Consider the following 119878-nt stretch of genomic DNA (forward strand, 5'->3'; position numbering starts at 1 on the left):
CTAGGCCAGGCCAGCAGGGCCAGCAGAGGAGAGGCAGGGAGCCCAGGTCAAGGTGAGGGCGAGTACAGGTCACCCTGGGGTGTCTGAATGTTTGACCCCCTCAGGAGCAAAGCTCCTTGACCAGTCAGTTAGCATCCATTGTGTGCGGGACCACCCATGGGGGGCCTCTTACAATACAGATAGGGAGATCTGGTGAGGACCAATGAATGCCACAGATCATTTCTAGGAGAGGGAGGCCTGAGGGGAAGGGATGCTCATTCCAATCAACACCCCAGTCCTGGCTGATAACCCTACAGGTGGATAATAGTATCCCTGATCCCTGGTTGGGGACTGTGTTTCCACCGTGTCCCCCCGAACATGACCATCATACAATTTCATTCTCTTATGTTCTTTTTTTGGGGGGCAGCGCCTCGCGCAGCTTGTGGGATCTTAGTTCCCCAACCAGGGATCGAACCCGGGCCCTCGGCAGTGAGAGCGCAGAGTTCTCACCACTGGACCACCAGGGAATTCCCATTCTCTCATGTTTTTCACGGTGGTGGTTCTCATGGGCGCCGCCCCCAGCTGACTCTGGCATTCTCCAGGACAGATGTGAAGCTGGGTCTCTTTGCCTGTTGCTGAAATCTGTTTGGCACACGGTGGGCACTCCACTGCTGTCGTTGAATTTCACACTGTAGGAGAAACTCTGTACGTCTCAGGATGGCCCCCAGCAAACAGGCCTGCCAAGGCAGTTGCAGGTGTGAGTCCCGCCTGGAGCAGAATTAAAGCTGGGCAAAACTGGGTTTGGGAGGATTGGAAACTTGGATAAGGACTTGCTTTGGCTTTCAAGCGCTGCCTTGCCAGGTGTGTAAAAGCCACGTAGTCCCCAGGTGGAAATAATGTTTGGGGACAAGAGCCCAAGGCTGGGGGCCCTGGAGAGTCCAGTCCCACAAAGGAACGGCCCAGCCTCACATCAGTGGGTCCCGAGATTTTCTCAGTCAGGCTAGGCTGGATCATGGTGCAGTAAGAAACAGCCCCAACTCTCAGTGGCTTAAACAGCAAAAGTTTATTTCTTGCTCATACCACTTAGCCACCGCAGGTCAGTGCGGTAGGCGTGTCCTGTTCTTTGTAGTCTCCTAGAAACCTGGGCTGGTGAAAGGGGCTCCATCTTGAGGTAAGGCCATCTGCACCCAAGTGCTTAAAAGCTGGAAGCAGTCCTCAACACTTCAGCTCGCATTCCACTGGCCAAAGCCAACCAAACCTAACTTCCCGGCCGGCTGGGATCACGAGGAAGTGACAAGGTGCTCAGCGGAGGAAAAACAATACTCGCAAACCCCTAAGACGACCGCAGAGGGGAAACTGGCCAGTGGAGGAGGAGGGCTTGTTCTGGCTGCAGACCCCCTCTCCACCCAGACTGAGCCGGACGTGGGGACAGAGCCCACCTGTGGAGCTCTGGGCACCCCAGCAAGCTTTACCTTCCCAAAGCTTTCTCGTCAGGCTGTGAAATCAAGCTTAGGACACTCCACAGCCCTGGTCATTCTAACCTCATGACGGCGGTCATCAGGACCGGGGTTTAAAAAACCTTCAGGAGGGGCTTCCCTGGTGGTGCAGTGGTAAAGAATCTGCCTGCGAAGGCAGGGGACACGGGTTCGTGCCCTGGTCTGGGAAGATCCCGCGTGCCGCAACTAAGCCCGCGCGCCACAACTGCTGAGCCTGCGCTCTGAAGCCCGGGAGCCACCACTGCTGAAGCCAACGTGCTGCAACTACTGAAGCCCACACGCCTAGAGCCCATGCTCTGCAACAAGAGAAGCCACCGCGTGAGAAGCCTGCACACCTCAACGAAGAGTAGCCCCTGCTCGCTGCAACTAGAGAAAGCCCACATGCAGCAACAAAGACCCAAGGCAGCCAAAAATAAATAAATAAATGGATTTATTTTTTTTAAAAAAAAAACAACCTTCAGCAGCCAAAGGGCTTTTGGTGTTATTGTTGGATTTTCAGGAACTAAGGAATAAAAAGGTGAAGTGAGGACAGAAACACAGTTTAAAACAAAAGCAAAGATGCCTCTGCCTCTGCCTCTGCCAGGAGTGTTGGACAAATACAAACAGGGCTGGGCTGCAGGGAGATGCCCTCTGCAGAGCACGACTCGGGATGCCATGTGCATCAGGATTCAGAGGCCACCAGGAGGAAGGATTGTCCCTCCAGCCTCCGCAGCAAAGGCAAAGCTTCTGAGCCGGAGAAGGGCAACAGGAAGACATTTGCTGAGACGACTTGGTGGCAGTGGAGGACATGGAAACCAAAAGACATGTGTGGGGCTTTTGCCCCTGCTTCTCTTGGACTGAAACAGCCCAAGTCGCATCCCTCGCCCCAGCCATACAGCCTTGTTCCTTAGGTCTTGGGTTACCTGTCGCTTCTCTGGGAAGTGTCCCCTGGCCTCCCAAGCTGGGCTGGCTGGCCCTCCTTTGTGCTCCCTCAGCATCCTGTGTTCTTTCTACCCCAGCAACGCTGTGGCCTTAGCATCTATTACCACCCCAGCAACAAACAGGACGTGCTGTGACTGAGAAGGAAAGAATGATGAGACTGGTGAGGGGCCTGGATCTGGAGGTAGCTGACTACGCCTGGGAGCTGCAAGGTCAATGCGGGGTCCTCACTGGTTGCTCAAGGCTTCCTGAAGCACTGCTGCAGGGCCATTCCCAGATCTGACAACTCAAACCCCTGGGTTCCAGCCCAGACTCCAGGGACCTCCAGGCCAGCCCAAGGCTCTTCAGAGCAAAAACCTGAGCTGCCAAACTGCCTTGTCCATGTCCATCCGCTAGATGCCTTGGTTTGCTCCACCCTTGATGGCCACCCTTTCAACCAGCCACACATAACTTACAGTGGCAGGTTCTGGGGCCTCATCCCTCATTCATCGGGCCAGGGATACTCTAGTATTATGCTCTTCCAGGGAGGAGGAGTTTACCTCCCCTCCCAGAAACATCTAGAATGTCCCCATACTTTCTCCTGAATCTGTCTCTCCAGAATCTCTGGGGAGCAGACCACCCCTGGGCACTGGGACACAGGAGTACCTTGGTCACACCTACCCCCTGCCTCTCAGTGCCTCAGTTTATCCATATGTAAAACTCGGGCTGCATCAGCCCCTTCTCACATTACAGAGATTTGGAAAATGTTAATATGAAAGCACTGGCTGCTCTTTGGAGAAAGGGGCTCTATTTTCATGATTTTGTCCTCTAGCTCCCTGCCCGCCACCTCCCTGGAAACTTCTGGAATGTGCTGCATAGGCCATACTAGAGAGGGGAACCCAGGGAAGTGTGGGGGTCAGGAAGCGAACCGTCTGAGGCCTGGGAACATTCAAACACAGGCAATGGTTTCGTCCAAGTGCCTTTAGTTCAAAGGGCCACTGATTAAGGTAGGGTCCTTGAGCTAGAAAATCCAAGAATGCCCAGCTTTGGCCCTGGGGAGGTCAGCTGGAGGAAGGGACCCTTCAGAAATTCGGGGAGGCCTGTAGAAAGGGCCTCCAGGTGTGGGCCACCCTGGGCACCAGGCCAAGCTGCTCGACCTGCAGCCGCGTAGGCCTGTAGCCGTTGAGGTTGCTGTAGAGAGCAAACAGGCCATCATGGGGCCTCGGGGAGAAGTGGGCCTGTGAGGTCAGGGCCCTCCAAGGGCCATGATAGGGCTGGAACCTAGGGGCCAGAGGTGGGTTTGGGGCCAGGGGGCTGCCGGGCCCCGAGGACGTGGACAGACTCCGGTTCTGGGGGTTGCTGCCTGTCGACAGGCTGCTGAAGGGGTTGGAGGACGTGCCGTCGCTGGTGGAGCAGCTACTGCCACTGAGGCGGCCGGGTCGGGGGCCGGGGGCTGCTCTGGGCTGGAGGGGTGCGGCCGGCCTGGGCGACTTGAGGCCCATCACGGGCTTGGAGGAGGCGTAGAGGTGGCAGAACTCCTCGTCAAACAGCTCCACCGCCTGGCCCGTGAACTTGGAGAGGATGTTTCTGTGCACATGCCCACAGAGCCAGGTGAAGCTGGAGGCGAGAGGAGAGAGAGTGAGGGCTGGGGATGGGGAGGGCTTGGGCACCCTGCGCCCGAAGGGCCACTAACGCGTGCCCACCGCTTCTCCGCGCCGGCTGCTTCCACCCAGGCCCAAACCCTCCCCTCCCACAGATGGGAGAACTGAAGCTCAGAGACCAGCAAGTGTTTGCAGGGGAGTAGCTAAGATGCAGAGTGAATCCGGGCCTCCGGTCAGTGTTCCTTCCTGGTGCGCAGATTATGGCCCCTTAGAAGATCCCTGTGGAGGCCCAAAGGGACCGAGTGCCAGTGTCCCCAATTCTGTGCTGATGTGAGTCACCAGCTGCTGGGGCCTTAGTGGCTCCACCTGTGACAGGTGTGACACCTGCCTCTTCTAACAAAATAGGTTAGCAGTCTGGGGCTGCTCCTTGGAAGGAAGGGCTGTATTTCCATGAAAAGCTGAAGGGTGTAGCCCGGTTTTCAGGCAAATGGGCCGGAAGGGGTGCGAGTGGGGGGAAGACTCCTGTGCTCTTTGGGGGATGGAAAGGAGAGCACAGGGGTGAGCCCACAGGATGGGAAAGATGCCGCATCAGTGGGCTTGCCCAGACACCCACGGGAGGCCGCCCTTAAGCAGAGGCCTTGGCCTTCTCTCCATTTACACATTTTAAATGGAAACAAAATGTTCAAGGCATTTGTGTGTTACCTTTTATGATTCCCTAATTTAAACAGATTCCTTTCTATCTCTGATGGGAAACTCCCCTCATCACCCCACTCCCCGCAAAAAAGCCTGGTGGCAGCACAGGAGACCCACCAAGAACATCATTTGAGAGATTCCTGGGTCCCTAATACTGTGGACCTAGGCGTGGGGAGCAATGAGGACAGCATGGTCAGAGGGGGACAGGGTCACTGTGGGGGACAGAAAGGACCCAACCAAGAGTCTCAGCCTCCAGCCCCCAGCCCCCAGCCCCCAGCCCCCAGCCCGCGTGTCTTGCCACCAAAAGGCGGACCCAGCTTCTGGAGTCCCCTGCTCTGTGAGGCAGGGCAGGGCCCACGCAAGGCCGGAGCAATCCTGGGAAGAGCAGCGAGGCTTTGTTTAAACCTCACCTCCTGCTCGGGAGCCACCCATGCACCCCAGAGAGGTGAGCAGCTGATACCGTGCCTCTGGCCAACCAGGTGATGGGGAAGGCAGCAAACTCTGGGACAGCCGGACTCTTGGCTACACGAAGAAATCAATCGCCCTGTGTTCTTTGGAATCAGGCTAGATTAGAACAAGCAACTGCATGCTTTCTTAACAAAGCAGGTCTAGGGGACTTCCCTGGCGGTCCAGTGGTTGAGACACCCTGCACTTCCACTCCAGGGGTCATGGGTTCGATCCTTGGTCAGAGAACTAGGATCCCTCCTGCCACATGGCCCCCCACCCAAAAAAAAGGCAGGTCCAAAGGTGCCCTGGCAGTGTTTCAGGGCCCCATACACCCTCTGTGCCCCTGTGCCCCTTGTGTATCCCTGCACCACCTGAGTGCCATCCCCTGACCCTGCTCGCTGCTCATGGGTTTCCCTCCTCTACACCCCACATGTCCATTCATCCTGTGCTCTAGCTTTTACACTTTCTTTTATCACCACCCATGGTAAGAATTACATTTTATTTTTATTGTTTTTTTGGCCCTTAAGTACAGATAGTTGATTTAATCATAATTTTTGGCTCAAGACTCACTCTCATCATTGATCTATTAATGGCCCATTTACATTTCTGCAGCTTTATTTTATTTTTTGACCACGCCAAGCGGCTTGTGGGATCTTAGTTCCCTGGCCAGGGATTGAACCCGGGCTCTTGGCAGTGAAAGTGCAGAGTCCTAACCACTGGACCACCAGGGAAATCCCTTTACTTAGTTATTTTAAATAATCTAATAAGCACCTATGAACCCATCACCTAAAATAAAAAGCTAGCATTGACAATAACCAGCATCTAATCACATGGTCCCTCCTAGGAACCCATCCAGTTTCCCCCAAATAGAGGAAGTCATCACCCAGAAGCCTGTGTCATGGTTGCCAAACTTTCCTTTTTCTATAGTAAGAAAAAGTTTTCTATACTCTTGAAAGTACCGTCAGCCCTCCATATACTCGAGTTCTGCATCCGACGATTCAACCAACCACAGATGGAAAATATTCAGAAAAAAATTTTCCAGAAAGTTTCAAAAGGCAAGACTTGAATTTGCCCCATTGGCAGCTCTTTACATAGTATTTACGTTGTATTAGGTATTATACGTGATCTAGAGATGATTTAAAGTATTCAGGAGGATATGGGTAAGTTATATGCAAATACTACACCATTTTATATAAGGCACTCGAGCATCCTCAGATTTTGGTATCTAAATCCCCCACAGATGTGGAGGAACAACTGTAAATATATCTATTTTCATTGTTTTTAACATATATCTTTGGGGATTTTTTTTCACTTCAACATTGCAGTTTATCCATGTTATCTCTTGTTGCTGTACTTCACTTGTCTTTGACTGTTGTATGATATTCCACTGGGGGCTATATCCTGGTTTATTCATACATTCTCTCATTGAGAGGCATCTGGGTTGTTTCCATGGTTCTCCTGTTGTGACCAGTGCTTCTGTGAACACTCTTATACCCGTCTTCTACTGTCCTGCAGACCCGTTTCTCTTGGAAATACACCTAGGAGTGGAATTGCTGGACAAAGCTAGGTGAATGTTCAGCTTTAGAGAAAATGCCACACTCTTTCCAGAGTCACTGTGCCGATTTGCAATCCCATCAGCAGGGTAGAGATTTGTAAACGCACTCTTTGTACTGTCAGGCTTCTTACTGGCTGGCCAGAAGTTTGCTCAGCTTTTTCTGTAAGATGCTATGGAAAAACCTAAATGAACTTTTTGGCCAACCCAATTTTTTTTTTTTTTTTTTTTTTTTTTTTGCTGAATAGGTATAAAATGGTTAACTCATTCTAGCCTTGATTTGCATTTTGCTGGTCACTGAGGATGCTGAACATCTTTTCCTGTGTTTCCTCCCCGTGAACCGCCTGCTCTCACCTCCCCCACCCCCACCCCACACTTTCATTGTTCTGTTTCTTTTGTGGTGTGTGGGAGTTCATTGTGATTCTTGACACTAATCTTGTCAGGGCATCATGAAAACCTGCTCCCAGTTTGTAATCTGACTTTTCACATTCTTTGAGCTGTCTTTGAGGGAACCAGAGTTCTTAATTGTAATACAGTCAGATTTAGCAATCTTTTATAGTTAATGCTTTTTTGTGTTCTGTTTAACACAGAGCGGGGGCTATGTTAAGTCACCTAATCCTTATCCTAAGGTCTAAAAGACATTCGTCTATATTTTCTACTAAGAGTCTTAAAATTTGTTTTTGACATTTAAGTTCTTTTAATCTATTAGGAGGTGATTTTGTGTGTGTGCACCGCATGTGTGAGTGTGTATGTGTGAAGTAGAATCCACCTTCTCACATGGAGCATTTTTTTTTCCGGTTTCACCTTTCCCCACTGCTCTGACATGCCCTGTCATGTGGGAATCTGTGTCTGGGCTTTCTGTTCTGTTCCATTTGTCACTTTGTGTGTGTCCTTCACCCAATGCCACATTGTCTTGGTTACCACAGCTCCATCTGCAAGGGCAAGTCCGCCCTGCCTGTTCTTCTTCAGACTCATCTCGGCTGTTCTTGGAGAAATACATCTTATTGATACACTGTAACCTCCTCACATACACAGATACGTACATAACCTCACAACAATCTCCAGAACATCCTTTACCTCAGTGCTCTGATTACTTTTGTTCTGTCCTATTTCATTTTTGAAGAATTCTGGGGATCAGCCACTAAATCAATTTCATAGACAGGGATGCACAGTTTCAAAAGTTGTATTCCTCTAGCCATACTGGATGGCCAGGACCTAACATGAACATCCATTCATTCAACAAATATTTATGGTCATGTATAAACATACCGGCACTGTATTAACTGTACTTCCTGCCAGGAAGCAACAGAAAAGAAAACAGACCCAGCTCAGGCCCCGACGTCATCTTTCTTAAATCTTGGCTAAACAAGTTCACAGAAAAGGTCTCTAGGGAATGATCTGGAAGCTGCCTCCGGCAAGATGAGTTAGCAGGGTAAGGACAACAGGATTGAGCTGTCCAGCAAAGGGAATAAACGGCAAGTGTAAAGACCCTGAGGCATGAAAGACCTGGGGAGAGGCCAGTGTGGCTGCAGCACAGAGGAGGGGAAGAAGAATTCTGCTAAGACAGAGGCCGCAGTAAGAAGGTGGATTTTTTTCCCCCCTAGGAGCAATGACATGCATCGAAGGATTTTAAGGATGGAAGTGATTTGATCTTGTTTGTGTTTAAAAATCTTTCTGTTCCTGGTAAAGCCCAGGGTGGCAGCAGGGGTCAGGGCAGGAGTGGACTCAGGAGCCGGTTGGAAGGCCATGCTGATATCATGCTGTCGCTCATGCTGTTGCAGCTGCCTGATTTTGCACCTCACCCCCGCCCCAAGCTTCTTCATCCTCCAAGCCTCAGTCCAGCCTCCTGGACCTGCCGGCAGAAGTGGGAGCTCCCTCCTGGCCGAGCCCAGAGCACTTTCTTAGCCCGTGCTGATCTAGAGCGCACACCATACCGCACCCTGTGGTCATTCATCCACGTTTCCTAAGGAGAGGGAGGAGTTCTGTGTCCCCAGCATGTGGCACAGCCCTATGCTGGTGAGACCCTCAACAAGAGCTGAAATGTTGAAATGCACACCCTCCCCACTGCCACCCCCACGACTCAGCCAGAGAAATGGACAGAGCCCTTCAGTTTGGGAAAACTGTGTGCAACCAGAGGGAGGGGCCCAGAGACAGGTGGACTGAAAGGATGGGGTGAAGGCTTTTCTGATTGATTTTTTGTTTTTATTGGAAACAGCTCTAAGGGTCCCAGGGAAAAGGATCCTCTGAAAGGCTGGCAAACAGATCACCTTTGAATGTTGAGAGCAAAAACATTATAGTTGTCCTGCCCTCCCTCCAGAAGCTGGATTCTCCACAGTTCCCAGGAATGGCCCGGCATGTCTTCATGCCCACTGCCACCCTCCTCCTGGTACCTCCCATATCAAGCCCGACCTGGCCTCGGCAGGCACTAACGAGCTGGAGATCCTAGTCAAGGAAGCTGGTGACCCTGACCCAAGCACCTAGCCTCTCTGTGCCTCAGTTCCCATCTGTCATTTAGAAGAATAATGCCTCCCTCAAAATGTCACGAGGATTAAGGGACTTCCCTGGCTGTCCAGTGGTTAGGACTCTGCACTTCCACTGCAGGGGGCATGGGTTTGCTCCCTGGTTGGGGAGCTAAGATTCCGCATGCCATGTGGCAAGCCAAAAAAAAAAGAAGTCACGAAGATTAAATCCTTACTAAAGGTCTGATCGCACCTGGCCCAGGGCCTGGCACAAAGCTCAGCAAGGTGGTTATGCTTCCTTCTGCCCCTTCCAAGGGCAAGGCCACCCCTGCATTATGAGCTCAAAGGGCAAATACAAATGAAACCTGAGAGAGTTAATTCTCCTTATTGAAAATAAGAGGAGAGGCTTCCCCCCTCTTCATCTCCTTTCAGAATTTCTTTCTCTGTCCTTTTCAAATGTATGGAAATCTTTGTAATGGCTAAGTAAGCCACTTGCCAGTCGCACAACTGGTTGCTCAAAGATGGGGAAGGGGAAGTGACCGCTTAGTGGTGGAGGGGCTGTGGATGTGTCATCCCCACGTCTGTGTATGCCACTCTGACAAAAGACGTTATTTTGAGCTGAAGGAATTTGAGAAGCAGGTGCAGGAAGGACTCTCTGGCCTCCCCCTTCTCCCTGAAGCCAGTCACAAGGCCCTCATGTGAGAGATGCCCTCCCTGTACCCAGAGGAAAGGAGCATCCTTATCTCCAAGGGCAGGGGGACTCAGAGGGATCCGAATGGACCAGCCTTGCTCTGTTTCCCCCAGTAACTACCCTTAGCTCTTCCCTTTCGTCCTATCACGTTTTACCGTGGCTGTCCGTTCTTCATCCAACCTCATATAAAAACACTAAGGTTTAACCATTTCTTTGGGTCTTCATTTCCTTTTGAAGCCTCCTGTGTCACGTAAAACTTGTATTAAATAGCCTTGTCTGCTTTTCTCCTGTTCATCTCTCTCTCACCAGTCCATTTTACAGGGCCCCAGCCAGAGAACCGAGAAGGATATTAGAAAAAAGTGTTTCCTGGGACTTCCCTGGTGGTCCAGTGGTGGCACGGGACCACTGCGCTTCCACTGCAGGGAGCACGGGTTCGATCCCTGGTCAGGGAACTAAGGTCCCACAAGCTGCGTAGCCGAAAAAGAAAAGAGTTCTTCCTCCCCGTACAATGGGTGCGTGGTTTCTTTGGGGGCAATGGAAGTGTTTGGAGCTAGATAGTGGTGATGGTTGCACACACTGTGACTGTACTACGTGCCTCTGAATTGTACATTTTAAATGGTTAATTTATGTTATCGTGAATTTCACCTAATAAAAAAGAGAGCGAGGATTCCTCTGCTTTGACTGACCCCTCCCTCCAGGCTTGGCTCCTGGGGTCTGGGGCAACTGCCCAGGCCCGGCCCTCACCCTTGCCCTCCAGGTGGTGAACTCGGTCTAGTGGTGCTTGGTCAAGGTCAGAGGTCAAGGTCAGAGGCCTGATGTAGGGTTTTAGGCTGAGCTCCTGCCCTGAGCTTTATGTGCTTGCTGCCCAGAGGCCTTTGTCCCTCTCTAGGGAAAGAACAAAAGGCTGATAAGGTGGCTTTGGCCACTTGGGGAGGGGAGTTCAGCCCCACCTCAGCCTCTTACAAACAACCAAGGGCTGGAGACAGGGCCTGAGAATCAGAAGCAGGGGGGCTCCTTTTCCACAGGTGCCCCCGGATGGAGCAGAGGATGAGGGGAGAGGCTGTGGGTGGAAACAGACGTGGGCTCAGTGGCCCCAGGACACTGGAGGTGTCCCCTCCGGGCTGCCTCGTCCCTGAGCCCCCTCCCTGCACACTAGTTGTAAAACCTCAGCTCTTCCCCTCGCAGAGGGACAGTGCCTCCCAGCTTCCTTTACTGCAGCCTGTGAGGTGGAGGCCACAGGCCCTTCGCACAGCTGAGGAGAACAGGCTCAGGAAGAGGTGGAAATGGGGAGCCAGAGAGGGGCACCCTGGCGCCAACCCAGGCCCCCTTCCCTCCCCTGGGTTTGTTATCGGTTACCCGCCTAGTTTGAGCAGAGCTGCAGGAGGGAGCCCCATCCTGTTCCATGCCTGCAGCAGGCCTGGTCTGTATCTACTAGGTCTCTACATAGCTGGTGAGCGAATGAAGGAACAGAGAGGTGCAGTGACTTGCCCAAGGTCATCCAGCCAGGAAGCTGCAGAGCTGGGAACTGAACTTAGCTTATCTATCTTCTAGGCTGGGCTGCTGCCACTTCCCGTCCCTAGTGCCAGCCTGAGGTCCCATGAAATTTGGAGACACTTCTGACAGGGAAGTGGAGGAGGGGCCAGGAAGCTGGTGGTCAGGGGCCACAGAGGGTGACGCTTGTAATCTTATCTAGGACATGGTGACAGCTCAGAAAGCCCTGGCAATTCTGAAGTGAGAGGAGGGCTGTCTCGGTGCTCTCCAGCCTTCTCGGGGCCCACACACCCTCTCCCCCAGCCAACGGGGCGTCGCCCAGGCCTGCTCTGCTGGGCAGCCCTTCACGACCAGCGTCTTCTCAGCCCACACCCTTTCAAGTCTTGCCTATTACGTGTCCCTTCCCTTGGGGCTTTGGCTGGCTGATAGCAACCGCTTACTGAGCACCTACTGTGTGCTGGGAGCTACACTAGGCTTTGCAAATTTTATCTCCTTGAGTCTTAACAATAGTCTGCAAGGGGAAGTATTGTTATCCCCATTTTACGGATGAGAAAAGTGATGCTAAAAAGAATTGCACACTTTAAATGGGTGAAGTATCTGACATGTGAATTACATCTCAATACATTCACTATATTAAAATAACCAAACATTTTAAAAATAAAATGGGGCCCCCATACACAACCAAACAAATCACATGGCTTTAGAATCACACCTGAGAGATCTGAGGAGGGAAACAGGATTTTATGTCCTATTGCCACGCAAAGGGAAACCAAGGCACTTGGAAGTGTCTCCCTACCCCGAAGTCCTCCCAGGAGGGGCCCAGATTTTCCCCTTTCACGCAGGCTGGTCCTGCCTCCAGCCTCGTGTATATGATGAGCCCCCAGCTCCCCCAGGGCGTTGCCGGTGGGCCTGTGGGCCTTGGCCTCCGCGAAGCCCCGACAGAAGGTGAAGCGCAGCGCTCACCTGTACGATCCGCACAGCACGTATCTCCAGTCCGAGATGATGAACTTGTCCTGGATTTGGCCGGCGAACTTCCTGCCTGACTTGGCGCAGTACACCTCTCCTTCCACGCTCCAGATGGAAACGTTCTGTTGCAAGGGAAGTCAAGGTATCCTCGCTAATTGTGTACCCAGAGACACACACTTGCCTAAGAAAACATCTGGAAGGATGCTTGCCAAGAGTAGAAGGGTTATTGCTAGCTGGTGAGATTGTGGGCCATTGTTATGTTTTCCTTGGCTGAATTTTCTAAATTTTCTTCAATGTCCTGACATTATTTGAGTAATGGGGGAAAAGAAAAAAGAAAAAGAAAAGAAAAGAAAGGGGAGATGGTAGAATTCAAACAAAGCAGAAAGTAGAAGGAAGATGCGGGCCTGGTGTCCACAGAGCCCTCAGTCCAGGCTCCCATGGCCCACAGAGGCCTGGCAGGCCCAGCCTCACCCTGTAAGTGGCTTTAGTGACATGAGTCCCTGACTCCAGGCTGGTCAGAGGGAAGGCCCAGTGCAATCAGAGGGGGCGGCTTTGTGGAGACCTCAATGGACCCTAGATTGCTGTAAGAAAAGGTGTGGCCACAACCCAAATTGTGGCCCTGTTTGTCCCTTTCCTCCCCAGTGGCACCCGCTGCTCCAGCCCTCAAGCCAGCACCCCTGGAAGCTGAAGAAATGAAAGGCAGGTGAGGCAGGGGGCTGTCAGAGGCCAGCGGGACGCTTCTGGTGCCGAGAATGCCTGCTGGTAGCTGGACAGGCTCTGGGAAGGGGTTGCCCAGCGCCTCCAACCACTCCTTCCAGCCTCTCCACAAGCTCTGGGGGTGGCGGGAACAGGGCCACGTCCCACTGTCCCTTGGTGCAGCGGGTGTGGGCCACGAGGACAAGGCCCGCACTGACTCTCTGGACCTGTTTCGATGGCCTCATGCTGAGGCCGTGTGATCCACGTTACGTCAAGCAGACCCAGCAGTCGGGGGCCCTGAGGCCTGTGGCGACCGGAAGTGCCTGGACTCAGCTGCATCCCGGTCAGTGTGGAGGGGAAGGGAAGGAGGAAGGCGGGGAGGTTGGGGTCTCCCGGGGCTGACCTGCCTGAGCTGGGGGGCAGTCACCAAGGAAACCACCTGTCAGCTGTTCAGCTGGGTCTGCTTGTGAAAGCTGTGGGCGGTTTCACGTTAGAGCTTGAATTAGCTGCCCCAAATTTGCCGTGACTAAGTGAACCCTCATCTCTGGGTTTCCCTTCTCCTTGCTGGAAGAAGGAAGTGAGGAGTTTGGTTAAGTCCAAGAGGATCAGCATCCTGTTGGGGCCGTGGAGCCCTAAAGATGCATCCCACAGGTCCTGGATGTCTCACTGCCCCAGAAGTGCACCCACTGGGTCTCCTCAGCTGAGGAGAAAAGGCAGAGGTTGGGCCCCTTTATCCTTCCCAGCCCCCAGTGGAGCTGTGTGAGGTCAAAGGGCTATGAGCGGGAATGATGGAAATCTCTTCCAGGCCAGGTCCTAAAAACATCCCTCAGAATCCTCCCTCCCTCTCTCTCCCTGTCACTATGTCTCGGGGGCCGTGTATTCCTTGTGGTGCAGCTACAAGGTGAGGGAGGACCGTCTGAACTGGACTTCGAACAAGAAAGGAATGTGTGTTAAGCCATTGAGATGGAGGCATGCGTTACCACAGCGTAGCCTATTCTATCCTAACACAAAATACCTTTTACACTGTCACGGGACCCTACCTTGAGGTGACTGTCAGAGATCTGGGCTTTGTCACACATCTCCCGGAAGAGCTTCACGCCTCCCTGGTCCAGGAGCACACAGACGAACACCCCGCGCTTGTTGGCCGCCTCTAGGATGTCACAGAAGATCTCCACGTCTGTGAACACATCCATCAGGATGGCCAGGACCTGGGCCAGGGCAGAGGGGTCGGACACCAGAGAGTCAGGGCCAGATGCTGACTTCTTTCAGACAAACCCACTCAGTCCCAGCCGGCCTGGGAGAGCTGTTCCCTTTGCTGCTGCGCTGGAGCGGGGAGGGTCTGACAGGGCAGGACTCAAGGAGGGGCGCAGAGCTGCAGTGTGGGCCCTGCCTCTGTCCTGACGTCATCTTTCCAGCCCCACCACAGATCCTCTGGCCTCTCCACCCACTGCTGGCATGGAGAGTGCAGAGGAGAAAGGGGAGATGAGCAAAAAGATGAGGCGGGGGTGGGGTGGGGGGGAGATGAGGCCAAGGGGAGGTGGCCTGGCAGGGTCACAGGAGAGGGACAGATTTAAAGTCACAGGTTCTCAAACATTTGGAGCTTTAAGACGCTCTAGGGCCACTGGCTTTCAAATGTTTTTAAGCCGTGGAATCCTCACCTCAAACGAAATCCCTGTGGAGACCCCAGGGGATATAAACTAGACTAGGCTGAGCTGCCCCAGTGGGATGGAGAAGGGAGTCCAGCTCAGCCAGCAGGTACTGCATCCTCCATCATAGCAGAAACTTGGGGGGTGGGGGGCCCTAGATAGCCAACAACGGGGAGAGACGTGTGTGTTCCTGCCTGCCAGGCACCCCTCCTTCCTGCCAACAGCACCCCGAGCTCACTTTATTTTATTTTTGGCCTACACCGTGCGACTTGTGGGATCTTAGTTCCCCAGCCAGGGATAGACCCCGGGCCCCCTGCAGCGGAAGCGCCCATTCCTAACCACTGGACCGCCAGGGAACTCCCCCAAGCTCACTTGAAGGAATTACCTCTGCTCCACCATGCATGTGCTTTGGGTGGGGTTACTGCCGTGCCCTGGATTGAGTGTGGGGGAGGCACACTGAAGCCAGACCACTGGCCACAGGGATTGGCCTAAAGGTGGTCACATGACATGTTATCCTTATGGGAGTCAGCCCAGGACTACTGCTGGGACTCCTGGGGAAAGGAGGCATTCCTTCTACTGGGATTGGTTAGCTAGTAGATTATAAACTACAGCTGCTGGCAGCCATCTTGCCCCATGTGGGGACAGCTTGCCTGAAAGCAAAGCCGGATCTGGAGAAACCAGGGCTAAGAGGTGGAGACAGATGCCCAGCAGCATCCTTTCGACATCTGATTTCAGTTACCCCTGAAGCCAATCCTACGCTTGACTTGTCCGCTGAGGACGTCAATGCATGGTCCCCTTCTTAAGCTTTTTGGGGTTACTTTCTGTGATGTTGTGACTTATAATAAGAAATGTATATTTGGTCTTCATATCAGTTTCTGGCACAGAGCTCCTAATACCCTGGGAATTTCCAGCCTGATGAGAGCTGAGAGCAATAAAGGGGTCTTTTGTTATGTTCATGAGGAGACTTTCAGACCTAAGGGCATTGGCACTTAAGGATGTGGAGCTCTTTGCCAGGAGGACCAACCTTGTGATCAGAGGGTTGGAACTTTGAGTCTAACCCCACAGCCTCTGGTGGAGAAGGGAGGAGCTGGAGGTTAATCAGTCACCAATGGCCAATGATTTGATCAATCATGCCTACGTAATGAAGCTCCATAAACACCCAGAAGGAGAGGGTTCAGAAAGCATCTCGTTGTTGGACACGTGAGGGTTTAGGGAGATTGGTGCACTCAGAGCGATGCACTATGCATCTCTTCCCTCTGGCTGTTCCTGAGTTATATCCTTTTATGATAAACCGGTACTCTATTAAGGAAAAAGTTTCTCTGCTCTCAGCCACTCTAGCAAATTGATCAAACCCAAGGAGGGTGTTGTTGGAATCTCTAATCTGTCGCTAGTTGGTCAGAAGCACAGGTGACAGTCTCGGCTTGCGATTGGCATGAGTTGAGTTGTAGGACACCCAGCTGATGTCCAAGAATTGCTTGGTGCTGTGGGAAAGGCTCCCACACAGTGGAATGGAACAGAACCAGAACTCTTTGTCACTCAATCAAAAGTCTTTCCTAGTACCTAAACTGTGGTGTGTTGAGAAGTGGATTATTAGGCAGCCAGTAAAAATGATCATTATAATGGTTACATAGAAACTATAGGACTTCCCTGGTGGTGCAGTGGTTAAGAATCTGCCTGCCAATGCAGGGGACACAGGTTCGAGCCCTGGTCCAGGAAGATGCCGCGGAGCAACTAAGCCCGGGCACCATAACTACTGAGCCTGTGTGGCACAACTACTGAAGCCCGTGCGCCACAACTACTGAAGCCTGCACACCTAGAGCCCATGCTCCGCAACAAGAAAAGCCACCACAATGAGAAGCCCTCGAACCACAATGAAGAGTAACCCCTACTCGCTGCATCTAGAGAAAGCCCACGCACAGTAATGAAGACCCAACGCAGCCAAAAATAAATAAATAAATTTAAAAAAAAAAGAAACTATAAATCACGGTGAAATGTTAAAGTAAAACTTGCTGTTTAATATATGCTCAACAAATGTGCATTAACAATTAATGAATTAAGTGAAAAAAAAAAACCAAAGCACAAAATGATAGCATGTCCATTATTATTGCCAGCAAGGGAAGGTGGTGTATGGATAGATGAGTGCAAAGTAAAACCTAACAGTCATATTTGGATGGGGGACTATGGCGATCTTTTCTTCAACATTACCTGTAATAATAACGTTCAACCACTTTTCTACTAATTACAATAAATTTTTTTGACCATCCACATCTGGGAAGTAGCAAGGACAAGAAGAGTGTCATGGAGGCAGGTGAAGGAGATGGCTGGTACTCACTCGGGGCTGACTTTCTGCTCAGCTGATGTGGGTGTCTGGACCGGGGACGGAACTGCGAAGAAATTGCTCACCCTCGGCTAGAGGTCACTAGAGCTAGAGCTGCTCTAGTAGTGAGGCCCCTGATCCTTTAGAGCCATGGCCCTGTTAACACACAATTAGGTATATGTGCACATTGAAGCTTATGGCACCAATAAGGTCCTCTCTCCTGAAAGATAAATGCCTCCTCATCCAAGGTATTGGCAAAAGAGACAATGCTCTCTCCCCAGCAGGTCAGTAAATCCTCCCAGTTGTGTTCCAGTGAGTCTTCGTTGGCAGAGACAGGGCTGGTAAGCAGGTGACCGATTGACAGAGAAGGGGAGAGGTTTGCAAAAAACCCAGCGTCCTGACTTAAGCGATGCTTGGAAGGACAGGCTCATGATAGCTAGGTTTATCTTGTTTGCCTCCTTTTGGGATTGCCTCCCAGCTGGATCGATTCAAGGCCAATAACTTCTTGCATCCCCTACGTGGGCGTTCTACCTCGCAGGGTGTAGTGTGTTGATCAATCAGGTCCCAAAAGATATGTCCGCATCCTAACCACCAGAACCGTGGATGTGACCTCATTTGGAAAAAAGGTCTTTGCAGATGTAATTAAGATTCTCAAGATGAGATCATCCTGGGCTTTCTGGTGAACGCTAAGTCTAATGACAAGTGTTCTTATAAAAGGCCCTCAGAGGAGAGACAGGGAGAAGAGGATAAGGCCATGTGAGGACGGAAGCAGAGACTGGACTTCTGTAGCCACAAGCCAAGAATCACCTGAGCCACTAGCAGCTGGGAGAGGAGGGAAGGATCCTCCCCTAGAGTTTTTCGAGGGAGTATGGCCCAGCTGACACCTTGATTTTGGACTTCTGGCCTCCAGAACTGTGAAAGAATACTTATCTGTGTTTTGTTTTGTTTTAAGGGTTTTTTTTTGATAAATTTATTTTATTTTATTTTTGGCTGCGTTGGGTCTTCGTTGCTGTGTGCGGGCTTTCTCTAGTTGTGGCGAGCGGGGGCTACTCTTCATTGCGGTGCACATGCTTCTCATTGCGGTGGCTTCTCTTGTTGCGGAGCACGGGCTCTAGGCGTGTGGCCTTCAGTAGTTGCAGCACGTTGCCTTCAGCAGTCGTGGCTCCCGGGCTTCAGAGCGCAGGCTCAGCAGTTGTGGCACGCGGACTTAGTTGCTCCGCGGCATGTGGGATCTTCCCAGACCAGGGCTCGAACCCATGTCCCCTGCATTGGCAGGCGGATTCTTAACCAATGTGCCATGAGGGAAGCCCTTATCTGTTGTTTCGAGCCACGAAATGTGTGATAATTTGTTACGGCAGCCCTAGGAAACTAATACAGAGCAGTAGCACATAATCCAGGGGAAAAACGATCTGGAAGATAGGGAACTTTAGCTCCAGCTGTGGCGCTAGTGGAGGCTAGCTGAGTGCCTTCGGACAACTCACTTACCATCTCTGGGCCTCAGTTTCTTTACCTATAAAACATTGCATGATAGAAGAGCATTAGCTGTCATGTAAGTTGGGTCTAACCGTAAGCCCAGGTAATATAAACGGAAACATATGCAGAAGTAAAGTGTGTCGTTAAAATATGATTGTGATTTTTATATGCATTATTCTTGAGCAAGTGTGGATAATGTTAGAATACCAGCATGAGAGAATGTTGCTTTAATTCAGGTTATGAGAGACGGTTAAAATTAGTGCCCACACCACTATGGGCATAAAAAAGGAACAGAGTAGGGTTCTTATTAGGGCCAATCAGACGGCCCAGCCCAGAGGTGTGGGGTTGGCTGAGAACAGGAAGGAGGTACTTCCCGTGCTAAGGAAGGAAGTTGGTCTGGGAGCGCTGCCTGGCCGGCAGGCTCTGAGAATCTGGAGTTTCAGTGAGATGGCGGGGCCCAGCCAGGGGGCTGCTGGTCAACTAGGGTGATACCCACAGACAGGGGTCATCCTGTGGAGACCTCAAATTCTGGCTGAGAATCCCTCACTACCTGAGCGGCAGACGTGAGTTCCTCATGGGCTGGAAATCCTGCTGCTTTGGGAAGGGCAGGGGGCAGGAGGGGAAAGAGGATTTGGGTCCTGGTGGGACCACCACGCATGTTGGGGCCAGTTGTTGGGGGGCACTTAGCACCCCAAGGCCCAGTCTGTGCTTCGATTGCTACTCTTCCCTCTTTCTCTCCTACGTGCTGATGCTTCGTTTTTGAGCTTGCTTTTGGTGGATGAGTAATAACAGCAGCAACTCTTTCTTTCTTTCTTTCTTTCTTTCTTTCTTTTTTTTTTTCTTTTGCGGTACGCGGGCCTCTCACTGTTGCGGCCTCTCCCGTTGCGGAGCACAGGCTCCGGACGCGTAGGCTCAGCGGCCATGGCTCATGGGCCCAGCCGCTCCGCGGCATGTAGGATCTTCCCGGACCGGGGCACGAACCCGTGTCCCCTACATCAGCAGGCGGCCTCTCAACCACTGCGCCACCAGGGAAGCCCCCAGCAACTCTTTCTTGAGCACCTACTCTCAGCCGTATGTTCGTCCCCTGTAACCTTCACGGCACAGTTACCCTGGCTTCCCGGGTGAAGAGCCAGGAGTGCAGAGATGTTAAGTAACTTTCCAAAAGCTGGAATGTGAGGAGATGCCCCAGACCCCAACCCAGAGCCATGCTCCCAACTGCAGTCTACTGCAGGCCTAAGAGAAGGACTCTGATCTCTGCTTACATCAGATACAGCCTGTCCCTCCTCTGCTTGTGGGTTAGGATGGGCCAAGTAGGGAGAGTCAAGCCCTGGGAGGGTTGGGGGACCCCAGAGCAGAACTCAAAGAGAATGTGGACAGAAGAAGGGAAGGGGGCCCAGGTGGACCCTCCCCCGTCACCTATCTGCTGACCACAGTGCGAGGGGGCCAGCAGCCCTTAAAAAGGCAGCAGTGAGAGGACCATCTCCCTGCAACCACATGTTCCCACCTGTTTGTGTCGCCTCTGGGTGTGCCTGGCGCTCCCCTCCCTCACCGCCAATCTGGAGCAGTGACAATATGCCAGCGCTGAGCCCCGCCTCCCAGAGGGGGAGAGGGACTTCCTCTAGGGAACTCCCGTGGGAAGGGAGACAGGCCAATCACAGATCCCAGGAGGATGCCGGGGGCGCAGGGAGCATCTCTGCTGGCCCTTGGGGGCCGTCCCACCCCACTCTGGCAGGACCTAGATGGGACCTGGGCCCAGAGACCCCACAGGCCTGGCAGGCTAGACCCCTCTCTCCCAGGTCTGCCCGTCCCTCAGCGGCCCTTGTCGGGGGAACAGCCGGAGACCTCGCCCTGGGGACCCTGGTGGTATTCGAGGCCCTGGAATCCCAGTTGTCAGGCATGAGGCAGACCTGCTCGTCAGCTCCCTGGGGGCGCAGTAGGGGTGGGGGCAGGATTGTGCAGTTCCTGCTCAGACTTCTTGCTGTGTCCCATCCCTCCACCCTTGTCCCTTGTTCAGCTGCTCCCAGGGCAGGGGCTTGGCCTGAAAAGGTGGTCCTTGACACCTAGGGGTGGGGGGAGCTTCTTTGGGACCTTCTCACAGCTGCCCCCTTGGTCCTCTGCATGCTCACCCCACTCTCCCCCTACCTCCCCAGAGAACTGAATAGATTTTTCTCTGTGCAGTGAAAGGGAGAGGGAGAGGGGATCGAGCAGGGACAGGGGGCTTGCCTGCTCAAGTTCTCCACCTTTTTGGTCTTGGGACCCCTTGACACTCTTAGAAGTTACTGAGGCTCCAAAGGGCTCTGGTTTCTGTGGGTCATAACTACTGAGACTTGTCAGATTAGAAACAAACAGAAAATTCTTAGTGTTTATTAGTTATTTTAAAATAACTAATATTCCTCACTTAAAACAATATTAAGCCCATTACATGTTAACATAAATAACAATTTTAAAGCAAAAATAACTATACTTTCCAAAGCAGCAGCAAAATGAGTGAGCAGAATGGCATCCTTTTACAGTTTTGCAACTCTCTGTGGTGTCTGGCTTACCAGGAGACAGCTGGTTCTCACATCGGCTCCTGGAGCAATCTGTTGTGATGTGTTGTTGGGAAGGAGATATATAAAGATAATCCGGCCTCACACAGATAAGTGGTTAGAAAGGGCAGGACCTCACAGACCCATTGGAAGGGTTTTGGAACTCTCAGGGATCCTGGACCACACTTGGAGGATGGATAATTCGTGTTTTTTGTTTTCTGTGTTTTATGACACTTTGACATCCCAGCGCCAACTGATTACTAGAGATCACAAGCACTTCGACTAGGCGCAGCCTCTGATATGCTAACCGAGCAATCCAGAGCCATGTCCCAAGCCTCCTTTATCTGACTCTCCAGCATCCAGACAGTATTTCCCTGCCCATCCTAAACCACCCCAGTGCCAGCTATGGGACAACCAGGGACCATAGGTGGCCCAGAGCCTGCTAGAATTATTCAAAGTAGCCAATCCTAAACTGTTCACCTGGCCCTGCCTCGCCACCCTGGTGCTCCCCGTGTGGCCCTGCACAGTGTGTGGTGCCTCCTGCTTCTAGGACACTGTGAGCAAAAACCTCCTCCTCCCTGACAGTCCTTTCCATGCCTCCCTACCTCCAGGTCATCCAGACTTCTCACTCCTCTAGACGTCTGTATCTGACACACCCTAGACCTGGAATTCCTTTACCTCCCTTCTCTGCCCAGCAAACTCTTACTCAGCCGTTGAGACTCAACTCAGAGGCCACCGCTTCTGTGAAGCCTGCCTTAGTCACCCTCCCGTCTGCTCCCCGGCACAAAGCGTTGCTCAAGCCCAGCACTGCCATCCACCAGTGTCCCCTCTCTTCCCACCTCTCCCCCAAGGGCAGGTGGCTGGAGGGAGGGAGGCCCCTTGTTCTGCTCTGCCATCCTGGGTTCAGGGCCTGACCAATGACTTTGGCTTTGTGGAATAAAAGGATGAGAGCATGAAGGGAAAGAGGGAGAATGCCTGCTCCTCAGGGAGCAGAAGCCGCTCCGGGAGACGCCCAGCAGGCTGGCTCCATTTGTGCCCCTGTCTTCTCTTCTTGAGGGGGCTGAAGCCACAGGAGAGGGAGAAAACAAACCCCCTGTCCTCCCTCTGTGTGGACACAGCCTACTTCCATCTACAGCCTGTGGCTGGGGATCCAGCCCCCTCTGGCATCTCTGTGGGAACAGGTCACTGGTCACTCCTGAGCCCTCTGTGTGTGTGTGTGTTGTTGTGTGTGTGTGTGTTGTGTATGGGAATGGTATTGCAAACTGCCTGCAAGAGTCTGACAGGTAACAAGATGGGTGAAGTTCATCATGGCCTGGGACAAGAGGGAGTGGTGGGGACTGCCGCAAAGGTGACCCACCCAAAGAGGTGACCTCAACTCAGCGCCAACAGAGCCAGGTCTTCCGACTTGCTAAGAGGAACTGGAAATTCTTACTTTCAGGTGAAATCTTCTGATTTTTAAGTGTTGTCCTAAATTTGTAACATACTGTGTTGATAAAGCAAAGGACAGCAGCAGGCCTCAAGGCCGCAGAGGTGAAGAGAGAGAAGCCTCTCTAGGTGGGGTAGGGGGAAGGGGAAGCGTTCAGCCTGGGGATTGTGACAAGCCCCAACCTGGCTTCTTTCCAGGGAGTCTCACTCACCCTTTGAGCCGCAGCAGCTGCGGCTGAGAATTTCGCCAACACCATTGGTTCCCCGCCCTCAGGCGAGCACTGAACTCCAGCAGAGACCAGAGGTAGCACACTTAAGAACAAGCCCTGGGAGCTGGAAGGGACCCCATAGTCCAGTGTGGGATCTGGGGCCAGGGGAGGTCAAGGGACTTGCCCTGCGTTGTGCAGCCCACCCCAGGCAGTGTGGGCACTCCTGGTTGCCTGCCTGAGCCCACCTGTCAGTTCCTGATGCTGCCTTGCCAGGGAAGCATGAAATGCTGCTCTGAAGTAGCCCAGCAGCGTGAAAAGCCAATACTCCACCCCTTGTCACCTTCTATTTTATTCTCCAGAGCTCCACTCCCTCCGTCCCGTTTGAGCACAGCTTCCCCCCTCCTGGTGGCTTCTTCTGGAGCCATGAGATTACACACACTATTAGACACGGGAGGGGATTCTGTCATGAGAGTGGGATCTCAGCAGAAAATGAGCTTAAATATCAATTTGCCCATTTTTGAATTCTTTTAAGTGGAACAAACTAGTGATGAGAGAGACCCTTTGCAGATGACACTGAGTCCTTTCCTTGGGGTCCACTCTCACCCCTGCCCCTGCAGCTTCAGGAGGTGGAGGGGCACCTGTACCCCTGTGCTGAATGGTCATTTTGTGCACCTGGGTAGAATGATCTGGGGTGCCCCCCGCCAATTCCCCGGGGGAGCAGGCAGCCCCTGTGGGCCTGCAGTTCCAGGAGCATTGGGAGAACTCCCGGCCAAATGCCAGTCCTGGTGCCTGAAATTCTGCCAGCTAAGCTCTGGCCTTGAAGGATTTTTCTTCTTCTAAAGTCACTTATTAAAATATAAACACTCTGGGGAGGGAGAAACCTCTGCTGCCTCCTCTGTCTCTGCCTGACCACAGGTTGGATTCAAGCGCTGCACTGAATTTGTGGGCAGACAGGCCTAAGCCGAGCCTGAGAGGAAACAGGGCGAGTTTGTGTCCCAGTGGAGTGGCCGCTTCATTCAGAAATACAGAAGTAAGGCACCTCGCCTAGGCTGGGGAACTCAGGAAAGGCTTCCTGAGAACAGGACTTCAGTGCTGGGTCCTGAGGAGTAGGTGTTAAGGGAAAAGCAGGGAAGGTGAGGGGGCTCCAGGCAGAGGGAACGGCATGTGCAGAGGCCTCAGGACAGAACCTGATGTGTTTGAGAATCTGCAGGTCACTCAGGACTGAGTGGCAGGGGGTGGAAGGGGAGCTGGAGAGGCCGTGAGCCATGCTACGGAGTCTGCTGGTCCCACTGGGGGCAACTGGGAGCCACTGAAGGCTCTAAGCAACGAAGGGACCAAGTTAAATTTGAAGTATAGAAAAAGTGTCTACAGCAGCTTGGAGACTAGGTGGTCGGGCTCAAGATGGAACAGGAGGGTCAGATGGGAAGCTATTGCCGGAGTTCCAGTGATGGGTGTTGGTGGCCGGGACCCAGACTGTGACAAATGGGATCAGGAAATCAATGATCTAGGGCAGGGCAGAGCGTAACATCCCTGGCTCCATCCTAAGCTCCAGTCACCTGGACTCCATCCCTTAGAGCAGGACACATCCCTCTCTCCTCTTCTCCACCAGTCCCCCCACCCCATGGCCAAGGAGACGCAGACTCCGCCATCGCTACCTGGCTGGTCCGGGTGATGCAGCGGCGGATGAGGTCCCTGATGTTGTTGCGCTTGTCCGTCTGGAAGTACACGGTGACGCTGGACTTTTCCTTCAGGTAGGGCTTCTCACCTGAGGCCCAGGTGTGCAGCAAGGTCGGCTCGCTGCCCTCTGAGGCCACAGGGAAGTAGGTACTTGAGGCCACGGAGCAGGAATCGAGTCCCTTGGAACCTGCCGCGGCCTCTCCTGGGGGCTCCGGGGCAGAGGGGGGCTCCTTGGCCTGGGCCTGGATGTACTGGGCCTCCACCGAGGACAAGAAATCCACCTCGCCTTCCTGGCTGAGCACCCGCCAGTAGGCCTCGGGACCCCCATCCAAGAGGGCATCTGTGGCCAGCCGGGCACTCTCATTGTCACTGAAGTCAGCCCTGGCTGGCCGGACCCACTGGCTCTTGACCTCTTCCAGGCGTTTCTGGATCTTGCCCACGTGTCTTGCCCCACTCATGCTGCCCTGTCCCTGAGTCGTGTGGGGGGCAGCCGGCACCCGAGCTCTTCCTGATGTCAGGGGCAAGCGGGCCACACCACCCAGGAGGAGCGGGGCTCACAGCACTTCTGGAAAGCACCCACTCCTAGCACTGGTGTGCGGCCCGCATCCAGGATTACCTGCTCCAAGGTAATCCTGCCCTCCTGAGCAATGCTTCACAGGAATCATCACCCACTGCCAGGGGTTGGTTTATCTCTGAGCGACACCCGCCCTGCCCGCGGGCCAGGAGGGCTGGCTCTATCACGCCTGGGCACACTCAGCCCTGGGAGACTTCTTCTCCTCCCAGCAGCCAAGGTGAGCCAGCTTTCCAGCTTGTTGTGCAATTCTCCCAAGACCCTCAGGCCCCATTTACAAAGCAAGCAGCCTCTCCCAGCACAGTCACCGCTGTGCCTCAGGTCCCCTCCTGTGCTCCTCATTTCAGACGCCAGTTGGTTCAGAGACAGTTTCCCTGATGGGCCCCTGAGATCTGCCATCCATCCTGTGCCCATGTGAGGAGGGAAGCTGGATGCCCCCAGGCAGCACTGTTCACCAGGCACTGCTCCTTTCTCTTGGTAACACCTCCAAGTTCCCAGCCCTCCCCATTCTCTGGAAAAGCCTTCTTTCCCATCTCTCTTCCCTTATTGTGTTTGCAGCGGTCATGCTTGAACAGAACCCCCAGCGAGGTTCCATTTCTGGGGCCGGCGCTGATCTGTTGGAAGCGACGGCTGCTTGGAATACTATCTGGAGAAGAATCTTCGGCTGTGTCCGGGCCCACGGACCGATGGGATCAGTCTGTCTTGGTGCTGGTGGGGCAGGTGGCCGCGGGCGTGTTTGAAGTAGATGAACTGCTAAGGGAGGAGCCACTTTTTCTTTCCAGGTCAGGCCATGGTCAATTCCACGTCAACGGAATGCAAAACCTAGAGCCCTGATGTTACTGAATCAGGTCTGACTGCTTGACGCGCAAAAATCAATATTCCAGAGAGAGACAAAAGTTGGTGAAAAGGAAAGCTGCCTTTAATCAGAATGCTGGCAATCTGGGGAAATGGACCCAGTGTCCCCAAAACCCACCTCCCAAAATTCTGCTCAGCCGTGGAGTTTGTAAAGGGAAAAGGGGAAGTAATCTCAGTCATTGACGTAGGGAGTCAGAGTCGTCGCCATCCCTCCCCGTGTGCAGGCTTGTCGGCTCCTTGTGATTCTCCCTTAGGTGCTCTCTTGTTCACACAGTTTGTTCGTGAGATTGCTGAAAGAAAAGCTAGGGAAGAGATCTGGTCATCGGCTGATTACTTTATCTTCATTTCTAATTTGATCTATGGAAAGAACCAACAGATTAGACAAGGTGTGGTGTGATCAAAAGATTTGAAAGGTGTGCTAGGGCCGGAGGTGAGTAGGGCATAGGGCGCCTGGTTTGAGGTTAGTGACAGGACAAAGGGGCCTCCTGCAGAGAGCTCTTTCCTGCCCAAAGCTGCTTACACGGACTGCCTTTGATTGGGTTCTTCCAGAAACAGACTAGGATTCGAGTACAAGTAGCTAACTGGGAGGTGATCTCAAGATGCTCTGGTAGGGGAGCAGAGGAGTGAGACAGGAAGGTGAGGGGAAGCTGCTCGGGGCAGGGTACGTTAAGGAGCATGTCACCATTGTGGACATCTGGGATTTATGAACATCTGTGGGAACGTCTGGGCTCTGGTCCTGCCGGGGACCTCCAGGAGACGGTATAGAATACATCTCAGACTTTTCCTACCCAAAGGCTGAGAAAACTGCAGAATCTATCTACCAACCCCCACTGATCGTTGGTCCAGGGCTGCTTCTGGGGCTGCATTAGTTCCCCAGCCCTACTGGCCGGTTCTGTGGGCTCACCAAGCACAGCCCTGGAGCCCGAGAAAGCCTGCAGGCAGAGGTCACAAGTGCAAAGGACAAGCTAACGAGGTAAGAGCGGGGCCCTGACAATATCCGCTATGAGAATTATGGCAGGAAACTAGGATTGAGTGGTCTTCAAACAGCTGGCACGTGGTAAGAGCCAGATGCCTCTCTGCGGCACATCTATCTACTCTTTGGAGGACAGTGCTATATATAAGCATCTGTAACCCCACAAAAGCTGTGGAGGGAGGCTGTCTGGAAGTAGAGCAGTGTTTTTAAACGCACAGTCCAAGAAAGAGAAAGGGGATTTAAAAGGGATTTCTTCTCTTTTGAAGGATATAGAAGGAATCTAATTCAAGACCTCGGGCACCCTTCCCCTTATTCCACTTTATCTCCTTCCACAGGGCCTGGACCCTTGATGGGGACAAAGCTAATACCCTCTCTGTCTTCGGTGCCCCTGGCTCCGCACGCCCTCCCTTCTGCCAGCTCCCTGCTTGTGCAGATTGACTTCACCTCTTGCCCACATTCTCCTTGGACCTTCCCTCCTCTCCATCTCCTCTGGGTCCTCAGCCCACTCTCCAATCTGTCATCAAATCCAGTCCCCAGTCTGGTGAGGGGATAATAATCCGTGGGATTTGCGCTGGTTCCCTCCGAGGCTCAGAAGCTGTGGATGGCTCGCAGTTGCCTGGCACGTTGAGCACCAAGTCTCGAGCCTAGCCTTTGGGGCCCTGCATGTCTGTGACCTGTGTGAACATTGCAGCCTGACCTCTCCTCCACCTGGCCGTCATCGAGTCCTCCCTGCACGCTGGCTCTCTGAGCTAAGGGACACATGGAGGATGAGGCTTCGTCTCACAGATGAGGTAAGCAAGTTTCAGAGAAGTTGAGTAACTTGCCCAGCTAGTAAGTGGCAGAGCCCGACACAGTCCCTCCAAAGCCAGTGCACTTTCCACTGTGCCAAGCTTCACCCTCCCTTCCTTTCCCCGTCCCTTTCCACTCTCAGAACAATCCAAGTCCTCTTATCAGTTCCAGAAAGCGTGTATGGGAGAAGGACAGAAGTGGGTAGATGTTCTGGGGCTCGCCTTTCACCTGGGCCTGATTCTCTTTGGTAGATGAACAAATGATGGGAGGTCCTCTGAGACAGAGGCAGGTCTCCGTGGCCTGTGGGGGCCATTTTCACTAGTCTACTTGCGCAGTAGCTATCTTTTTTTTTTTTTTTTTAAAGACTCTTTGAGTGGAACTTTCCCCTCAAGCTGCTGGAGGAAGAAGAGCCCTGCTTCTCCTGTCCCCAGCTCCCTGCCCTTACGCAGACCCCAGGGACTCTATCAAATCCTTTAGAATAGACAGCAAATGCAGTCTCTGTGTGCTGTCCCACCTTTGCCCCCGTTCCTGCACTCCTGGCAGACGTTACTAGTTGATCATAGAACTTCTTCCCTGTAAGCTGGGAACCATCCCCTCACTGCTCTCTACGGGGCTCAAAGAGAAGTTCTCACCTAGAAGGAATCTTGGATGTACTGATGAGAAAACCGTACATCCAAGATGTACTAATGAGAAAACTGTTGCCCAGAAAGGGAAAGTGACTGTTCTCAAAGTCACACAGCTGGCCAGTGACTGTCATCAGCGTTGGCCCTCCCCTCCTCTGCAGCCCCAGCCATGTGAAATGTCATCATTCTTGCTGGGTCTGCTGGCTGAAATAACAAATTTCTCCCCTGGGATTGCACTTCTGGACCAGGAAGTCTGGCCAGCTGTTGAGCCACATTGTCATACGTTGAGAAATCCTTATCAAAGAGCCTTTGATTCCAGGCGCTGTGGATTATGGACAACTTACTTCCCTTCTTCCATCCTGTGACCTGAAGTGTAGTCTCTCTGACTCATGAGGATACTGACAAAGAGGTAAGGAATGAGAAGCCAGTCTCCTGTTAGCAAATGAGTGGTGTTTGGGGCTTCCTGAGAATTCCATTTGTCTAGGGCCATGCTTCTCAACAGGGGGCGATTTTGCCCATCTAGGGGGGGATGTGGCGGTGTCTGGAGACATTGTTGGTTGTCACAGCTTGGAGGGGTGATGAAGCCACTGGCATCAAGTGGGTATAAGCCAGGGATGCTGCTACACCCTGCAGTACACAGGACAGCCCCCACCATAAAGAACTATCTGGCCCCAAATGTCAATAGTGCTAAGACTGAGGAACCCTGGCCTAGGGCCTGGGGAATGACTAGTGACATGACTGGCCCTCGCCCATGTAGGAGGTCCAGTCCCCTGCCTTTGCTCAGCCCGCCCCCTCAGCTGGAAGTCCTTGCTTCCCCCAACACAATTTATTCAAATCCTTCTCTGCATTCAAGATCTCTCCCGATTCCCATCTATGGGAGGGAGCCTTTCCCGACTATTCCTAAACAGCCTTAACTGCTTCTCCTCTGAGCCTACAAGGTGCTTCTAGAACTTGTCTCAGTCAGTCTCGTACTAGTGATGGGTGCACTTCCCCATCTCCCACTGCATTTAATTCCTTGAGTGGTGCAAAGTCAAAAAGCTTCCATGCCCTTGGAATCAGGCACAACTGTGTTCAGATTGTGCCTATGATAATATGTGACCTCAGGTAGGTAACTTAGAGGACCTGCCTGAACTTCACTTTTCTGTCCATATAACCACAGAACCCTTTTGGAACACGTCCTAAGTACCAGGTGCTCTTCTACGTGCTCTACGTGTGTAAACTCATTCAGTCCTCACAGCAGCCCTGTGAGTAAGTGCTATTATGACCAGTTCTGTTTCATGGATGAAGGAAACTGAAACACAGAGGTTACCTGACTACCAAGTTCACTGGCCGGGAAGTGGCTGATCCAGGAGCCGCAGGCGGGTGGTCCGGTCCCTCTGGTAACCACGGTGCCTTCTGCCTCCTTGACGGGATGAGCCTCAGAGGGTGTGAGATCTAAGGGAGAAGGCCTGTGTGATGAGTGGTCCAAACTTGCCCAGTTTCTGCTCTGCTCCTCAGCCTAATACAGCACCAATATATCTTCCGGAATATTGTCGATATTATATGATACACTGCATCCTGTCACAGCCCTGCAATGTCTTTGTAAAACCGAGGCACAGGGAGGTTAAGTAAATTCCTCAAGAGCCCAACTGCAGAGCCTGGATTGGGTTTGTCTCCAAAGACCTGGCTCCTATCTGCACCCAAATTCTGTAATTGCTGGTGTAAGTGAAAATCTCCTCCTCTAGACTGTGAGCGATTTGAGGCGGGGGACGGGACAGGTTAGGCACGACTTAGCTTCCCCAGCGCCTCTCCCACTTTGGGGCTGCACGTGGTAGGCATTCAATGAATGTTTGTTAGGTGAATAAACTGCTCAGAGCTCCTGGGGCAGAGGCCCACTTGCACAGGCAGAAGGTGCTCAGATAGGTTTCCAGAGCTTGTCTGTGGGGCAGCCGGGGCCTGAGAGCTTGGGCTGTGGGCCCAGGAACCTGGAGGAACAGGGCGCCTGTTTGAGCTCCCGGAGCACCTGCCAGCCTCTCCCTACCACATCCCCATCAAGGCCTGCAGCAGCAGGAAAATTGTACGCTTGCATTACCCAGCGACCCAAGAAGTGCAATTAAGTTGAAAATTAGTTGGCATAATTAATTAGACGGGTAAATAGCTCCCTGTCAACACCAATCAATCCATTCTGCATATAATCAGCTCAGTGCAGGCAGGCCAGAGCTCAAGCAGCTGCTGCTGCTGCTGGCAGGCCAGGGCCTAGGGTGGGAGCAGAAATGGGACAGGGTGTCCAGCCAGGTACCCTAAACCCACCCCACCCCCAGGTCCTTCTACAACTGCTTTTCATGGGAGCAGCCTCCTGGCAAGTCCATCTTCGGCACCCAGCAAAGCCACAGCTTAACTCCCAGGAAGCCACAGCTGCAAAGTCCCTTTGCTCCCTCAAGTTTCCTACTTTCGAGTTCCCGGTCCATTGCTCGAGGTTTCTGACGTGCATAAAAACCACAAAGAGCTCCCTTTTCTTGGCTAATAAATTTGCAGATGCTTTTTAAAAAATTAAAGTATAACTTAGATGCAGTAAAATTTACCCTTGTTACTGTACAGCTTTATGAGTTTTGAGGAATGTGTACAGTTGTATAACTGTAACCGAGCAGGACCCTACAGGGTCTTCCTGGGACAGGCCTCCCCATGTCCTCAACCTCCCTTTTGTTTGTAGAAAAACTTTAGCTTCCTAGGCCTTCCCCGAGTTCCAAAGAATAAATTTAATCAGAGAAGTGATAAAAGGCAAAAGCAAAGGAAAACAGTCAAGCAAGACAAAATAATAGTTTAGCCATTGTTTAATGGCTAAAGTCAAGGACATCTAACTCCTCCTCAAGGACTATAGAGAATATTCTGAGCCATGTCCTTTGAGCCATTTAGCAGATACTGAAACCCCCATCAGGTGGAAGCGTTAACTGTATGCTGCCCACAAGCACATAGACCCCAGACCAGTTGGAACCAGAAGGTTGATGATGTTGACTCCTGATTACCTCACCACCAACCAATCAGAAAAATGTCCACGAGCTGACCACACACCCTGCAACCCCTCTCCCTCATCCTATCGTTATTTATTTATTTATTTATTTATTTTGCGGTATGCGGGCCTCTCACTGTTGTGGCCTCTCCTGTTGCGGAGCACAGGCTCTGGATGCGCAGGCTCAGCGGCCATGGCTCACGGGCCTAGCCGCTCTGTGGCATGTGGGATCTTCCCAGACTGGGGCACGAACCTGTGTCCCCTGCATCGGCAGGTGGACTCCCAACCACTGCGCCACCAGGGAAGCCCCCACGTCCTATCTTTAAAAACCTTTCCCTGAAAGCCATTGGGGAGATCAGGTCTTATAAGCAAGCACTAGCTGCCTGGACTCCTTGCTTGGTGCCCTGCAATAAACGCTGCCCTTTCCTTCACCACAACCCAGTGTCATTGGATTGGCTTTACTGGGTGTGGGTGAGTGGACCCAAGTATGCTTCAGTAACATAACCAGCAGCATGATTAAGATCTAGAATCCTTCCATCACCACACAAAAAAATCCCCATTCCCTTCTGTAGTCAACTGCTTCCCCCACCCCCAGCCCCTGGCAACTACTGATCAGTTATCTCTCCCAAAAGTTTTACCTAGGGACTTCCCTGGTGGTCCAGTGGTTAAGACTCTGCCCTCCCACTGCAGGGGGCATGGGATCAATCCCTGGTTGGGGAACTAAAGATCTCATGTGGTGTTGCCAAAAATAATTTAAAAATAATAATAAAATAATAAAATAGAGAAGTTTAAAAAACAAACATCAAAAACCTCAATATTAAAAAAAAAAAGTTTTGCCTATTCCAGAATGTCCAGAATCATATAGCGTGAGCCTTTTGAATCTGGCTTCTTTGTCTTAGCATAATGCACTTGGGATACATTCATATTGTGGTGTGTGTCCCTGCTTAGCTACTTTTTATGGCTGAGTCATGTTTCATTGCATGCATGTACCACGTCTTGTTTATCCCTTTCCCAGGTGAAGGACATTTGGTTGTTTCTAGCTTGGGGCATTTATGAATAAAGCCACTGTAAATGCTCATATAGAGGTTTTTGTATGAACATAAGTCTTCATTTCACTTAGATAAATACCTAGGAGCAAGATTGCTGGGTCTACGGTAGGTGTATAGATAACTTTATAAGAAACTGACAAACTGTCTTCTAAGATCCTGTACCATTTTACATGCCCACCATCCATGTAGGAGACTTCTGGTAGCCCCATATCTTTGTTACTGCACAGACTTTACAAAATGATGACATCCAGTGCTGGCGACAGCAGGGCCAGCTACATAATTTACGTGGCCCAATTCAAAATGAAAATGTGAGCCCCCTTGTTTCAAACAAAAGGAAAAAGTGCCATTAATGGTATTAAAATAGAAAGTTTTTTCCTTTCTTCTGTAGTCTTTCTCTCATCTTCTCATGGTATTTTTTTAAATTTGCTATTTAATGTTTTAAGTAAAGAAAAACTAAAATTAAAAATTATTAGCATGAACTTTGCCATTTACCATTTATTTTTATATTGTGCAACGCCATTTTTTAAAAAGACTTTTTTTCTTTCTTTATTTCTGGCCGCAGCTTGTAGGATCTTAGTTCCCTGACCAGGGATCAAACCCAGGCCCATGGCAGTGAAAGTGCTGACTCATAACCACTGGACCACCAGAGAATTCCCATGTGCAAAGCCATTATAAATGCAAATATGAGAGCTTTTAACTTGTATGTAGAATCACTGAAATTACATGGTCTGTATTTCATTTATACATGCATGTGTATTTTGTTCTTATCGGAAAGTGGAAATGCTGCAGGTGGCCAAATGATCAGAACCCGCCCAAGGTGGCCATTGGGCTGCCATGTGAATCAGGGCTCTCCCTCCGAGCTGGGCTGGGAAACTCTTCCTCTGGTTTTTTTCTTCCGAAAATAACTCTATTGGCTTTTGCTTTTGTTTTGTGAATATTATGGGTTCATTATAAAAATTTGGGGAAAACAAGCAAAAATAAATAAAATGCATTAAAATGAAAGAAAAAAATCAAACATCTTCCATAGCCACACCATTAGACATTGTAATTTTTTAAATATAAGTTTATTTATTTATTTATTTAATTTTGGCTGCGTTGGGTCTTCGTTGCTGTGTGCGTGGGCTTTCTCTAGTTGCGGCGAGCGGGGGCTACTCTTTGTTGTGGTGCATGGGCTCCTCATTGCGGTGGCTTGTCTTGTTGCAGAGCATGGGCTCTAGGCACGCGGGCTTCAGTAGTTGTGGCATGTGGGCTCAGTAGTTGTGGCTCGCGGGCTCTGGAGCACAGGCTCAGTAGTTGTGGTGCATGGGCTTAGTTGCTCCGCGGCATGTGGGATCTTCCTGGACCAGGGCTCGAACCCGTGACCCCTGCATTGGCAGGTGGATTCTTAGCCACTGCACTGTAATTTTTAACATTTTCTTGTGTGTTGTGGCAACAATGTAGATTAGATCCTGTAGAACCCACTGCAGTCTCCCTCTCATGTGCTTTCCCATGGCATCCGGGAAGCTCAAAACTCTTTTTCCCAGGCCTCCCAAAAGCAGAGCTCTGCATGGAACCCAAGCTCTGACAGGCAGCAGCATCCTCACATGACTTGGAAGGTTTTTCTGTGGCAGCAGCTTAAGCAGACAGGAACACTGATGCTAGTCCAAGGCGTCAGAGGTGGAGAGCGGTGGCAGCAGGAAGGCTTCCACTGGAGCAGTCCATGGTGGGACTGGGCATCTTCCCGGCTGGGTTGTTTTCTGTAGCATCCAAGTGTGGTTCCCTAGGCCTCCTGGGAATTTTGTAGTGAACTAAGTCTCTGCAACAAACCTTTTTCTACTTAACCAGTTAGAGTGGATTCTGTTGTCTGCAATGAAGAACTCAACCTTTGGGTCTCAGCTTATCTTTTATTGTCTCCTTCATAGCACTTACCGAAATATGGAATTGCCTTGTTTATATATTTGTTTACCTACTTAGTGTCTTTTAATGAGGAGGAACCAGTTCTGTCTTGTTCACCACTTTGATCCCAGTGGCTATCCCACAGCAGCACTTGGTAGCTATCTGTTGGGTGAAATAATTGGTCACCTTCCCGCACCCCTTACCCCAAGAGAGAGCAGAAACACTAGCCTCACCACTTCTGTGGACCAAGTGGGCTGTATTCCCTCTATGCGTACAACTGCTCCCCACTGCCACCAACACTTGCTGATTGCCTCTTTTTGCAGAGAAATGCAATGTTGTAGAAGATTCCCACTTGCACCCCTCTTCGTTGCTAGTGACTTAAAAAGACTATAAGGATGAATCAGCTCACTGTGGCCAGCTCCCTGCTTCCCTTCAATGAGCAAAGCCCTGCTCTGTGGTGAGTATACGTGTCTGTGTGTGATAGCTGGGGACAGATTTCTGAATAGAATAAGACCCACAGACTCAGGAGGGCAAACATTATATCATTCATTCATTCCACAAACACGTACCAAGTGCCTCCTATGCATGCATGTGCAAGGTGCTGGAAGGGATCCAGACCTCCCAATAAATGCCCCTTTGTAATCAGACTTTCTCCTTTTGGCCATCAGACTGTCACCTAAATTAGTTGAAGTCTCTAAGCTTTTAATTATGAGCCTGATAATGCAACTTTCCCATGGCGTTGTGCAATTTCAGGCACAAACCCTACGTTTGAAATACAGGTGCAGGAATAGATGTTAGTGACATGATTTGAAAGGATTACTGTGCAAGCAGCCCAGCCCCTGGATGCCTGCCGACTTCAGGCCGGAGCCACGACACCCATGAGCTCTGTGATGAAGGTGGCCTCATGGCTCTGCATCCCAGCACTGCTTGGGGTGCCAGGACATATACCGTGACCTCTGCCATTGCCATTACACCTGCTGGAACTGTGGGCAAAACCACTGCCCTGTTCCAGGTCTGAACCTGGAAGGGGCAGGCCCAGTTCCTTGTGGCCCCAGGGCTGCTGGGACCACACCTACCACCACCTGTCTCACCTGTCAGAGGGGGTGGGGTGGGAGGGCGCTGAGAGGTGAGTTCTGTAACCCTTTCCTCTCCTCTGGCTAGGGGACCTCTCTGTATGTGGAGCATGGGAGATGGACCTGAATGTGTTTCTGGCCAGTTCATGGAAAGGCCTGCTTGGTTATTGAAATCAGAGCCTGCCCATCTTTGGAACTAGGAATGAGGTCTTTGATCAGGCTAAAATTTGGGGATCTAGAAATGAACCCACTGCAGCGTCTGCCCTCAAGGAAAGACAAGCAAATACAGTAGAATGTGAGAAGCCTTTTCTGTCATCATCAAATGCTCTAGGGCCCACCATGGGCTCTGCAGAGCCTATAGCATGACCCCCACTGTGGCCATGCCTAGAGTCCAGTGGGAAAGACGGCAAATGAAAAGTCATGACATTGAGCTGGGATGAGTGTTAAGGTCAGAGAAGCAAGAGCCAGGAGCGTAGAGAGCGGGGGGGGGGGGGGGGGGGATGGGGGGGGGGCTGACCTAGCCTGGGGTCAGGAGGCCTGTCTGAGGTCCCGACAGGTTGGAGGCATTAGCTGGGGGAGGTGGGAGGGAATGGGTGCCCCAGGGGTGCAGGGGTTGGGTGTGTGCTGGGGGGGCACAAGAGTGGGAAGAGGTGAGCCCAGAGGTCAGACCCTGGTGGGAGGGAGCACGGCAAGAGGATTTGGGTCTTTATCTCATGGATGTGGGAGCTACAGAAGCTGTCACGCGGACAGAGAGGAGGCCAGACAAGCGTTTTCTGTGACGGCTGCCTCTGGCCTCAGTGTGGCAAGAACACAGCCCCTCAGGGAACATCCTGGCAGTCAGGGGCGAGGCCCTCTTCCTCCTGGGTGCTCTGTCAGCACGGCTCAGAGCAGTGACTCTCAGAAGCTTCCAGCAACAGGCTGACTCATGCGGTGGCGGCCGCTCGCCCAGTCAAAGATGGAGCTGGAAGGGCCATGGCCTGGCGCTGCCCGGGACAGATGGCAAAGACGTGCCAGCTGCTCCCTGCAGGACATTTCTGAGGAAAACCCCCTCCCGCCCCACGCGCGGCCTCCGCTGCCTCCCTGAACTTGCCCAGCTGGCTGCGCCCTGGCTTCTGGCTTGTCACAGCCAGAATAACCAGATGGGACCTGTGGGCCCGCGGCCAAGCCCTGCCACGTTATCGAGTCCTGGCTGGGAAGGAGTCAGGTCTGGGAAACCTCTGCCCCCTCTCAAAGCACCGTGGGAGAATCCACACCCCAAACCGGTCCCTTCTCTCCAGCCTCCTTCCTTCCCCAGTAAGCTTTCTCCTTACTTAGACTCTTGACTCCCTCTATATTTTCAATGTTTATTTATTGACTTTTGTAAGCAGAGGGAACTGGAAAGGAGCTGAGAGTCACAGTGAGCCTGATTCTGAAGCCCACTCACCCCGACTTCCCTCCCACTGGACCAGTGACTGCGGGGGACTGTGCAAAGACCGTGGGCTGTGGTCAGGTCGGGTGCCACCCACAATCTGGCTGTGACCCCTGCCAAGCAGATGGAGACCATGACCCGTGGGGGAGGATGGAAGTGCAGGGAGAGGTCAGGGGTGAAAAGAAAAGCTCTTAACAGCGGCAACTGCCCTAGCACAGGCAAACGCCCAGAACCTCTGGTCTTCACCCTCAGATAAATGGAAAATTCCTCATGTGCTCCCTGCGGGGTGAAACAGCAAACCCACCTGAATCCAGGACAGAACAGATTTTTCAGCTGCCTACAAGCTCCTCACATGTCCATTGTTAAAGGTGTACAAGAATGTTCGCTACAGTAATTGTTACTAATTGGGAAGAATTCGATGTTCTAGAATTAGAAGACCTAGAGCAGCTCGGGCTGCGAGGACAAAGTACCACAGGCTGAGGGTGGAGGGGTCAGGGGTGGGGTGGGGCTTAAACCACGGTAATTTGTTCTCTCGCAGTTCTGAAGGCAGGAAGGCCGAGATCAAGGTGTTGGAAGGGTTGGTTTCTTCTAAGGCCTCCCTCCTTGGCTGGCAGACGGCCACCTTCCTTCTGAGTCTTCATCTGATCTTCCCCCGGGCAGGTCTGCATCCTAATCTCCTGTTCTCAGAAACAGTTTCACTGCAGTTACAAAGAACAAGGAAGATCTATATGTATTGACAGGGAAAGAGTTCCCAGCTTATTGTTAAGTGGAAAAAGTAAGTCACTGGACAATATGATACTGATATCAGTGGTTCCCTCTGGAGAGGTAACAGGATTGGGGTAAGGGTGGGGTGAGGGAGACATTTATATGTGTAAGTCTGTGCAGAGATTGGATTATTGTTCTCAATTCTTCACTCCCCTCCTTGCCCTGGCTTTGCAGCTTCTCCCCTGTGGGCTGGGTATATCTCCCTGGCCCGTGGATGTTGAACTTGGCCGGGTGACTTGGTTTGGCCAATAGAATTTGGATGGAGGTGCCCAGAGCAGAGGCCTTAAATGTGCTTGCTTGGTATAGTTTGGTCTCTCAGGCTTCTGTGACCCTCAGTGAGAAGAAGGCACCCCAGGAAATGGCTGACCACGAAGACCACAGTCTTTAAGACTGACCTTCCTGCTGCCAATGGAGACCATGAAGACATGACAAGAAGGGCTGAACCGAACCACAGCCTGGCGCTAGCCCAGCTGACAACACACCTGTGAGCAAGAAAAATACATGCTTACCTGGAAAACATTATGCTGAGTCAAGTAAGCCAGACACAAAAGGACGAACATCGTACGATCCCACGTATATGAAATATCTAGAAAAGGCAAATTCACAGACAGAAAATAGATTAGAAGCTACCAGGGGAGGAGAATGAGGGGAGAGAGGGGAAAGAAGGGCTATTACTTAATGGGCACAGAGTTTCTGCTTGGGGGGATGAAAAGGTTTTGAAAACAGATGTTATGATAGTTGCACAACATCGCAAATGTACTTAATGCCACTGAATTGGACACTTAAAATGGTTAAAGTGGTAAATTTTGTGTTATGTATATCTCATACCACAATTTTAAAAAATAATAATGTAATATACCAAAAATACATTGAATTGTACACCTTACTTTTAAAAATATTTATTTTATTTACTTATTTTCCTTAGGCTGTGTCGGGTCTTAGCTGTGGCACACAGAGTCTTTGCTGAGGCATGCAGGATTCTCTCTAGTTGTGGTGCGGTGGCCTCGCAGCATGTGGGATCTTAGTTCCCTGACCAGGGATTGAACCCATGTCCCCTGAATTAAAAGGCAGATTCTTTACCACTGGACCACCAGGGAAGTGCCTGAATTATATACAGTTTAAACAAGTAAATTGTATGGCAGGAGAATTATATTTCAATAAAGCTATGCAAAAAGAAACCCACATTGTTTAAGCCATTAAGTTTTGGGTGATTTGTTAAGCAGCGCTTGTGCAGCACTAGCTGACTGATACAGTATGTATGCATGTGTTTTATAATGAGCACATATTATTTGTGTAATAAAAATATGCAAAATCAGAATTTATCGGGTTCCCTCTGAACAGGCCCCTCTTTTCTGTTTTCCTGCCCAGTGGTGGCACCAGGGCATTTATGGACATTACTCCTCTAAATTTGGAGTGACACTTTGCTTCTCTCTTTATTCTTGGCGGTAACCCAGACCCAAATTCTGGCCGTTCCTGTAGACTGTGTCTCCACTCGGCTCTGCAGCATCTCCCAGAACATGTTTTCATCTCCCTTGGCCTGGATTGTTTCCTGGCTTTCCAGGTGGTCTCCCTGCCAGGGTCTATCCAGGCCATGGGGGAAGAATAATTTGCAACCTGTTTCCAGTACGTTACTTTGCTCAGCCAGCCCTGAGCCTGCCTCTCAACACACACACACACACATACACACACACACACACACACACACACACACACGCTTTTCATCTGTAAAGAAGGCTTACGACAGCCTCTGCTGCCCATCAGAACAAATTTAAGCCCCTCAAATGTCACCTGGATATGCACCTCAGGGGTACGATGTGATGATGTCCCAAAATTGATGAGCTGGAGAAAAAGCTGCTGTAGGCGGTCGGGCCTCTGCTCCCTTCCTGTCTCTCCTTCATATCTGTTCTTTCTCCACCTTCAGGATTTTATGGAAGATGAGAAAACCTCCAGTGCTGCAAATAAAGGGAATGTTCAGTTCAAAACATTGGTTTAGAAGTTGAGAACGTGAAAGACGCTAATGACTAATTGTAGTGGCTTCTAATTCAAAACTGAAAGAGGACATACATAACCAAGGCGATGGGTAAGAGATGATTGTTTAGAATATAGCTCAAAATTGTTAAAGGAATTGAGTTTTAGTGTCGACACAAAGCTCTCTCCATCCTTTTTTATTTCTTCATATGAACAGAGTGTCTCAACATTTACATCTATAAATATGGAAAATAGGAACAGAATTAATGCTGAATCCCATCTCATTCTAGAAAAAGGGAATAGCTAGCCATGCAGACATGAATTAAGTGGAATTAAAAAGTTGCATCCATCTCATGGATATTTGTTTCAGATTTTCCATTTAATAATTATTCTTCAAAATCATAAATATATTTATGATTTTTGATTGTGTACTAACAAAAATAGTGATGTCAACTTAGAAGAAAAATATGACACAAAACCTTATGGTCACAGGAAACAAAGTTTTCAATTTATGTACATATTCTTGCCGCTGAGAGGCAAGTTAGGGTGCTCAGTAACAGACATTCAAACATAAACTATTATATGAAGATAAAATGCTGGGGGTGGGAGTATAATGGAAATATGAGTTCTGGGGTGAAAATAAATGTAAACTTAACAAATGTTAGAGACGCTTACTCATGAGTATTTAAAATAGATTATGGTTTGTATGGAATCCATAAGGTATTTCGATTTCATTGGATGCCTGGTTAAAAAAAATCATACATGCAGTTTTATTTTTAGAAAATCAGCATATACAATCTACTGGAAATTACATCCTTTGAATTTACAACGAGAACGTTTAGATACAAATTTAGCATTAATCGAGGAGGTGTGTAGACGCTTCTCAAGATTATTGTAGGAGGTGCACGTGAGGAAACACTTGCGGAAACTGCTGCTGGGGGTGAGGGATGAGCTGGTGAGAGCCCCGCGCCGCGCCGTGGTCCGACTCGGGACGGAGCCCCGCCTCGCGTAGCTACGAGCCGCTCGAACTTGGGCAGGTCGTCCAGCCTCTGTGAGTCTGGGTTTGCGCATCGGTGTGTGTAGTGCAGCGGTAACACCGGCCCCCTCCGGGTGGTTTACCCGGCAGTAAATGAGCCGCCGCCGTGTAAGCGTTCAGCCTCCATTCAGCCAAGTGAGGGGGGGAGGTGGGGAAGGGAGAAGCAATCCTGGAAGGAAAAGGGGATGAGATTGCTCAGAGCAGGTGACCTTTGACCTGGCTGAAGAAGGGCAAGGAGGAGATCCCGGCACAGAAAAGGGGCCTGATACGGGAAAAACCGTGTCAGGCGGAGGGAACAGCCCTCGCGAAGGCCTGGAGGTGGGAACTGCTTGCTCCAGGAGCCCCTGCCCCCAGCCCCCGGCGGAAAGGGACAACCTGCCTTCACCCGGCCACGGTCACCCATCACTAGACGAGCCTGGGGGTCGCCACCTGCAGGAGCCTCTGGGCCTGCGACCCTGATGGGCACGTAACACCGACCACTGAGCCCTTTATTTAGGACTCAGGGCGCAGCCAGCCGTCGGGTCCCTCCAGCGTATCCAGGAGGTGCTCAGTGGGGTTTCTGTATCTGCCCAGATTCTGCCGCAGCTTGGGCTTCCTTGAGGCAGTAAGGAAGTCAGTCAACGCTCCCCAGGCCTGGAGACCTGGGTGAAACTGCCGCGACACTCCCTGTTTGCCGTTCTCGGGGTCCCCGGATTCCTCCGTGCGTGTGTGCTGGGGGCGGGATCCCTCTGCCTGGGCCTCTGTTCTCCCGCACCTGCCGGGCGTCCTGGGGCCCCAGCAACCTTAGGCCGGAGCACACTCCCTCGGCCGGGTTCCCGCAGCGGAGCGTGGGAGGGAGAGCTCCCCCAGGGTTGGGTAAGTTTCATCCAATCTGCTAGGCCCGGGGTCCAGGCAACCTACGCCGTCCGCGACTCCTCCTAACGAGACGGGAGGACGCCGTAAGGTGCCCACCCCTTATCTGCACCGACCTCACTCCCAGGGGTCTCTCTCCAAATAATCCGCGCTCCCCCGCCCAATGTTCTCTACACCAACAACCAGGAATTCTGGTGCCTGCTCTTAAGATAATATTATTTTTCACCTTCTTACGCTGATGTTGTGAGTTTCCCTCTTAATGGGTGATTTAAAAAACACTCCCCAACACTTCATAATGAAACATTTTCAGATAAACTGAAACGTTGAAACAATTGTACAGTACGGTGAATATTCGTACATCCACCTCCTAGACCTACGTTAACGTCTCGCTACTCTCGCAGCCTCCCGAATCTCTCCCCACTTCTCTGTCCTTAGGTCCGTCAGGCTATCAAACCGTCTTACCCTTTGAAACACTTCAAACTTGCAATCGTCCAAAGCCCTTCTGTTAGCCTGTCGTTGGTTGGAGTTCAGTCTTAGTTTACATTTTTTAAGGTAAAATTTACACACAGCGAAATATACAGATTTTAAGTGTGCCTTCCTCTGGTCGATTTTAGATGGTACATGGAAGAGTGCTTTTTATTTTAATATTTATTTTAACGTGTATTAGGTGAAAAATAAACATCTGTTTTCCACTTATAATAGTGACAAAGTTTCCTTTAACGATGAATGTATTTAAATGAGCTGATATAAAGGGCTGGGGGTAAGAGAGGGGAGAGGGCTTCCAAGATGCTGAGGCTGCGACCCGAGTTGTCGTTTCCAGAGCTGCGGACGCTTCTATGAAGAGTGGTCTCAGCCGCCGAGCTCCGGGCAGAGGTGGGAACTTGGAGCGTCATAAGGGGCTGGGCACCCGACTGGATCTGGGGATCTGCGGTGGGGCCGGAGTAGTGTGCATTGTGTGTGCGCGTGTGTGTTTTCAAATCATTATGCATGTGCGCCCCGACTCCAGTTGTTAGAGGCTGAGAGTGTCTCTGTGAACGCAGCACCCAGCACAAGGCCGGGGACACGGTAGGTGCCCAAGAAGTGTTTCACGAGATAACGCATGTGCAAACGCTTTGTAAACAGTCTACAAAAATAAGAGTTTACAACAGCAGGAAGAATCCCACGGCCCCGGATCCCCAGTACTCGGCACATGGGGTCCGACAAGCCGCAGTGCTTGTTGATTGATAAATAGACCGGTAGGCGGAGGAAGACCGGAGCGGCGTGGCCGGTTCAGCCAGGGCGGGCACTGGGGTCGGCAACTCCTGTGTCCGGGATCAGGGACTCAGCGGAGAAAATGAAAACGTGGTTTTCTGAGCATGCGTACTGGGCCGCCGCATGAGCCTCATTATCATTCTCCGAGAAACGGCTGGTAGGTGCCTCGTTAGCGCAGTAGGTAGCGCGTCAGTCTCATAATCTGAAGGTCGTGAGTTCGATCCTCACACGGGGCACGATACTTTTGTTCGCTCCAGCTCCTTTATCGTCCTAGAAGGATAGGTTTTACTTGCTTGTGAGGGGATCTGTAGACCCTGGGCGTCCGCGCTTTTCCGCCCTGGGGTCACCAGCGTATTGGCATAGCCAACCCGAAGTACGGAGGCGGGGCATAGTCGTTGATGGAAGATAACCACTCTTCTGCTCCGCCGCCCTGACGGCTCCGGCGTTCTGGGCCCGGGTGGGAGGACTGGAAGGGAGGCCAGCGCCTGAAGACGGGGCGGCAGGGGGTGGGGCATGGGGTGTGGGCACGTGAGGAAGACTAGCGCGCGGCGGGCTGGGGCCCGGGTGAGCCCCTCGGGAAGATCCCCACTCTCACCACCAGCGTTGCGGCCCGGGTACCCAGGAGGTGCACTCACCCTGCCGTCCCACCCTCCACCAGGTGTCCTACCTTGGCCCTTAAGCCCTGATGGTGGCGGGAACGTGCACAGCCCTGGGTGAGGGGAGGCCGGGGTGCTCGAGGTCCAGGAGGACGCTGAGGGCGCCGCTGCCTGCAAAGCCACCTAATGGAGGCCCCAGGGCAGTGCCTGGAACCCAAAGTTTCCTGGGGAGGGTCCTGATTATCAACACCTGGCCCCAGGGAAGGGTGGGTCTAGGCAACTGTGGGGAAGTGGGCGGCACCGTGATGAGAGGCCAGACAGTGCACCGCGCTGAACACCTTGGTGAGGAGTTTGGGCTGCAGAGCTTTGAAGTGGCAGAAGATCGGTCTCGGGGATGGGGGTGTTAGGGAGGTCATGCAGGCAGCAGCCCGGCCTAACGTGACAGGGGCTGTGCTGACGCTGCATCTGAAACAGTTGCTGCATTGCAATGATCACCCGTGAAATTTCTGATAATTCAGTCATTCTGAACAGGTCAAATAGCAAATTAAATTGAGATGTGATGTAAAAGGGAAGAACCTTCTTGTTCTGTTACAAGTTAATCACTAAACGGATGTTGCCTATAAGCTTAAATTATACATAACGGCCCATCTCTGGGAACCCTGCTTCCTAGGTAATGAGCATTAAGCTGAAATACCTTTGTTTAACTCACAGGAAACATCCTGACCAGGCCCACCTGTGCATGACTGCAGCGAGGAAGAAATTAACACATCCCCTCCGGAGGCTGATGGGAACCAGGAAGTGTTTGACTTTACTTCCCACCCCAAACACACACTTTTAGTATAAAAGAAGCCTCAGTTCTAGCTCAGATAAGGTGGTTCTTTGGGATACGAGTCCACTGTCTTCTTGGTCTGCTGGCTTTCTGAATAGAGTCGCTATTCCTTGCCCCAGCAAGTCCTCTCTCCATTTATTGGCCTGTCCTGCCTTGCTACTCCTGGCTAGCTGGCAGTTGGGGGATTTGGGGGTAAGGCCCAGCAGCTGCTGCAACCACTTGTCCTGAGGATCTTCCGTTCAGAACTCCCCGAAGCTGCACTGACTGCCCCAGCGCTTGGCAGTTGGAGCAAGGAATCAACATTTGGGAGCAGACAGGCTCCATACAGGGGGGTAAGTCACTCTGGCTGTGTACAGCCAGGAGCTTTATTTCCTCTCCATTTGGGGTTTGGGGAGTTTTCTCTGGAATAAGCCAATTTGTATTTGAGTGGGGTACCCTGTTGGAGAGAGGAAGGAGTTGTTGGACTTTTACCTGATTTGTGAACTGGTTCATTTGTTTCTTTGGACGCTAGCATTTGTGTTTGGGGTTTGTGTTTTGCTCGTCTTGAAATTCTGTCTTTAAAAATGGGAAATGGGGCTTCCCTGTTGGCGCAGTGGTTGAGAGTCCTCCTGCCGATGCAGGAGACACGGGTTCGTGCCGTCCGCGGCTGGGGCCGTGAGCCATGGCCGCTGAGCCTGCCCATCCGGAGCCTGTGCTCCGCAACGGGAGAGGCCACAACAGTGAGAGGCCCGCGTACCGCAAAAAAAAAAAAAAAAAAAAGGGAAATATTTCAACTATTCCTAAAGAAAGTCCTCCGAGGTGCATTTTGGATAAGTGATCTGATTACAGCTATGAACCCATGGGTGAGGGGAAGATGACATTTTATTGTAACAATGTGTGGCCACAGTACCTGTTAGGATCTCCGCAAGGGGTTTAGGCAGGGTTATCCTGGGACCCTGTGCACCATGTACTGCCACCCTTGCTGTGTTAATTACTTCATTTATGATCCCCTTATGGTCTCCGGTGTCGTTGGTATATGTAAAACCTCAAGACCAAACTTGAGGGTTTACTTAGGATTTTCTGTTTGTCCTTTGCGTTTTCCGTTTCATTTTGTTTGGTACTATTTCTCCATTTACAGCCAAATCAGTTTTGTGATACTTAAAACTTTTGCTGATGTCAAATGGAGGAAAGGAACAGAAAAAGACAAAACCAAAACCTGTCTGTTCTTGTCCAAGGGAGGGACATTCACAGGAAGAAGAGAAAGGTTCTACTTGTTTCCTAACATCACCAAAAGCTACAAATAGAAATAGAAGTGTCTTTTCCATTAATATTAGTAAAAAGGGTTTAGCCATCTAGACAGGTGACCTTGATTTGTCCCATTTGCCAGAAACCCAATCTGAATCTAACCTCTTCTGTAACTGATGGGTTTTACACTGTTGGACCTGATTCATGGGTGAAATTTCAGAATGGTAACCATGAGGTCCCTGTGTTTGTGTACTTGTACATGTGTTATAGATGTGTGGCATTGCCAAAATTAATTTTTAAAAGAGCTCTATTTAATTGGCTTAAAGGAAATTAAGCACTTATATAAATACTCAAAAATAAAAGAAACTGGCCAGAATGAATTTTGGGTTCACATGATCTAGGAAATATTCAGTATTGAATTAATATCTGGTATTAATTAGCTTGAGCTTGTTGGTTTGATTAATACATACCTGTCTTTAGGGTCATCAACGTTAAGTATAATACTTTTATTGTACTTAGGTTTAGTAGAAATGAAGTAAGACCTTATTATTCCTGTTACAAAGTTTGTCAGCAAGAAAAACAACAATATGACAAAGATTTTAAGTAAATAAAATAGAGGTAAATGAGGTAAGACTTTAAGGTAGACTCTATAGGAATAATTATGTTTTGGGAATGTCCATCTAAAATAGTCTGTACAGATTTTCAAAACTTGAAACTAAACTAAGTTAAATCAAGAGAATTCATTGGGTCGTTTCGAATAGGATAAAACATTAGAACATTAACTTCTGGGCAGGTCTAAACGTACATACTTTCGCCCTCTTAGGAGAGGAAGACTAAAGCAAAAGTTTGTCAGTCAGGAAACTCTGGTATGACAAAGAGTTTACTATTACTTGCTTTTTGGTTTTCGCTAAAGATTAAGGTTTTAAGGTTAAGAATTGTGACGGAAACACTTCAGTATGCAAAGATACGGGATGTGTGTTTTCAGCAAAGAAGGTATGAGGAATGAAAATGCATTTTGTTAAAGGGAAAAGGGTGGTTTTGTCCTAGAGCTGGTTGTTTCTGAATGGAAAAGAAAATGAGGAACAGATTAACATGGATACAGAAAGTTGTGGAAGGTTTGTGGAGGAGGAACACTGAAAGAATTTTGTGCATAGTCAGGACTGGCTAACGTAAGATTGAAGCTAATTAAGAAAATGAATCTTAAAGGTAAGGTGGTACAAAACCTGAATTTGGTTCTCTAAGAGGACGAAGTTTTCTTAAAATATTGAACTGCTTTTTTAAAAAAATTTTTAAAATTTTATTTTATTTTTTTATACAGCAGGTTCTTATTAGTCATCCATTTTATACACATCAGTGTATACATGTCAATTCCAGTCTCCCAATTCATCCCACCAGCACCCCCACCCCCAGCCACTATCCCCCCTTGGTGTCCATATATTTGTTCTCTACATCTGTGTCTCAACTTCTGCCCTGCAAACCAGTTCATCTGTACCATTTTTCTAGGTTCCACATACATGCGTTAACATACGATATTTGTTTTTCTCTTTCTGACTTACTTCACTCTGTATGACAGTCTCTAGATCCATCCACGTCTCAACAAATGACTCGGTTTCATTCCTTTTTATGGCTGAGTAATATTCCATTGTATATATATACCACATCTTCTTTATCCATTCGTCTGTCGATGGGCATGTAGGTTGCTTCCATGACCTGGCTATTGTAAATAGGGCTGCAATGAACATCGGGGTGCATGTGTCTTTTTGAATTATGGTTTTCTCTGGGTATATGCCCAGTAGTGGGATTGCTGGATTGTATGGTAATTCTATTTTTCGTTTTTTAAGGAACTTCCATACTGTTCTCCATAGTGGCTGTATCAATTTACATTCCCACCAACAGTGCAAGAGGGTTCCCTTTTCTCCACACCCTCTCCAGCATTTGTTGTCTGTAGATTTTCTGATGATGCCCATTCTAACTGGTGTGAGGTGATACCTCATTGTAGTTTTGATTTGCATTTCTCTAATTATTATTGATGTTGAGCAGCTCTTCATGTGCTTCTTGGCCATCTGTATGTCTTCTTTGGAGAAATGTCTATTTAGGTCTTCTGCCCATTTTTGGATTGGGTTGTTTGTTTCTTTAATATTGAGCTGCATGAGCTGTTTATATATTTTGGAGATTAATCCTTTGTCCATTGATTCATTTGCAAATATTTTCTCCCATTCTGAGGGTTGTTTTTTCGTCTTGTTTATAGAGAACCAGCTTTTAGTTTTATTGATCTTTGCTATGGTTTTCTTTGTTTCTATTTCATTTATTTCTGCTCTGATCTTTATGATTTCTTTCCTTCTGCTAACTTTGGGTTTCGTTTGTTCTTCTTTCTCTAGTTTCTTTAGGTGTAAGGTTACATTGTTTATTTGAGATTCTTCTTGTTTCTTGAGGTAGGCTTGTATAGCTATAAACTTCCCTCTTAGAACTGCTTTTGTTGTATCCCATAGGTTTTGGATCATCGTGTTTTCATTGTCATTTGTCTCTAGGTATTTTTTGATTTCCTCTTTGATTTCTTCAGTGATCTCTTGGTTATTTAGTAACATATTGTTTAGCCTCCATGTGTTTGTGTTTTTTACGTTTTTTTTCCCTCCTGGGTCATCTTCACTATCATTATTCTGAATTCTTTTTCTGGAAGGTTGCCTATCTCCACTTCAGTTAGTTGTTTTTCTGGGGTTTTATCTTGTTTCTTCATCTGGTACATAGCCCTCTGCCTTTTCATCTTGTCTATCTTTTTGTGAATGTGGTTTTTGTTCCACAGGCTGCAGGATTATAGTTCTTCTTGCTTCTGCTGTCTGCCCCCTTGAACTGCTTTTTGTAATAGATTGTGAGTTTCTTTAAATGATCTGTATTTACCACTGAGATCTTTTATTATCACTGGTTAAGTGAATGAGTATTGTTTCACAGTGACCTGTGATTCTGTTTGACCAAGTGTTTTAAAGCTTTTTGACATTTTTGACAGACTTCCCAAAGATCAAATTCTAAATGGAGTTCATTTGACCTCTAGCTAACTTTGAGGTCTTCCATGGGGTCCCTGGAACACCTCAAATTATTTGTTTCTCTCCATTTCAGAGAGAGGAATATTAAACTAACTAGGCTTATTTGGTATGTTAAATTACATGGGAAGCATTGTCAAATAAGTGGTGATACAAGCTAAGAAGTTTTATCTTATGGGTAAACATTATTAATATACACATTCTAGAAACTATATGGAACTCCTACAATTCTGGTATATCCTAGTAAATGATATTGGTCATAATTTTAGTAATTATCTTAAATTGTTGTATGTCACAGCAGTAACCAAGTTTCTTTTCAATTGCACTGTAGTCCCAGTTTGCCTTTTGCCAAAGCAAAAAGGCATCCTTTCAATGGTTAGAGATGATCAATTGCTATCTATGGTTTTACAGTGGCTTTTGAATACCTCTATAGCTATTTTGTGAGGAAGCAGGGAAGAATGATGAAGTCCTTTATGTGCAAGCATTTGTGTTATTACACCATGGAAGATAAGAAGGGAAGGGAATAAGAGTGAGGATATGTTGCTTCAGACCTTAACTCCTCCGGCTCAGCTAACTGTCCCATCTACTCTGGCCATTATGCCAGTATATCCACCCTTTCCACCACCTTCCATGCCTGTCTAGCCCCAATTCCTGACACTGGGGCTCAGGACTGCCCCTCCTTCTAGGGATCAATTAGAAAAGCCTGTGTTAGCTTCTGGGGTACAAGGACTTGGTCCCATGATCACCATCTAAGACCCAATAGTGTATCCAATTTGGGCCAGAAGCCACTCCCAGGGCAGGGAGCTTTCCATTGCTGTTATCTCATACAGGGGGCTAAATGCAAACAACCAGGCAGCTGGGTTTCTCATCCTTCTTTAACTGGAAGGATCACACCCCTCCTTTATAGGGAGGATCCTCTACACCTGAAGCCCACTTGACAGGATCCACAGCTGAACCAAATTAGGACCACAATGAGGGAGGAATGCCCTTATTAGAGCACTACTAATTAGTATATCTTGGCAGGGCTTTGAAAAGGGGAACCAAAGCAAAAGAATTTGAATAAAATTAAAGAAATCCAGCAAAACAAATGAAGACCTCTCTGAATTTTTGGAAAGGATTTGTTAAGCCTATAGACGTCATCCTAATGCAGATCCCAAGACCCCTGAAAATATTAGAATGATAAATTTGACCTTTTTTGGAGGGGAAGGAGGGGGCAAAGTGCTTCAGATATCAGGAGAAAGTTGCAAAAACTAGGTGGTGCATTTGGAATGAACCCTTCTCAATTGGTAGATGCTGCTTTTACAGTGTTCAACAGGGAACACCAGAGAAAAGAAGATGCAAAATGAAACGCCACGTTTTTGACACCAGTGTTGGATTCCCAGAAGGCGAGTAACCGAAGAAATAAGCCATCACTATGGGGGAGAAACAATGCACTTACTGTAAGGAGGAACCACTGCCCAAGGCTAAAACAAAAGAAAAACAAAAGATGAGAGTCTCTAACAGGGTAGAAAGGGAGGAACACTGATGAATGAAGAGGCCCAGGGGCTCCCTTGGACTTGAGGCACTTAATTCCCCACAGGAGCTCCGGGTAAAATTGACAGTGGGGAATGAGCCGATTGACTTTCTGACAGATTTCACCCTGAAGTCTTTCACCAGAACAGCTTGACCTCAGAGTCCCACCAGGACACACTTAAACCTACAGATGGGGCTCCTGAGAACCCCGGAAAAAGAGACAGAGTTCTCTCCAACCCATCACAGGTCTACGAAAAGGTAAGACCAGGAGTGTGTGCTAATGGCATCCCAGGGAAGGCCAAAAGCACATGACCAATATGAATCCTATTAAAAAGGGACGCTGGGACACCTAATCTATCCTCTGAGGCAAGAGGATGGACCAGTCAAAATACCAGCCAGTGTATTCAGAAAAGGACAAAGAGAGGGCCAAAGAGTGGGGTTTCACTTGGGTCACGCCTGGCTGGAAATGGAGTGCACAGGTTTTTTGTTTCCTGAGGCTGCAGCCCATTCATAATAGTGCCCATTATAGGAGAGATGCCACCTTACAAAGGGTTCAAATATATATATAATGGGGCCTAACAAAAGACCATCCAGCAAGTCACTCAGAATTGCATGATTTGTGCTAAAAATAATCCAAATACTGCTGTCAGACCTCCCCAGACGGGGACTCAACATAGAGGAATCTGCCCTACCGAGGACTGGAAAATGGACTTTACTCAAATGCCTTGAGCTGCAGGAAGTTTTAGATAACATGCTAGTGTGTGTGGACACGTTTTCAGGATGGGTGGAAGCATACCACCTGGACAGAAAGGCTCTAAAGTGGTTAAAGCCCTCCTTAGGGAAATTATCCCCTGATTTGGATTACAGCATTGCTTTCATCCCAGACCACAGTCATCAGGAAAAACCAAGAAAATGAATCATACATTAAAAAGGAACATCATTAAACTATGTCAGAAGACTAATTTAACTTGGGATAAGGCCTTGCCAGTTACGCTGCTATGGATCAGTGGCTCCCAGAAACAGTCTTAAATGAAGCCCCTTTGAAATACTGTCTGGTAGGCCATTCGAGGTGGCTGCCTGGGCAGGAGAATCTATAAATGCTTTAAAATACCGAGCAGCTGCCAGCTACGTTAAAACTTTGGGCATTATACTAACCTCTGTTCATGACTTGACCTCCAACAGGCCTGCCTGTCCAACTGAAGTAGATGGTAATTTCATTATAGCTGGAGAAGCTTCAACCAATTTGTTTAATTTTGTCCAAATAAATGGCACAGGAATTTAGTATATGTACTGGGAACCAGAACCAAAACCCCAAGTTCAATTACAAATTAGACAACAAAGTGCTAAGGAGTTTCATCAGGTTCAAATAATTGTAGGTATAAAAGGACTGACTAAAGATTCTAAGGAATAGTCATTGCCTCTGTTCAGTAAGTAGCCAGAGCGATCTTTATCCCTTTTGCCACAAGATTGTGGAACGGACCTTGACAGTAGGGAATTGTAATAGGGAATAACCTTTGTATTCGATTAGTAATACAAGTTAATCACTAAAGGGATGTTGCCTATAAGCTTAAATTTTACATAATGGTCCATCTCTGGGAACCCTGCCTCCCAGGTAATGAGCTTAAGCTGAAATACCTTTGTTTAGCTCATAGGAAACATCCTGACCAGGCCCACATGTGAATGACTACAAGAAGGAAGAAATTAACATATACCCTCTGGAGGCTGACCGGAACCAGGAAGTGTTTGGCTTTAATCCCTCCCCTTTTAGCATAAAAGAAGCCTGAAATAACTCAGGCAAGATGGTTCTTTGGGACATGAGTCCGCGTCTTCTTGGTCTGCTGGCTTTGTGAATAAAGTCACTATTCCTTGCCCCAGCAACTCCTCTCTCCATTTATTGGCCTGTCCTGCAGCAAGCAGCAGGAGCTTGGACTCAGCAACAGTGATGGCTATAACCACCCCTTCATCTTTCAAGTCTTTGATAGCACACTGGTCTCCGCAATTCTCCATTGAGGATGTGATAATACTTTTGGGTTAACATCGTGGTAGGGAGGACTTTCAGAGGCCTTCACTTGGCTCTTCCTATTCTAACGACCCTTACTCAGTGGGTCATAGCACCAGTGTAGAGATTCTGCCCTTTGTCAAATATGTTTATTCCAATTATACATTCAGGTACCGAAAATCACCACAGTTGGTTTCACGGCCTTATTGCATCCACTGTAATTCAAACTGGCCCAAGTCTCCTTTTTCACCTGACCACTGTTAGCTCTGACTTTGGTGGACCCAAGTAATTAGTGTCATTTTACAGCCAATGTCTAGTAATCCCTGAAAGGGCTGGGTGTCTTCTTTACCCTGCTACCCAGTCTTTCAGGTAAGTGCCAACAGATCTCTTTGGAAAGGACTGAGGGATTATTTAGAGCATATATATGTGTCATTCACAGCTGCAGAATCCTTCACCATAGGCACCTGGTCTTCCCTTCAATCAAGAGACATTGAATATAAAATAGACAACCAACAAGGACCTACTGTGTCTTAGCACAGGGGACTATACACAATATTTCATAATAACCTATAAGGGAAGAGAATCTGAAGACTATATATGTATAACTGAATCGTTGTGCTGTACACCTGAAACTAACATGACTATACTTCAATTAAAAAAAAAAAAGGCTTTGAATCTGGGGATGAGTTTAGGTCTGGAAAATGGGTGACAGACAGAGCTCTCCATTATGGTGATGTCATTGAGCAGGACCCTATGGGGCCTTCCTGGGACAGACCTCCCCATGTCCTCCACTTGCCTCTTGTGTGTAGAAAAACTTTAGCTTCCTAGGCCTTCCCCAAGTTCCAAAGATAAATTTAATTGGAGAAGTGAGAAAACGCAGAAACAAAGGAAAACAGTCAAGCAAGACAAATAACAATAGTTTAGCCATTAAACAAAGTCAGGGACTTTTAGCTCCTCCTCAAGGGCTATAGATAAAAATCGGAGTCAAATCTTTTGAGCTGTTTAGCAGATACTGAAACCCCCACCAGGTGGAAGAGTTAACTGCATGCTGCCCACAAGCACATAGACCCCAGACGGGTTGGAACCAGAAGGTTGATGATGTTGCTCCCGATTACCTCACCACCAACCAATCAGAAGAATGTCCACGAGCTGATCACACACCCCACAACCCCTCTCCCTCACTGTGTCTTTAGAAAACCTTTCCCTGAAAGCTACTGGCAAGTGTGGGCCTTTAGAGCATCAGCTGCCTGGACTCCTTGCTTGGCGCCCTGCACTAAATGCTGCACTTTCCTTCACCCCGACCCAGCGTTGGTAGATTGGCTTAACTGCATGCAGGCGAGTGGACCCAAGTTTGGTTCAGTAACAGTGACTCAAGTCAGGTTTTGGGCCACCAGATCTTAAGATTTCCTGTTACATATATCAAGCAACATCTTAGTAGGCTGCCTACCTATTTCATTCTTAGGGAAAACATAATCAATTACTGATAGCCAAGAATCCCTTAATACTTCTTCTCTGCTGCTGGCAGCTGTCAATGGTTGTCTTTGGTAGTTAAACCACTGACACTTGGCCTCTGCTGCATGAAATCCCATCATCCCCACTGAAATCAGGAAGCATATTGACGGGCGTCTCTCACCAGAGTTTTTCAAATTTGCAGATACTCCCTTCACTCAGTGCCTTAAGAAGGGAGTGTCTTTGGGGCTGAGCATGTAGCTGGAAAGAGAGTGAGAAGTTCATACGTGATAAATCCACTCCTGCCTTCATACCTTCCCAAGCCTTCCCATACCTTCCCAAGCTTGCATCTCCATCACATCAGGCATATCCTGGCGTCTCTGTGTAATTAAAGAGGCCAACATTGAGTCCACGTTTCTGCCAACCAACCAAGTAAACTTTTAGAGCCACTTTCAGTTGCACAGGAGTGCCCGTGATCAATTTATGGCTTCTGAGCTCCAAATTCACTCTTCAGTGCCTGCTCTGCAAAAACAGATGAGACCCTTCAAGTCTTTTTTCTTATGGTGTGCACGGTGTTAGGCTGTCAGCAGAGGGCGCGGGAGGACACTGCAAGAGGAATGGGGCTTCTCTTTCTAGCTCAGATGTGCTGTTTTCTTTATTCTATTGATAGTTCCTGCTTCATGGTCCCTCAGTGGTCGGAGTGTGTGGGGACACCCAGTGGTGCTCTGTGCCAGCCGTGTGCCCAGAGCACACAACCTCTTAGTGACTTCACAGCCCAGCCTGAGGACCACTTCACTGTGGTCCTCCCAACATGGACATGGCATGTTCACTTCTAATGCCAGCAGCAGCCCCGACACGCTCTGAGCGCCTGGCTTCTGGCCTTGGTTTGCCTGTGCCCCGCGGGGTGGTTCCCCGTTGTTACCGACAAGGGTTCTTGGCCTTCCTTAATAGAAATGGATGAGAGGCCAGACAAAAAATTCAGGCAAGGCTTTATTGGGGCCCCTGCTGCAGCAGGTGGGAGTGAAAGCAAGTAACATGTCCCCTTGCTCACTCCCCAAGCTTGCGGGGAGCTGGTTCCTTATCTGGGGTGAAGGTAGGGGTGGGTCCAGGGGTGGCTTAGGTGTCTGCCCACCTCTCTGGCCGTGTTGAGTGCAGGGGGCGTGCTCAGTATGCTGCTTTTTGCTCCTGACACTCTGCTTTTGCTTCTGGGTCTTTAGAAGTGGAAGTTGGGTTTTTTGGTCCTTTTGTATCTTGTCCATAATTTGCCCCAACTGCCCATGCACACAGTTATTTTTAGTCCCTTATAGTTTCTTTGTATTTTGTCGATCAAGGAGACATTTGCCTAGGCGCAAGCACTGCAGCGAAGGGTCCCAGGTCCCAGCCTGTCTCAGCATGACCCTCCCCTCCCAACATGGCCCAACCAGGCCACATATGGCTATGGTAACACTCGGGGTCCTGGCTTCCCACGAGCTTTCACTTGGCAGCCTGGGATCGCCTGCACCCTGGCCACTTCCTTCCTGCTGCCTGTGCAGGTGGGCCAGCTCTGGCCTGGGCAGTCCAGCAACCCCTCTGCTGGCCAGTGCGCTCTGAACCTGAGCCTTGAGGAGGGAGGGACCTCCTTCCGAGTTTGTCCTTCCTTGGGTCCTCTCCCTCAGCCCTAGGCACCCTTTAGCATTTTTATACTTACTGCCCTATCGTAGTTTACTCTTTACATTAAACTTCTCATGTTCAAATTACGTGGTTTATCTCCAGACTGACCTGAGATTCAACATTAAGAATCTGTGTTAAGTGCACCCACGTTAATAGATTGACACTTTGGCAGCCCTTGTAGAGTCATCGTTACAGCTGTAGCGGTCACAGTGGAGTCACAGTGGGAAGGCCTTTAGCAAATATTCAAATCTTGCTCAACATCAGAGAATTCATACCAGAGAAAAACCTTGTGAATGTGTGAGAAGGCCTTTAACCAAGTTAGTAACTTATTCAACACCATTGAATTCATACTGAAGACTCTTTAAGTGGAGTCAGTGTGGAGAGGGATTTAGCTGAAGCCCCACCTTTATCCAACCAGAAAGAAACCTTAGGAATGTGATGAATACGAAAAGGCGTTTAGGAACTGCTCTTCTCCAGCTAACTCAAGGGAGTCCTGGAGAAAAGCTTTGTGACTGTAGTCAGTGTGGGAAGGATTTTAGCCAAGCTCAACCTTCATTCAATTCCCAGAGTTTATATTATAAAGAAATTGGGGGACTTCTTTGGTGGTCCAGTGGCTAAGACTCTGCGCTCCCAATGCAGGGGGCCCGGGTTCGATCCCTGGTTAGGAAACTAGATCCCACATGCCGCAACTAAGACCCGGTGCAGCCAAATGAACAAATATTAAAAAAAAAAAAAGAAAGAAATTGGGGTCGGGTTGAAGATATACTGCCAAGAAGCAGGAAGAGATGATCAGAAATGTATTTCGTAGATGTCATGAAATGTGCTAACCTCCGAAATGCCAAGCAATCCCACGTGACTTACGAGACTGGGCCAACTACCGCTCTGCTAAGCCAGTGACTTTATCAAGATCACTGTTGGGAGAATTGCAGGCTCAGGGAAAACTAGAGGGAAGAATGTAATAAAAAAGAACTTCATGTCATTGAAAGTATGCATAACCCACTTTCACTGGATGGATAGAAACTTTTTAAAAAAGTTTAAAATATTATAAGACTATAAAAGAGTGTGTGCGCGCGCACAGTTTGCAAAACCAATCTGAATGGATGTAAATTCTAGTAAAAGAGGACCTGAAGTAGAGGTCAAAAACGGGCAATATACAGTTGATTCTGGCTGGCAGAATCACAATATTTTAGAATTCAAATGCTTTTTTTAAAAAAAAATTAGGCTGAGCGGGATCTTCGTTGCAGCACACGGGATCCTTTGTTGTGGCACATGGGATCTTTAGTTCTGGCACGTGGGCTTCTAAGTTGCGGCATGTGTGTGGGATCTAGTTCTCTGACCAGGGATTGAACCTGGGCCCCGAGCATTGGAAGGGCAGTGTCTTACCCACTGGACCACCGGGGGGGTCCCTATAATTCAAATCCTTTTAGGTGAGCAATTTCTAGCCCATTGAAGTTGCAATCACACCAGAAATATTTTATATCCTGTGACTTTCTGTTGCCACATACACACACCAGCCTGGCCCATGAAGGTATGCTTCTAACAAACTGACAAAGATGAGGCTGATGAAAGTGCTCTTGGGAAACCAATGCCTTGTATAATGATGGGGTATTTTTTTTTTAAATTGTTTTTCCTGATGTAATCTAAGGTGTTTTTTTCTCTTTTTTTTTTGGCTGCGTTGGGTCTTTGTTGCTGTGCGCGGGCTTTCTCTAGTTGCAGCGAGCGGGGACTACTCTTCATTGCAGAGCACAAGCTCTAGGAGCGTGGGCTCAGTAGTTGTGGCGCGTGGGCTCAGTAGTTGTGGCACACGGGCTCTAGAGCACAGGCTCAGCAGTTGTGACGCACGGGCGTAACTGCTCCGCGGCATGTGGGATCTTCCTGGACCAAGGCTCGAACCCGTGTCCCCCGCATTGGCAGGCGATCCGATTCTTAACCACTGCACCACCAGGGAAGTCCTATAACGGGGTATTCTCTTAGGACTTCGGACAAAAGAGAGCATTTGGCTTACCATAAGATTATCTTTGTACCAAAACAAAACACTCGTATGTACTGTGTGCTGTGTGTTAAGCACCATACCAGGAAAAGCACTGTATCAGGAACTTTATACACATTATCTTATTTAATCTTTACATCAAAGACCACGTGCTGTTTCTACTCTCCCTTTAGAAATGGGTTCAGGGAAGTAATTTGCCAAGATGCTGAAGCCGGGAGCAGCCCTGTTGTGGCGCTGAGCCGGTGCCGTCAGGAGAAGAGGAGACAGTGGCCTGGGTGCTGCTGGTACGGTGGATCGCGGGCGAGGGGGGGACCAGCTGCTGGGGGCAGAGGGGCTGGCAGGTGGGCCTCTCCTCACTGCTCGCGCTCTGGCGCTGCTGCTGAGTTCTGGCTCAGTCCTGGCTGCACAGTTGCTGAGGTGGTGTCGTGTTCTTTATTTCTCCGTTCACCTTTAAAATAAAACCTCATCCACTAAAGTTCCTGAGGTTTATGCTGGTCCTTGAAACCTGAAAGGGCCTAATACAAAGCTTTAAAAGCTTCAAATTTTTTTTATTGTGAAAAGTACAATAAGCCATTTACAAGTCCCAAAGCACCAGAATTAAAGAGAACACATAATTTTTATACACACATATTTTTCATACAAAAGGTTGATCTTTATAGGAATTTAAAATAAATAATCTGAAAATCAGTGTCACTGATTGCAAAATAGGTATCTCGCTCTTTGACTCTCTCAAGGTGACCAGCCTCCTAAGTAGCCAAAAGATGAGGCGTTTGACATCTGTTTCGAGCCTGGGTGGCGAGTCTCTGGCGGAGATTTCTCACTCTCTCCATAAGATCCCATTCCATGGTGTCCCAATGTGTTTTTCTTTGGTTTAATGAAACTTGAAAACAAAATTTAAAATTAACAACAGTTAATTTTAGCAATGGTATAGTGTTTAAAGGTAAATACGTTGCAAAAAAATCAATAATGAAATGAATATTCTAAAAACAAAACTTCTTAAACAAAAAGCCAAACATATTACCTGCCCATGTGGTTCCATTTACAAGTCAAATATTTATTCGTTGAATTGAATGAATGCTGTTAGAGAACTTATCTGCTTTTGGTTAGCTTTTTTTTGATTTGGGAATACAGATGACCTTTTAAATTAGGAAGAAAGCTTGTTTAAGAGAGAATTTGAGTTCTTTGCAATAGTAAGTTTCTTCACCATGGTGCTTATTGTAATGAGAAAATTCCAAGGTGCCAAAATTAATATTGTGAAATGTACACCATGACCACTTCTCCTAATGCTTAAATAAATAAGTCAAGTGCTTTTTATAGTGGCCAACGCAGGGAGAGTCCAGAATCAAGATTAGAGCATTACAGTGTGTCCAAGTGTAACAGTCATTTCACATTGATTTAGAGGGGCTAGTAAATACTGGAATTCAAAAAAGAAGCATCTTAAAAATATACTTCTCTGAAACTTAGTTACATATTCAAATAGCTTCAATTTCTGAAAACTGTTTTTCCCCCAAGGAATAAAACATTTATGCTTTTCTTATTTTGCTGCCAAATGAGAAACTTGCCAAATGTCCTCAACTGGATTTTGAAATTTAGAACTATCTAGTTAAAAAGTTCTGACGTGTCAGAATAGAGAACAGTTGAGAATCTCCTGTCCTTTCATTTGACTTACACATGACTTTTGGTTTAATGCACATCCTGACACAGAATTTAGAGATGCACATAAGAGTATGAGTTAGCAAGAATGTTTTACACAACACTGGAACTCATGACTTGTTACCAGGTATCTTTCTTATAAAGCTGGTCTTTTGGGGACATTATATACAAATCTGTTCTTTTAAAAGAACTCAAAACACACTGTTAAATTCTGCTTCACTTATATGACAGTTTTACTGAAAAAGTTGGTTGAAATAAAGTCTAACAGAGTTTCCAGTCCCCTCCCCTCCTTTTAAACACAAATCAAGTACTTTACTGGGGAAACTGTTAGCTCCTTTATGGGCTTAATGCTATGACTACATTTCTGTGAGATGTTTCCATCCCATCCTGTCCAGAAATAAACAAAAACCTCCAGTTAATCAAGTCAAGGGATCAAAAGGCAACTAATCACCATGGAGCCACCTGCCCTCAGCAGTTCTGAGCGAGCTGGCCCTGCAGTACATCTCAGGGCCCAGAGCAGACACATGTTTCCAATGGTTGCTGGAGAGAACTCAGCCCAGAATAAGAGCTGAGAAAATTCAAATATGTAATAGTTTTGAAAACTAATCCTGAGATTTTCTTTTCACGAGGATGTAAAAAATAGTCATGAATATCATTAATTTAGTTAGTGACCGACTTCTATTGGAGCCTCCAACTCTGTTTTGGGCAGCAGTGCTGGTGCTAGAGAAATAGTCGCACTAATGATATTTGGCAAGCTTTCTCTACTTGGGGTTCGAACTGACCCAGTTTTTCTCCCCAGCTGGAAACCTGAGAATCTTGCTGACTCCACTTTAGGATTTCCATGATCAATGCCCTGGGAAAATGGTCTCAACATGCTACAACTATAACTTAAGCCACAATCTTGCTTAAATATTGCTAAATCGAACATGACAGGAGACATCTTTCTTGTTTGTTGACTTACTCTGTGTCAAGGACTCCATTTCAGAAATGTCTTTTAACTGTGAGGTTCTAGGCAAACGGCCTGAGGCGACCCATTCATCTTGGCACCTGGGCACTATGTTATAAAAGTGAAAAAACAGAGAGAATGTTTGGGAGTGGATAGAAAGCCATGATTAATTCCAGACGGTCCCTAGTGAATTAAAAGTGCCAAGGATAAAAAGCCCCTTAGTTTTCTCTTCTGGGAAGAATGCTGTCACCATTCAATGGGCAAGGGAAGTACAGTTAGTGAGAATTAAGAGCTGAGCTGAAGTTTTGGTAAAGTACTTTAAAAACACCTTGAGCTAAAACAAAAAGCCAACAAACTACTGAAAAATACAGGTGTTAGTATAGAGATCCCAAACATTTGTTGGGAGAGACGATTAAATGTGATTAGCGAACCTTCCTTGAGAACACCTGTGAGCTGATCACTACCAACTTTAACCAGGCAAGGCATGATCACTATATACAGCAGACCAGAAGCAGCGACAGGCAAGTTTTGTTTTTTTTAATATTTTAATTTTTATTATTTATTTTGGCTGGGCTGGGTCTTAGCTGCGGCACGTGGCATCTTTAGTTGCGGCATGTGGGATCTTTAGTTGCGGCATGCAGAGTCTTAGTTGCAGCACGCGTGATCTAGTTCCTGACCCGGGATGAAACCCTGCATTGGGAGCATGGAGTCTCACCCACCGGACTACCAGGGACGTCCCAAGCGATAGGCAAGTTTTACCTGGACTTATTAGAGTAGGAAGAATGGCAGTGTTCCACACCTAACCAGTGCCACCTCCTATTTTTTTTAACATCACTCCCCACTTCAAAATTTATACTCACCCTTCAGCTGTGTTTTTACTGTTTCCTAACTCCTACAGCTTTACATCCAATAAGACATCAGAGTCCTTTTGATTTTTTCATCCTAATGTCACTTAGGATGTCCCTTCCTTTCTACTCCCATCACCAGGATCCAAGCCTCCATGAGTCAGGTCCAGACTGCTCGGGTCACACTGACTCATGAAGATGATGCCTGCCTTTCACCTGGGCTCAAGAGCTTCAGCTACTGGGTTTTTGTGTGTGTGTGTGTGTTTTGTGTTTTTTAAAATTAATTATTTTTTTAACATCTTTACTGGAGTATAATTGCTTTACAATGCTGTGTTAGTTTCTGCTTTATAACAAAGTGAATCAGCTATACATAGAGATATATCTCCATACCTCCTCCCTCTTGCGTCTCCCTCCCACCCTCCCTACCCCACCCCTCTAGGTGGTCACAAAGCATCGAGCTGATCTTCCTGTGCTATGCGGCTGCTTCCCACTAGCTATCTAGTTTACATTTGGTAGTGTATATATGTCCATGCCACTCTCTCACTTCATCCCAGCTTACCCTTCCCTCTCCCTGTGTCCTCAAGTCCATTCTCTACATCTGCATCTTTATTCCTATCCTGCCCCTAGGTTTTTCAGAACCATCTTTTTTTTTTAGATTCCATACATATGTGTTCAGCTAATGGTTTTAACTCATTGTTTTCGCTCAATGAGTCATTAAGATAATGTGACTAATTACCAAATGATTAATTTTGAACTGGTGTCAGGGAATGGAATATAAGAGGCATCTTAAAATATCTGAAGGGCTATCATGGTAGTAAGCATAATCTGCATTGCTCCAGAGAATAGCTTGTTTTTTTTTAATTGTAGTTGATTTACAATGTTGTGTTAGTTTCAGGTGTATGGAAAAGTGATTCATTTATGTATTCTTTTTCAGATTCTTTTGTATTCCAGCTTATTACAAGATACTGAATATAGTTCTCTGTGCTATACAGTAAGTCCCTGTTGTGTATCTATTTTATATATAGTAGTGTGTATCTGTTAATCCCATACTCCTAATTTATCCCTCTCCCCCTTTTCCCCTTTGGTAACCACAAGTTTGTTTTCTATGTCTGTTTGTTTCATAAATAAGTTCATTTGTATCATTTTTAAAGATTCCACATATAAGTGACATCATGTGATTCATCTTTCTCTGTCTGGCTTACTTCACTTAGTATTATAATCTCTAGGTCCATCCATGTTGCAAATGGCATTATTTCATTCTTTTTTAAGGCTGAGTAGTATTCCATTGTATATATGTATTACATCTTCTTTATCCATTCATTAGTTGATGGACATTTAGGTTGCTTCCATGTCTTGGCTATTGTGAATAGTGCTGTAATGAACATTAGGGTGCATGTATTTTTTCGAATTAGAGTTTTCGTCTTTTCTGGATATATGCCCAGGAATGGAATTGCTAGGCCATATGGTAATTCTCTTTTTAGTTTTTTAAGGAACCTCCATAATGTTCTCCATAGTGGCTGCACCAATCTACATTCCCACCAACAGTGTAGGAAGGTTCCCTTTTCTCTACACCTCCAGCATTTATTTGTAGACTTTTCTGATGGCCATTCTGACCAGAGAACAGTTTTTAATGAGACGGTTTACAAAAAGAAAAGCAGGTTCAGCTTTACATAAGGAAGGAGCAACTTTTAAATAAAATACTGGCAGAAAATGGAATGAGGTAACGCGCTCACCAGCTCTATTAGTGTTCTGGCATAGGCTGGATAACCACTATTGCAATGTTGCAGAGATGATTCACATATCAGATCCTTCCAAATCTGAGATCTCACAGTTCCTTGTCTCTCATCTGTCCTGTATCCCTCCTGCCCACGGCTATTGGGGAGGATGAATTAAATGCCGTCTTGTAAATATCACACAGCCAGTGGTTCCCCCGCTTTGCTTATAGCAACGTTTCAAACACTGCTGAGCAGATCCACCTGTGAAACTTTAAAACAAAAATCTAGCTTTCCATTTTTTTAAAAAAATTATTTAATTTTGGCTGCACTGGGTCTTCGTTGCTGCGCGTGGGCTTTCTCTAGCTGTGGCAAGCGGGGGCTACTCTTGGTTGCAGTGCATGGGCTTCTTATCGCGGTGGCTTCTCTTGTTGTGGAGCACGGGCTCTAGGCACGTGGGCTTCAGTAGTTGTGGCGCACGGGCTTAGTTGCTCTGTGGCATGTGGGATCTTCCCGGACCAGGGATCAAACCCATGTCCCCTGCATTGGCAGGCGGATTCTTAACCACTGCGACGCCAGGGAAGCCCTTTCCATTTTGTTTTAAATCTACAGAATTAAATGTGAGGTCCTGACTATGCATTTTTTTAAAAATTTGTAATGTATCAAAAGATTGCCAGTCACTGGCTAACTGTAACAAATTTGAACATATAAATAGTACAGTAAAAAGTGAGTTCTTTTTTCTATACTTTTTTGCACTACAACTTGCTTTTTTCCTTCATTTAATGTATTTATTTTAAAGCCCCAAAAGTGATTCTTATTATTTAAAATTAGTATTTATTTACTGAAGTGGTATTACCTGTACCTCACAAAATTCGAAAGGAACAAAAAGGTACAAACTAAATTTCCTTCCTTTCCCTAACCACGTTCCTTGCCCAGGAGGCAAGCCCTGTACTCTGTCTTCCGCAGGCCATTCTGCTGTGCAGCCAGGCTGGTCAACAGGATGAAGCCCACTGCTCAGCCTGAAGGTCCCCATCACCTACATGCTTCAGTGATATCTTTAACCATTCTTGTACGGAAGCTCTCTGCTCCAGCTGGCCTAACCTGAATCACCACGACAGGCAAGTCTCTGCCACTGATTCATTACTTTTAACAAGTTCTGTCTCATGCAAGGAGTTCATGGAGGCGTTTGGTTGGGGAATCCACAAAAATGATTATGGGAAAGTGCTGTGTGTGTGTGTACGTGTATGTGCATGTTTCTGGGAGAGAGCCTCAGAGGGACCCACAGACTGTCAGTGGTTAGAAAATGGTGTAATATAACGTGAGAACTGTAACAAAATTAAAAATCGCCTAGTCTATAATCTTCTCATTTTACAAATGAGGAAACTGAAGACCAGTAAACATTTCTTAATAGGCACAAATGAAACACAAGTGGGTAAATAAACTAACCAGAGGTACACAGCTTATTGACTCTAGCTAAGATTCTTTAAACTCTGTCTTCGTTTACTATGAGGCTGGAACCAGAACCTGGTGTTCCCGACATCCAGCCTGGGCTCCTGCACCACACCATGAAATCCTCCCTCCCTGAAATGTCCTCCAATTGCTCTAAGCTCTTCCCTTTCTTCAAGGCCCAGTCGCTTTAAAACCTGGTCCAGTGGCCCTACCTGGCAACCAGCATTTACGAATGTCATTAAAAAAATGTTTCACTGAGGTAATTCACATACCACAGAATTCACCCCTTTCAAGGGTACAGTTCAGTGTTTTTAGTATACTTAGAGTTGTATAATCATCACCACTAATTCTAGAACATTTTCATCATCCCCCAAATAAACGTCTTACCCACTAGTGGCCCACTCCCCTACCCCTCCCACCCACAAACCACTAACCCCCTTCTGCCTCTACAGGTTTGCCTATTCTGGGCATTTCATGAATAGAATCATATTAACATGTGGCCTTTTGGTCTAGCTGCTTTAACTTAGCATAAGGTTTTCAAGGTTCATCCATTTTGTAGCATGAATCAGTAGTTAATTCCTTTTTATCACTAAATAAGATTCCATTGTGTGGATAGACCATATTTTGTTTATCCACTCCTCATTTGATGGGTGTTTGCGTTGTTTCTACTTTTGGGCTATTATGAATAATGATGCTGTGAGCATTCAATGTACAAGTTTTTGTAGGGATATGTTTTCAGTTCTCTTGGGTATATACCTAGGAGTGGAACTGCTGGGTCATACAGTCTCTCTACATTTAACCTTTTGAGGAACTGCCAGACTGTTTCCCAAAGTGGCTGTACCACGTCACATTCCCACCAGCACTGTTCCAATTCCTCTGATCCTTGCCCCCACTTGTTAATGGATTACATCCATGCTACTGATCATGAAGTTGTATCTCACTGTATATCTATTTTTAATTTGAATGTTTTCTCATGTGGTTTTGATTTGTATTTCCCTAATGACTAATTTAAGCTGAACATCTTTTCATACGTGTATTGGTCATTGTATATCTTCTCTGGAGAACTGTCTGTTCAAATCCTTTGCCCATTAAAAATCTGGACTAATATTTGATAAGACATCACTCGCTATTCAGTTTAAGTTTATGGGCCCAGGATTTTAGAAGCAGTGAGGGTCATCCACATTGTCCAGAAGGTTCTATTTTGGGGGGAACAATAAGAATTCCCCCCCATTGCTAATAAAGATTGACACTAGGCACAAATGTAAATAAATGATCTGTCGTGGGCACACTCACCTGCTTCCTACTTCCTGGTGCCTCGCTTCTAGGCTCTGAGTGACAAACCAATGCTGAGCACTTGCAGTCAACATGCCGTTCTCCTAATTACAGCTGATTAGCCTCCAGTTTTAGGATTAAGTGACGCTGATTTAATCTATACACCCTGATTAAGGCGATGATCAAATCCTTACACATTTGCCTTTTGAAAAATGAATGATTATTAACCAAACTATCTCTCATTGGTGAAATTTTGGAACGTCAAAAAAGCGTAGGTGGCCTGGGAGGAAGGCACCCTGGAGGCGGAAGGGCCACATGTAGGAAGACTACGGACGCAGGGAGCTTTTTGCAGTCTCTTTCCTTTTCCATTTCTAAATTCGTAGGTTCTCCAAGTCTCAAATTTCTTTTCTTTCTAATGTTGGGGTAAGTGTGACAGGGTTAGGGAGAAGTGGCAGCTCCAGTGGTTTGTGTCTTTTAATTTGTGACATTCTGCTCCCCACTTCCCCCAAGGGCTCCGGGCGCTATTTGGGACCTAAATCCAAAAGCGTGAGAGGTGATGAGGGGTTTCAAAAGCAGCCTAATTAAATGATGATAGCATCTAACCTCTATTTTTGCTTTTCAATCTGTGCACTACAAAAGTAATGACAAAGGTAATGCACAGAGCAGCATTAGTCATAAAAGCCCAAAAGCGGACACAACCCAAATGTCTATCAATTGATGAATGGATAAATAAAATGTGGAATACTCATACAATGGAATATTATTCTGCATTAAAAAGGAGTGAAGTACTGATCGTGGTTGAACCTCAAAACATTATGCTAGTGAAAGAAGTCAGACACAAAGGACCATGCAGCATATGATTCCATGTATATGAAATTTCCTGAATAGGCAAATCTCCAGAAACGGGTAGATGAGTGGTTGCCAAGGGCTGGGGGGAGTAGCAGGAAATGAGGAGTGACTGCAAATGGCCATGGGGTGTATTTGGGGCTGTGAAAATGTTCTAAAATCGATCGTGGTGATGGCTGCACAACTCTGAATATATTTTTTAATATATGGTAACATAATACTGTTGAATTGTATATTTTTAATAGGTGAATGGTAGGGCATGTGAATTACACATCAGTAAGGCTGTTATTTTAAAAAGTAATACATAAACATTTTATAAAAGACTGAAACAATACAAGATATAGTAAGACAGAAGTTCCCTGTAAAGGTACTCTATTTTAGAATTTTAAATTATTATTATTATTTTGGCCGTGCCATGGGGCTTGTGGGATCTTAGTTCCCCAACCAGGGATTGAACCCGGACCACGGCAGTGAAAGCGCTGAGTCCTAACCACTGGATTGCCAGGGAATTTCCAAGAATTTTAAATTAAAAGTTTGATTTTTCATTGAATGCCACTGGTAAGCCTTGCACCAAAACCTAATGTTTGATTAGATCCTATAATAAGTTTCCTTGTGTTACTTTAATAAACTGTTGTTCTGAGGACCAGCTATTGGCAAAGCACACATTTTTACTAAAATTAACTAGAAATAGCACTTTGGGAACAAATCATAGTCTAGTACATTAAGGGGATGCCAAGGACCGTGGAATAAAACAATTCTACAGGATGGCTGAGAAATTTTTCTTAATTGGAGCTTTTTTTTTTTTTTTTTTTTTTTGCAGTAAGTGGGCCTCTCACTGTTGTGGCCTCTCCCGCTGCAGAGCACAGGCTCTGGACGCGCAGGCTCAGCGGCCATGGCTCACAGGCCCAGCCGCTCCGCGGCATGTGAGATCTTCCCGGACCGGGGCACGAACCCGTGTCCCCTGCATCGGCAGGCGGACTCTCAACCACTGCGCCACCAGGGAAGCCCGCTTTTTTTTTTTTAAACAGCCCCACCTCCTCATCCCACCCTTTTAACTGAGCACTAATTTGACTAAAAGTGCCAAAATACATCTCAGGGATTTATCCGTGATGAGAGACCACAGTAAATGAATGAAGGTGTTAACACCATGAAGGGAGAGAGAAGCATTCACGATGCTCACCTTTATGACACGGATGTTGAGCGTGTATCTCATTCTCCAGGAACCACCTTCTAGAGGCATCTGAAGGAGCAGCAGCTTTCTTTTCTGATTTCAAATGAAAGTCCTGTTCTTCAGCTTCCTCCCACTAAATACAAATAAATGAAAAAAAAATCACATAAATTTGTGCTAATGCAAGTTCCTACAGTGAAGTAGCCCCTTTTGTCTCCTCTACTTTATATTTCCAAGGCACGTAGGATTTATTTGGTATTAGGGAATCTGGGTGCCTGTCTTGGCTCAAGGCTGTTGAAAGCAGAGGCACTTCTGACGTCCCTACTATTCAATTCCTCAGAGTGCCATACAGGTCCCAACTGTCACTGAAATAGTTCATTTCAATACATTTCAGATCTCAAACCTTATGGGATTGAGCTTTTAAAATTAATGGATGGAAAGGTATCCATGAGAATGAAAGACATGCTCCAGGAAATAGTGCAGAAAGGTTGAAGGGGGCAGTTTTTCTGATGACCTTGGAGCCAGGATACCAACCGTGGACTGCCCACCTCCAGACTTTTCATGTGAAAAAGAAAAATACTTCTATCTTGCTTATAGTTACTGTTATTTTGGTTTTTGTTACTAATAGCTACATATAATTCCTAACTGTTCAAAGTCTTTTACGTTGCTAGTATAAAAAATTAGGTAAATTAAAGTAGTAATATTATACAATCAGCTAGAACAAATCCACGAGGTTGGGAAGTTGAGACACTAATGTAACTGAGAAAGACACTTAGTCATTCTTAGGTGGCATCAACATTGGACTTCTCTGAGCTCTACGTATTAAAATTAGATCATCTTTAAGATCTTTTCAAACACGCATTATGTGGTTTGATGCTATTGCCATTTGATTATGTACTATTTCAAGATTTAAATGATTAATAACAAGAAGTTTATAACATCATTCTTACCTTTTTAGCTTCCCCCTCCATCACTGCATTTAATACTTCCATTTCTTTCTTTCTGTTTTTCTGAAGCAGTTTGGCTACTTCCTGGTAACATTCATTTCGGTGTAGATCGTCGCATCTTTGTTTATGTAAAGCTTGAATTCGCCAGTCAGTATTTAGACATGCTTGTTCAGCTTTTGCCAAATTTTCTTCGATTAACTAAGAACAATTCGTAAATTTCAGAAACAAGTTTAGACTACATAAAATACGGTATGTCCATTCAACATATCCAAGCGTCCAGGACAGATGTTCACAACCCTGGTTGCATATTAGAATCACCTCAGTGTTTAAAACAAACTGATGTCCAGGCTCCACCACGTGTTTAAAACAAACTGATGTCCAGGCTCCACCACAAACCAACTAAATCAATCTGTTTATCAGCAGGATATTGGTACTTCTAGAAAGCTCTTCAAGTGGTTCTAATGTATAGCCAAGGTTGAGAACTTCTAGGCTAAGGGATGGGTGGAATTAAACAATTCCTATGTTTCAGTCCTTTGAAAAGGAGTCAGAAGAACCTATTTTTACAGACTGGACAAAAGCCTATAAGGACAAAAAAGGGGGGAGGGGATATTCTGGGGGGGAAGCCAAGGGACAGAACAGAAGGTAGGGAAATCTTACACCATTCCTGGCTTTTGGAACAGGGCCAGGCCCTGCCACAGACCCACTTACCATTTCATTAAAGGGATAATTGACAAAGTTCTATGCTGAAGCCATTCATTTAAGCCAGCATTTCTGAAAGGATATTTCCATTCATTTAAGCCAGCATTTCTGAAAGGATACTCCACAAGAAATTCTATAAGATAAGTTTAAGAAAATTTCTTAAAGATTCACAATGTGTCATATCCTCAAACCTGGCATGGAAATACCTAACTTTAAGACAGCGTTTTCAATACGTGTCATCCCCATTTTATTTAATACTAGTTATTGATATTCTACAGAATACACTTTGGAAACGCTGGCTTATATACCAGGCAGAGGCCTGATGTTTTGCAACTAATCCACTCAGGGATAATTTCAGAGACTTAACAATGGAGGGCACTAAAATTTATAAAGTTATTCCCTATGTATTTTCTTCCAAGTCTTGAAATTCTCTAAGAGTATAAAAGACACATGTATATGGCTGTCAGTGAAGTAAGTAGCCTCTAAATAAAATAATGTGAATTCCTAGGAACTGTGATAACTGAAGCAAAGAAACAAATTAACTTTATAGAGTTCATTATTAAATTCCTTCTTTTAAAAGAATGGCAGATGGTAATTCCTCCTTCTATAGATACACTAAATTCATCATATTTTTACCTTCTGAGTGTTTTGGTTCTGAGTTTGATCTGTTCCTATCGGTCTATGAAACATGTGATCTTCAAGATCCACTTTTCGTTTATTGGCGTCTGCATCTTCTCTCATTTCTTTTGCAATAGCTTCTTGATTTCTAGTGAGATTCTGTTAAAGAAATCATTTTAAAAAAATCACCAATCCATAAAATAATGATGTTAGAACACAAAAACGTCTTTGCTCTTTTTCAGAATACCAAAACTGTAATCATCTAATTTTCAAAGTAAAGCAAACAGTGGTGACATCAGTGGAAATAAGAGTAAGGACCTCTGAAAATTCTCTCATCTATAAAAGCACTGAGATCACTGGCAAAACAAACTTTTTTCAGAACTCTGGAAATAAACTGAAGGCTTACAGCAATCTGGGGAGCATTTATTCATAAAAATGGCTGAATCTTAGTAAGAAAGACGAACTTTGTGGCATTTTAAACTTGCATTATTCCTATTCCTATTCCAGCCACCCCTAAGCTCTGCCATTAGCTTGGAAAATCATTAGCCTGGCAGCCAATGGAGGGGACAAAATGGAGTTGAGGTCCTTGTAACTCCCATTCCCAGAGAACTGTCATCATCTGACTTGGAAGACCCCACTTTCAAGGCTGTTTTTATTTGACCTGACTCATAACTCACCTGTAGCCTTTTCCCTGGGGATGTCTGCTGAAAACCATCAGGGGAAACTGTTGAACATCGTGACTGTCCAAGGCAGTGGATCACAGAGCAAACAACAGGCCAATCAAAAAGCTTTGTAGGAAAAGCTGGGGAATCAGATACCTATAGGGGGCTCTGAAATGCTCCAACAGATTCCAGGGACTTCAGAAGGCCGTGTGCATGTGTACGATGTGCGCGTGCCAAGGGCTGTGTGAATGCTCAGACCTGAGAAGGTCCTAAGCGCTCAGCTCTGGTGAACTGAGGTTTTGCAAAATCAGGAAGTGAAATCTAAGAGAGTTGTAAACTATCTAACTTGAGTGTTGAAAGTGTGCCCAAAAATGATGCACACGGTGCCTCTCGGCAAAGACTAGAGGCTTTCTGGTTCAAGGGATCTAAGGAATCTCTGTCTAGTCACCAGGCTACCTGAGTAGAGGCTTCAGTGGCTACGCATGACAAAGAATACTTTACAGAATAATTCAGAAAAGTCACTAAGCAAAGAAACAACAAGAAACCCTTAGGAGAGAAAAGAATGTGATTTCCAGAAATGTCCTCTTCCTTAAAATAGCTAGTTTTCAACAAAAAATTACACGATATAACAAAAACCAAGAAAGTATGGCCCTACATGCTTTAAACAGACATTAACCACATGATCTCCGAAGAAGATATAAAAACGGACAATGAACATATGAAAAGGTGCTTGATATTAGTCAACAGGTAAACAACAAATGCTAATTGAGGAACATTCTACAATCTATCTGGCCTATATACTTCAAAAGTATAAGTGTCATAAAATATAAAGACAAGACTCAGGAGTGGTTCCAACTGAGAGGAGAATAAAGAGACATGACAACTGAAACAAATGGAGTAGCTTAGATTTTCTTTTGCTATAAAAGACATGTTTAGGACAACTGATAAGATGTGAATACGGTTTATACAACAGATAATAATATGTTAATGTGCTGATTTTGATCACTGTACTGTGATTATGTAATAAGGATTCCTTGTAGAAAATATACAATGAAGTATTCAGGGGTAAAAGAGCATAATGTCTGCAACTCAAACAGCTCAGGAAAAAAAACGTGTGTGTGTACAGACAGAAAGAGAAGGATAATGCAAACTTAGCAAAATGTTAATATTTGAGAATCTGAGAGAAAAACACTTTGAAATTTTTAGTATTTTCTTGCAAAATTCCTGTTAATTCTGAAATCATGCCCCCGGTGCCACCACTCCACCTCCCCCGCAGAAAAGATAGTAAAAACTAACCTCAAGCTTAGTTCAAATGAATGAATTGTAATTCAGAATCACAGGAGACCCAGTGTAAATTCCTGGGGCTCAGATTTAGAAAAAGGTCAGTGTAGAAACTTAAAGTGTTGTAGTTATGAATGGATGCTATGGTTTAAATCTTATTTAATGTGAGCAACAATCATATGCACGTTACCTGTTACGTATTTGTAGTTATCGCTAATTTCGAACTCAGTCTGACTTTAAGAGGACTGAAGGAAGTGAAAACGTGGTTTCAACATTAAATAAATGAGTAACATAATGCTTTTCCCCAACAAAAAATATCTACAGCAGTAAGAAAGTTTCCAGTGTCTTGGAAACTGAATTATACGTGCTAAAGTAGGTCCTTGCTGATTTGATTCCAGAAGCTTCAAATTTCGAGTGCTTTACAGCTCGTACCTGACTTACCTGGTAGGATCCTTGTGAAGTACTGGGGTAATTCTGCAGTCACTATTACACAGATATGAGGAAACTTAGTAAGTTAGTAAAAGATCCTGAGGCAAAATCTGGGGCTTACATCTGGTGCTTCAGACACTAGACTAAGTTGTTAAGAGAAACATGAATTAAAGAATTACAACAAACTGTGCATTCAGACATTCTGGCTACCTTACAATCCTGGATAACACTATGCTCTTCTTGAAAAAAAAATATAAAATGAACATTAAAAAACCTTGAATAAACTGTCTAAAAAGAGTTCGTACAAACTCTGCTTTTCTTCTATTGGAAGTTGTTGATTTCTACCTTCTCGTGAAGGCTCTTTTGTGATCCGAGTTCCAGACGTCTCATTTCTAGGTCTTTGGCTGTGGCAACAATGTCTCGATCTCTCATACGTACCTACGGCCAAATAACAGACTGTCAATACCAAAAACAATTTACATAAATATTTTTTGTTTAATAGATGAAGTAATCTTGTGATATGAACAACCCGCTAAATGCATTTAAAATAAGAGGTATTGGGTTTTTGAAACGAGAGTAATTGCCAATCTATTAACATTCACTGTGGAATCTAGAAATAACGTCTGAGTTAAAGTTAAGCATAATTTTCTAAAAAAGAAAACACAATTACCATATGCTCATCTGCCCAGACTGGGGGAACAGATGGCAGCTCTTTCCATATTACATTAGCCATATTATGAGTTAGAAAAACTTGAGCAATTTCAATTCACAGTGGATAAAAATATAAAATGTTTAATCTTATTCGATATAACATTTATTTAATGTTCTTTTTGATTAAACTTCTATACTTTTCTAAATTCGGTTTGGCAACTAGTAATTTCAAGTTAAAATTTACTGTGGACTGTTCAGCCTGTATGTGCCCTGCTTGGACTTAGCCAATTTAAAGTTCACCTTTCTCGAAATCTGATTCCTTGGGAGCTTTTCAGTCCTATACACTAGAGGATTTGGATCAGGAACTCATAGAGACTCCTGGGAACTGTCTTAAATACTTGGCTGCCTAAAATGCTCATCCTTTAGGAGTGAGAATAACATGGTATGTGTTTCAGAACAAAACAAAACAAACTATAACCCATGAGGCATCTAACCTAATCATTTCATCCAACCAGTAAACGGTTAATGATTGCATGACTACTTACACGCATAAGGCAAAGTGTTAGATATTGTAGACAAACTATCAAATACATATAACCAGAGAAACAAACAGTAAAAATGAGAGTATAGTGGGATGTGCAAGGACATGCATCCAAGGAGTAAAAAAACCACGGACGGAAAACCAGTTCACCTTAAAGAGGTTCCTGAGAAAGCAGTTAGCTCAGAGGTAGGGAGACTTGAGTTGATGAGGCAAGAGTAGTTGTAATGCTAAGAGGTGGAGGAGACGTTTGGCATAGCAAATAATGCTTTTTAGGAATTTCAATTACAGAAGCTCTTTTGTTCATGAATTTTCAGAGATACAAACAGCTATGTACCAGAGCAAAACAGATCAACTTTGCTTGCTACTAACAGATGTCTGTGTCACTTGTACGTGTCACTTTGGACTCAAGCTGCCTTTCCTGCTGGTGCCTGAACGGTGAGTAGAGAAGCTTCTGCTATTTAGCAGGGTCAGAGCTCACTATCAGACCAGGGAGATGGAAGGGCAGGAGGCTGGAATGGGAGGCAGAGGCCAGATCGTGCCATTGAAAGGACTTGACAGGATTCTTTCACCAAAAAAACCGCCTTCCACTATCTCAAAGGGGTTTGGAATAAAGAGATCAGAGTTCTAAGCCTGTATTACTTTTGGGGAAGAACATAGATTTTCTAGAATAATGAATTACCAACCTCATTTACTAGACGAGATAGTTAAAAGAAATCATGGATTTTAAAAACCAACTTAAAGTTAATTGGCTTTAAACAAAACAAAGTATTATCTCATGCTATAAAAAGAGATAATAGATTATTAATATAGATGAATGAAAATCTTAAGAAAAATTTAAATATTTACTACTTTATCAAAAGCAAGTTTGAAACTCCTTAATTAGTTTACAAATTCAATGCAATCCTAATAAAAATTCCAATAGGATGGGGGGATTCAGAGAGAGAGAGAGAGGGAGAGATAAAATTTTCAAAGTCTATTTGAAATGATAAACATTTGAGAATACTGAAGAAAACTTTTTTTTTTTCTTTTTTTGTTTTTGCGGTACGCGGGCCTCTCACTGTTGTGGCCTCTCCCGTTGCGGAGCACAGGCTCCGGACGCGCAGGCTCAGCGGCCATGGCTCACGGGCCCAGCCGCTCCGCGGCATGTGGGATCTTCCCGGACCGGGGCACGAACCCATGTCCACCTGCATCGGCAGGCGGACTCTCAACCACCGCGCCACCAGGGAAGCCCCCAAGAAAACCCTTTAAAAGGCACACTAATTATGGCAATTAGGCCTACTAATTAGTAAAACATTACACAGGTGTTATTCACACAGTGTGGTACTGGCTTAGGAATAGACAGCAAAGGAGGAGATCAAGTTTATAAGGGAACTGAACATTTAATAACCATCAGCTGGCAAAATGACTTCGCTAATATTCAACAAATGCTGCTGGGAAAATTGAAAGAAGTAAGCTTGGTTCCTAACTCATTCCTTACATTCAATTTTCAGACACATCAGGGGCTGGCAAACTTTTCCTGTAAAGGGTCTCAGAGTTAAATACTTTAGGCTTTGTGGGACATCGTTTGTGTCAGCTATTCACCTCTGCTATTGTAGTGCGAAAGCAGCCAAAGAAATATGTAAACAAATAAGTGTGATCGTTTTCCAATAAAACTGTATTTATGGTCACTGAAATTTGAATTTCATGTTTTAAAAATTTAATATAATTTTCATGTCATGAATTATTATTCTTTGATTCCGATTTTTTTTAACTAGTGAAAATGTTAAAACCATTGTAACTCACGAGCCTTAAGAAAACAGGTGGTGGGTCAGATTTGCTGGCACACAATAATCTGCTGACTCTTAGGGACTTCCCTGTGGCGCAGTGGTGAAGAATCTGCCTGCCAATGAAGGGGACATGGGTTCGAGCCCTGGTCCAGGAAGATCCCACATGCCGCGGAGCAACTAAGCCTGTGCGCCACAACTACTGAGCCCACGCTCTACAGCCCGCGAGCCACAACTACTGAGCTCGCATGCCACAACTACTGAGGCCTGCACGCCTAGAGCCCATGCTCCACAACAAAAGAAGCCACCGCAATGAGAAGCCCGCGAACCTCAATGAAGAGTAGCCCCCGCTCGCCACAACTAGAGGAAGCCCGCGCGCAGCAACAAAGACCCAACGCAGCCATAAATAAATAAATAAATAAATAATTAAAAAGATAATCAAAGATTTAAAAAAACAACAGAAAACTACAGAACTAGAAGAAAATAGGCATAAGTGGTAATATAACCTTAAATGGGAAGGTTAATAAACATGACAGAAAACCTAGAAGTCATAAAAAACTAATGAAGTTGGTTATCCAAAAATTAAAATATTTTACATAATGAAAAAAAGACACTGCAAACATTCTTAAGAGTCAAGAAACACAGACCGAGCAAAACATTCTCAACAGACAAAAGGATTAATGCCCTGACTCTATGCTGTGAGGCAAGCACTAGAGCCACATATAACTGCTGAGTCACTTAAAATGTGATTAGCCCCAATTGAGGTGTGCTACAAGTATAAACTGACTATTAGATTTCGAATACTTCGTACAAACAAAAGGTAAAACATCTCAATGACAATGTTTACTAATGACATACTGCAAAGATAATTTCAGATATACTGAGTTAAATATTATTAAAATTAATTTCACCTGTTTCTTCTTACTTTTTAATGTGGCCATTAGAAAACTTAAAATTACCCATGTGGCTCACATCATATTTCTATTGGACACTGCTGCCCCAAATGATAAAAGAGCCTGTGTAAATTGGTAAGAAAAAGAGTAACTTGGTAGAAAAATGGAAAAACGATTTAGATATGCAATTTTTAGTTCTACAAACGAAGATAAATAAATGAAGAGACTGGGCTTCCCTGGTGGCGCAGTGGTTGAGAGTCCGCCTGCCGATACAGGGGACACGGGTTCGTGCCCCGGTCTGGGAAGATCCTACATGCCACGGAGCGGCTAGGCCTGTGAGCCATGGCCGCTGAGCCTGCGCGTCCGGAGCCTGTGCTCCGCAACGGGAGAGGCCGCAGCGGTGAGAGGCCCGCGTACCCCCCGAAAAAGTAAATATAAATAAATAAATAAAGAGACAGGTAACATCATTAGCAAAAAAAACAAAACCATTTTTCACCTATCACCTATCAGACTGGCAAATATTAAGACTGATGCACTCCAAATTGACTAGGGTATCGGTACTCTTATATTCTCTTTTTTTTTTTTGCAGTACGCGGGCCTCCCACCGCCGCGGCCTCTCCCGCCGCAGAGCACAGGCTCTGAACGCGCAGGCCCAGCGGCCATGACCCACGGGCCCAGCCACTCCGCAGCACGAGGGATCCTCCCAGACCGGGGCACGAACCTGCATCCCCCGCATCGGCAGGCGGACCCCCAACCACTGCGCCACCAGGGAAGCCCGTACTCTTATATTCTTAAAATACCTAAGTGGATTCATTTTTGGAGGACAATCTGGCATACCTTGGAATTTATTCAACAAAAATATGTGTGCAACTACTCAAAGATTTGTACCGAGAATGCACAATCTAGCAGTGTTTTGTACAGCAGAATACTGCAAACAACCTAAATGTCCAACAGCAAAGGATTAGTTAAGTAAACTATGACATGTCCATATAATGGAATACTATGCAACCATAAAAAAGAAAGATATATAGCCATTTTAAAATAATTTATCTCTGGGGATGAAATGAGAGAAGAGTGGAGAAGGTCCATTTTAACTCCATATATTTTGTAATGGAGATCTTTCTAGACTGGCGATGTGTAAATTTTTATATTAAAAAGGAGCATTTCCCTTACTTCACAATTAACTTCATGCTTAATTGATACTTCTCTAAAAGAGACAGTCATCAAGGACACTCGTCAACCTGACCCATTTTCCTGGCATTTCTAAAACATTTAACCATTAATGAAATATAAAAGAGAATAAGAATAGCTGGGGGCAGGGCAGAATTACATAAAACTAAAGGGGCTATTTAGTATCCCTTGTGAACTCTAGGAATATTATTTAACTTGAAGGTGTTCGTTACATTTAAGTAAGAGTTAATGGAGATAATGTATGAGAACTAAGAATAATAAACCTTTCTCTCAATTTCATCATCCAGTCTTCTTAGCTCCATTTCACGCTGTTCTTGCTGAAGCTGCAGAAGACGCCTTCTTGCAGCATCTTGTAAGTGCACTTCCTTTACTTTCAACTCTCTTTTCACAGCAGCTAGTCTTAAACACAAAATACATCAAGAGGAATAAATAAAATCATTTCCCAATATATATTTAAATGGAAAAATACTATGTTTCACAACAATGAAAGGCCTGCCACCTATTTTGGTCTGCTTTCCCAATTCAACTGGTGCTATCATAACATGGGTTTTTATAATATATAAATGAAAACGCTCAATTACAAAATAAGCCTGCATTCATGAAAGTGACAAGTCCACATGCAATTGGCTATTTCTTCATACTCAGAAATTCTCTTTAACAGGTCTACTACTCAGATCACCTCAATACAATTAATATCCTTTATCTGAGAAAAGGCGGCCCCCAAATACTCCAATGTTACCAAAGATTATGTATGCTTATTCTTTTAGAATTTTAGAACGCTGATGGCTCAGTTCAGTAATTTTTTTAAATTCACACCAGAAATCTGTTTCATAGTCCTATCCAAAAATAAGAATCAACAAACACTTACAGAAGTGATTTTCCCAACAATTAGCCTTAATCTCAATGCTTATCCCATGATCTTAACTAATTTAAACATTTTGCCTTATTAATGTATTATTGAATAAGCATTTAATACTTCTTTCCCTGTCCTCCAAAGTATGAAATGTACAATGAGACAATCATTTTATGTTTCATTTTCAGGTCACACAGATATGTTTAAAACACAATTTAAAAAATTATACTCCACTAAAGATGATTTACCCAGCATTGTGTTGCAAGGCATTTCTGCCCACCGTAAAAGGTACCTTAGATCTTGTATTACTTCTGAATAATCAGAGCAAGTTATATTATACTCAGTATAGCTTCAGAATTACAGTTTACTATATGCCAATTTTTTGAAAAATGTATTATAATTTCTTTTTATTAGCTTAAACATTTGCTTAATGGAAATAGCAGAGCTGGGTAATACTATACAAAGTGAAACTGTATATAATTATATATAATTTCATAATAATGAAAGAAATAAAAATTATTAAAATAACTCAGATGTCCAGCTTTTTTCAAAGTGTTAAACATACTTTTGTCTTTGCTGTATCATCATCTCCTCCTCTTGTAAGGGCGTTTCTCTCCTTGTTTCTTCAGCTTTACGAAGCGGTTCCTGTTTTTGGTACCAAGCTTCATCTTCAACTCTTTGCTGGTCTAGTTCAGCTTGCATGTCTTCAACTGCCTGCCTAGAGTAGATAATATTTATTATTATAACAAAACGCAAATAAGAAAACTGAGTAATTTAAGTCCAAGAACGAACAAAACACAAAATGTATGCCTGATTAACATGTAACTGTTTTACTTCCATATGCAAGAATACCTTTAAAGATATTTCCATCCTTCAAACTCTGATTTTATACAACTTAATAATTTACATGTCTTTTTCACAAAAATTTTGTTTATAATAGATTTTGTTTTTATCAAAGAACAACCATTGCATGATTACCTCTCTCTTAAGTAATCCAGTTCATCATCCCTTATTCTTATTCTTTCTCGTTCCTGTGTCTGACGGTCCACAATAAACTTTGGATATTGATTAAATACTGGGTATTGCCCTTTTGTCAGTGCCACAAAAACATCAAGCATGCTGTCTGGATGAATATCAGTGGGCGTGGTATCCATGAGACGATAAACTTCTCTAATTACAGCACTTATATCCAGGTTATTCCGATGGTGAAAAAAATACTGTAAGAAAACTTGGTGTTTAAATTGAGATTGACCTAGTAAAGCAATTAAGGTAGAACTAAAACGAGTTTAAACATGTAAATGTGAATTTATCTTTAAGAGGATTTTTTTTTTTTGCAAATTCACTGAAGAGTTTCATAACCCAAGTTTTAAAATGAAGATCCAGTTTCATATTTAAAAAAATAAATTTATACAACCATATTATGAAATTTTGAAATAAAACTTTTACAATGTTAACTCAAAATGAAGGCTTCCTTCATAATAGAAGACTGCTTCAACAACGAAATAAATTCTTCTACTGCGATTTTTTTCTTCAAAATCCGAAATAGGTAAATTCAAAACTAAATTAGCCTTTGAAAATAACCTTGATTTTTAAAAAATACCTGACATGTTTCCACATTATCTTGTTCTGCTGGCAGGTCCAAATTCTAGTAAATACACACACATACATACATGTATGTACGCATCTTGTGATCATGAAGTAAAAAGAGAGTTTAATTTGATAGGAACCACAAAATAAGTAACAAACAAACAAAACCAACTTAACTTATCCTGTTACCAAAAGAACCTCTCCCTTCAAAAACTACCTCTAATGCTTTCTTTCAGCCACTGGCCTCAAAATTCTCAGTTACCATTCTGCATGTGTAATAAGCATCTAGATTATCCCAGACCAGCTGGGTCACTGATAAAATCATGCACAGAATAAACAACGACCCAATTGTTAAACATCCTTTAAACAGGCAAAAAGCACAAAACTCCAATATTATCATGATTCTTCTCCGAAGCTATGATTTTAGGACTAGTAGTCAAGCTATGACTGACTACAGCTATGTAAGGGCCAGCACGCAGTGGTATAACTTATTCTCCGCTATATTCTTACCACCTGGCACCAGTACCTGACATATAGTAGGTACTCAATAAATACATGGATTTTTAACTGAAATAAATGAAATTTGAGTACCACTACTTAAGAACAAGGATATGTACCTCAAAATCATCTTTAAGATTACAGTTGAGCAAAGGAGCTCTAGAACATATGTTGTAGGCCACAACAGTCATCAGGAGGAATGAAGGATGGTTGGAAAAGACATTATCAAATAATTTTAGCCACTCCTCTCTGGTCAGTACTTCTGAGAACACAGTTTCAAGAAGAGGCCATGCATACAGCTAAAATAAATAAGAAAAAATGTATTATTTCTTGAGGGAAAAGTCATAACAGCCATTGCTAATATACTCATTTGGTTTATATTTGGTTTATAAAATCATTATATTACGAACATAACTATGAAAAGAACTACTCTAATTTTGGCTCTTCTTTACAGACTTTCAGGAAAGCAGTTTAATGAAGAAAAAAGTGGAATACTATTAAAAGCATAACAGTAGTATGTTTATTATATTCTTTCAAGAAAATACTGTCTTATTTATACCAGAACCAATGTTAGCTTCCAAAATAAGTTGTTATTCTAAAAACCTTACATTTCTTACCTGGGAAGTTATATCATGATTTATGAAGTGTTGCAGGAGTTCCTTGTCATGAAATGCCAAAACATTTTCTATCATACTAAGAATATTGATAGGAGGATTAGGAAAATATTCAAACCAGTGTTGACACCAATTGACTATGAAGAAAAAAATTGAAAATTTACCTTTACCTTTCTATATCATCAAAGAGCTTTGCAGTTCTTAAATGTATCCACTCTTTATATCCTCAACATGCCCATTAATAAGGAAAACATAACCCTTTAAATTCTAGAACAATAGATTTTAAAACTCCATCATGTTACTGCGGTATTTTAGGTTTATAGAATATTCCCGTTTCTTCAGAGCAGTCAATGAGAAAGTGTCAACTGAAACAAACAAACCTTCCCAAAGTATTCCTGATGGTAGCTATAAGGCTCTGTTTCCTGCTGGCTTGTGTGCTGCATGTATTTAGATTTCTCCTGGCTAACAAAATGACCCTCTCCTAAAAAAGGTCCCTATTTAAGTCTTCGATAAAATGTGATCAATGTTAAATGGCAATCTCCTCAAATCTACTAAAATTCATTCCTAATTAAAGAGTCCCATTTCTAGGAAAAGAGTGTTCTATAGGTATGGTAACAGGGAGTCACCAGGACTGGTTTGAAATCTAACTGATCAATGACAACTTGTTTCAGTAAACTTGACTTTGAAAACCAACCAATCAGTGACAGCTGCAGCAGTGTCCTCTGAAAGTCAGCCAATAGAAAGGAGAATCCGTTCCACTGAAGAGGCTTCTAAGGCTGACTTTAACTCACTCTCACTTAGTAACCAGCACAACCCCCAAAACATTCTTTTCCAAAAACCCTAGGAAGATGATCAGTTTCACTGCTCAATGAACCTATGTCTAACCACCACAACTTGCCATAATTATTAAATTCAGATTTTTTATTTTAAATACTGAGCTGGGGTTTCATGTTTTGACGATAAGATCTTTCTCAAATTAGCAAATGGTCTGATCAGAATATTGGATTACACATGGTTTATTCCATTATTTCATTTATTAGTTAAGTATTTAGATTTGAGTTAATATTTAAGTCATAAATAAAATCTTGCAAAAACTAAGCTTTAAAAGAAACATTTCAGCTTCTTTAACTGCTGCTCTTAATACGTTAACTTTAACAGAAAAATCCAACCTCTCCTAAGTAAGTACCTATGATGTCCCAGACACTGCTAGTTTTGGGAATTTTAAAACACCACACACATACACAAAGCTCTCTTATATTTAATCTTCATCAGTAGAACAACTTTTCAATTAAGCAAGAGGGAAACCCTGTTTTATACAGTAAACGTCTCCTCTTGTATTCTGCTAGGTGCCACCACACAGAAGTATGGGTAGAGGATCTAGAGACAGAATTGACTGAGAGGAGAATAAAGAGAAATGGTCATCGTGTGGAGGCCCTTCACTAAACCTGAAGAATTTCCTCCTGGTTATAAGAGGAACTCTAAAGAGTGCTTAAAAATGACTTTTATAAACATATTCCAAGTTATACATAGAAGTAACTATATTCCTTCACAATTTCTTCTTGGCCCCAACTAGACTGTAACCTGAAAGCCCAAACAATGGCTTATCCCAAAGCAGGGCCAACATTTAGTTGAAGCTCAGTTTATTGAATAAAACTAGTTTGAGACCCTTGACGAAAATCCATAGCTACTCATGCTGACTGTCATGGATCTTTTAGATTTAGATTTCAGTTTCAGAAGAGAAAAATCCATTTCCTTAGTATATAATCATACGTAGCTATGTAACAAGATTTTACTGGAAGTAAAAGATAGTTGTGCATGCCTACTCTAAATGAGATATAATTGCTTTCTTTCTTTCTTGTGGTAAAACATAATTTGCCATTTTAACCATTTTTAAGTGTACCATTCAGTGACATTAATTCTATTCACAATGTTGTGCAACCATCACTATTTCCAAAATCCTTTTCTAAACAGAAACTCTGTACCTATTCAGCATTAACTTCCCATTTCTACTTCCCCAGCCCTGGTAACCTCTAATCTACTTTCTGTGCCTATTTGAGAAATTTCACATAAATCTGTCCTTCAGTGTCTAGCTTTTTTCACTAAACATGTTTCCAAGGCTGATCCATGTTGTAGCAGGCGTCAGAATGTCATTGCTTTTTATGGCTGAATAATATTCCACTGTATATATACAGATATGGTTTCTCCATTCATCTGTTAATGGACATTTGGGTTGTTTCCATCTTTTGGCTATTGGGAATAATGCTCCACAAACATATTTGTATACAAGTATCTATTTGAGTTTCTGTTTTCAATTTTTTGGGGGATATCCCTAGGAGTACAACTGTGGGGTTATATGGTAATTCTATATTTAACTTTTTGAGGAACCACCTAACTGTTTTCCACAGTGACTGCACCATTTTACATTTCTATCAGCAGTGTACAAAGGTTACAATTTTGCCACATCCTTGCCAACACTTATTTTCTTTTAAATTACAGCCATCCTAGTAGGTATGAAGTGGTGTCTCACTGTGGTTTGATCTGCATTTCCCTAATGACTAATGATCCTGGGCATCTTTTCATGGGCTCAGTAGCTCATTTGTACATCTTCTTTGGAGAAACATCCATTCAAGCCCTTGCCCATTTTTAAATTGGATTGTTCATCTTTTGTTCTTGTTTCTTTTCCTTTTAAAACTCTTAGTGTTATTGACAGGGTAAACTACCCTTTAGTGGGATTAATTAGAATATTCATATTTTATGACCTAATGATACCAATTCTGGGACTCCAACCAAAAGAAATTATTATAAATTTATGAATGTGAAGCTAGTCACAACATTGTTACTTTTAATACATAAAAATTAGAAACAACCTAAATGTCCAACAATAAAACATTAAACTAGACCATGTACGTTATAGAATTACAATAAACAATAAAATGTTTACAAAGTGTATACAAATAAGAGAAATGTATATATCATATGAAATAAAAGTAGTATAATTATAAAAATAAAAAACCCTAGAAGTCTAACAGTTGGGGGATACATTATGGTATAAGATGAAATATTATATAGGCAATAAATTATATTTTTTAAGATATTTAATGATTTAGGGAAATGCTCTTAGAAGAAATTCATTAATATATCATCAAGATTGTTTCTGAGGAAGAGGAATATTCATGAATTTTCTTTTCTTTTGTATATTTTCCTATATTTCCTCCAATGATTGGTAAAAACTTACTAAAGCAAATACAGCATAATAAAATGAACGAAAATCTGTAAAGAGAAGTAAACTAAAATATTCACAATATGTACACTGGGATCTTTTTATTTCTACTTTTCAGAATTTTATTGTTACAGTTAAGTGCCTATCTCCTTTGTACAAGAAAAATACATACAAAAATATTCTTTTTGTTAAACCAGTGTTGGTTTAATTTGGATCCAGTTCATTAACCATTCAGCTGATTTTACTAATACGAAAAAAAATGACTCACTTTTTAGTGTAGATGATAATGATGAGGCAGTTAACACGATGGGAGTACAGCTATAGGCTCTGAGTGCCTGGGTTCAAATCCTTATTCTGTCATGAACCTAATCATGAACTTAAGCTCTCTGTGCCTCAGTTTCCTCAACTATAAAAAGGGAATAATAATATATAACACCTACCCTACAGGACTGCTGTACGGTTAAATGAGTTAATAAAGGCAAAACACTTAGAATGGTACCTGGTACACAGAAAGTTCTCATTAAATGTTAGCTATGATTGATGAGAATGGGGGTAACTGCCAACACCTGCCACATTACGCATCGTGTGTTAAATGCTTTACATGCTTACTGCAGTCTTATGAATAATAACTGACTTTCAGTAAGTGAAACATCTGCTTCCTTCTTACTAACAAAATCTAGCCTGTAACAGTATCTTCTAAAATGCAACCATCCAAACTTCAATGTAAGTAAAAAGGTTTATTTATGTATAAATGTCCAAACTCTCCGTTTTATGCTCTATTTCTGACCGTCTCACACTAGAATTGTTAAATGTTGCAAAGGTATCGGAAAATGTCTAAGTATCTACTCTTGGTTTCATTATTTACTTATTTACTTACTTATAAGAGTAGCAACAACTTCAAAACAGATGAGCTGGTTGTTCTGGAACAATTTTACAAATGGAAATGCCAGAAGTGGAAGATACGGTGTATCACTAAAGATGCTGGACCAGTGAGCCAACGCGGAGAGGGTTCTGTGAATAAAATAAGGAAAGAGCAGAAAAGCTTGTTAAAATTTATTTGAATAAATAATACATTCACATGATGAAAAATGAAACAGAAGGTAAATGTGGTGAAATTCGGGTGTGTCTGTTCTCCCACGATTAGACTGAGGTTATAAGTTTTCGGCAAGAATACAACAAAAGTGATGTGCAACACACTGACAGGAGTTCTTACTGGTGATTTTAAATTTGATTACTTGGTTAAGGAGGTGTCTGCTATGTTTCTCTACTATGAAATCACCATTCTCCCATTTGTAATTAATAAATATCTTGGGGAAGATACACATTACTGCAAAATACTGAACATACATACCTCTGTAATACTCTGAGTAGTTTCCTACTTTTGATGGGGTATTTCTTCTGAAGGTTGAGAAATGCCACATGAATACCTTTATCTATAAGGTTACTAAATGCAGTATGATTTTCAGGCAGCTGTAGCAGAGAGCGCCAAATGAACATTCTGAAATTAAAACATAATTTTAACCAAGAAAAATTAGGGGAATAAGATTGATTTAACATGCAAGAATTTAAATTTTACCTGTATTTCATTGGATATTCACCATAGCCTTTTAATAAGATTTGTAAACGCTTTTTGTTTAATCCATCTGAAAATTCATTCTGTAAAGAAAAAAAATAGTATCAATAAGTGACATAATCTTAAAACTGAAAAGGTAATCTAGTCCACAGTGGCTTTCCAACTTTGGAACACAATACACAGTAAAATATATTTTATATCATGGAACTCTCCACACACACACACACACACACACACACTATCTTTCTCTCTCTTGAGTATGCATATACACAGCAGATAAAGTTTATGACATATTTTTTTACCCTGTAACAGGGTTTGACAAACTTTTGCTGTCAAAGGTCAGACAGTAAATATTTTAGGCTTTGTGGGTCAAGAGGCAGAATCAAGCATATTAGGCAGGTACTCATATAACCATTTAAAATGCAATCATTTAAAAATATAAAAATCATCCTTAGCTTGAGTAGCCAGATTGGGCCCATGGGCTGTCCTCTGTCAATCCCTGTAGCAAGAGCAATGCATCTGGATAATTTTTTCCTCTCTTGATCCTTCCATCTCTTTTATTTTTTTGCACTTTTAACTTTTAAGTCAATTTTTATCTTAATGGAAAAACATTTTATAGATTTTAGGATCATAAAGCCATTTTCATAGATTATCTCGTTTAAGCCTAACATAACAACTATATGAAACAGATGAGATGTTTTGTCTTCCTTTCTTTGAGAAAATGGGAAGGTCAGAGAAGTTCAGCAACTTGCTTAAGATCACACATGTGTTGAGTCTTGGCTCAAGACTCAAAGCCACATCTTCTGACTTAGTTCAGTGCTCTTTTCACCACATAAGAAACAGGTAATCAAAGTGTAAGAGGGAGGTGAGGGACAGCCCAAGACGATGGTGAATGAAGAGCCCCGTTTGAGAGCGATGCACCAGACATTAAGGGCAACTAGCCCAGACTAGAGCCATGCGATCCATAAAAGAGACACGTTCACTGTCTCTGTTCACTGTCGTCACCCAGACACCCGCTGCCATTGAAGCCTCTCTAAACAAAGGTCAGAATGCCCAGGGGGATTGGCCTGAGTTTCATCTACTTTTGTCTTCACCATGAGCTGATGAAGCTCCTACTTCCCTTTCCATGTCCTGATGACACAATTAGTCGAGGACAGGCGTTTCACCCACAGAAGTACTCTACTGTGACCTACTCCTTAGAACTGGCTACGGGTTTTTAGAAGCCGCCCACTCCCAGACAATATTTCTGTAGGGCTTCCAACTTTGATCCAGACGAAGGGCTGCCAGATGCCCTGACCGTGGTGTCACTTTTATTTCCCAGAAGTCAATCATCACCATGCCCACACTAGTTTTCTCAGAAGAGGCTCCTGTGAACTCTCAGGAAAGCTGAAGCCAGACCATGTCTCAGAAACACATTCAACTAATAGGGTCAATACCGCCTAACCTTTACACAGCTAGGTTTGTGCCTGCTACTTAGTTTTTTAAAACTAAACAGTATTTTGTTTAGGGTTACATTGTAGAGGCGATAAAGCTATAAGGAAAGCCAAGGACATAAGGCAAAAGTGAGGACAACGGTTACATCTATGGGACAGGGAGAGAAATGAGATTGGGGACAAGCACACAGGGGACTTCAGAGCTACTGGGAATACTCTATTTCTTAATGTGGATATGAATATGTCCAGAGAAGAGTTAACATGGCAGGTCCGTGACTGCTACCCTTAGAAAGGCCCACTTGAAGGTTGGCCCTTGTCTGGTGTCCAGCTATCTGGATTTCCAGGAAGTTCCCACTATCTCCAGAACGAACAGGAGCGGCTCACGGCGCCTAAACTGTACACTGTGGTTTATGCTGAACACCTGCTTTCCTTGTGGAGTCTGGAATTTTGCAAGGGAGCCTATAACCAGCCTCCAGTAAAAACCCTGGGCACTGAGTTTCTAATGAACACTTTACACATTCTTCTTTTGAGGGAAGTTTCACATTTTAAAACTGCTTATAGAAGAAAAGAGGTTAAAATTAATGAGAAAAATACCAACAGTTGCTACGAATATGAAGCAACTGGAACCCTCAGATACCTCTTGGTGGGAACATGGATTGTTTAAATCAACCACCTGGGAAACTATCTGACAGTATTTACTAAAGTTGAACATATGCATAGCCCATATGCCAGTAATTCCATTCCTAGGTTTACACCCAACAGAAACATGTCCTTATGCTCAACAAAGATGCCTTAGAATGTTCAGAGCAGCACTGTTTCTAATAGCAAAAAAACCTAGAAAACTACCCAAATGCCTACCAATAGCAGAATGGATAAAGCATGGTTTATTCACTCAATGGAATTCTATACAGCTGTGAATGAATGGTCTACGACCACATGGATCTCTCCAAAATACCGTTAAATGAAAGAAGCCAGAAACAAAAGAGTACCAATTGAATGATCCAATGAACATAAGTACAAAAAAGGCAGAACTAATCTACAGTGTTAAAAGGGAGGAGAGTAGTGATGCTTGGGGTAAGGGGGCAAGTGTCTGGAAGGGAGCAGCAGAGGGGCTTCTAGGGTGCTGGAAATGGTCCATTTTTTGATCTGGGTGCTAATAACACAGGCGTATTCAGTCTGTAAAAATTTACTGAGCTGTGCATTTTTATGCATATGATTGATTAACTGTCAATAAAAAGTTTTGAAAGTCCTTGAAAGTGTTAGCAGGTTGTCTATTAATGTGCATATTTTCTTTCAATTCCAAGGCAATATACGCTCTTTGCAGAAAATTAAGAAAATACAAAAAAATACATATAAAGGAGAATAAAACTGACTGAAATAGGTAATTCTACTACTATCAAAGTTTTTATGCACATGCTCTGACTTAAAAATTCTACTTCTACAGATACATTTGTTCAAATGTCCTAGGAATATCCACTGCATCAGACTGTATTAACAGAAGACTGACGATACAACCTAAATGCCAGTCAGCAGAGTCCTAGTGAGATAAATTAAGTTATATCCATAAATGCAATACTATGCAAATATTTTTAAAATGTTGTAGCACTACATGCACTAATATAAACAGATATTCAATCTGTTAAGTGATAAGAACAAGTTATAAAACAGTGCTATAGTATGATTCCATTTATGTAAAAAAATTTTAAAAAGGTAACAGACAGATATACATTATGTTTATACACAGAAAACTTCTGAAAGGATATCAACAATTATCTTTTCTTTATATTTTATTTTATTTTATTGTTTTATTTTTGGCTGCGTTGGGTCTTTGTTGCTGTGTGCGGGCTTCTCGTTGTGGTGGCTTCTCTTGTCATGGAGCACGGGCTTTAGGTGCACACCGGCTTCAGTAGTTGTGGCACATGGGCTCAGCAGTTGTGGCGCATGGGCTTAGTTGCTCCGCGGCATGTGGGATACTCCCGGACCAGGGCTTGAACCCGTGTCCCCTGCATTGGCAGGTGGATTCTTAACCACTGCGCCACCAGGGAAGTCCCATCAACAACTATTAACAATGGTCACCACTGGGGAGTGCAATGAAGAATGGGCTAGGGCACAGGGAGGAAGAAAAGTATGCTTTTGTTCTTTTCCCTTTACAACCTCTATACTAGCATTGTCTAACAGATAAGCAAGAGACAAATGTAATTTAAGTTTTCTTAAAGAATATAATTTAAGTTTCATGTTAAAAAAAGTCAAAAGCAGCAGGTAAAAATCAAATTTAATACATTTATTTAACCCAACGTAATAAAAATATTATCATTTCAACATATAATTAGCATAAAATTATTAACTAATATATTGTACATTCTTTAGGGGTAGGAGATTAAGGGGTACAAACTACTATGTATAAAATAAAGAAGCTACAAGGATATACGGCACCAGGAATATAGCCAATATTTTATAATAACTTTAAGTGGAGTATAATCTATAAAAATACTGAATCACTATTTTGTACTAATACTGTAAATCAACTACACTTCAATTTAAAAAAAGATATTTTACATTCTTTTGTTCATAATAAAATCTCAATATCTGATGTGTATTTCACACATATACCACATCTCAAATCAGATTAGCCACATGTGACTAGTGGCTAGCATATTGGACAGTGCAATTCTATACTGTTTTATTTGACTTTTTAAAAAAAACCATAAACATGTATTAATTTTATATTAAAAAGTTTTAAAAGCATGTTATAATTTCAGTTACAACTTGCTTCTTTTCCATAATTTTCCTTTAATTGCTAAGAGAAGGAAGAATGATGATGGTCTAAAAATCATAAGACTTGTCTACAGCAGAGCCATGACAAACAAAAGTTTAATATAGTCTTACCTTTTTATTTTCAAAATTACCAGTCAGGTCTTGTTTTAACATTCTAGCTTGTATTTTGTTTTCCCTTGATTTTGCTGGGCGCTGTACTCTTCCTGATGTTACTTTCATCTTAAGATCACCAGAATTCACTTTCCTCTTAGGCAAATCTTCAATCACTTTCACTAAAGGAGGAGGTGGCTGAAAGTGGGGGGGGGGAAATCCAGTGGTTATCCTTGGAAAATAGACCTGTTAACATATAATTTACAAAATGTATTTTGCTCAACTTAGTAATATGCCTTAATAGATATAATTATCCTTCAGGCAAAAAGTGTAAATAAAATGTCCAAGAATGTTTCCTTGTTGATTAACGAATCAAAGCAAATTTCTGCCGAATTCCTTTGAGCAACGTAATAAAGATCACGATTAACAACAACAAACAGAATTTAGTTATTCCTTGAAAGCTGGCCTCAATCATACAGTATCAATCCATTTTTTACACCTGTATGATAAAGTGAGTAGTAAGGCGGTAATCTGCTGCAGAGAAGGCCCAGTTACACACAGGGCCCTCTAGAATGCTGAGAGAAGCACCCTAACATTCTTTGGGCTCAGGTGAAATTTCTTCGAGGGAAACTGTCACATGACTTTCCTCTGAAAGCACGGGACCCCTGCCTTGTCCTTGGTTACATTTTCTAATCCACATGGGGATGGCTGTCAGTCCCTGACTGCATCAACAGCTTCAGAGGCAGGGCAGAAAGCACGACTTAGATGCCAAACCCTCGTTTTTATGGGGCTCATCAAACAGGAAAATAAGCCCCCAACAACTTCAATTTACTTAAGGTAAAATGATTCACTAAGACATTTTCTCTGTGAATAACACTCTCTTTGAAATAAAAAGATCTTCATTGTTCAAAGAAAATAAGCAGATAAAATAGCTCCGGCTTTCTGAGTTCTAAGTATGATTCAAGTAAAAGGACTTTCACAGGGTGTTTTAAAGGTTTGAGACCATTACTGCTGAATGTTCCCTTAGTAATTAGCCCAGATCCAGATCAAAGACAAGGTGGATTTGTGATTTTTAAATAATTTTTCTTGAAGCCAAAGTGCCAATTCCTTGCATATGAGAATAAGAACACAATATACCCCAAATGTCCAAATGAACATATTAGATTCAGAAAGACAAATATTACACACATCACCCTGAATTCAAGCTGTCATGAAAGCCAGAACAGTGGGCTTCCATGATGACGTACGATGGAAATGAATCGCCACTCTTTGGGAAAGCTCTCTGAAGCAGAAAACAAACTTTTCTGACCTCCTCCCGCTTCGTCCCCAAAGAAACAAACAGAACAAAGCAAACATCTTGACTCCTTTTAAATAACAGACTATAAAAAGACTACTTTGAGGTTTCAAACAGAGATTTTTCTCACGTTGCCTTCAAAAGTTCAGGACTTCTGCTTTTGAAACCTGCAGCCTATTATAGGAGACCAAGAAAATATTCCCTATTGTCAACTGCAGTATGTACGACACGTAACACTGTAAAATGTATAGAGCAGGTAGTATACATGGCATTGATATTGCATTTTTATTTGTTTTAAAATTATTTTGAAAAGTATTTGAAGTTTTAACTGCATCTGTAAGGGTTTTTTAATAGTGTTTTTCTAGGGTACATTGGTATTTATTCACATCTAGAAAGAGTACAGGATAATACAAAATATAATAACAATAACTCTGACCAAAATAAAGTACAATGACCACTTACTCTATGATTTAATTCTTTACCTATGAAATGTAATTAATAGTGGTCTGATTTCTGAATATTGCCCATCTTTAATATCCCTGAACTATCTTCTAACCTCAGTCCATTCTTCTGTATCTCTATTGTAATATTTATTCTAGTGCCACATTTTTCATGGTTCTTCCATGAAGGAATCTCCCAGAAGTTGGAGCCTGAGATATGACCTGAATTGCCACACCTTAGGAGTGTTAAAACTTCAACAGAGAAATAGGAATTAGCTTACTTATTATTAGCACAATACCAGAAATTCTCCAATGGCAAGAAAACAGGACTTGAAGGAATGAGACACGGGTAATAAGTTTTGCATAAACCTGAGCATTTTGTAGGCCTGGAATAGCACTGGTGGTGCTGGTAATGTGTCCAAAAAAAAAAATAAATTATCCTTCTTCTGTTATAAGCTAGCTTTTCTGGTCAATATGACCTCAACTTGCTTAATAAATAACAGAGAGAAAGCCAATGACTCATGCTTACCTTGGTTTTTCTCAGATCTTTGTTTCTATTAACAACATTTATCTAGCTCTTACAAAATTCAGCTAGGCTAACAACTCTCATTAAGAATGAATAATGTGGGGCTTCCCTGGTGGCGCAGTGGTTAAGAATCCGCCTGCCAATGCAGGGGACACAGGTTCGAGCCCTGGTCGGGGAAGATCCCACATGCCGCGGAGCAACTAAGCCCGTGTGCCACAAATACTGAGCCTGTGCTCTAGAGCCCGTGAGCCACAACTACTGAAGCCTTTGTGCCTAGAGCCCGTGCTCCGCACCAAGAGAAGCCACTGCAATGAGAAGCCCATGCACCGCAATGAAGAGTAGCCCCCGCTCACCTCAACTAGAGAAAGCCCACGTGCAGCAACAAAGACCCAATGCTGCCAAAAATAAATAAATAAAAATAAATAAAGACGCTCATTGACTGTACAGTGTTGACTCATTAGCACTGAACTCATGCCAACAGCACTGTAGCTCATTCCTGAATGAAGCTTATCTAACACACATATGTTCTCCCTGAGACACCTCCCAGCCCTCTTGTGCTTAGGATACCAGACAGCACGTCAACACTGTGGTTGGGGGACATTTTAAACAGCAAAATCACCAACAAAAATCACAAGAATGTGAAACATGTGGCACTAAATAGACCACGAGAAGGACACTTGTTCCCATGGAGAGCTGAAATAAGGCCGAGTGCTGCTCTGTCTGACCTCGGGGGGGAACCTGCATGAAGGCAACTCCAATTTCTTGCTGCTCTGCACATGCAAGTGTCTGTAAATATGCGGTGAGGACTGATTTTAGAGTTGCAGATAAATTTTCACCAACAGACAAACTCACAACTATAGAATCCGTGAATCATGTAGACTGTATACATTTACACACACACAGCAAAAGACTGAGTAGGCATACATTTCAACATCATCTAAGAATGGTGAGACTTGCTGACCTATTTGCTTATCTGTATCTTGATTTTGCTCTGTAATAAGAACTTCTTATCTATCTAATTGGAAAAGAAAAAGGTAAAAAGGAGCGAGTACATGGCAACAAGATTATCATATTAAGAATAGAACACTTGGGCCTGCTAAGGACTAGCTGTGTCATTAGGTTGGGGCATGAGCTGCTCCCCCTGTAAGACGAAATGGTTAGACCAGGTGATCACCGAAGTCCCTCTCAGGGCTACTGTGATACAATTCCAGACCTGGAAAGGCTCCCACAGAACTGGACTTGACAACGAGCTGGGGGAGTTTTAGATAACCATAAGAGAAGTGGGAAGTATATTTTAGAAGAGGTGAGTAGTGTAATAACAGACGTAGAAATGAGCACGGTGTCTACGGGGGACGAGGGAAGCTGAAAGTATGAGGAAACACATTAGGGAGAGACGACAAGATTAGAGAGGACTTGGAGAGCCAGGCAGAGGAGTGTGGACTCAATGCAACAGGCAAAAGGAAGGAAGCCACTAAGATAGCATTATTTTAGAAACGATGATGAAAGTATTATTTTCGAAAACTGTTACATTGGGACTTCCCTGGTGGCGCAGTGGTTAAGAATCTGTCTGCCAATGCAGGGGGCACAGGTTCGAGCCCTGGTCTGGGAAGATCTCACATGCTGCAGAGCAACTAAGCCCACGCGCCACAACTACTGAGCCTGCGCTCTAGAGCCCGTGCTCCGCAACACAGAGAAGCCACCGCGATGAGAAGCCCGCGCACTGCAACGAAGAGTAGCCTCAGCTACTACTAGCTCTAGCCACAACTAGAGAAAGCCTGCGCACAGCAACAAAGACCCGATGCAGCCAAAAATAAATAAATAAATTTTAAAAAAGAAAAATGTTATATAAAAGATGATAAAAGAAAAGCAAAAGAATAAAAAAAAGAATTAAAAAAAAACCATAAAAGATGACTGACGGGCAGGAGCGGGCACTGAGGGCTCTGGGTTTTGGTATATTTGTTTAAGTTACTGTTATTCGAGAGCAGCAAGTGAGCACCAGCACGGGGATGGCCAATATGGAGACAGAACAGGCGGCACATACAGAGGCACCTCAGATTCAAGGACTGCAGGACTTAGTGTTGACTAGATCTGCGAAGTACAGGAATAGAAACAGACATAGTGCTCCAAGGTGTCTAGCCTACAACAATGGGAAGAAAGGGACAGAAATGAAGAGACTGGAACTGAAGACCTCTTTTGGGAAGCAGATCAGAGGGGCACCCTGAATGGGACAAGGACTCCAAACAGATGCCTTTTGTGAAGACAGCAATTTAGGGATGCAGCATGGGTGATAAAAGTCTGGAGATGTGGCTTTGGGGGTAAGAGCAGAAACCATACCCAGGAAAGTGGATAAGGTGCAAGGAGGTTAGAAGCTTGTAACGCGGAGTTTTTATTTTTGATGATACAGCATTTAAACCTTAAAAGAAAAAAGATATTGTTTACTTGATAACATACCTTATTTATTTCTTTTGTTAAAGTCTGAACTGAATATATGTTCAGACTTCCATTTTCCATAATAGATGCAATGTACCGTCCATGGGGGCTAATTGCTGATGAACTAATTCCTTCGTCAAGGCTCCCAATTTCAAAGAGAAGTTTACAAGTCTGTATATTAACAAATCTCATAATGCCGTCCTGACAGAGCACTCCAAGAACCTAAGAGTAGAGGGAAACAACATATGAGTTCCTAAAACACATTTAAGAGTCAAGTCTCAGATGTTAACTGGACTTACGCTGATCATTTCACAATGTATACAAATACTGAGTCATCATGTTGTACACCCAAAACTAATACAATGTTCTATGTCAATTATACCTCAATTAAAAAAGGTCAGATGTCTGCAAGTCAAACTACACACATACACACGTGTGTATTTACATATGTTTTCTTTTCTTTGGTTGGGGAGGGAGAACAGTCAGAGGAGATTATACTCGCAGAGAGCCGTCATGTATTTTAAAAATCCCTAATTACGGCTCATGTAGATTCACCCTGTTCAGGTCCAGATAAGCCTGGCTCTACCCAGAACCAGTAAGGAGCCCATCCTGGGACACTACAGAAAGGTCACCTAAGAATCAGCGCTCCCCACGGGCAGGCGCATCTCCACCAATCCCTCCAGAGGAGTACAGATGATGGCAGTCCTTCACCTTAACTGCACACTGGCCGCCAGAAGCAAGGAAGGTGGAGGGCTTGTTTCTCTTCTCCATCCCCAGCCTGACCAGAGCTAACACCTGTCCTGCTGCCCCACACAAAGCTGTGACTCCCACGGTTGTAACTAGCATTTGGGCTGTGGAGAGGGAAGGTCTGCGAGCTGCAAGGGCAGTCGGGCTGTGGGTCGGAGGGAAGCTAGTCTTTCAAGGGGAAAAAAAATTAGCTGTAACTCATACAACTTAGAACTTAAAAACACATACTAAAAAAGCCTCAACACATGAAACAATAAACCCCTCTGCTGCCTTGTCCACATACAGGTTCTTTTCCCCAGGCCCACCACGTGATCTCGTGAAACGCTGATGTCCCCCGTTACATGAAAGACATAGTCTAGAGGTGGTTGGAGGCAGTTTAAATGTGACAACCTAGAAAGCATGTTCTGGGGCTTCCCTGGTGGCGCAGTGGTTAAGAATCCGCCTGCCAATGCAGAGGACACGGGTTCAAGCCCCGGTCCGGGATCCCACATGCTGCGGAGCAACTAGGCCTATGAGCCACAACTACTGAGCCCATGTGCCACAACTACTGAAGCCCACGTACCTACAGCCTGTGCTCCACAACAAGAGAAGCCACCACAATGAGAAGCCCGTGCACCACAACAAAGAGTAGCCCCTGTTCACTACAACTAGAGAAAGCCCACGCACAGCAATGAAGACCCAATGCAGCCATAAGTAAACAAATTTATTAAGAAAAATAAAAAGTAAATAAATAAACAGCATGTTCTTCTCTGGGTCAGATGGTAGGAAACCCTCTTATTCACAGTTGACGCAATCTCTCTGGAAGGCAATTTGGCAAGATCTATCAAAATTACAGATGCACCTAACCCTGGTACAACTATTTTAACTCTGGGATTTTATCCTACAGACAGGATGTATAAAATGACATGTGCAAAAGTTATGTGTATTAAAAAAAAAGGGACATCCCTGGCGGTCTAGTGGTTAAGACTCCGTGCTTCCAGTGCTTCCACTGCAGGGGGCACGGGTTCGATCCCTGGTTGGGGAACTAAGAACCCACATGCTGCGTGGCTCGGCCAAAACACAAATTACAAAAACAAAAAACAAACAAAAATGTTATTCAGCGCAGCATCGTTTGTAACAGAAGAGGACTGAAGACAGGTTACGTGCCCAATAATAAAGGACTGGTGATAATAACCTATACACCTGTAAAAAAGAACGAAGTTCTGTACTGATATAGAAAAATCGTCAAGGTAAACTAAGTTAGGAAAAATCAAGGTAAAAAAATGGGAAAAACATAAGATTATACAACAGCAGTGGGTTAAGGAGAGTGAATAACTGGGCAAATGGGAGAAAAGAGTAAGACTTCACTTTATGCCTTTTTATATTTTTTTATGTTTTCAACCATGTGAAAGCATTATCTACTCAAAAAACTTAAAATAGATATGATACACACATATATTATACATAAATACACAACACACACACACACACACACACACACAATTTGTTAATGTGCAACACCCAAGATAATTTAAAATAAGAAAGTTAAGGTTCAACTATTCGACTATTAAAGAGAAAAAAGGTGTGTGGCGGGGGGAGCGCGGTGTAAACGACGGCGAGATAGAAAGAGCAGACGTCTCATAGGATTGAGGCAGCCAGCTATTGTAGATAGAACACAGCGTAACAAAGTGAGAACATTTCAGTTCTAGTCCTACCTTTAATCCTTATAATTAAAGGAGTGCTGACAAGTCACTTCATGTTTCTGAGCTTCAGCGTCACAATCTGTATAATGGTGAGAATACCTTCCCTGCCTACACTCAATGAATTCTTTACGGATCCAATAGAAAACAGCATGCTTAATCACCCTGTAAACCATAAAGTGTGACATAAAGTATACCGATTTTAGAAAAAGGGCAAGTTATCAGTAATATACGGAACCTAAGATTTTTCCATTTTTTCAGTTTTAGACTCTTTACAAGTTATCAGCAGTTTCAAAACCTTGGAACAATCAGGCTACAAGTTAAAGAGAACTAACATAGTGCGGAAATTGATAACGATCTTTCCAAACAAGTACAACTTTACTAACATTTACGTTACTAACCTGATTAGAACCAGCATCAAAACTATCAGGAAGAAATTCTAGGTGGCGAATGGCTCGAACTTTGGTGGGCATCTGGATAATTCTAAATACCTGTTTGGCTTCCAAGCACCACAAATGAAGATGGTTCGATTTGCCCCCAGCAGCCAGGATTTGGCCATCTCTGTATTTAAAAAGGTGAGAAAGTAAGACTAGATGAATTATTTATAGCAGCACTGTCCAATCTGATCCAATATGATGAGAGAAATGTTCTGTATCTATGCTGTCCAATGTAGTCACTACTAGCCACATGTGATTATTGAGAACTAAAATGTGGCTAGCGTTTCTGAGGAAATTAATTCTTGATTTTATTTAATTTTTATTAATTTAAATAGTCCCAGGTATCCAGTGGCTACCATATAGGAAAACTCAGGTTTACAGTAGATTTTTTTTTTTTTTTTTTTTACCTATTGTGCTAAGATACCAGCTTAACAAATATCTGTTTGATGACTGGGAGTTTCTGAGCAACATTTATATTTTATAGCATAATCTCAAAGACACTTACTACTAACCAACTTTCTGTATTTCACATACGACTGTACTGAACTGATAACAGCATTGCTATATGAAAAACCAAAAAGCCCAAACTTTTTTCCTGCCAAAGAAAGCTACTTTATGTTTAAAAGGTACAGAAGGAATAAGCTGGATTGATTTGCAAGGCTGATGCTCATTCATTCACAAAGGATTATAAAGTGTCTACTATAAGCTAGGTTTCACTCCAGGTGCCAAGGAGGACACAGTGGTGAACAAGAAGACAGGTAAGATCCCTGCTCTCAGGGGATTTTCAGTCTAGAGGAAGGTAAAGAAACAAATAAATGAACTTGATATCAGCTGTTAAGTTCTTTAAAGAACTCTAAAACGAGGTAATGTTACAGAGCTGGGAAAGGAGGAAGATCTACTACATAAATGATGTGAATGGGCCAGTCACGGGGTGACTTGGAGAAAGAATTCCATGCTGGTCAGTACTCCTGACTGGCCAGAAGAAAAATGTTGAGATAGGTGTAAATCACAAAGAGAAGCCACACTCAAGTGTGGCTGGAACACAGTAAGGGCAAATAAGATGAGAAAAGAGAGGGAGGCCTAGACCAGAGGACAAAGATCTCAGGGACATGGCAGGGAGTTGGATTTTCTAAGAGCAGTGGAAAGTCTTTTACGGGAGTTCAATAGGGAAATGACATGATCTGACTTAATGATTTGAGAAGACCACTCTATCTGCTTTGTAGACACTGACTTTAGGAAATGAGACTGAAAACAGGGAGACCAAATAAGGGAGCTATTACAGTAGCCTGAAAAAGACTACGATAGTTTGGACTGGGGTAATAGCTGTAGCAATGGACAAAGGAAAGTAGACCAATTCAAGATACCATTTGTAGAGTTGACGGGATTTACTGATAACTCAGAAGAAGAGGGTGAGAGAAAGAGAGGAAATAACATCCATTAATATCTGGAAACAATGACCAACCCACCCACAGTGAGAACCTAGCACCCAGATTAAGTGTCAATGTATCATTTCTCACAAAAATAAACCCACACCCTTTAGAGAAATGGCTGATTCCATTTTGGGACAGGAAATACACAAGATAAGACTGGAACATCTTGTTGGACCAGAGAGAATGAGAACTATCACAGACAACCGGGGTTGCATCAAAAGGGTTCGTTCAAAGCCGACCTGGAGAGGATCCCACTGGTCAAAGATGAGAGAACTGGAGCATCACTAAGAATAATAACTTCAATGGGTCAAATCATGTCAACTGTGTTTAAGTCCATGAGCTTACAAAGATTAAAGACAAAAAACTTCATCGGCCACCTTTGAAGATGCCAAAAAATCAATCCATTAGTTTGGTGAAAAAAATTTTTTTTTTAAAATAGGAAGAAATCCAGCATTTATCCTGCCTTTCCTTTACAAACTGTACAGTAAAGTAACCAAAGAGTTGAGAGGCAGTTTCTTCCTTTTTTTTTTTTTTTAATTTTTATGGTGTGTAGTTGATGAGAGGAAGTTTCTTTCTATAGAAGGTTTTGGTTAATAAGGGAGAAGGAAAGACAGAGTCAGAATAGCACCATTTGCTAACCCCCAATGCAACACACGATATCTAGGTAATGATCATCAATGGCCACTAATATCACAAAAGAAAGAGTTCTGTGCTCCTCTTGATGAAGGTACACAAATCGCCTACAATGTCTACAAACCAGATCAAGATCTAGCCTCCAATTTACAGGAAATATAGGTGTAACCAGCTTATAGTAAATATAGACGAGAGAAGATCATATTAAACAGCATCACCGGGATGCAAAGAGCAAAATGCAGAATGTAGAAAACTACAGGACAAATGACCAGTTCTTTAACAAATAAACTGCAAGGAAAATATAAGAAGAGAGATATACCAACCGAGGCAATATGTGAACCTTATTTTGCTCCTAACTTGAACAAACCAACCATAAAAAATAATTATTAGACAAATCAGGGAAATATGAATAACTAGATATATGATATTATATTATGAATTTTTAAAAGTCTGATGATAGTACCATGGTTATGTTTCAAAAAGGGTCCTATCCTTTAGAGATACACGCTGAAATACTTACGCATGAAATGATACACTTGGGCTTTGCTTTATGACAGTGCAGTAGAGAAATGGTAGGTAGAGTAATAGACAAAGTAGGAGTGGCTATTAGTTAACGCTTATTATAGCTAACGGGAGTGCTAGCCTTGAGATCTCATGTACTTTTATATTTTTGTGTACATTTTCCACAATAAGTAAAAAACTTATTACCATATCTTAGATCATATCTAAGTTTGAAGGAAACTTTTGCTTATAGGACAATAAAATACTGAATGAAAATTTATAAAATTTCCCTGGAAGTTAAATTTCATAAAAATCCTTAGTGTCTTAAAGAGGACATTACCTGGTCACAGCAAACACTTTGTATAATATACTAGAGCTTTCGGGTGGAGCTGGTAATTGATATTTGCAAACAAGAGTATCACATTCCCAGGCGAAGATGGAATTATCTTTAAAACAACTCAGGATGGTATTAGTTAGTGGTAGAAAGAAAACCTAAAGAGGAAGAAAAAAAGTTATTGTTCATATAAGGATCATACAGTCCTCTTCAAATTCAAAATTTACAAGTAGTTAGTTTTTCTGTCTTAAAATTATTTTTTCTTAAAATGGAGAAAAATACATTTACAACATATGACAGGGGAGAAAACTGATATTTTTACATACTATTATAAACTAAAAAGAAAAGGTAAACTCCTTTAAACAAAAAACAGGTGACTATAATGACTAGGCTATTCATAAAATACTAGGTAACAATTTAAAATATTTAACCTTATAAAAGATTCAAATGAAAATAAGACACCATGTTATGTGTATCAAATTTATTTTAAAATAATGCACACACATACATATACACAAACTATACATATATTAACATACGTATTATATTTATAAGGTATATACTAATATAAATGCTATATTGAGTACTAACTACAGATAAGTGTTAAAAAATATTAAATGTTGGTGAAAGTATAGATAAAGGCACTGTCATACACTGCTGCTGATAGTAAAAACTGGTTAAAGATACTGTCTAACAGCTCAACAACCTTAAAAATCTCTCTCTTCTGAACTAGTCAATCTGCTTCTAAGAGTTAATCCTTTGGGGAAAAAATCAGCAAAATGCTTTAAGATAAATGTGTATAAATGTTTGCTAAGCATTATTTGTAAAAGTAAAAAGTTGAAAACAAATACATGATATTTTATTAGATTCAATTTATCTAATGGACAGATGAGACTGAAATTGGTAGTGAAGTTGAAAATACCATTTTATTCTAATTTCTATTTTTCTATTGCATAAGCAGTAAGCAATGCTTACTTTTGATAATATAAAATTTTTATTAAAGTTGACCAATATTTTCTCATAAGAGTTTCAATGGCCTCAAATATAATTTTATGTGTCATTTGTGTAAAACACACAAAGTGAGGTAGGAAAGGAAGCAAAGAAGGAAAGAAAATGAAAAAAATTCAGTGTCTTAAGGACAAATATTCCTACCTATCCTCTCAAAATACTGGGTTGGCCAAAAAGTTCTTTTGGTTTTAAGTAAAAATAAAAGACACATTTTTCATTTTCACCAAGAACTTTATTGAACAACATATTCATTAACCAAATGAACTTTCTGGCCAATCCAATAACACCCCAGAAACAGCTTGAGACATTTCACACGGTTTGATCATTAGTTAGAGCTCTAGCTATTTATTCTTTTTTTCCCTTATTTTTTCCTCAATATAGCTTTGGTCTTATATTTCACTCCTCTTTTTATATATATATATATATATATATATTTATTTGTGGCTGTGTTGGGTCTTCGTTTCTGTGCGAGGGCTTTCTCCAGTTGTGGCAAGCGGGGGCCACTCTTCATTGCGGTGGGCAGGCCTCTCACTATCGCGGCCTCTCTTGTTGCTGAGCGCAGGCTCAGTAGTTGTGGCTCACGGGCCTAGTTGCTCCGCGGCATGTGGGATCTTCCCAGACCAGGGCTCGAACCTGTGTCCCCTGCATTGGCAGGCAGATTCTCAACCACTGAGCCACCAGGGAAGCCCATCACTCCTCTTTTGAATTACAGAATAATTATAATTTCTTTATACATATGTCTGCCCACAGGAAATCGACCCAGGGACTCTATGCATGGGACCCCATACACTGTGGACAAAATTGAGCGAGAGGTGTCATCCTTCACAGCTGCCTTGGGATGAAGACCCTTGGTTGGTTTCTGAGAGGGCAGACATCTTGTCTATTTTGTTTATTTTTGTGTAGTCAGTGCTGAGCACAATGACAGGAATGTAGTAAAGGTGCTCAACAGTATTTGTTGAATAAATGAATGAATGAACCCTTTTCTGAGTTGTACAGTATATGTATGTCCCTCTTTAACAGTTAGTGCTGAGTTCCAGGTATTTATTCTTTCCCATCCAGACCAGCCTTAACTGCGTTATCGCTTATTGTAACACTTTACATTTGAATGTATCTTGTTGCTTCTACTGGTGTGTCTTTACAAGCTTTATTATTATTTTTTTTGCAGTACGCGGGCCTCTCACTGTTGTGGCCTCTCCCGTTGCGGAGCACAGGCTCCGGACGCACAGGCTCAGTGGCCACGGCTCACGGGTCCAGCCGCTCTGCGGCACGTGGGATCCTCCCGGACCGGGGCACGAACCCGTGTCCCCTGCATCGACAGGCGGACTCTCAACCACTGCGCCACCAGGGAAGCCCCAGCTTTATTATTTTTAAAATATGTGACTTGCTGTGTTGGCAAGAGAGAGGGGCAGGGACTCACAGAGGAGGCAGGGCACCTTTAAGGATTTGTTACCTCTTATTCCGACCCCTGATCTCTCACACACCTTCACAACTTTACTGGCGTCAGAGGGAGTGCTACATTCCTTGGGGATGAAGTGTTCAGTGTCTACAGCACTGGATTGGAGCGTCTCTGAGTATTCAGAATCTGGATATAACCGTCATCACAGTAATGAGAGAGAGCTGTCCTGGGGAAAAGCAGCATGAACACTGCATCTACCACGGCTTTCCCCAGTGTTACAAAAATAACGGGTCAATAAGGCATCTACGTGAAATACCGTAGCCTTGCAACGAACTTCTGTTATTGTCACCCAGCCTATTAGGAAATGATTCTAATAGTTAACGACATTACTATAAGAATTTTAGGGAATTGTAAATATATATGTATTTATATATATATTACACATATATACTAGTATCTGTTTTTTGATAATAGTGCTAAAAATACATACATACACACATATAAAATATACTATGGAACATACTGGTTAATTAGAACACTCTACTAAGGACTAAAGCTAATAAGACAATAAAAAATGGTAACTCAGCTACATCAGGTGCTGATGCCCTTGCCTGACCCAACTCCTCCTCACTTCTGTCCTGAGCTCACTCTGTCAAAGACAATCTGGTAGGTCTTTTGCCAGTTTCATTATGTTAAGAAGATTTGTAATATGAAGGTCATACAGAAAGAATCTGCAGTGAATACATTATAATCTATAATGAATGCCCTAAAACACTGTTTCAAATCTGATGTCAAAAAAAGTGACTTGAGGGGGCTTCCCTGGTGGCGCAGTGGTTGAGAGTCCGCCCGCTGATGCCAGGGACACGGGTTCGTGCCCCGGTCCGGGAGGGTCCCACGTGCCGCGGAGCGACTGGGCCCGTGAGCCATGGCCGCTGAGCCTGCGCGTCCGGAGCCTGTGCTCCGCAGCGGGAGAGGCCACAACAGTGAGAGGCCCGCGTACCGCAAAAAAAAAAAAAAAAAAAAAGTGACTTGAAATTTTTATTATAATTAGCAATATTTTTCTAGAAAAGTAATAAAGTTTATTCCTACTGGGAGAAGCAAAAGCTTAAAAGTTAATGAACATCAGCTGCTATTTTGAGGCACAGCTGTGACAGATTGTTGCCAACATGATTATTCATTACTAGATTTGTGATTTTAATTGCCAGATTTCAATGATTATAAAATTGTTCCTAATGAATCATGTCATTATTAATATAGTGTCATCTCCTGACAAACATAAAATGCTTAGAAGAAACTTCAAAAGCAGTAACAAAATATACTCTTTGGAGGGTTGGCTGCAGTTTTTCCTTACAAAATATGAAAATCCTGGCCTTCCCAATTCACTTTTGAGAGGTATGTGAGTCCTTTCCAAAGTTTAAAGAGTTCAGGACAGTAACAACAGAAAGTTAAGGTCAAATGTACAATTCAGCAAAAATTTAGTGAGCGCCCATTGTATACAGAGACTGAGTAAGTTCAGTAACACACTATTTAATGTTTTCTGATACCCATCACAAAACCTTTTCTGATACATACTGAAAGACAGTAATTAGAAATCTCAGGATTTGTTCCAAAATCTTTAACTACAGAGCTAAATATCTTACCTCCAAGTATCAAAAAAAGAATCAAAATTTCCTAATTTGAAGAAATGTAATTGGTCTACCTGAGAGGCAGTATGGTGTAATGGAATGACTTCAGAGTGAAACAAGCTTCGGTTCAAAACTGCAGCTCTTTCATAAACTATGTGACACTTTCTGAAGTGCAGTTTCCCCAATTGTAAAATGAGAATAATAGTATCTACCTTTTAGGATTATTTAAGCTTAAAAATAACAAAACAAAGTGTTAAGTACATAGTAAGGACTCAACAATTGGTATCTATTACTATTAGTGTTAATTACCGCTATTGCTGGGTACAAAAATCAGTGGAAAGAGGATGGAGTGGTAAGTTCTCTAAAAACATTTTGAAATCAAAGGTCTGTAGTTCCTTATCTGAAACCTTTAGGGACAGATGTGTTCCAGAATTCAGAATTACTTCCAATTTGAGAACGGTAATACAATGCCTCTTCTGTAATATTATGTAGAACCCCCAGTGACCTGGAGCAACACTCTATACTCAAACATATTAATATTTCAGCCTCATGTCAATTTAGTTCAGATTTTGCTGCTAGATGAATTCCAATCAGATTTTGCCACAAAATGAGTTATTAAAAAACATCTGGGTTTTTGAGTTGCTAATAAGGGATTGTGCATCTATTTAATATAGTTCAAAAGAAAAAGAATACATTTCCCTTATAGCTTTTTAAGAAGATATGTAATTGCACTGAGATAATCTCATAATAAAGCTAGATAATAGATAACAATAATAAATAATAACATTAATGACAATATAGAAATAGCAGCTGCAGCTAACTTGTACTAAGCACTTCTATAAACAAGCATCGTGCTAAGTGCTTTGCATAGATTATCACATTCAGTCCAGAAACTAACCCTGAGGTAAGCACGATTACTATTTTCATCTTACACACAAGGTAAACAGCTTGTCAAAAATGTTTAACGTGAATCTACTCAAGACTTTAGACCTAAATTCAAGTTTACAACAAATACAGGTGAGAGAACCAGTTAAATGACATAATGAGGAAACAGACAAATCCAGAATGTGGGGCATTTTCCAACACAACTAACTGGCCTGGTCTCTCAAAAAAAAAAAAGAAAGAAAAATTCATGTTGTGGGAAAAAAAGAGAAAGGTAGGAGACCATTTTAGGTTAAGAGAGCCATCATAAAATGAAACCCATAGAATCATGTGTCACCACGTGTCATCAAGGGAAAAAAAAATCACAAAACTTTTATTTAAAATATAAAATCAGGGACTTCCCTGGTGGCACAGTGGTTAAGAATCCACCTGCCAATGCAGAAGACATGGGTTCGATCCCTAGTCCAGGAAGATCTCACATGCCGCAGAGCAACTAAGCCCGTGTGCCACAACTACTGAGCCCGCATGCCACAACTATTGAAGCCTGCTTGCCTAGAGCCCGTGCTCCACAACAAGAGAAGCCATCACAATGAGAAGCCTGTGCACCACAATGAAAGAGTAGCCCTCACTCGCAGCAACAAAGACCCAGCACAGCCAAAAATAAATAAATAAATTTATATAAAAAAATAAAGTATAAAAGCAGAAACTGCAATAAAACTACAGGTGTAATAAAAACTTGATAAGAATAAAACTTTTACTTTAAGATTAGTTTATAACTATTTCCTATTTTCAACAGAATAAGCCAGGAGTGACAACCACCTGACTCATCTCCAGTCCTTGTATGGTGCAGGAGAGAATGGCTTTTACATTTTAAAATTATTTCATTTCAGATGGTTATGTAAGTACACACATAATATCCTCAATTTTGCTCTTGGCCAGCAAAAGCAAAAATGTTTACTAGCTGGTGTTTCGAGGAAAAGTTTGCTGGTAACTTATAGACTATGATGTTCTATTATTTTAGAGTATACTTAAATGTATACTGCATACTGTATTCACATTTACTACATTTAATTTTATTCTCTTATCACAAACATTTGGAATCCTATTCTTTAAACTAAAATGTCTGAATGACCAAGGCAAGGCTAAAATTGGCAACTATTCCATGTATACTAATTCTAATTTCATGGTGAAAAGAACAGATGGTTTTTATGTCATTGTTTCATGACTGTTTCCACTGTGGGTTCAACTTTCAATGTTCTCTACCTTAGAATTTAAAATTCAATTTAAGCATTAAAGCAGTTAAAGAATAAAAGACCTACCAAGGCATTTGGCCTAAATACCTGATGAGTAATCTGGCTACAGCTTTTATCTTTTTTAAATTATTAAGATCTCTGAGATTTCCGTGGAGACTACAAAATAAATTTTTGGTTGACATGCACTGCTAGCTGTTCATGTTAATAACCAAGAAACTAAAGCAATACTGCATGTATAATATAACCTGAAGCAAAATAATTAAATGGGAGATGCAGACAATTCTGAAAATAGCATTTAGCTAATCAAATAGAAGAAAAAAAGAAAACCTTAAAAGCAAAAGAAATGAATTTTTAAAAAAGTGATATATGTGTACAATGGAATACTGATCAGCAATAAAAGGAACAAACTACTGATACATACAACAGCATGGATGAATCTCAAAAACATGATGCTGAATGAGAAAAGCTTTTACACATACCATTACTGACCAGCTCTACTTATGTGAAATTTTAGAACAGATAAAACTAACCTACGGTGGAAAAACATCAGAGGAATCCTTACCTGGGAAGGGATATAATGTAACTTCCTGGGATGATGGTAATAATAGGTCTGCACATGTTACAAAAGTGTTATGTATTTGCCGAAACTTAATAAATGAATACTTAAAGATTTGTGCATTATACACAAATTTTACATCAACAAATACTGAACCCAATTAAATGTAGTTAATTAAATGCAGGCTTAAAGCATGGATGGGCAAGCGCTGATGTCTGCAATTTACTTTAAAATGCAAAGAAAAAGGGCTTCCCTGGTGGTGCAGTGGTTGAGAGTCCGCCTGCCGATGCAGGGCACACGGGTTTGTGCCCTGGTCCGGGAAGATCCCACATGCCGCAGAGCGGCTGGGCCCGTGAGCCATGGCCGCTGAGCCTGTGCGTCCGGAGCCTGCTTATTTATTAAATATTATTTAATAAATAAATAATATTATTTATTATTGTTATATATTATCTGTGAGCCGTTGCGTGCTCCGCAACGGGAGAGGCCACAACAGTGAGAGGCCCGCGTGCAGCAAAAAAAAAAAAAAAAATGCATAAAAAGAAAAAAGATGAGTTAATAAACAGAGGAACAGAAAGATGGATAGATCCATCATATAGTTTACTAACATGTAAGTACAGTATAGTATAGTAGGATCTAGACCATGGGTGTACATGTGTTCACTGTGAAATTCTTGTATATATATAAAATCTGCTATATATTTGAAATTTTTCATAATTGGGTTAAGAAATAAAACGAAATCAACCAGCTAAGTAAAAACTAACACCTAACTAAAGTTGAAGTTACACACTATAATAATAATTAAAAAAAAAAAAGGTTTGCTTGTTGCTGAGTTATGAAGGCATAGCTAAGTGGGACAAAGCGAACCATTACTTATAATACCTATATTCTGCTGATCAAGAAACTAGCCTGAGAAGCACAACAGACCAAGATGTGTCCCCCTTCACTGACCTTTTGTATACCCACAGACTGGAGAATATTCAGCTTTCTTTTTCTTTGAAAGGTATCCAAGTCCCATAGCTGTGCTGTATCAGAAGAAGTAGTGATGGCGTATCTCCCGGATGCGTGCACAGAGATCGAGAACACCGACGATTCATGTCCTCTCATCCAGCTAACTAGCTGCTTGGTGACTGTGGGAAAAAGGAAAACAGATATACAGGTCAAACCCTATATTTCATCCGAGAACTGATTCAGTTGATGGCTAGGGATTATATGAGGTCCCTCCATCTCCGTTAACATCTAAAAAGAATGGAAGCTGGTGGCTGGTCGATGAAGTGCACCGTAGGACATGTTAGTAACATGTGTAACACCGAGGTTGGAGGAGAGGAGGCCGAAAGAGGGTTTAAGAACAGCCTTGAATGTGACGTGATGGAGTCTGGGCTTTCTCTTGAAATAGTTTTACGCAGAAGAATACCATATCTGGTCTGTTTCAGACAGCACTTTGAAGATATGATGGATATACTAGAAAGAGGAAGAGATTACAAAATGACTAGTTTATCTGTTGCTGTAATAACCCAGGCAGGAGATAAGGAGGGTCTATACTAAGAACGCGGCAATGGAGAAAGGAACAAACTCAAGAGCTACAAAAGAAATATCAAAGGACTCAGTGATTAAATGGATGTGTTGAGACAAAAGAGGAGGTGAGACTCCAGTGGCTCTGGTTTAGTTACATAAGCAGGTGGTGATTCTACTTCCTGACATAAATACACAAGGAGGGACAGACTTAGCAGTGGGAGAAGAGGTAAGAAATTTGATCTTTTACATTGATTTGGTGTGTGTACGTGTGTGTGTGTGACACACAAGCAGAGAAAACAGTCTGGTAGAGAAAACACCAAAAACTCTTCATAATAATTATCAATGGGTAATAAAATTACAGTGATTTTTACTTTCTCTTTACGTTTTTCTGTGTCTCTAAGTTTTCTATAATAGGCATGGTATACTTTTAGGGTCATATTTTTTTCCTCCAGAAAGATGGAGGTGGGGAGAACAGTCAGAAAGCAAGATGTAAATCTGGGAAACATTAAGACACAAAGTAGGTCAAAACTGAAGATAGAGGAACAGATAAACCCTTGGAAAGGGAGGAGTGGTTTCCAAACGCCAGTCTGAAGTCTGGCATTACTTAATGCTCAATTTTTCACTGGCCTTCAGTGAAATGAGAAAAGGATAACGTAATGAGTTTTTCACAAAGCTAAATTTAAAGTACTACCTTTAAAAAAAAAAAAGTACTACCTTTTAATCTATTGTATCCTTCTAAGTTTTTATGTTTTAAAAAAAAATCCCTTGCTGGGCTTCCCTGGTGGCACAGTGGTTGAGAGTCTGCCTGCCGATGCAGGGGACACGGGTTCGTGCCCCGGTCCGGGAGGATCCCACATGCCGCAGAGCGGCTGGGCCCGTGAGCCATGGCCGCTGAGCCTGCGCATCCAGAGCCTGTGCTCCGCAACGGGAGAGACCACAACAGTGAGAGGCCTGCGTACCGCAAAAAAAAAAAAAAAATCCCTAGTTTTATGAAATGAAGTTATATTGTTTTTTTCCAATGTCAATCAGCAAAATTAAAAATTGACTACCTATGTTGGTTCCTCTACTTTTTCTTTTTAATTGGGTCAAATACCCAAAAGTCTAGGAACCACTAAAAGAACCCAGAAAAGCAAGAGTCAGAAAAGTAGAACCAAGAGAGGTAACAGCAGAAAACTAAGAAAGTAACCCGAAGTGTTAAAAGCTATGGAGAAACAAAATGAAAAGGATAAAGAGGAATTACACAATCAGAGGTTACTAAAGACCTTGGAGATAGAAGTCTTGGAAGCCTGGGTGGGGGGACTAAGAGTCAGAAGCCATCGATGGATGCTGTGAAGAAGCAGGATTTGGCAGCAAAGAAAGGGAGGTAGTTGGGGAAGTAGAGACGGTATCTGAGGAAGGGGCTTGGTTAAGAGGGGTTTCCATAAGACAGAAGACACTATAAAAAGATAAAACTAAGATGAGAGGAGGAGAGAATGGATAAAATCCAAGGAAAGCAATCACACAGGAGTTTAAAGACTTAGTTTTCCAGAATTTCAGTGACAGCAGTGTTTGTAATATCAAAAATTAGAAACAGTTTAAAGTCCATCAATAGGTAAAAGGCTAAACGATTATGGTATTACAAACATTTATAGAGTATGATTACTGAGTACTGATCTTAAATATATAAAATTTTCATGAGGTAAGGACGTGATTCCACCAAACAATATATATAGAATGATCATATATTTGTTAGAGTATAAAAAAGGTATATGCATAGAAAACAGATTGGAAAGATCAGTCCCTGTTATAAAAACAGACTGTGTCTCTGGGCATTACTGCAGGATGAGTGCCTTTTCTTCCTGCGTGTGCGGTGAGAGGGTACCAGTGATTAAGAGCCGGGACCCTGCAGCTTGATTCCCAGATTAGGAATCCTGGCTCCACCGCTTACCAAGCTGTGGGAACTTAGTCAAGTTACTTCTGTGCCTCAATTTCCTCATCTGCAAAATGGGCATAACAAGAATATCCATCTCTGTGGGTTATTATGATGGGTAAAATTAATTAATATGTATAAAATCATAGAACAGTACCTGGCAAGGAGTGAACACTAAATAAGTGTTAGCTATCACTATTACTACCATTCTTATTATTGTTTATAATTTTTCTAAATATTAGAATACATAGGTTACATTAATAACAAGAAAAAACAATGCAGTTGAGATTTTTTTTCTTAATAAGTTCAGTTTACAGAACTCTAAGTTCTCTATTAAAAAATATAATGTGGTATAAAATACATAGATTATATTTAAAAAGTGTTTATTCTTGTACCTGTGTAGTAAGGAATTTGGCCTTCAAAGAGAGGTATGGCCTTTGTCCAGGCTCCAAGAAGGCAACCTCTAAACCCTTGGAATTACTCCAGTGGTAGGAGTGTCTTTGTTATTTGTGGTAGGTCCCTGGACAACAGCAGATGGTTTATGCTAAGGAGAGAACCTCAGAGTGGGGACTGGCCACACCAGAAAGACCAACCATGTGAGTGACTGGAAGGTTGGGGCTTTTGGCCACATGATGTCAGCCCAACCTCCAGAGAAGAGGAGGGCTGGACACTGAGTTTAAAATCCAGTGGGCAATAATCAGTCATGCCTGTGTTATGGAGCCTCAATAAAAACTCTGGAAGTCAGAGTCTGAAAGTCACCGGGTGACTTTCCCGGTGTGGCAGTACTCGGTGCGGATGGCCACACACGGATGCCAGGAGGGTAATGTGTCCCTGGGGACAATGGAAGCTTCCCTTTTGTGAGCCTCCCAGATTCCACCCTATGCGTCTCTTCCTTTGGCTAGTTTTAATTTGTATCCTTTCGCTACATCAAGACTATAACCAGAAGCATAGTGCTCCCCTGAATTCTGTGAGTCATTCTAGTGAACTCCCAAACCTAGGGGAAGTTGTGGGGAACCCTGAGTTTGTAGTCTGTTGATCTGATGTGAGGATGGCCCCGGGACCCCCAAACCTGTGGCTAGTGTCTGAAGTGAGGGTCATCGGGTGGGGTCTGATCCCTCAGACTACAGAGATCAGCCAACTCCCTGCAGTATTTCTGTCTGCATTTCACTCTGCTTCAAAAGAGAGACAGGACTTCTTACCTGTATCGAAACACTTAATAGAATAATCAGCTAACGCCACAAGGAATTCAGACTTCCGCTGAAGGTTAAAGGCCAGAGCTGTGCAAGCTTGCGATGTTCGCTGAACAAGATTAAACCTGTGAAGAGATTACTGCGTTAGTATCAGAAATTCTTCCAATAATTGTAAAATTTCACATTGGAGGAGTCCTTAGAGATGAAGAAAATGAAACCCAGAAAAATGAGCTCCCATCTTGGCAGAACAAAAACAGATTACGAAGAGTGCTACCTGCTATGTGAAGGAGTCTGGATTTTATACACAGAATGGGAAGCCATCAGGAATTTTTGACCACAGCAGAATCGTGGTCAGGCATGTCTTTCAGGAAGAGCGTTCTGGCAGAGATGGCAGATGCACAGGGGGACAAGAAGAGATGATTAAGAAAGCTACTACAGAGACTCTCAACCAGAGTTACGGGTATAAAAAGGAAATGACGAATAGGAGAGGTGTCAGAAGTCAAGTGGAGAACGGCCTGCTGATGCATGGAACATGGGGTGAAGAGGGAGGAATCAGGAATTCCTCACACGTGAAATGAAGGTAAGAAAAGACGTCTCGTAAGGTTGTTGTGATAGTGAAATGAAATAATATCTGATGATTAAATGAAATAATGTATGTTAAGTACTTAGCAGAGTACTTGGCACCTAGCCAGAGTTTCATTTACTAAAAAATGAAGGTTTCAAACTTAGGCAAAAAAGGAACCCACGTGGGGGTAGGAAACAATCATTCTGGTTTTAAACATGAAGAGTTTAAGGCCCTTGAAAAGGATTTGGCGCCGTGCTGTCCAAAAGAAATGGAATGCAGGCCACATGCATCATTTAAAATTTTCTAGGAGCCACATAAAAAAAGTAAAAAGAAACATATGAAATTAATCTTAACATATTTAACTTAATTCATTGTGTATCTAAAATATTACCGTTTTAACATTTCATTGATAAAAAACTGTTGTAGATATTTTTTTTCATAGTAAGTCTTCAAAACCCATCTCAACTTGGACTAGCCGCCTCTCAAGGGCTAAAGAGCTCCATGCAAGTTGGTGCCCACCGCATCAGACAGTCCAACCTAGAAGCTCCTCACTGGGTGGCAGAAGCAGGTCTGAGTTAACAATGTTACGTGGCAGCTGAAGTCTGAGGCTTGATGGTGATAAGATTATTAAAGAGAATACCTAGAATATGGAAGGAGGCAGGCCAGGGACAGATGCCCAAATAGACATGAGAAGAGACCACTGGATTAGGCGGTTAGGAAGAGGGAGCCCACTGCAGTGGGCTTTAGAATCAGACAGGCCTGATTTCAAGTCACGGCTACGCCACTTACACCTCTGCCCCGATGTGAATATTTACAGAGAGAAAAGGGACAGTGGACTGAAGAAAAAGAGAGGAATACTCATGGTGCAAAGTCCCAAGGGCGGCCATAGAAGATAGAGATTAGGGCTGGAAGAAATTAGGATCACCTATTTCCACAGATGAAGTGGCAAAGAGTTATGGATGGCTGAACTTACAGATATATTTGAGGTTCCCTTGAGAAGAAAGGGAAGCTCGAGGGCGTCTATTTTCTCATGAATTAGGAGGCTAGGCAGTCAGAATAAGAGTAGAGTTTGAACATACGGAATCACGGAAATTGGTAAAAGTTTGGAATATTCAGAGAAGAATGGGAAAAGTAAATGACAATAGATACAAGCAAATGAAGTACTAGCATCACTGATGCTGAAGTTCATTACTCTGTAATGGAGTCAATCAACAATTATTTTTATTTTGTTTAGTCTGTTATTTTCTTTAGTGGGAGCAAAGAAGAGACAGGTGTATTGATTTAAGATTGGGAACCGGCTGGGTAGGTTAGCAAGAATAAAGGGTGGGAAAACTGTGACTATTATTTTTTTGGTAAGGAGTAGAAACAATGATTAACAGATTTCTACCTAGTAAATCACAGATAGATAAATCATATATGACCTCTTCCTTCCCTGAACCATTTGAGAATAAGTTACTGAGATCACGTTTCCCACAGACAAGGAAATTCTCCTATATAATCATAATATAACCATCAAAATTAGAAAATTGCATTTATATATTACTACCATCTAATCCCCAGACCCCAGTTTTGCCCACTGTCCTAATAATGTCCTTTGCAGCAACGGGACCAGTCCAGGTCCAAGCCTTGACCTGCCATGTGTCTAGGCTCCCTCCGTCTGGAACAGTCTTCAGTCTTTCCACAACTTTCACGACCTTGACCCTTATGAAGATCACAAGCCAGTCTTGTTCTACAACGCCCTTAATCCAGCTTTGCCTGCTGATTCTACTGAATAGACTCAGGTTACCTGTCTTTGGTAGACAGGACTATCAGAGAAGCAACACTGTGGTCTTACCACTGCACTCTATAAGGTGGCACACAAACTGATTTGTCCCACTACTGGTTAATTTAATTTTAATCATTTGATAATGTGGTGCTGGTCAGGTTTCTTCACTGTAAAATTACTCTTTTTTTCCTCTTTAATTAATAAATACTTTGTGGGGAGGTACTTTGCGACTATGCAAATATCCATTCTCATTAAACTATCTGTTTGTTGATTACAGCATGAATTCACGAATTTCTGTTTTATTCAGTGGATTATGACCCATCACTATCAATTATTCTGAAACGCAAATTGTCTCCAATCTGCCCAGAGAGAGCTCCTTCAAGCTGACGTTTATGTCTTTTTGACACATCCCCGTCATTCTCTGAACAAGTCCTTCTTTCTGGCTACAAAGTGTTCCAGGCTCATCTTGTACTCTCACTGCCTCCATCCTGAAACTGGCTATCTCTGCAAGGATCCCTGATTTCTTGTAATAGAGAGTGATATTTAGAAAAGAACTGGGCACTAGGTATATTCATTACTACTGCGGTGTTACTGCTCCCAGGTCCTATGCGTGAACAAAGCTAGGAAATATATGTACATATAATTCATTCACTTTCTCATACACACACCTCTGTTCATTTCTGTCTGTCTATACATGCTCAAAACCAGGAGTTCACACAGATATACCCAATTACAATCCAGTTCCACAGGGTTCAGTCGAGTATTCTCCCTTTCCAGGTTTGTAATTCCCCTTTCCAATAGTGAGGAATCTGGCCCCCATCATCCTCAGTCTATTTACTCATTTGACCAAACCTCCCCTCTTTCCCATGATTGCCCTGCCCCCAGGCAGACACGTTCTGACTCTGGCTGGGCTAACACAGTTTTCCCTCCCATCCACCCACCCTCACTGCACAGATGCCTGCCTTAATCAATCCCACCTAATTGCTTTTTCACTAATTGTCCGGCAAAGGAAGAGAAGACGAGGAAGAGTAAGGATCAATTCTTTAAAACTCCTAGATCTAGTATACTGACAATAATGTACAAAGGAAACTGTGTTCTTTCTAAACAATTAACAGACATTAACTGATAAATTAGCAATAATAAAATTTTAAATTTAAGGGAAAAGAAGCTACTAGAGATGCTGTTAAAACCAGAACTTTAATTCTCTGAAAAAGTAATCCAACCATTTTATCTTTCTATTCTTTCTCACGTTATTCTACCAACACTTATGACAGAGTTTTACAAAGTGCCTGAAATACAGTAAGAACTTAATAAATCTTTCCGAATGAATAATTAATAGCAGGTACTAAAATAGTCAAGGAGTTAATTACTTGGTAAATAGCCAAAGTATCTGCTCACCTGTTTCCATACAAGTCAAAAACATAGATATTTCCTTGATGGTCCCCAGCAATTAAAGAATCACCTGAGCTATCAAAAGCCACATTCAAAAATCGTAAAACTTTGGGCAGGTAGTCAGAAGTGTTGTGAATGATGTTCACTATGATTCTGTCAAAAAAAACAAAAACAAGAACCATTAAATTCTATGTCAAGCGTTACTTGTTGTCATGAAAACCATGGATTTTGTAGCATGCCTCACTAATGTTGAAGTTTTCTGCCTACCCCGTCTTCCCTCTCCTATTGCTGCGGCTCCTCTGCCTCTCCTAGAAGCAACCCTACAAGGATTTCTGAAAACTGTCCTGGAAGTTATTGTCAAAGTAGCTACCATTCATTTATTTATCAAATAGCTGAAAACCCAGGGTGTCAGACACTGAACAAGCCAGGAGCTAAGAGAAGTTGACAGACAGGAGCCCTGCCCTCAGGAAGCTTTCAGTTTAATAGTAAAGACAGACACTAAAAAATATAAACACACACATGAAGAGATTTATAAACTGTGATTAAGTCACAGACAACAGGATATGATAAGAAAATGTATTTCTGATTGAGTAGTTGAATTGTTACATCAAGCAACAGACCCATGATAAAAACAATGAAGTAATTAGTGACAAGTAGAGAGTTTTATATAAATCACAAGCTACCACATGTAAGAAAAAATTCAATTCAATATCCTAACTTTAAGATATCCTAATGAGATTTTGTTTTTGTGATTACAGAACGTTCCAAGTGTACACGAGTTTTATTTTTAGGTATATTTGTCTAAAGCTATTATTTTTTGAGAGGAAGATCATGTACCATGTATCTGCTGAAAAGAAAACTGTTATAAAACTTGTAGCACAAATTAACTAACTCTTTAAAATAATGTATGTGTTTATATTTGGGTCATGAAGACCAGAAAAGTCCCATTCTCTCCTGCAACAAGTTTTCAAATCATGAAATTTTTTATCTTAATTGACTTTCTACGAATTTGAATTTTAATATTTGAAACATCTGCCTCATTATCACTTCATTTAAAAAACACTACATTGAATTAAGTATATCAAACATTTTCTACAGCGTATCTAAAAATAAGGCTTTCAGACTCATTGGGTGAAACAGTACACTTATTTTTAATCTAGTCCCTGACAAAGATTCTTGGCTTGACCAAACTTTAGTCAGGTTCCCAAACCTTCTCCTAGGCCCTTCTGTGCACTCCCTTATAAAATCTACTTTTAGCAAGAATGCTGCTTAGTCAGTTTAATCAGAACCCCTCTACCCTCAATACTACTTTCCTTGACATCAGATGGGTTCCTCATTCTCCACCATCTCCCAAGTGATGTCTGATCACCTTGGCCTGTCTTCAGCAGGAATCCTGTGAGGTAGATTTAGCCAGAACTCCCTTAACCCCAGATGTCTTCTCTTAGTAATTTTCCATCCAGCGACCCCTCCCACCCTTCTCCTTGGCTATAGCTTCCCACTTGCCCAGGCTGTATTCAGAACTGAGCCCAGTTCTACCCTGTGGTCTTGTTTCCCCTATTGCAACAGTCCTGAATACAGTCTGTTTTTACGTTAACTACTGTCCAGCTCTGGTTTTTGTTTGACATTCCCAAAGGGGGATGGGGGGGGATAAATGTATTGAAATAATAAGTAACAACATCAAAATGTTCCCTGGCAATTAAGCTCAGACCAAGCAAACGACTTTTCCCTCCAGTCTTTTTTCTGTAACATTTATTATGTGTCTGGATTACATGATCACTGTTCAAAATATGGAAAATACAGAAAAACACTAATAATTTGATTATAACCCTATCATCATGATATAATCACATTTAATAGCAAAATTCTGTCCTTCTGATTTTTCATATAAATCACACACGCAAATATTTAAAACGGATTTTCAATTGCTCACAATTTGCCTGATAGAGTTCCTCAGTCCTTAAACATAGTAAAAACATCAAATATTTACTGAACACCAAGATGCATGAGACACTAATTCCCTAAGACAATCTTGCTGTTAAGTATGATTATTTTCACTTACAGCCTAAGAGATTAACTTGCCCAAGGTCACAGAGCTAGTGAGTGGACATTTACTTCAACTAAAGTGCATCTGACTCCGCAGTAATGCTCCTTGCTTCTCTCAACACCATAACAATGGGTTTTATTGAACAGAAAGAAAGCTGTTTTAATGGAAGAAACAAATGAGGATATTTGCACACAAACTCGTTTCTTTCATTTTTTGAATCTTGCATGTGTATCTAGATATTTTATAACAGCAAGAAACAGAATTATTGTGGGTTGGCATAACTTTTACAACATTTAGAGAACGTGAGAAGTAAGGGTGCTATTTACATAAACTCCAAATTTGAAAATGAAAACCTCTACTGAAGTACCCCTATTCTAGATAAAATGTTTATTCAATGGAGTTGACAGGACAGCAGTATTGTTAGGGGACTGATAGCAACCAGAAACCAAAGAAACTAATGGTACAATGTGCAGCAGTGTGCTTTGGGCATGTGTAGTTGGCACTGATTTGTTGAGGAGCAAGCAAAGGATCAACAGAAAAATCATGAGAACAAGAAACACACTGCAATATGAGTGCAAGTGAGGCAACAAAGTCCACGGGATCCGAAGGAATTAGAAGCAATAAGGTTAATCTGTGTGCAGCAACTGGAACCAAGATGGTACCACTTTGGGACAAAGGCTTCCATTAAAGTCACCCAGGAGCCTCAAACAGGACAGGTACCTGGGAACTGAATGAAAAGAAGAGTTGGGGAGGGAGGGATGAATGGGCAGGGCAACGGCAATTTTTAGGGCAGTGAGAATACTTTGTATGAGACCGTAATGGTGGATGAGTCATTATACATTTGTCCAAACCTACAGAATGTTGAACACCAAGACTGAATCCTAACCTTAACTGTGGAATTTGGGTAATAATGATGCCTTCATGCAGGTTCATCAATTGCAACAAATATCTAGTGGAGAATATTAATAAGGGGCAGGCTAGGCATGTGTGGGAGCAGGGGGTATAAGGGAAATCTCTGTACCTTCCTCTCAATTTTGCTGTGAACCTAAAACTGTCCTAAAGAAATAAAGTTTATCAAAAAAAAAAAAAAGCAGCAGCAACTATAGCCTTACTAGAAAGAGTGCCCTACCTTGTAAACCGCAACCCCTTCCTCCACCACTATCATCACCATACACGTTAATACGTAAACTCCAAGAGAACCAGAAGTTTGTTTTGGTCCACAGCTGTCCCTCAGCGCTTAGAAGCTTGGCACATAGTAAGTGCTCATCAAATAGTCGATGAGCGAATGCTTGCCTGAATACAAACAATGATTCAAGGATGGATAAACTGCGGCATTTGGAAGGGGGAGAAATGCATTGTTCTCCTCCTCCCGCATCAGTTCCTCCTCCTGAGTTCTTTCCCAGCTGGAATAACTATCGAGTATTTACTGAGCATCAACTGCGTGCCAGGAATACTACAGGGATTCTGTGTTAATTAAGGCAGGCAGTCCTGGTACTCACCAGAAACTCAAATTCCCTGGCATAAACCAGGACCTCCCGCTCCACGTTGATCCTAATGAGACCCCGTCCCCAGGACTGGGAGGGGGGTCTCTAAGGATCATGAAACTCAGGGCACTTGGGTTGCTCGAGGTCACCCAACCCAGGTATCCGGGGCAGGATCAGAGTCAGGACCCGAACCTCCATCCGGCCCCCGCAACCCTTCCTGAGATCCTCCCCAACAGCCCCTCCAACGCCTCGCCAAAGCCGCGGACCCGCCCCTCGCCGGCGGCCATCCCCCTCCACAGCGCGCGCCTCCCGCCGCGGCCTTTACCCGTCCCGAGTGGCCGGGGATGGTTTGCGGTGCCATATCTTGCCGCTCTCCTTGTTGCCCAGGTTTATGCTCTGCATATCGCAGTCCACGCGCGACCGCCGCCTATCCAGCGGACAACGGTCCCGGCGCCTTTCCGGCACGCCCCGCGCTTCCTGCCCGGGAAACTTGAGCGCCGGCCGTGGCTGCCCGTATCCCCGCCGACCGTACCAAGAGCGCGCAGGCCGCCGATCGGACGGCGCTAAACCCCGCCCAGACGACCCCTCCCGCTCAGGCCAATGGAATCAGCCTACGACCTTCTCCCTTAGACTCCGCCCCCTTTCGCGGTCCGTTCTCCCCTCCCCACCCCCCCAAAACCTTCTGGGAATCGTAGTTTTCTGCAGGTGTAACCTGGCGCGCGGAATCGGCTTGGGATTTCTGCTTTCTGGGGGCCTCGCTGGGTTTTAGGCGTTCAACGGAAGCAATAAAAGTGATTTTTCCCCAGGGCCCCCAGATCCCGTTTCACGTTGCGTTTAGGGATTGAGGAGTTGTATAGACAACTAATAGAGAAGCAAGGACCCAAATGCATTGAGAATTGAAGGGTTCCTTTTATAGAACATTCGGGTTCAAAAAAGAACCTTGATGGAGTCCACTCTTCTTGGCCTTTTCATCATCGTCATGAATGTTGTTTTAATTCCGTAGTCTAACAAGAGGCTCCAGTATTATGGCGTCGGATCCACCAGTCATGCACCGGTAAAGCAATGTCATCAACAACCAGTTGCGTTGACGCCAGAGAAATTCTTTTTGGTAAATATTTACTTAGAACTTGTATAGTGCTTACTAGGTATCAAACATTCTTCTAAGTGCTTTAGGACTATTAACTCATTTAAGTTTTTTAATCCTCATAACAAACCTACAACATTGGTAATACTGTCACCTTCATCTTTAGTGCTTTATGAGGTAGTGTATTGGTTTGCTGAGGCTTTGTGCCACAAACTTGGTGGCTAAAACAACAGAAATTTATTCTCTCACAGTTCTGGAGGCCGGAGTCTGAATCAAAGTGTTGGCAGGTCACTCCCTCCAGAGGCCCTAGGGAAGATTACTTCACCTCTTCCACCTTCTGGTGGTTGCTGGCTTCCTTGGCGTGGGACCACATCACTCCATTCTCTGCCTGCAACTTCACCAAGCCTTGTCTTTTCCTCTAATCTCTGTCTCAAATCTCCCTTTGCTTTTCTCTTATAAGAACACCTGTCCTTGGATTTAGGGCCCACCTGGATAATCTAGGATAATCTCCTCATTTCAAGATCCTTAACTTACTTACACCTGCAAAGACCCATTTTCCAAATAAGGTAAGATTCACACGTTCTGGGCATTACTCCCTGGGTATATATTTCCGGGGTCCACCATTCAACCCACTACGGGTAGAAAAATGACTTTTTACAAAATTATATGACCATGATATTTAAAAAGCGCAAACTCTAGCAGAAATACAAAACGCTCACAAAAATTTAGCAGTGTGGATTTTTAAACTTTTTTTTTTTTTTGCGGTACGCGGGCCTCTCACTGTTGTGGCCTCTCCCGTTGCGGAGCACAGGCTCCGGACGCGTAGGCTCAGCGGCCGCGGCTCACGGGCCCAGCCGCTCCGCGGCATGTGGGATCTTCTCGGACCGGGGCACAAACCCGTGTCCCCTGCATCGGCAGGCGGACTCTCAACCACTGCACCACCAGGGAAGCC

At 43.9% G+C, this 119878-nt stretch overlaps 2 protein-coding genes and 2 long non-coding RNA genes across 7 annotated transcripts; 2 read left to right on the top strand and 2 right to left on the bottom strand.

Annotated features, from left to right (window-relative positions):
• Nucleotides 1-3454: 3454 nt before the first annotated feature.
• On the bottom strand, nucleotides 3455-24701 carry FAM83A (family with sequence similarity 83 member A; the record flags this gene model as incomplete). The annotated part of the gene is made up of 4 exons (XM_082675266.1): nucleotides 3455-3989; nucleotides 12270-12394; nucleotides 14009-14176; nucleotides 24222-24701. The coding sequence occupies 4 exons, from the start codon at nucleotides 24699-24701 to the stop codon at nucleotides 3455-3457; spliced, it is 1308 nt and encodes a 435-aa protein (XP_082531392.1).
• Nucleotides 24702-26447: 1746 nt separating this feature from the next.
• Nucleotides 26448-34415, top strand: LOC309835377. The gene is made up of 4 exons (XR_014297989.1): nucleotides 26448-26642; nucleotides 26978-27433; nucleotides 28374-28463; nucleotides 34288-34415. It is a non-coding gene; the product is annotated as an uncharacterized lncRNA (long non-coding RNA).
• Nucleotides 34416-36428: 2013 nt separating this feature from the next.
• Nucleotides 36429-38411, top strand: LOC309835376. 2 transcript variants are annotated; one of them, XR_014297987.1, is made up of 3 exons: nucleotides 36429-37220; nucleotides 37517-37743; nucleotides 38136-38411. It is a non-coding gene; the product is annotated as an uncharacterized lncRNA (long non-coding RNA). The 2 variants fall into 2 exon arrangements; XR_014297988.1 differs by having other exon boundaries at nucleotides 37547-37743.
• An 18348-nt stretch (nucleotides 38412-56759) lies between these two features.
• TBC1D31 (TBC1 domain family member 31) lies at nucleotides 56760-118370 on the bottom strand. 3 transcript variants are annotated; one of them, XM_082674962.1, is made up of 23 exons: nucleotides 118168-118370; nucleotides 114321-114467; nucleotides 110602-110717; nucleotides 106930-107108; nucleotides 99268-99419; nucleotides 96328-96487; nucleotides 93522-93722; nucleotides 88832-89008; nucleotides 84516-84595; nucleotides 84291-84437; nucleotides 83817-83950; nucleotides 79723-79856; nucleotides 79225-79404; nucleotides 77999-78237; nucleotides 77586-77738; nucleotides 76431-76566; nucleotides 71474-71566; nucleotides 69434-69496; nucleotides 68775-68915; nucleotides 67443-67637; nucleotides 66505-66628; nucleotides 59216-59308; nucleotides 56760-57481 (listed from the first exon to the last, which is right to left on the bottom strand). In XM_082674962.1, exons 1-23 carry the CDS (start codon nucleotides 118242-118244, stop codon nucleotides 57348-57350), a joined length of 3255 nt encoding a protein of 1084 aa, XP_082531088.1. In that variant the 5' UTR covers nucleotides 118245-118370; the 3' UTR covers nucleotides 56760-57347. The 3 variants fall into 3 exon arrangements, with proteins under 3 accessions (XP_082531088.1, XP_082531089.1, XP_082531090.1); XM_082674963.1 differs by lacking the exon at nucleotides 69434-69496; XM_082674964.1 differs by lacking the exon at nucleotides 59216-59308.
• Between the last annotated feature and the right edge of the window lie 1508 nt (nucleotides 118371-119878).

The sequence above is a fragment of the Grampus griseus genome, assembly GCF_964374135.1.
Source record: "Grampus griseus genome assembly, chromosome: 17".
Classification (NCBI taxonomy): domain Eukaryota; kingdom Metazoa; phylum Chordata; class Mammalia; order Artiodactyla; family Delphinidae; genus Grampus; species Grampus griseus.

Coding starts and splice junctions, on each gene's coding strand:
- TBC1D31 (XM_082674962.1), bottom strand. CDS start 118,244: ATGCAGAGCATAAACCTGGGCAACAAGGAGAGCGGCAAGATATGGCAC. Junction 99,420..106,929: donor AGTCTGTGGGTATACAAAAG/GTCAGTGAAGGG, acceptor CTTCCTCTTTAG/GTTTTCTTTCTACCACTAAC. Junction 69,497..71,473: donor AAAAGAGCCTTCACGAGAAG/GTAGAAATCAAC, acceptor TGCCTTGGACAG/TCACGATGTTCAACAGTTTC.